Source organism: Drosophila suzukii, unplaced genomic scaffold (genome assembly GCF_043229965.1).
Source record: "Drosophila suzukii unplaced genomic scaffold, CBGP_Dsuzu_IsoJpt1.0 scf_10, whole genome shotgun sequence".
Lineage (NCBI taxonomy): Eukaryota > Metazoa > Arthropoda > Insecta > Diptera > Drosophilidae > Drosophila > Drosophila suzukii.
In genome coordinates, this window is record NW_027255897.1 from 1,907,776 (window position 1) to 2,047,500 (window position 139,725).

At 40.6% G+C, this 139,725-nt stretch overlaps 2 protein-coding genes, 3 long non-coding RNA genes and 2 pseudogenes across 14 annotated transcripts; 2 read left to right on the plus strand and 5 right to left on the minus strand.

Annotated features, from left to right (window-relative positions):
- Nucleotides 1–27,243: 27,243 nt before the first annotated feature.
- On the minus strand, nt 27,244–31,358 carry LOC139354594 (uncharacterized; annotated as a pseudogene).
- A 14,303-nt stretch (nt 31,359–45,661) lies between these two features.
- LOC139354587 (uncharacterized) lies at nt 45,662–52,384 on the minus strand (annotated as a pseudogene).
- Nucleotides 52,385–52,520: 136 nt separating this feature from the next.
- Fis1 (fission 1 protein) lies at nt 52,521–90,621 on the minus strand. 10 transcript variants are annotated; one of them, XR_011605554.1, is made up of 6 exons: nt 90,464–90,621; nt 90,339–90,406; nt 90,217–90,265; nt 89,992–90,159; nt 54,316–54,494; nt 54,046–54,235 (listed from the first exon to the last, which is right to left on the minus strand). XR_011605554.1 is itself a non-coding variant. In XM_070998850.1 (6 exons), exons 1-6 carry the CDS (start codon nt 90,506–90,508, stop codon nt 54,214–54,216), a joined length of 465 nt encoding a protein of 154 aa, XP_070854951.1. In that variant the 5' UTR covers nt 90,509–90,621; the 3' UTR covers nt 54,046–54,213. The 10 variants fall into 10 exon arrangements, 9 of the variants coding, with proteins under 9 accessions (XP_070854949.1, XP_070854951.1, XP_070854953.1 ...); XM_070998850.1 differs by having other exon boundaries at nt 54,382–54,494; XM_070998849.1 differs by lacking the exons at nt 54,046–54,235; nt 54,316–54,494 and adding exons at nt 68,668–68,861; nt 69,008–69,120 and having other exon boundaries at nt 90,464–90,620.
- Nucleotides 56,362–68,673, minus strand: LOC139354588 (uncharacterized). The gene is made up of 2 exons (XM_070998847.1): nt 68,541–68,673; nt 56,362–60,594 (listed from the first exon to the last, which is right to left on the minus strand). The coding sequence occupies exons 1-2, from the start codon at nt 68,543–68,545 to the stop codon at nt 59,742–59,744; spliced, it is 858 nt and encodes a 285-aa protein (XP_070854948.1). The 5' UTR covers nt 68,546–68,673; the 3' UTR covers nt 56,362–59,741.
- A 14,752-nt stretch (nt 90,622–105,373) lies between the features above and the next one.
- On the minus strand, nt 105,374–106,241 carry LOC139354604 (uncharacterized). The gene is made up of 2 exons (XR_011605562.1): nt 105,900–106,241; nt 105,374–105,836 (listed from the first exon to the last, which is right to left on the minus strand). It is a non-coding gene; the product is annotated as an uncharacterized lncRNA (long non-coding RNA).
- Nucleotides 106,242–111,044: 4,803 nt separating this feature from the next.
- LOC139354596 (uncharacterized) lies at nt 111,045–113,154 on the plus strand. Its single transcript, XR_011605557.1, has 3 exons — nt 111,045–112,462; nt 112,521–112,566; nt 112,625–113,154. It is a non-coding gene; the product is annotated as an uncharacterized lncRNA (long non-coding RNA).
- A 15,719-nt stretch (nt 113,155–128,873) lies between these two features.
- On the plus strand, nt 128,874–129,535 carry LOC139354575 (uncharacterized). The gene is made up of 3 exons (XR_011605539.1): nt 128,874–129,174; nt 129,241–129,330; nt 129,385–129,535. It is a non-coding gene; the product is annotated as an uncharacterized lncRNA (long non-coding RNA).
- Nucleotides 129,536–139,725: the final 10,190 nt, after the last annotated feature.

Genomic DNA, 139,725 nt, shown 5'->3' on the forward strand with positions numbered 1-139,725 from the left:
AAATAATGGTTCTCGGAGGCCCTATATAAGGCCGCAGAGCGCTGGCAGCTGGATCAGTCGATCACGAGGAGTCAAACCTTTAAGATCAGTTAAAGTACCAAGTGAACAGTCAGTCAAGCAAGTAATCTACGAGGGAGTCACAACCAAGCGAGTCGTCGGAAGCAGCGCCGTGGGAAGCATACAAGGAGCAAGATCGCCACGTCGAGAAGTTCGGGATTGGGACATCAGGAATCTCCGAATTGAGACACAAGTGGCTGAGTTCCGGAAGGTATCACACGGCGAAGTCAAGGCGATTGTTTTCCAACTTTGTCACGACCAAACCCCGGCGAGTCGCCCGGCGGGTCTGTCAGAGACAAGCAAAAGAGTCCTACGACGAAGAACCGTCAGCTTGGGGAGGAAAGTTGTCTGCGACCCAGCGTACCTTGCCCGACCAAACAGGACCTGACGTGACGGACGAGCGGTAAATCGACTTGCGGTTTCAAGAGGCGGCCGCCTGGAGAGCCCTGCGATTACCGGCAAAGTTCCCGAACAGCCCTACTGGTCAGGAGACAGCGCAGAGGACATCGACAGCGACGCCAGCAGACATTTCTGGCCGCCACGTTACCATCGCCGCGCGGAGCTCATTGGGGAGCGCAGGAGCGTCGCGGGTGACGTTCGTCTGCGCTAGACGTAAAGCAAAGTGAACTGCTAGGCAGCTTCCTGGCGGCAGCCTTGACTGTCAGCGCGATCTGAGCAAGAACCTAGTGGGACCGTCCGGGACAGAGCAAGGAACAGGTATTGCCTCGAAAGGCGTCGGCCTGGAGAGCAAGGCTTGTTCACCCCAGTTTGAGAACGGTGACGCTTCCCTAAGCCCACAAGGCCGAACTCTCTGCGAATCTAAAGCGCAACAAGCGACCTTGAGGCAGCGCGTCGGCAAGCAAGCAGAGGCGGCCACTACGAGCGTCCCGAAACCCAGGAGCCAGCGGAAGCCGAGTCAACGCGTCGAGGAGCCAGAAAGAGGAGCGCCAGCAGCCGGCGGAACCAGAGCCAGGAGATACCGAAGCCAGCCCAGCCACACACCCGCTGTACTAATACCACGAGAATAAATCCCACTGTTACCATTTGAACCCTTTGTTTTCTCACTGATCTACGGGGCAGTCACGTCATATAAATTTGGTGGGACGAACACACAATCTTCTGAGCTAGCCGCACGAATCTCGTAGCGAGCAGATATAAGATCAGTTCGTTACAAAGCATCAACTACTTAGGATATGTCATTGGTAGTGGAGGTATTTGCACCGACCCGGCCAAAATTTCGTGTATTATAAATTGGCCATCGCCAAAAACCCTAAAACAAGTTCGCGGATTTCTCGGAGTTTGTGGGTGGTATCGACGATTCATACATAATTTTGCTGATCTCACCTGCCCAATCACAGATGTGCTTTCTAAAAAGGTAAAGTTTTGGCCTGCCGAAGCCCAAGTAGCAATGGATAAGTTAAAATCCATTTTGACCTCGGCTCCCGTGTTAACAAATCCGAACTATGAAAAAAAATTTTATCTTCACTGTGATGCTAGCGACTTTGGCATTGGTGCCGTGCTGGTTCAACTGTCAGAAGTGGATGCTGAATAGCACATCGCATTCATGTCGAAAAAACTGAGTCGTTCGCAACGCAACTATAGCGTAACCGAGCGCGAGTGTTTGGCTGAAGTGTTAGCTATTGAAAACTTTCGTTGCTATCTAGAACTACAAGAATTTGAAGTAGTTACTGACCATTCAAGCTTACCTTGGCTTATGAGGCAGCAAAACGTGTCTGGCAGACTTGCTTTTGACTTGACTTTTTCGCTTGCAGCAATTTAAATGCACTTTGTCACATCGCAAAGAAAAAGACCATGTTGTTCCTGACGCCCTATCTAGGCTATGTAAAAACGAAATCTCGGCAATAGATATGGCCCCCATAATAGACCTAAGTTCCGAGGCTTTTCAGGAAGACACATACACGGCGTTAAAAACCAAGTTTACGAACAATATAGATAAATTCCCAGACGTTAAAATAGTAGATCAAATTCTGTATATTCGTAACGAACATGCAGACGGAAACGAAATGCAAGATCAACAGGCATGGAAACTGTGGGTTCCCGAATCCTTAAGAGAAGAGGTTCTCCGACAAGCCCACGATAGCGTTACTTCCTCTCATGCGGGAATGCAAAAGACCATAGCAAAAATACGTCGAAATTTATTTTGGCTAGGCTTATCAAAAGATGTTAGAGACTATATTCGATCTTGTGACGCACGTAAGAAGAACAAGGCGCCTAACTATACTTTACGCCCCCAAATGGGTGAGCACTGTCCAACGTACAGACCATTTCAACGTCTGTATATCGATCTGCTAGGCCCTTACCAGCGTAGTAAATAGGGACATGTTGGTCTACTTATAGTACTGGACCATTTTAGCAAATATCCCTGGCTCCAACCATTGAAAAAATGTACGTTGGCGGCAATAATAGAGTTTCTACTAAAACAGGTGTTTCACAGTGTAGGCGTTCCCGAAACTATAGTAAGCGACAACGGTACACAATTTAAGGCATCGGAATTTAACGCTTTTATTACGGAATTAGGCATAAACCACGTATATACCGCGCTTTACTCGCCACAAAGTAATGCGCCCGAGCGGGTAAACCGTTCCCTAATTGCTGCGGTCCGTTCGTACTTAAAAAACGATGAAACCGAGTGGGACAGGCACTTTACTAGTATAACCTTGATGATCCTTGAGATCATCTTTGTATCCGAGTGGGACAGGCACTTTACTAGTATAACCTTGATGATCCTTGAGATCATCTTTGCATCAATCGTTAGGATGTTCCCCATACCGTGCTTTATTCGGACTGGATATGATAACGCACGGCTCCGATTATAAGTTACTCAAAGACTTATCGCTTTTGGAGGAACCTATAGTACCTATATCTCGATCAGATAACCTTGTTTTTTTGCGAAAAGATATTCAAGCAAATATCCGTCGTGCCTATGATCGCAATGTCCGGCAATACAATTTGCGGGCAAAAATGACCTCGTTCCGGGAAGGACAGGAAGTGTATCGTCGAAATTTTGCTCAGAGTAAATTCGTACAGAATTTTAACGCAAAGTTAGGTCCCCAATTTGTGAAATGTAGGATTAGAAAAAAACTTGGAAATTGTTATTACCAACTTGAAAACTTGCAAGGAAAAGAGGTAGGAACTTATCAAGAAATATTATCGGGTGGTGTAATGGTCGTCATTCTGAACTGAATGCTCGCCTATCATTTTGCAGCCAGAAAAACCTAAACCAATAGTTTTATCAAACCCCTATTAAAGTATACTTTACGGCAGCGAGGGGTAATCTTAGATACTGGAAAAAAATGTTAAATCAACAAACGCCCCTTTGTAAATAAATATGGATAATACCTTGAAATCATGAACTGCTAAAGGTGTGTTGTTTCCTGAATTGACTGGGCAATTTAAATTATGTATCGGAAGTATCTCTTGGGTATCTTCGTCGAATAGCCGAAAAGATTATGGTTGGGTGGGTAGAGAAAGCAAGTGAAGTATGTATGGACAGTTAGAGACGGCAAACAGACCCACCCCACCAGACCCAAAGAGCTAAGGCACTAGAGGATTCCACCCGCCGTTCTCATAACTGGGTAGAAGGAAGAGATCGCTACTAACAACTTATCTGGTGTATCGCGTGCTGGCACCACTTTTATTTTTCGCGAAATATCCGCTCCTCATCCTGAGTCAACCATTACACCCCGGGAGATATATCGGAACAGAAATCGATACTCTTCTATAAATGTAAATTTGGATTTGGTAATAATTTTTCATTTTTTACTACGAAATTTTCTTTTCTGCATATATTGTTCTAATTTTGCTTTGTATGCGAATTAACTTTCTCATTAGTGAATTTGTTAAACAAATTTATTATTATTTTTTAACTTCACTTATTCGATTCGATTCTTAAAAAAGGACTGCCCTGCCTCGAGTTCAATGATCAATAATAAACCTCGGCTTAAGAGATTTATCTCAAAATTGATAAAGAGAGTGACACAAGAGAGTCGGAAAATACAATTATGCAATTTGCAAATTAAATTTGAAATTAAAATTCGGCCGTGAATTGATTTTTACGTTAGGGATCGCTTTGAGGATCTTGTGTTTACGTTAGCGGACATTAATGAAGTAACGGCTGTGTTGTGCAAGTTGCCGGTGGATTAAGATTCCGGAAAAATGATGGATTTTTTGTTTACTAAAAAAAGAAACAAACAAATTTAATTAATAGTTATCCTGTTGTCGATTTTTTACAAAAATAGATTTAATCATATTTAACCACTGTTTAAACAAATTATTTTTATTATATAATATTACTTTCTAGCCATAGCAATGCCTAGACCCAATATTCCACCAAGTACTAGCGCCGCTCCACAAGCGACTGCCAAGCCCTTCGCAACTTCCTGATCAATTTTTTTCTTAATGTATTCCTGAAATACAAGTTTTTAAATTATCATTTAAATTTCTAAACTCATTTACATATCGACCATCTAGTACCAGAGTGACATAAACCAAAAAACAGAAAAAAAAAACCAACACGCGTGTGCTATTAACTATTTCGTTTAAACTTAATTAATTTGGTTGCTTTTCTTTACTAAATTATTTTTGCCTCTAAAATGTAAATATAATGATTCTTAATTACAGTCCTGCAGAGGGTATAATGATTTCAGTCAGAAGTTTGCAACGCAGTGAAGGACACGTTTCTTGATCAGCATCTCTAGATCTAGCCATGTCCGTCTGTCCGTTTTTATGAAACTAGTCTCTCAGCTATCGGGATGAAACCTTCCCATTGCAGGTGGTTTTTATGTCGGAACAAACCAGTTCCCGAATGTAAAAAAATTATAACTTCGATGTTTTTTGGGATATTAATATCTAAACTTGGGAATATCATTCTCTTAATTTTTCAGAATTTTGAATAAAATTATTAAAAAATCTGACGACCTTATCATATAGCTGTTATAGGATCGATCCGATGTCAAAATGTCAAAATAATACTAAGACCGTTATATTTCTTTTTCGGTAAACATATACGGTTATAAATTAAAAAGGGACATTACCTTAATGTTTCTGTAATTAGTTTTAAATTTTCTAAAAATCGAAAAGCACTATACATACAACGCTCCCACGTGAACGACAAGGGTATAGAAACTTCGGCTCGATCCGACTTATTTACTACGTGCAATAGAAATAAGACTTTTGGAAAGAAAGCTTTAACGACCTGCAAGGGTATAGAAACTTTGGCTCGATCCGACTTATTTACTACGTGCAATAGAAATAAGACTTTTGGGAAGATAGCTTTAAAACTGACAGACTAGTTTGCGTACATACGGACGATTTTGGGATGTTTGTTGGCGTGCCCTTTTTTTTAGGTCTCAAAGTTGTTTATAAATTGGGATAGTGCCCCCAAATAATGTGTCATAACTTGCATCATCAGTTGTTAGTACACACGTCCTCAAATTAATCAGAATTCCGGTTTTTTATATTTTTTGTCTAGCTGTTTAAACTGCCGGTTGACTTTCCCTTTTTTGAGGTCCTACTTTATTATTAGATATTAAATAAAATTAACATTTGGGCCTTTTATTGAATTATCGCGGTTAAACTTAATACAATATTTAAAAACATTAATGAAGTAACGGCTGTGTTGTGCAAGTTAAAGGTGGATTAAGATTCGGGAAAAATTATGGATTTCACTATTTCTCCCGTTTTTGTTTACTAAAAAAAGGATCAAACAAATTTAATCAATAGTTATACTTTTGTCGATTTTATACAAAAATAGATTGAATCATAATTAACCACTGTTTAAACAAATTATTTTTCAAAGAAAATGTTTTAATAAAAAGTATTTTATATAATATTACTTTCTAGCCATAGCAACGCCTAGACCCAATATTCCACCAAGTACTAGCGCCGCTCCACCAGCGACTGCCAAGCCCTTCGCAACTTCCTTATCAATTTGTTTCATAATGTATTCCTGAAATGCAAGTTTTTAAATTTTCATTTAAATTTTTAAACTCATTTACATATCGACCATCTAATACCAGAGTGACATAAACCAAAAAACAGAAAAACAACAAACACGGGTGTGCCATTAACTATTTCGCTTAAACTTAATTAATTTGGTTGCTTTTCCTTGCTAAATTATTTTTGGCTCTAAAATGTAAATAGAATGATGCCCAATTACAGTCCTGCAGAGGGTATAATGATTTCATTCAGAAGTTTGCAAAGTCTCTCAGCTATCGGGAGGTTTATATGTCGGAACAAACCAGATCCCACATGTAAAAAACTTATAAGCTCGATGTTTTTTGAGATATTAATATCTAAACTTCGGAATATTATTCTCTTAACATTTCAGAATTTTGAATAAAATTATTAAAAAATTGGACGACTGTATCATATAGCTGTTATAGGAACGATCCGATATTTAAGTAATAAAATAATACTAAGACCGTTAAATTTTTTTTTCGGTAAACATATACGGTTATAAATTAAAATGGGACATTACCTTAATGTTTATGTAATTAGTTTTAAGTTTTCTAAAAATCGAAAAGCCCTAAACATACAACGCTCCCACGTGAACGACCTGCAAGGGTATAGAAACTTCGGCTCGATCCGACTTATATACTACGTGCAGTAGAAATAAGACTTTTGGGAAGATAGCTTTAAAACTGACAGACTAGTTTGCGTACATACGGACGATTTTGGGATGTTTGTTGGCGTGCCCTTTTTTAGGTAAATCGAAAGGTATAGAGATATAAACAATATGTTTCAAATAAAAATATATTTATCACATTTAAACACGAAAGGAAGTTAACCTCAGCAAGCCGAAGTTTGTATACCCTTTCAGTTATAATTATTAATTTTAATTCGAAATTCTTAAAAGTACAAAAAGTGTTATTTCCAATAGTATAAAATAATATGTCAAAACACACCGAAGCTATGATATGTTTCATATTTTTTTCCCACAAATTTTCCGATCGTTCCTATGGCTGCTATATGATAAAGTCGTCCGGTTTTGATAAAATTAAATTCCAAATTCAGAACTAATAAAAAAATGTTTTTTTTCAAGCATAGGAGTTTATATGTTGAAAAACACTAGAGATTTAATTTTTTAAACATTTTTTTCCGATAATTCCTATGGGAGCTATAAGATATAGTTGTCCGATCCGACTGGTTCCGACTTATATACTACCTGCAAAAGAAATAAGACTTTTGGAAGAGTTTCAGCCCGATAGCTTTAAAACAGTGAGACTAGTTTGTCTTTAGCATGTCTAGATCGACTAGTCTAGTGATGCTGAACAAGAATATATATACTTTATGGGATCGGAAACGTCTCCTTCACTGCGTTGCAAACTTCTGACTGAAATCATTATACCCTCTGCAAGGGTATAAAAAGGTGCCAAAGTTTCAAGCGGGCGTTGTACATTTATGTAACAAACTTTCGATGCTTACGAAGCTAAGGAATCGCGTCTAAAGTCCCAACGCTCTAACTCTTATAGTTTTCGAGATCACATTGTCCACATGGACAGACGGACAGGGATTCGATTCGACATATTTACTACGTGCAATAGAAATAAGACTTTTGGGAAGATAGCTTTAACGACCTGCAAGAGTATAGAAACTTCGGCTCGATCCGACTTATTTACTACGTGCAATAGAAACAAGACTTTTGGGAAGATAGCTTTAAAACTGACAGACTAGTTTGCGTACATACGGACGATTTTGGGATGTTTGTTGGCGTGCCCTTTTTTTAGGTCAATCGATAGGTAAAGGGATAAAACCAATTCGTTGAAAAAATATTTTTTTAAAAATATATTTTTCACAATAAAACAAGAAAGGAAGTTAACTTCAGCAAGCCGAAGTTTGTATACCCTTGCAGTTATAATTATTAATTTTATTTCGAAATTCTTAAAAGTACAAAAAGTGTTATTCCCATAATAATATGGATAATATATATATATATATATAAAATAATATGTCAAAACACACCGAAGCTATGATTTGTTTCATATTTTTTTTCCCACAAATTTTCCGATCGTTCCTATGGCTGCTATATGATAGAGTCGTCCGATTTTGATAAAATTAAATTCAAAATTCAGAACTAATTAAAAAATGTTATTTCCAAGCGTAGGAGTTTATATGTTAATGATGCTAGAATAAATTTGTTAACTGAAATGTATTATTTTTGTCAACACCTATCGATTGACCCAAAAAAAAGTTTGCCACGCCCACTCTAACGCCCACAAACCGCCCAAGCCTGTGGCGCCCACAACTTTCATGATAGATAAAAAATTGTAACTGAAATGTATTGATCTCGTCAATACCTATCGATTGATCCAAAAAAAAAAAGTTTGCCACGACCACTCTAACGCTCATAACGCTTAAATCTGTCTACCGCCGGTAGGTGGCGCATTTCAATCTCGCTTTGCTGCGTGCATATCTTCATTTCCCTTTGATCCCATTAGCTGAGTTACGAGTATCTGATAGTCGAGGTACTCGACTACAGCGTTCTTCCTTGTTTTTTAACTTCACTTATTCGATTCGATACTTATAAACGGACTGCCCTGCCTCGAGTTCAATGATCAACAATAAAACTCGGCTTAAGAGATTTATCTCAAAATTGATAAAGAGAGTGACACAAGAGAGTCGGAAAATAGGATGATGCAAATTGCAAATTAAATTTGAAATTAAAATTTGGCCGTGAATTGATGTTTACGTTAGGGATCGCTTTGAGGAACGTTAGCGGACTCAGGGCTCGCTCTGGGGCTCTTGTGTTTACGTTAACGAACTTCAAGGCTCGCTTTGGGGCTCTGATGTTTACAATATCGTCTTGGACGTTTACAGAATCAGTTTCATGCGGATTCTGTGAAACTGATCTGGGTGGGAATAATTTGGAAGAAGTAGTTAGCCAGTCAGAGTTATTTGGAGAGTGGCTCTCGGCTCGAAGTTGTTTATAAATTGGGATAGTTCCCCCAAATAATGTGTCATAACTTGCATCATCAGTTGTTAGTACACACGTCCTCAAATTAATCAGAATTCCGGTTTTTTATATTTTTTGTCTAGCTGTTTAAACTGCCGGTTGACTTTCCCTTTTTTGAGGTCCTACTTTATTATTAGATATTAAATAAAATTAACATTTGGGCCTTTTATTGAATTATCGCGGTAAAACTTAATACAATATTTAAAAACATTAATGAAGTAACGGCTGTGTTGTGTAAGTTGCAGGTGGATTAAGATTCGGGAAAATTTATGGATTTCACTATTTCTCCCGTTTTTGTTTACTAAAAAAGGATCAAACAAATTTAATCAATAGTTATACTTTTGTCGATTTTATACAAAAATAGATTGAATCATAATTAACCACTGTTTAAACAAATTATTTTTCAAAGAAAATGTTTTAATGAAAAGTATATTATATAATATTACTTTCTAGCCATAGCAATGCCTAGACCCAATATTCCACCAAGTACTAGCGCCGCTCCACCAGCGACTGTCAAGCCCTTCGCAACTTCCTTATCAATTTGTTTCTTAATGTATTCCTGAAATGCAAGTTTTTAAATTTTCATTTAAATTTTTAAACTCATTTACATATCGACCATCTAATACCAGAGTGACATAAGCCAAAAAACAGAAAAACAACAAACACGGGTGTGCCTTTAACTATTTCGCTTAAACTTAATTAATTTGGTTGCTTTTCTTTGCTAAATTATTTTTGACTCTAAAATGTAAATAGAATGATGCCCAATTACAGTCCTGCAGAGGGTATAATGATTGCATTCAGAAGTTTGCAAAGCACTGAAGGACACGTTTCTTGAGCAGCATCATTAGATCTAGCCATGTCCGTCTGTCCGTTTCTATGAAACTAGTCTCTCAGCTATCGGGAGGTTTATATGTCGGAACAAACCAGATCCCACATGTAAAAAAATTATAAGCTCGATGTTTTTGAGATATTAATATCTAAACTTGGGAATATTATTCTCTTAACATTTCAGAATTTTGAATAAAATTATTAAAAAATTGGACGACTGTATCATATAGCTGTTATAGGAACAATCCGATATTTAAGTAATAAAATAATACTAAGACCGTTAAATTTTTTTTTCGGTAAACATATACGGATTTAAATTAAAATGGGACATTACCTTAATGTTTCTGTAATTAGTTTTAAGTTTTCTAAAAATCGAAAAGCCCTAAACATACAACGCTCCTACGTGAACGACCTGCAGGGTATTGAAACTTCGGATACCCTTTCAGTTATAATTATTAATTTTAATTCGAAATTCTTAAATGTACAAATGTTATTCCCAATAGTATAAAATAATATGTCAAAACACACCGAAGCTATGATATGTTTCATATTTTTTTCCCACAAATTTTCCGATCGTTCCTATGGCTGCTATATGATAAAGTCGTCCGATTTTGATAAAATTAAATTCCAAATTCAGAACTAATTAAAAAATGTTATTTCCAAGCGTAGGAGTTTATATGTTAAAAAACACCAGAGATATAATTTTTTAAACATTTTTTTCCGATAATTCCTATGGGAGCTATAAGATATAGTTGTCCGAACCGGCTGGTTCCGACTTATATACTACCTGCAAAAGAAATAAGACTTTTGGGAAAGTTTCAGCCCTTTATCTTTAAAACTGAAAACTATTTTGCGTAGAAACGGACGGACAGACGAACATGGCTAGATCGACTAGTCTAGTGATGCTGAACAAGAATATATATACTTTATGGGGTGGAAAACGTCTCCTTCACTGCGTTGCAAACTTCTGACTGAAATCATTATATCCTCTGCAAGGGTATAAAAAGTAACAAACTTTCGATGCTTACGAAGCTAAAGAATCGTGTCTAAAGTCCCAACGCTCTAGCTCTTATAGTTTTCGAGATCACATCGTTCACATGGACAGACGGACAGGGATAAATCGACTCGACTGGTGATCCTGATCAAGAATATATCAGCAAAATCCCTTCAGTTCTGGAGTCGGCTCGAGGTGGCATGTCAGAAGGCAAAAACACTGTGCCGCTGTCGACGTCACAGAGTCGGAATTCGGCATTTCCGTTATTGTCTTTTCTTGCTCATACGCCTTAGAAAATAAAAAATAGCCGTGACTTCGATCATTCTTTCGGCGTTAACCGACGGGAAATAAGAGTTTTTTAATAAGTTTGTCGGATATTTAACGTTTATAAATGCGTTTACAAGTTTAAGTCAGGGGTAAGTGCTACTATAATTACTTAATAAAATAATTACAAGCAATTAAAATATGTAAATAGTTTATTTACAGTTTTTGTTGTTTCCCCCTTTACCTGTGAAACAAAAAAAATATATATGTGTAAAATATTAAAAACTTTTATTTTCAATACTTTTAATCGACTGCCCGGCAAATCGACTGTCTGACAAACTTTTTGGCAAGGCGACCAAATAAATTCAAAATAAATGTGGGATTGGTCTGGCAACCTAGAGCAGCTGGTGGTAAAGAAGAAATGAAGAACAAAACGACGTGGCAAGCCTGCCAAACTAAAAGACGAAAAAAGCAGAAAGAATTCGCGAGACGAACGGAGAAGACGTGAAATACGACGCATTTGGTGGAAAGAGAAGACGAACATTAAAAGACGCAGACTAATCAAACCAATTTATAATACAAAAACTCATTTTAATTAAACTATAACAAATATAATACATACAATAAAACAAGTGGGATCGTGTTCAACTTATTTGGAACGTATAATATCAACCCAGTCCCACATAATTTGGGGGCTCAACCAATAAAACCGAATAGTGTGAGAAAGAAAGTGAAACAAAGAGCGGAAAAATTCATCGTTTTGCTGCAAAACTTAAAATTCAGAAATTTTGTCGATCCGGACAATAAAAAAAAAACGCAGCATACAATCACGCGTGTGCGAATACATACATATGTAATATGTATGTATACGAATATCCGAGAGTGTACGTGAGTGTGTAAGATGCCGAAATTGAAAGATTTTGAAGGTATTAGCGCAATGCTTCGGGACGAAAAGAAGCAAAATATTCTCCTTTTGCACAAGTTCGTTTTTGAAGAAGAGGGAGATAGAAACAATAGAAAACGATTGCGCGAGTTTCAAGGCTACGAATATGACGAATCAAACAGACTTTATTCCAAAAAAGCAAACTATGTCACTGACCATTTGTCTGATATGGATCTGGCCATAGTTTGTAACTTGCTCAAACTTCCCCATAATAAAGACGACCTAACAAAGCACATATTTTACAACTTGAAAAAAGATTCCTTGCTGAACGACGCGGATTTTAATGAGAACGATAACGACGAAAGCGAAGGTGATGAATCTGAAGACGAAAGCGAAGGGAACAAAGCAGAAGATGACGCCATAAGCATTCCAAGCAGCGACTGTGCCAAAAACGACCGCGAAACGGCAAGCAGTTTGTCAGAAATACCGAGGTTCGCTCTAAACTTTCGTGACATAGAAGACTCAGTCCGAGCATTCAGTGGCGAAGACAATTTGTCGGTCGAAGTGTGGGTCAAGGAATTTGAGGACATGGCTACTATAATGTTTTGGAACGATTTACAAAAATTCATTTTTGCCAAGCGATCGCTACAAGGCCTTGCAAAAATGTTTGCGAATAGTGAGCGCGAATTAACGAGTTGGGTGAAACTAAAGCAAGCCTTATTAGCCGAGTTCAAAACCGCGACAAACAGTGCTCAATTACACAAATTAATGGCTGACAGAAAAATGAGAAAAGGTGAAAGTCTGCAGGAGTATTTTTTACAAATGAAAGAACTAGCTTCTAGAGGCAATATAGAAAGCAGTTCCTTAATCCAATACGTAATCGATGGAATTGACGATACCTGTGCTAATAAACTTGTACTCTACAACGCAAAAAGTCTGATCGAGTTTAAGGACAAACTAAAATGCTACGAAGTAATCCGCGGAAAATCAAAAAGTGAGAACAAAAACCAAGTCATGTATTCAAAGGCGAACCATTCAGAGGCAAAAAGTGATTACAAAAAGCAAGCAGTGCCGAACAGAAATGCTAGCAAGGACCTGAAATGTTACAATTGCGGCGCAAAAGGTCACACATCCGCGAATTGCGAAAACAAAACGAAAGGAAGAAAGTGTTTTCAGTGTAACAATTTCGGGCACATCGCAAAAGAATGCCCAGAAAAGGGTTCATGTGAAAAAGTGGAAGCAACTAACATGTGTAAGGTGTCATCTGCTCACGCGTTTATGTGCATAACAGTGGAGGCTAATAATACAAATACAAATACAATTTGGTTACCGATACCACGTTTAAAAATCTTAACAAGCCAAAGCTAAGTGAGTGTAATATCTATCTCATCGGGTTCGGAAAATCAGACCAAAACAAGATCAAACCGTCGGGCTCGTTTGAACATAAAATAACAATTGATGGTGAACATTTCGTAACAAAGTTTCTGGTGGTGGAGTCGCAATTCCTGGACAAGGAGATGGTTCTTGGTGAAGAATTTTGCAAACAAGCTCAATTGACAATATCCAGTGAGGGCGTGAAAGTAACCAAACCTACCAGTGCCGAGGCAGATATCAGTTCGATTTATAAAATAGATACTGAAGACTGCAACCAAATAGTAACAGACATCGAACCAGCAGCAAGCGTGAAAGCTAAAGAGGTAGTACACAATATTGTCCAAAACTATCAAGCGGTAAGCACAAAATCCACAAACATTCAAATGCGTTTGACTCTTAATGACGATAAGCCTATACATTCACGACCTCGCAGATTTTCGTATTCTGAGCGATGCATCATAGATAAACAAACCGACCAATGGCTGAAAGACGGTGTAATTGAAACCTCAGAGTCAGAATACAGCAGCCCAGTCGTACTTGTTAACAAACGTGACGGATCTCATCGCTTATGCATCGATTACAGGCGAATCAAGAAAGTCATAATCAGAGACCATTTTCCACTTCCTTTGATCGAGGATCAACTTGACAGATTGCAGGACGCGCGTATTTTTAGCTCGATAGATTTAAAAAATGGATTCTTCCACGTCGGTATAGAAGAAGGGAGCCGAAAGTATACGTCTTTCGTCACACACAATGAACAATTCCAGTTTCTTCGGGTTCCTTTCGGCTTTCCAATTCGCCGAGCGTATTTCAGCGACATGTAAATGCTATCTTCAGAGACCTGACTTGTAAAGGTGTAGCCATACCATACGTCGACGACATAATAATACCAGCGAAAACCGAAAAAGAGGCTGTAGAAAACATCATCGAAGTTCTAAAAAGATGCTCAGAATATGGACTTCAAAAAGTGTCATTTTCTAAAAACCAAAATCGAGTACTTGGGTCACATAATTGAAAATCAGAAAATAAGTCCGTCTCCATCCAAAACACAGGCTGTAACATCGTTTCCAATTCCGATTAACCTAAAGCAGCTACAGAGTTTCCTTGGCTTGGTGGGCTATTTTCGCAAGTTCATCGCCAATTTCTCGCAGATAGCAAAACCCCTATCTGATATGACCAAACAAGATGCGAAAATTCAATTCGGTGACCAACAGCTAGATGCGTTTAACAGGCTAAAGATTCTCATCACGCAAAAGCCAGTCCTAAAAATTTTCCATCAGCAACACGAGACTGAGCTACATACGGACGCTTCAATCGACGGTTTCGGCGTAGTTTTATTACAAAAGAGTCCAGACGATAAGCAGTGGCATCCGGTATATTACATGAGCAAAAAAACGACCGATGCTGAAAGGAAGTTCACAAGCTACGAGCTCGAAATCTTAGCTGTAGTGGAAGCCTTTAAAAAGTTCAGGGTCTACTTACTGCGTTTGCGATTTCGACTCGTAACAGATTGTAATGCTCTAGCCAAAACCGTAGAAAAGAAAGACTTGTGCTCACGAATAGCCCGCTGGATCCTCCAGTTGCAAGACTTCGAATACGCTGACGCCCTGAGCCGTGCATCCATGATGATGATTACAGAGGCTTCATTGCATAGTAGAATCAAAAACATTCAGGGACGACCAACTAAAAGCTATCATAGACATTCTGGCAGATAAGGCAACCCATAACAATTACTTCTTGAAATCGGGGCTCCTACACAAAGTAGTTGACGACTGTGAACTTATAGTTGTGCCTTCGGGTATGCAACGAGAAATCATTAAACAGGCACATGAGCATGGTCACTTCTCCGTCAAGAAATGTAAAGAGATTATTGGAAAGGAATTCTACATACCAAAGCTGGAGGAGAAAATTCTGAAGTGTATAAGCTGCTGCATACCTTGTATTGTCAGCAACCGTAAGCAAGGAAAGCAAGAGAGCGAACTTCATCCACTCAGCAAAGACGAAAAGCCGCTGCAGACGTATCACATCGATTTTCTTGGCCCTTTGGAATCTACTCACAAACAGTATAAGCACATACTAGCAGTAATCGATAGTTTCACCAAATTTTGTTGGCTCTATCCGACCAAGACGACCTCTACCAAAGATGCTGTATCGAGACTTAACGAGCAAAGCAAAACTATCGGCAATCCTAGTCACATCATTTCTGATAGAGGATCTGCGTTCACGTCAGAAGACTTTCAACTGTACTGAAACAGCGAAGGTATTAAGCATCATCTTATCACAACGGGCCTTCCACGGGCCAACGGACAGGTCGAGAGGCTTAATAAAACGATAATTGCTGTTCTTTCAAAACTCTCAATAGATGATCCACGACAATGGTTTAAGTTTGTCAGCAGCGTACAACAGGTCATCAACTCAACATTTTGCAGAAGCACGAAAACAACGCCTTTTGAGTTACTGACGGGAACCAAGATGCGTCTAAAAGCCGATACACAGATCCAGCAAATGTTAGAAGCAGAAATGATTCAACTTTTCAACGACGATCGGGATGAACTTCGAAAACAAGCCAAGCAACAAATTCTTAAAGTCCAGGAGGAAAATAAAAGAAGATATAACCTACGACGAAGACCAGCCTCAAAGTACAGAGTCGGCGACTTAGTTGCTATTAAAAGGACTTAGCTTGGTCCAGGCCTAAAGTTAAAGCCGAAGTATCTCGGCCCGTACCGTATTGTAAGGGTGAAATTGAATGATACCTATAACGTAACCAAAGACTCAGTATTTAGCGAAGGCCCAAGGCAGACGAGCACTTGCGCTGAGTATCTAAAGCCGTGGATTCCTTATGACGACGACGAAGACGACGCATTCGAGGCGAATGCAGTGTAGGATGGCCGATTTGTGGGATTGGTCTGGCAACCTAGAGCAGCTGGTGGTAAAGAAGAAATGAAGAACAAAACGACGTGGCAAGCCTGCCAAACTAAAAGACGAAAAAAGCAGAAAGAATTCGCGAGACGAACGGAGAAGACGTGAAATACGACGCATTTGGTGGAAAGAGAAGACGAACATTAAAAGACGCAGACTAATCAAACCAATTTATAATACAAAAACTCATTTTGATTAAACTATAATAAATATAATACATACAATAAAACAAGTGGGATCGTGTTCAACTTATTTGGAACGTATAATATCAACCCAGTCCCACATAAATAAGTTTAATATAAACCATTAAGAAAGAGAGATATAGATGATGTTTCTGTAATTATTTTTAAGTTTTCTAAAACATTACCTAAATGTTTCTGTAATTAGTTTTAAGTTTTCTAAAAATCAAAAAGCCCTAAACATACAACGCTCCCACGTAAACGACCTGCAAGGGTATAGAAACTATGGCTTGCTGAAGTAAGATTCCTTTCTTGTTTTTTGATGATTCCTTAGCTATAGGTTCTAGTTGTCCGATCCGGCTCGATCCGACTTATTTATTACGTGCAATAGAAATAAGACTTTTGGGAAGGTTTATTCTCGATGGTTTTAAAACTGAGAGACTTGTTTGCGAAAACGGACAGACGGACGGACAGACGAACGTGGCTAGATCGACTCATCTAGTGATGCTGATCAAATATATATATACTATATATACTTCCGACTGAAATGATTATACCCTCTGCAAGGGTATTAAATGGTAAATAGTAAATACCCTTATCTTTTTTCTCAAACGATTTTAATGACACAAATATCGGAATATTCAATTTAAATTTTACTTGTTTACTTTTTTTACTTTACTTCTTGGTAAATTACGGCATAAGGATTTTGGGAGGTTTGCGGGCGTGGCCATTTTTTTAGGTCAATCGATAGGTACAGAGATAAAACCAAAAAGTTTCAATTAAAAATATATTTTTCACATTAAAAAAAGGTGCCACAGTTCCAAGCGGGCGTTGCTCATTTTTATAACAAACTTGCGATGCTTTATGCTTCCGAAGCTAAGGAACAAATCGAATCGACTGTGATCCTGATCAAGAATATATTAGCAAATCCCTTCAGTTCTGGAGTCGGCTCGAGTTGACATTTCTGAAGACAAAAACACTGTCCCGCTGTCGACGTCAATCTAATGTTATTTTCCTTTAATCGGCGCTCAGAGAGTCGGAATTCGGTGTTTCCGTTATTCTTTCTTGCTAATAGTCCTTAGAAAATAAAAAACAAGGAAGAACGCTATAGTCGAGTACCTCGACTACCAGATACCCGTTAGACAGCTAATGGGACCAAAGGGAATTGGAGATATGCAAGCAGCAAAGCGAGATTGAAATGCGCCACCTACCCGTGATCTCAATATATGGTCATGTGGACAGTATACAGATTTAACCGTTACGCACGTTAAAATGGGCGTGGCAAACTTTTTTTTTTGGATCAATCGATAGGTATTGACGAGACCAATACATTTCAGTTAAAATTTTGTATTTAGCATGAAAATTTTGGGCGCTACAGGTTTGGGCGGTTTGTGGGCGTTATAGTAGTCGTCAAGAAAATGTTAATTTTTAAAAAATTGTCATGTTTTCTAAAGTCATTGGAGCTAATGATTGCACGAAAGTAAGACTAAACCCCCGGGAGGCGATGCTGGAGATATATTGGAACAGAAATCGATACTCTTCTACAAATGTGCATGCGGTCGGCAATCCGAAGTTATAGTTTCAGGACTTGGTGGCATAATTTATAATTTTTTACTACGAAATTTCTTTTCTGCAGATATTGTTTTAATTTTGCTTCAAAGTTTGTATGCCAATTAACTTTCTCATTAGTGAATTTGTTAAAAAAAATTTATATTTATTATTCAACGTCAATAATTCAGTACTACAAAATTATAGGACGAACTTAATTTTTTTCACTGCTCTTTACTTTACAGTCGTTTCAACTACTCAATTCGATTCTTTAAAACGGACTGCCCTACCTCGCAAGTTCAATGATTAATAATAAAACTTCTGCTAAAGAGATTTATCTCAAAATTGATTAAGAGAGTAACACAAGAGGGTCGGAAAGTAAGATGATACAATTTGCCAACTAAATTTGAAATTAAAATTCGGCCGCAAATTGATGTTTACGTGAGCGGACTATAGGGATCGCTTTGAGAATCTTGTGTTTACGTTAGCGGAATGAGGGCTCGCTCTGGGGCTCTTGTGTTTACATTAGCGGACTTCAGGGCTCGCTTTGGGGCTCTGATGTTTACAATATCGGCTTGGACGTTTACAGTATCAGTTTCATGCGGAGTCTGTGAAACTGATCTGGGTGGGAATAATTTGGAAGCGCAGTTGAGAGAAATAGATGACCACGGAATTATGTCTAAGTCAGTCAGAGCTATTTGGAGATTGGCTTTTGGCTCAAAGTTGTTTATTAATTGTTGTTGTTGTTGTTATTAACTTACTTCATCAGTTGTTAGTACACACGTCCTCAAATTAATCATAATTTCTGTTTTTTAGATTTTTTGTCTAGCCTTTTTAACTGCCGATTGACTTTCCCCTTTTTGGGGTCCTATTTTATTATTAGATATTAAATAAAAGTTAACATTTGGGCCTTTTATTGAATTATCGCGGTTAAACGTAATACAATATTTAAGAACAGTAATGAAGTAAATTACTATTTATCGATTTCAGCAACAGACAAAACGGCTGCGTTGTTGAAGTTGCAGGTGGATTAAGATTCCGGAAAAATTATGGATTTCACTATTTCTCCCGTTTTTATACCCGTTACTCGTAGAGTAAAAGGGTATACTAGATTCGTCGGAAAGTATGAAACCGGCAGAAGGAAGCGTTTCCGACCCCATAAAGTATATATATTCTTGATTAGGATCACTAGCCGAGACGATCTAGCCATGTCCGTCTGTCCGTCTGTCCGTCTGTCTGTCCGGATGAACGCTGAGATCTCGGAAACTATGGGAGCTAGGCTATTGAGATTTGGCGTGCAGATTCCTGAGCTTCTTACGCAGCGCAAGTTTGTTTCAGCACAGTGCCACGCCCACTCTAACGCCCACAAACCGCTTAAAACTGTGACTCCTACAGTTTTGATGCTAAAATAAAAATTTTAACTGAAATGTATTGTTCTCATCAATTCCTATCGATTGACCTAAAAAAAGTTTGTCACGCCCACTATAACGCCCACAAACTGCCCAACTCTGTGAAGCCCACAATTTTCATGCTAGATAAAAAATCTTAACTGAAATGTATTGGTCTATCGATTGATCCAAAGTTATTAATTTGCCGCGCCCACTCTAACGCCCATAACGCTTAAATCTGTCTACCGCCGGTAAGTGGCGCATTTTAATCTCGCTTTGCTGCTTGCATATCTCCATTTAGCTGAGTAACGGGTATCTGATAGTCGAGGTACTCGACTATAGCGTTCTTCCTTGTTTTTTACTAAAAAAGAAACAAACAAATTTAAACAATAGTTATCCTGTTGACGATTTTTTACAAAAATAGATTGAATCATAATTAACCACTGTTTAAACAAATTATTTTTCAAAGAAAATGTTTTAATGAAAAGTATATTATATCATATTACTTTCTAGCCATAGCAATGCCTAGACCCAATATTCCACCAAGTACTAGCGCCGCTCCACCAGCGACTGCCAAGCCCTTCGCAACTTCCTTATCAATTTGTTTCCTAATGTAATCCTGAAACGCCAGTTTTTAAATTATCATTTAAATTTTTAAACTCATTTACATATCGAACATCTAATACCAGAGTGACATAAACCAAAAAACAGAAAAAAAACAAACACGGGTATGCTATTAACTATTTCGTTTAAACTTAATTAATTTGGTTGATTTTCTTCGCTAAATTATTTTTGCCTCTAAAATTTTAATAGAATGATGCTTAATTACAGTCCTTAATTGTAATTTACTAGTGTATATGTTTTCGTAATATTTTGACATACATTTTCCGAACCTTCCTATAGCTATATTATATACATAGTAGCCCGATTTTTATTAAATGAATTCAAAGTTTTGAATTATTAAATGTTAAATGTATTTAATATTAAAATGCTATACACATGAGTAGAAGAGAAAATGATCAAAAATAAATAATATTTATCCGATCTTTTCTATGACATAGTCGTCCGATTTTTATACACCTGCAGAGGATATGATTTCAGTCAGAAGTTTGCAACGCAAACGCGTGTCCTTCACACGTTTCTTAATCAGCATCACTAGATCTAGCCATGTCCGCTTGTCCGTTTCTATGAAACTGTCTCTCAGCTATCGGGATGAAACCTTCCCAAAAGTTTTATTTCTATTGCAGGTAGTTTATATGTCAAAACAACCCAGATCTCAAATGTTTAAAAATTATAACTTCGGTGTTTTTTGAGATATTAATATCCAAACTTGGGGAAAGTATTCTCTTAATATTTCAGAATTTTGAATAAAACTATTAAAGAATCGGACGACTTTCAAATAGCTGTCAAAATATATTTATTGTCAAAATAATACTAACATACTAATACTAATTATACTAAGATTTTATTTTCGGTAAATATATACGGTTATAAATACAAAATGGGACATTACCTTAATGTTTCTGTAATTAGTCTAAAGTTTTCTAAAAATCAAAAAGCCCTAAACATACAACGCTCCCACGTGAACGACCTGCAAGGGTATAGAAACTTCGGCTCGATCCGACTTATTTACTACGTGCAATAGAAATAAGACTTTTGGGAAGATAGCTTTAACGACCTGCAAGAGTATAGAAACTTCGGCTCGATCCGACTTATTTACTACGTGCAATAGAAATAAGACTTTTGGGAAGATAGCTTTAAAACTGACAGACTAGTTTGCGTACATACGGACAATTTTGGGATGTTTGTTGGCGTGCCCTTTTTTTAGGTCAATCGATAGGTAAAGGGATAAAACCAATTCGTTGAAAAAATATTTTTTTAAAAATATATTTTTCACAATAAGACAAGAAAGGAAGTTAACTTCAGCAAGCCGAAGTTTGTATACCCTTGCAGTTATAATTATTAATTTTATTTCGAAATTCTTAAAAGTACAAAAAGTGTTATTCCCATAATAATATGGATAATATATAAGTTAAGTCCTTCCCGAGGGGCCTCGCATGTCCCCGGGAAGGACCGACTCAATACCTAGACATTCCGGAGTGCTCGTGCAGTCCCAAGCGTAGCTCGTTCTTCACGATCGGTAGAGTTGCCCTTTATGTGTGTTAGTGCTCCTCCCAATGAATAGCGTCGGCCTTTAGAGTTCGTTATAATAATTCTTTATTTAATAAACCTAAGTTGATAAGTCGTCTTGGTTTGCCGGTCCAATTGGCTCTGCCCCAGTCTTCTGCGCCGACACCTGCCAGAGCCCGGTGAGTGCAGTCCCGGCGTCGACGTCGGCGTCAGCGTCAGCGGCCGGCTGAAGTTTTGCCGACCTTGCAGTTCTCACCGTGCTCCACTTGCACGGTAAGCGGTCAGCGTTCCCGAGCTAGGCCAGCGGATGTCGTTGTGCTGACTCCGCACGGGGTGCGGGGGGCAGGTAGGTCAGCGGCCGGCCGGCGCATGTTGCCGCGCTGAGTCGTCATCGCGGCGGGGGGAAGGGGAAGCCGGCCGGTCAGCCCGCTGCTGCTCCATCGCTGCTGGTACCATAACTTAGCGGCTGCAGCCACTCGAATGTTTTGGTGTTGCTGGGTGGCCGAGAGGGGGTGAAGGGAAGGGGGCGTTTGGCCGGTGTTAACTTATATATATAAAATAATATGTCAAACACACCGAAGCTATGATTTGTTTCCTATTTTTTTTCCCACAAATTTTCCGATCGTTCCTATGGCTGCTATATGATAAAGTCGTCCGATTTTGATAAAATTAAGTTCGAAATTCAGAACTAATTAAAAAATGTTATTTCCAAGCGTAGGAGTTTATATGTTAATGATGCTAGAATAAATTTGTTAACTGAAATGTATTATTCTTGTCAATACCTATCGATTGACCCAAAAAAAAGTTTGCCACGCCCACTCTAACGCCCACAAACCGCCCAAGCCTGTGGCGCCCACAACTTTCATGATAGATAAAAAATTTTAACTAAAATGTATTGATCTCGTCAATACCTATCGATTGATCCAAAAAAAAAAGTTTGCCACGCCCACTCTAACGCTCATAACGCTTAAATCTGTCTACCGCCGGTAGGTGGCGCATTTCAATCTCGCTTTGCTGCGTGCATATCTTCATTTCCCTTTGATCCCATTAGCTGAGTTACGAGGGGATAGGGATCGCTTTGAGGAACTTGTGTTTACGTTAGCGGACTCAGGGCTCGCTCTGGGGCTCTTGTGTTTACGTTAACGAACTTCAAGGCTCGCTTTGGGGCTCTGATGTTTACAATATCGTCTTGGACGTTTACAGAATCAGTTTCATGCGGATTCTGTGAAACTGATCTGGGTGGGAATAATTTGGAAGAAGTAGTTAGCCAGTCAGAGTTATTTGGAGAGTGGCTCTCGGCTCAAAGTTCTTTATAAATTGGGATAGTGCCCCCAAATAATGTGTCATAACTTGCATCATCAGTTGTTAGTACACACGTCCTCAAATTAATCAGAATTCCGGTTTTTTATATTTTTTGTCTAGCGTTTTAAACTGCCGGTTGACTTTCCCTTTTTTGAGGTCCTACTTTATTATTAGATATTAAATAAAATTAACATTTGGGCCTTTTATTGAATTATCGCGGTAAAACTTAATACAATATTTAAAAACATTAATGAAGTAACGGCTGTGTTGTGTAAGTTGCAGGTGGATTAAGATTCGGGAAAATTTATGGATTTCACTATTTCTCCCGTTTTTGTTTACTAAAAAAGGATCAAACAAATTTAATCAATAGTTATACTTTTGTCGATTTTATACAAAAATAGATTGAATCATAATTACCCACTGTTTAAACAAATTATTTTTCAAAGAAAATGTTTTAATGAAAAGTATATTATATAATATTACTTTCTAGCCATAGCAATGCCTAGACCCAATATTCCACCAAGTACTAGCGCCGCTCCACCAGGGACTGCCAAGCCCTTCGCAACTTCCTTATCAATTTGTTTCTTAATGTATTCCTGAAATGCAAGTTTTTAAATTTTCATTTAAATTTTTAAACTCATATACATATCGACCATCTAATACCAGAGTGACATAAGCCAAAAAACAGAAAAACAACAAACATGGGTGTGCCTTTAACTATTTCGCTTAAACTTCATTAATTAGGTTGCTTTTCTTTGCTAAATTATTTTTGACTCTAAAATGTAAATAGAATGATGCCCAATTACAGTCCTGCAGAGGGTATAATGATTTCATTCAGAAGTTTGCAAAGCACTGAAGGACACGATTCTTGATCAGCGTCACTAGATCTAGCCATGTCCGTCTGTCCGTTTCTATGAAACTAGTCTCTCAGCTATCGGGAGGTTTATATGTCGGAACAAACCAGATCCCACATGTAAAAAAATTATAAGCTCGATGTTTTTTGAGATATTAATATCTAAACTTGGGAATATTATTCTCTTAACATTTCAGAATTTTGAATAAAATTATTAAAAAATTGGACGACTGTATCATATAGCTGTTATAGGAACGATCCGATATTTAAGTAATAAAATAATACTAAGACCGTTAAATTTTTTTTTCGGTAAACATATACGGTTATAAATTAAAATGGGACATTACCTTAATGTTTCTGTAATTAGTTTTAAGTTTTCTAAAAATCGAAAAGCCCTAAACAAACAACGCTCCCACGTGAACGACCTGCAAGGGTATAGAAACATCGGCTCGATCCGACTTATTTACTACGTGCAGTAGAAATAAGAGTTTTGGGAAGATAGCTTTAAAACTGACAGACTAGTTTGCGTACATACGGACGATTTTGGGATGTTTGTTGGCGTGCCCTTTTTTTTAGGTCAATCAAAAGATATAGAGATATAAACACTATGTTTCAAATAAAAATGTATTTATCACATTTAAACAAGAAAGGAAGTTAACTTCAGCAAGCCGAAGTTTGTATACCCTTGCAGTTATAATTATTAATTTTAATTCGAAATTCTTAAGAGTACAAAAAGTGTTATTCCCAATAGTATAAAATAACATGTCAAAACACACCGAAGCTATGATATGTTTCATATTTTTTTCCCACACATTTTCCGATCGTTCCTATGGCTGCTATATGATAAAGTCGTCCGATTTTGATAAAATTAAATTCGAAATTCAGAACTAATTAAAAAATGTTATTTCCAAGCATAGGAGTTTATATGTTAAAAAACACCAGAGATTTAATTTTTTAAACATTTTTTTCCGTTAATTCCTATGGGAGCTATAAGATATAGTTGTACGATCCGGCTGGTTCCGACTTATATACTACCTGCAAAAGAAATAAGACTTTTAAACTGAAAACTATTTTGCGTAGAAACGGACGGACAGACGAACATGGCTAGATCGGCTCGTCTAGTGATGCTGAACAAGAATATATAAACTTTATGGGGTCGGAAACGTCTCCCTCATTGCGTTCCAAACTTCTGACTGAAAGCATTATACCCTCTGCAAGGGTATAAAAAGGTGCCACAGTTTCAAGCGGGCGTTGCACATTTATGTAACAAACTTTTGATGCTTACGAAGCTAAGGAATCGCGTCTAAAGTCCCAACGCTCTAACTCTTATAGTTTTCGAGATCACATTGTCCACATGGACAGACGGACAGGGATAAATCGATTCGACTGGTGATCCTGATCAATAATAAATTAGCAAAATCCCTTCAGTTCTGGAGTCGGCTCGAGGTGGCATGTCAGAAGGCAAAAACACTGTGCCGCTGTCGACGTCACAGAGTCGGAATTCGGCATTTCCGTTATTGTCTCTTCTTGCTAATACGTCTTAGAAAATAAAAAAAAAAGCCTTGACTTCGATCATTCTTTCGGCGTTAACCGACGGGAAACAAGAGTTTTTTAATAAGTTCGTCGGAAATTTAATGTTTACAAATGCGTTTACAAGTTTACGTGAGGGGTAAGTGCAACTATAATTAATTAATAAAATATTTATTTATTTATTTGACAAATTAAGCTTATCATACAATGTTAAACTTAATACCAAATTTCCGAGCACTAATTAAAATATGTAAATTGTTTACCTACAGTTTTTGATGTTTCCCCCTTTACCTGTGAAACAAAAAAAATATATTTGTGTAAAATATATTAAAAACTCGTACTTTTTTTAAATATTTTTAATCGACTGCCCGACAAACTTTTTGGCAAGGCGACCAAATACATTCAAAATAAATAAGCTTAATATAAACTGTCCGCCGGGGGAGTAGCGGGGTACGGCGCTGGCGGAATGGCGTGGGAGGCGACGCGGGAACTGGCGGCGTCGGCGGGAACTGTTGAACGCGCTGGGCTTCGGCGTGGGGCTGCTGGTGCGGCTGACGGACGTTGGATGCGGCGATCTGCCTGTGGTCGCTGTAGGGGAGAAAACACACGCTGCGCGAATTGCCCCTTAACCGAAAAGTTTATTTTAGTTTGAACTCCAAAGTCGAACTAACTCAGTCTAAGCTCCGCTCTGCGCTCCAAAGCGCAGCGGAGACTTCATGGAGGGAGCTAGGAACAGCGCAGGAGAGCGGGAGCGCGGGAGAGACGTAGAGCGGTGCAGCTGGATAGCGGGGCCGGTCCAGATTTGCCGGACAGTGGGCCTGAACATTCCGCCCCCCTTGCAATCGCTAGCGTTGTAAAAAATAAAGGAGACGGAACTTCGGCCAGTCGTTTACGCCTCAAGCCTGCGTACAGGCGCCGGAGAGGATTCACCCGAACACCGTCTTCTGGGCTACTGGCAGTCCCTCGTCGACCATGTGGAAGCTCGGCTGTATCACCTTCGGGTAGACGTCCGCGCCCAGGATCAATGAAATAGTGGCTGGCCGGTGGAAACGCTCATCCGCGAGCGGTAGCTCCTTAAATTTCTGGACGGCGCTCTCACTGAGCGCACGGATGGGGGTGCGGATGCGCACGTTCGGCTCGATCTTGAGGACCACCTCCAGCTTGATGGCCTCGTCTACCTTCGAACGAATCGTCGCCGTGCATATGCTCTCATCGCTCACGTTTGTTGTCGGCAAACGAAACGCGGCGGCCAAGGATGCATCGATGGAGCTTGTCGGGGTGCACGGATCGATGAGTGCGGCGGTGTCGAACGTCTTCTCTCCGGTCTCGACGATCACCAAAGCAGTCGGGACGACATTGACGCTATGACGCTGGAGAAGTGCGGCGAGCGACGGAGCTGGTGTCGAGGATGCTGAGCGCGGTGGAGGGGCCGGCGTTTGGCGAGTTGGCGGATCTTGCCGACGCGAATGCTGCGGAGAAGCGGGCTGTTGCTTGGAGCCGGACTTTTTCCGGGAAACAAGGTCGTGCATGTACAGCAGCGTGTGATGGTTCCGGTTGCACGTTCTGCACCGGTCACCGCTACGACAGCTCCCAGTGGAGTGCTCGTGTGCGAGACAGTTCGCGCAGTACTTGTTTATGAGAACTGCCCGCAGCCGCTTCTCTGTGCTCAGCTTTAGGAACCTCTGACACTTCCGAAGAGGATGGATTCCGCGGCAGTCTCGGCATCGGTAGGACTGAGTACCTCTAGTACGTCTGCTACCCAAAGCCTGAGCGCTACGTGGACGGGGAGCCATTTTCCTGTTTAGAGTGTGGATAAGGAAAAAACAAACAGGGCTGGTTAACAATGACGTGGATAATGGCTACGGACTAAGGTGTGTAAGAAACGCGGCTCGTTACGAGGTATTTTTGGGCGGCTCTCTTGGAAGAAGAACCACCTTGGTCACTGGACGTTTGACAATGCCGCGTGTCGTACGAATGTCGATTACGCGGATATTGCCACCGGCTCCCGGAAAAACGGAGTCTATTCTTCCGAGTCGCCACTCATTTGAGGGCAAATTGTCATCTTTCCATTGTCGGACTGGACTTGACGAGGACACCCTCTTCTAGAGACGAAACGAGCGAAAGCGGCAAGAAACTTTTAAGTCGTTAAGTCGGATGTAGGCTCTAGATGGATGGCCTTTGTAGAAAAACAAACGAAAACCAACACATACCCTTTCGTAATGAGACAAGCTCTTCCGGTATAATTTTTTATATCGAACGGGCCGGCGTAGTCCATCCCTGTGTACGTGAACGGACGGGAAAAAGACACTCGCTCTTTTGGAAAACTTCCCATCATCTGGACTTGCAATCTCTTTTTGTGGATAACGCAGACCTTGCAGGAGTTAACCACTGCCTTCACCAAGTTCTTTATTCTCGGAACCCAGTATCTGGACCGAGTGAGACGCACCACTAACTGGTTACCACCATGTAACGTAATGAGATGTGTGAATTTTACCAGAAGCCGCGAGAGTGCACATTCGTACGGCAGGATTATCGGATGTCGTTCATTATACCGCAAACTGTCGGAGGCCGTTACGCGGCCGCATGCCCTGATTACCCCTTTCTTATCTAGAAAGGGGTTCAGGGAGAGAATCGAACTTGCCGCGGGCACAGGACGCTTCTGACTCAAGCAGCGGTATTCTTCAGAAAAATACCTGCGCTGAGTGCAAATTGTCATGAGTTCTTCCGCGGCGGCAACGTCCTGGGCCTCTAGACGGACCCCGGAATGCGGTGATCGTCTGCGACATCGTTGGACAAATCGATGGACATACGCGAGGACCCGCAAAGCTCTATCTAAATTGGAAAAGCGATCTAGGAAATCTTCTGTCGGCATAGACGCCACATAGACTTTAACTGCACGCTTTTCGATCTCAGTCACCGGCAGGTCGGTTCCCTGGCTGGGCCAATGATCGCGTGGACGTTGCAGCCAAGTGAGTCCATGCCACCAAAGCGGGTTATCCACCAGCTCTTGAAGGGGAACTCCTCGACTAGCCAAATCAGCAGGATTATGTTCGGATTGAACGTGCGACCAATTGGGCGTCTCAGTGGACTCGGTGATCTTCGTCACCCTGTTGGCAACGAACGTTGTCCAATGGCACGCTGGTTTGGCTAACCATGCTAGCAGAATCGTGGAATCGGTCCAACAATGGAATTTTGAGGTCAGCCTCGGCATATTAGGAAGAATGGCTTCGGCCATCTCTGACATAAGGAGAGCCCCACATAACTCCAGCCTGGGGGGACACCGTTTTGACTGGCGCCACACGCGTCTTGGCCGTGAGCAAGTGCACCATCGTCTTGTGGCCCACTTCTACGCGCACATAGATCGCAGCACCGTATGCCTTTTGCGAGGCGTCACAGAATCCGTGATGCTCTACGCGGAACTCTGGACGGAAGGAAACCCATCTGGGTATTCTGACCTGGTCTAGGACCGAATAGCTCTGGAGAAAGCTGTTCCACCTTTGGCACAGCTCAATTGGAAGTCTATCGTCCCAGCCTAGATCCTGAAGCCAAATCTCTTGCATAAAGATTTTGGCACACATAACAAATGGAGCGAGCCAGCCTGCTGGATCAAACAGCTTGGTAATTCGGGAAAGGACTTGGCGTTTCGTGTGGGAGATTTCCGTTGCTAAATCTGGTGGGACGAAAAAGAACTCATCGGACGTTGCCTTCCATCGTACGCCGAGAGTTTTGGCTGTACTCTCAGTGTCAATCTCGAGGAAGTCGGTTGTCAGAAGATGATCGCTTTGGATATGAGCTAATATTTCTTTGTGGTTGGAGGTCCATTTCCTCAATGGAAACCCCGCGGAATCTAGAGCACTTTGTAGCTCGCGAACAATGAACTTAGCGTCCTCGGCGGAGTCAGCTCCCGAAAGGACATCATCCACATACATATGATTTCGAATGACGTTGCTCGCTCTTGGATGGCTGAGCTGCACGTCAGTTGCCAACTGTTGCAGGACTCGAATGGCCAGGAATGGCGCGCAATTGACTCCAAAAGTTACCGTCTGTAATTCGAAATCTCAAACGTGCCCCTCGCTGTTGCGGAATAGAATGCGCTGGAACGGCGAATGCTTCGGATCTACCCATATCTGCCGATACATTTTCTCGATATCGGCACTGTAGACGTATCGGAAATATCGCCACTTCAGGATCTGGATAGTTAGATAGGACTGTAAGACTGGGCCAGCATGAAGGATATCATTTAAACTGACCCCATTCTCTGAAGGGCTGGAGGCATTGAAAACCACACGTAACTTAGTGGTTGTACTTTCCGGCTTGAGCACGGCATGATGCGGAAGGTAATAACTGGCAGAATTAGGGGTAGGACGGACTTCTTTCATGTGATGGAGGTCGAGATACTCTTGAATCACGGAGTCGTATTTGGCTTTCAGCTGACTGTCCCTCTTTAGGCGTTGCTCGGTTCTTAGGAACTGCGACAACGCGGAGGATCTGGAGTGACCGAGGGCGGATTTTACGTTTTGGGGATCACGAAACGGAAGACTTACGACATACTTGCCGTTATCGTCTCTCGTAGTCGTTCGGAGAAAATTTTCCTCATATGTCAAATCGGAAGATTTTGTCACTTTTACTGGCAGATCCTCCACCTCCCAAAATTTGGTGAGAAGCCTATCCAGGGACGTGTCAACCGTGTGGGAAATTCGTGTAGAAAAAACGGAAATCTGATTTTCTCTTGGAGAAGGAACGGAACCTGTTAGGATCCACCCGAAAATGGTTTCTTGACCGAGGAGAGAGCCACAAATGTTCGGCCGGGTGCCGCTTAGGAGAATGGATGGCAGTATGTCGGCCCCGACCAGAATATCTATCTGTGCGCTCTCGTAGAACTTTGGATCCGCTAGTGACAGTTCGGAAAGATCCCGTAGAAACTGTTGCGGAATCGGACAAGATGGAAGGTTTCCAGCTAATTGAGGAAGAACATAGGCCGTCGTGTTTATTTGCAAGCCAGGCCTGGTCGGAAAACGGATGGTAAACTGACAGAGCTTTTTCGATGGCGATTGGGAGGAGTTGCCTCTGTGTAGTAAGGTGTGATGGCGGCCGCGACACGTAAAGCAGCTATGAGTGCTTTCACAATCACGCAGCTGATGCCCTCGTGCGAAGCAGTTCAGACACAGCTGCTTCCTCTTTATAAATGCCGACCGCTCGTCTACCGTCATATGGAGAAACCGTGCACATGTGCGGACAGGATGGTTGTCCTTCTTACAAAGGTCACATCCTTTTGGCTTGGGTGCTACCCTTGCCTCGTAAGAATTTATTCTTCGAGGCGCTGCAGTGGGGGCGGATGTTTTTGGCAGAGATTGACTCGAGCCTGTCGGCCGTACGTCGTCTATGGCTTCTAAGGTCCGGTGACGCTCCGTAAGGAAGGCGTTCAGTTCCTGCCACGTCGGAATCTCTGCCTTATTGTGCAGGGACTGTTCCCACAAGGATAGCATGAGCTTAGGAAGTTTGGAGGAGCACGTACACTAAGAGGCAATCCCAATTTTCGATTTCAATTCCGGACATTTATAAAGCCGTGAGGCAGCCCTGGATGGTGCGTTGAAGTTCACGGATAGCTGACCCAGATTCCTGATTAACGGACTGCACATTGAAAAGTATTTTTAACTGGCTATTTACTAACAACCGCTTGTTTTCGAAACGCTCAGTTAGGTTAGCCCAAGCTGAGCGAAAGCCGTCGTTAGTAAGGGGGGAGTTTGACACTATCGTGTGTGCATCGCCGCTTGTTTTGGCATTTAGATGAAAAAGTTTTTCGACTGCCGTCAGCCTTGGATTGTTTATATAAATGGCCGTAAACATATCCCTAAAGGTCGGCCACCGCAGATAATCTCCGGTGAAAACCTCGGTATCGCACGGAGGCAGCCGACATCCAGAGGAAATGTTAGTCTGGGTAGCAACAGCTTGAACTTGGGGAGCCTGGGCTATCATATCCGCGATCTGAGCCCCACAGCCGTATTTAGCCTTGAGAACTGGCAAACTATCAGCTGCATTGTCTCCGGCTGCTGCTAAGCACCCGGTGCATTCATCGTATTCCGCCTTGATGCGGTCCCATAACGCGCGTATTTCTTCGCGGCGGATGTTCAGCATGGACAGAGTAGGAGGGATCGGCGAAGGAGTGTTTTCTCTGGATTCAAACTCACTCAGCTGTTAGATGCCATTTTGACGTTTGCACGGGTGGTCCTTTTCGGGGCGACGAGGTCTTGGCGGTTAGTTCGGGTGTGGGCGGATCTACGGATATGCCTGGGACTACGGCAGGTGGAATGGACAACTTGTTGTTATCACTTCCAACGGACATTTAAAGGAAATTACCCTTTTTTTTTTTTTTTTTTTGGGTCAGAATCTGCTCGCCTTTGTTTATGTCGGATATATAGGAAACCTGGCCCACTTTCGGAACAGTGGAACGAGGTGTCGACAAAAAAAAGTAGTGGATCGGAGAAATAGAAATTGGAAGCAAGTACCGACCTGGTTACTTTGCGGAATTAAACCCAATGATACGGATTAGGAACGGTGAGTAAGGAGTTCGAATATCACCCGTTGAGAAGTAATACTATAATATTTAACCCTTTTGGTATATGCATTATGGTTGGGATCAAGTTTGGTATATTTTTGCTGGTATTTTTTGCGTTTGGATAAATTGAGGGGGAAAAATACCAACTATGTGTTAATATATAGTCCCCGGTGGAGTAATTGTAATATTTCGCCTTTATTTAAACTTCTGAATGGAGAAAAAATACCAAATTATGCCAATAAGTTGTTGGCCGGAGGATGCGATCGGTTGGTTATTTAATTGCTTTAATTTGATTTAATATTCCAAGGGAAAAATACTACAAATATACCAAAAAAAATTGGTGGACGGAGGATGCTATGCATGCGGTGGAGTGCTGGTATTTTTCTTGTTTAAACAAAATAAATTTTACGGAGTAAATACCAAATACCGAAAAAATACTAAAAAGTTTGATGGTAAATAAAAATTTTCACGTCGGTTGGTGAATTTTTTATTTTATTATTTTTGACCGGATGGCCGACGGAAAACTTTAATTAGTCGGAACGGGATGGTGGAGTTAAAAATTATATGTGACTGTATGTAGATATTTGTATATATGTAGATATTTGTATGTATGTAGATATTTGTATGTATGTAGATATTTGTATGGATGTAGATATTTATATGTATGTAGATATTTGTATGTATGTAGGTATTTGTATATATGTAGATATTTGTATGTATGTAGATATTTGTATGGATGTAGATATTTATATGTATGTAGATATTTGTATGTATGTAGATATTTGCCTGCATGTAATTGCCGGTTTTAAATTTATTAAATATTTATTGCCGGCGGGGTATGTGTTGTTGTGGACGTTTTCGATTTATTTGTATGTGGACTGTATTTGGAAAAACGAAAATATATGTGCAAGTACTTTAGCGGCTGCGGATATACAGTGAGAAAATCTTGGAAAGTTTTGGGGGCCTGAATTGGCAGAAATTGGCTTGGCTTGGAATATTTTTTCTCGATTTTATACAAGTGTATGTATGTATGGATGAGCGGCCAAATGAAATTAAAAAGGGAGTCGGAAAAAATTGGCAATATGGCCGCGCGTTGCAAAAGGAAAATCGAAGAAAAAAATGGCGAAGTAATTTATTAATTGCCCTTGTCGGATTTAATCGGACTTAGATTTTGGACAAGTCAGACGAATTATATTTTCGAGTGGCTGACTGCAGACCGGCAATTAATGAGACGAAAAAGCTTTACTTATCTTATCCGGCTCGAAGGACCAAAATGTCCGCCGGGGGGGATAGCGGGGTACGGCGCTGGCGGAATGGCGTGGGAGGCGACGCGGGAACTGGCGGCGTCGGCGGGAACTGTTGAACGCGCTGGGCTTCGGCGTGGGGCTGCTGGTGCGGCTGACGGACGTTGGATGCGGCGATCTGCCTGTGGTCGCTGTAGGGGAGAAAACACACGCTGCGCGAATTGCCCCTTAACCGAAAAGGATCTACGCACAAAAGTTAACTTGGAAAGTAGTTTCAGTTTGAACTCCAAAATCGAACTAATTCAGTCTAAGCTCCGCTCTGCGCTCCAAAGCGCAGCGGAGACTTCATGGAGGGAGCTATGAACAGCGCAGGAGAGCGGGAGCGCGAGAGAGCGGGAGAGCCGTAGAGCGGTGCAGCTGGATAGCGGGGCCGGTCCAGATTCGCCGGAGAGTGGGCCTGAACATAAACCATAAAGTTAAATAATGCAAAAATTTATTTTTAAAAAATGAATACAAATAAAAAACTAATAAGCCTATTTATACCATTTTTATCGATCACATTTTATATTATATCACACAAGAAATCTCCCATACGACAAACACGTATAAGGCATGCATGAAATCACGACTGACATCGCAAAATTTTCATATGAGCTGTAACGAGTGAAAAAGCGGGCATCCAATACAAATGTCTATATGGAGTGTCCGCGGTGAAAACTGAAGGGATTTTTTTGGTTCGGAAACGCTTCCTACTTCCTGTTACATACTTTCCCCAATTACAATATACCGTTTTACAGTAAAAGTTTTACTCTACGAATAACGGGAATATCAATAAACCAAATCAGTTGATTTAAAAAAATAATAGCAAATAGTGTTTTAATAATGTTGTTAGGTAAAAATCCACTGGATTTAAGTCAATCCAAAGTAAAGAGTAAGTGTATTCTTTTGGTTTAATTAATTTTTTATAAAAGGGCAATTTAGTTTTTTAAACCGTAGACCATTTTTGTGTCGTTATCGCATCGTTTAATTTTTTTCAGCATCTAAGTCCGAAGTTACAGTTTCAGGATTTGGTAAATATTTATAATTTTTTACTGCGAAATTTCTTTTCTGCAGATGTTGTTTTAATTTTGCTTTGTATGCGAATTAATTTTCTCATTAGTGAATTTGTTAAACAAATTTATTATTATTTTTTTACTTCACTTATTCGATTCGATCCTTAAAAACGGACTGCCCTGCCTGGAGTTCAGTGATCAATAATAAACCTCGGCTTAAGAGATTTATCTCAAAATTGATAAAGAGAGTGACACAAGAGAGTCGGAAAATAGGATGATGCAATTTGCAAATTAAATTTGAAATTAAAATTCGGCCGTGAATTGATGTTTACGTTAGGGATCGCTTTGAGGATCTTGTGTTTACGTTAGCGGACTCAGGGCTCGCTCTGGGGCTCTTGTGTTTACGTTAGCGGACTTCAGGGCTTGGACGTTTACAGTATCAGTTTCATGTTTGTGAAACTGATCTGGGTGGGAATAATTTGGAAGCGCAGTTGAGAGAAATACATGACCACGGAATTATCTCTAGGTCAGTCAGAGTTATTTGGAGATTGGCTCTTGGCTTAAAGTTGTTTATTAATTGTTGTTGCTGTTGTTATTAACTTACTTCATCAGTTGTTAGTACACACGTCCTCAAATTAATCAGAATTTCGGTTTTTTAGATTTTTTGTCTAGCCTTTTTTAACTGCCGATTGACTTTCCCCTTTTTGGGGTCCTATTTTATTATAAGATATTAAATAAAAGCTAACACTTGGGCCTTTTATTGAATTATCGCGGTTAAACGTAATACAATATTTAAGAACAGTAATGAAGTAAATTACTATTTATCGATTTCAGCAACAGACAAAACGGCTGCGTTGTTGAAGTGGTGGATTAAGATTCCGTAAAAATTATGGATTTCACTATTTCTCCCGTTTTTGTTTACTAAAAAGAGGAACAATCAAATTTAATAAATAGTTATACTGTTGTCGATTTTATACAAAAATAGATTGAATCATAATTAACCACTGTTTAAACAAATTATTTTTCATAGAAAATGTTTTAATGAAAAGTATATCATATAATATTACTTTCTAGCCATAGCAATGCCTAGACCCAATATTCCACCAAGTACTAACGCCGCTCCACCAGCGACTACCAAGCCCTTCGCAAATTCCTTATCAATTTGTTTCTTGATGTATTCCTGAAATGCAAGTTTTTAAATTATCATTTAAAATTTTTAACTCATTTACATATCGACCATCTAGTACCAGAGTGACATAAACCAAAAAACAGAAAAAAAAAACAAACACGTGCTATTAACTATTTCGTTTAAACTTAATTAATTTGGTTGATTTTCTTCGCTAAATTATTTTTGTCTGTAAAATTTAAATAGAATGATGCTCAATTACAGTCCTTAATTGTAATTTACTAGTGTATATGTTTTCGTATTATTTTGATATATATTTTCCGAACCTTCCTGTAGCTATGTTACATACATAGTAGCCCGATTTTTATTAAATGAATGCGAAGTTTTGAAATATGAAATGTTAATTGTATTTAATATTAAAATGCTATACACGTGGGTAAAAGGGAAAATGATCAAAAATAAATAATATTCCTCCGATCCTTACTATGGCAGCTATATGACATAGTCGTCCGATTTTTATACACCTGCAGAGGGTATGATTTCAGTCAGAAGTTTGCAACGCAAATCAGATCACTAGATCTAGCCATGTCCGCTTGTCCGTTTTTATGAAACTAGTCTCTCAGCTATCGGGATGAAACTGAAATAAGATTGTTTCAAGTTTGTATTTTATTTTCATTTAGTTTTATTTTAGGGTTTATTTGGAGCAGCAATGGTGCCGCTCCAACGATCGAAGAGTCTCTGATTTTTACAATATTCTTTAAGTCTAATTAAGGCTAAGTCTCGTAGCTGCGCTGCTCGCAGGCGGCGGCAGAGAGACGGCTATGTACCTATATACTTATGTATAAAGGAGTATACTTATATATGTTGCTATGCGCTCTCGAGTGGAGTCGCGAGGGGTATGCATATGCTGTCCGTTCGTTGCAATTATGCCGACGCTAGCACTTTCTGTGTGCGGGCTAAGCCATAGCGATCGGTTCATATTTCGGCCACTTAGGGGACTTTAAAATATGTAAACACTGCAACAAAGTGTTACAGTGCTTACCCTTTAAGTACTTTCGGTACAGTGGGTATTCAATGTATGTGCATACTACATCTCCCTCCTTTTGAAAAATAACGTAATATAATGAAGTTATTTTTATAGTAAAAATTTTTAATTAATACACTTTTTTTTTGTATTATTATTTTTTGTATTTTGTTATTAGAATCAAAGAAAATGAAATTATTAAGAGAATATGTGTATTTATTTATCTATGTATGTGTGTTTTTGTATGGCCATACTAAGTGCAATTTATGAAATAAAGATTTTTAATCTATCCTTATGAACTGTTTGTTTCTTTTGTTTATTATTTGTTATTACTATGTTATCTCTATCTCCTATTTCCGTTACTATATACGGACCTGTATATTTAGGATCTAACTTATGACCTGTCTCGTTTTTTAATAAAACTTGGTCACCTACTGTTATATCTATATCATTTGCTTTATGATCGTATAGTAGTTTATTTCTATTCTTATTTGCTTCTAACATAACTCTAGCTCTTTTATAGGCTACTTCTAATCTATACTTACTCTCCTTAGCATAGTCATCTATATTATATAGTGCTTCTACACTATCTATGCTATTAAAATGTTTTGGTAAATTACTTGTTTTACTGAATACTAGCTCATATGGACAATAAGTATGTGCCATAGAGGGGGTCGTGTTGAAACAAAAGACAAAATATTGAAGCCATACGTCCCAATCAGTTTTATCAACCGATATGTAAGATCGAATGTACTCATTGAAAGTTCTATGACTTCTTTCTATTGTTCCAACTGTCTGGTGGTGGTGTGCTGTGAATGTAATATTTTCAATATTTAAATATTTGCACAAATCGTCTATAATTGAATTCTTATATTCTGTTCCCATGTCCGTAATGAACGTCTTCATTGGACCGTACTTCAGGATAAAAGATTCAAATGTTGCTTTAGCGACAGTATTAGCATTTTTGTTCGGAACAGGTATGGCAACTAAATACTTAGTTAAGTCACATATTAAAGTGACTGCATACTCATTGCCATTTTCTGATTTTGGTAGTGGACCAATAGTGTCCACTATCACTCTGTCGAAAGCTTTTATTGGTGTGTCAGTAATTGTTAAAGGGGTCTTCGTGTGTTTAGTTATTTTGGCTTTCTGGCATTTTTGACATTTTCTTACGTACTCAGTTATATCTTTAGACATATTTTTCCAGTAATAGTGTCTTTTTACTTTGGCCAAAGTTTTTGATATGCCAGTATGACCTCCTTGAATTGGATCGTCATGAAATGCAGACAAAATTGCTTCTTTTTCTTTTAAATTTTCTATTTGGGTCACAGGGTTGAGTAGCGCTACTCTTAATGTTTTCAAGATTTTATTGCCCATTAATTTGAAATTATCTATGGAAGTATGTTCAAAGATATTTTCCCACGGTGCCACTTTGAGTTGGCTGATTTTATGTATACCGGCTTGCATTTCAAGCCTTTGGAAAAATTGATCTAAGTCAATAACTCCATTAGTATATAAATCGCTGACATCATATCTTGCAGTAATTTTTTTTGCCTTGTTTAAATAAACATAACGTATTTTTTATCTGCAAGGTCACTACTTTACTTACTTCATCATTGTTTATGACGTCGTATACGTTGGGCTTAGAAGCTTTATTTAAGGATTGCATAGGCAATTCTTGTTCTTGATTTTCCGCGCGGAATTTTTGTCTATTTTGATATCTAGTAGTGACTTTCAATATATTTCCAGTTATATTTTGTAGATCTTTGATGGTTATCCTTGATAACGCATCGGCTACATAATTATCCTTTCCCTTTAAATATTCGACTGTAAAGTCGTATTCTTCTAGTTCGAGCCTCATACGTGTCAGTTTAGAACTGGGATTGATCATTGAGAAAAGGTATGTTAAAGGTCTATGGTCTGTTTTTATTAAGAAATGTTTTCCATATATATATGGTCTAAAATGTAATATCGCCCAATGAATTGCGGCTAATTCCTGCTCAGTAGTACATTTGTTACTTTCACCTTTTGTAAATGCTCTTGATGCGTATGCAATGGGAAGTTGGAGGCCATTGTGGTTTTGAGTTAAAACCGCTCCACATGCTTGCTTACTTGCATCTGTTATTATACAGAATTCTTTAGTGAAATCTGGATATTGTAGCAATGTAGGTTCCATAAGTTTTGTTTTTAAATATTGAAATGCATTTTCACACTCATCCGTCCATTTAAAAGGAACATTCTTTTTACATAATCTTGTTATGTGCCGTGAATAGTCGGCGAAATTTTTTATAAAACGTCTATAATAGTTACAGAATGCTACGAAACGTCTAGCACTGTCCGCGTCGTGCGGAACTGGGTAGTTCATAATGACATCGTATTTCCTGTCATCTGGAAGTATTCCTTTATCAGTGCATTTATGACCTAGAAAAGTCACTTCATGCATAAAAAATGAACATTTTTCTGGATGTAACTTTAGGTTGTATTTCCTACATTTCTCAAAAACATCTGTTAAGTTCTTAAGCATATGTTTTTCGGAACAACCAATTACAATTAAGTCATCCATATAAAGGAATGCTTGAGAAGGTTCTAGACCAGAGAACGCAATAGTCATCATTCTCTGAAACGAATTAGGAGCTATTTTTAATCCGAAGGGAAATCGCGTGAAGCGATATGAGCCGTTGCTCGTTGAAAAAGATGTTATATCTTGATCCTTTTTCTAGTTCAATTTGATGGAATCCTGACATTAAGTCAAGACATGAAAAGTATTTAGCTCGACCTAGTTGATCTAAAATATCATCAATTCTAGGTAATGGGAATTTATCAGAAATTAATTTTTTATTAATTTGGGGGTAGTCAATTACTAATCGCCATTTCTTTACATTTGACCCGGGGGATGATTTCTTAGGAACAAGTAACAATGGGCTATTATATTCGAATACTGACGGTTCGACAATACCGTCAGAGATTAATTTTCCTACTTGCTTTTGTATTTCGTTCACCTGACTATGTGGGCTTCGATAGTTCTTTATATAGACTGGTTCATCATCTTTTAATCTCAGTCTTTGTTTATAAAAATTATTTGTGGTTATTGATTCGGTTTCCAATCCGAATATATCGCTATACTGGGTGCATAAGCTAGAAAGCTGTGACTTGAACTGTGTAGGGAAGTTTTTTGAAAGTTGTGATAGTACGGATTTTTTTCTATTGTCTGGATTTGTGTTGACTACATCGTAGTTCGAAAGTGGTTCATATGTTAGGTTATCTGTACTGACTACTTGGTCGGTATTTGTTGTGTTTATTAGCATTATGAAGGCATTATTGGATGCTGCTATGGTATTTGCAACGTAAATACCATACTGAATTTCCTGATTTTGAATTAATACACTGTCTTCTTTTGAATTAAGTTCAATTTTCCGAATAACTTGGGATCTTGCTGGCAGACGTATTGAATTATTGCCAGCACTATGAGCTATTGGTACATTAATTGGAAATTTTAAATTATTGGGTCTAATTATAAGCCAATCTTCAGATGGCTTGAAGTCTAATTGACAGTTGTATTTTTTAATAAAGTCGATGCCTAATATTGCATCGCATGGAATAGGGAAATGTGAATTTACGATATGAAAATCGTGTGGGATTATGTATTTAGTTGTCTGTATCTCTATAGAAACTAAACCTTGGGATTTGGTTATTTCGTTACTTATGCCTTTTATGTCTATGATGTAATCATCTTGGATGTTTTGGAAGTTATCCGAAGTTTCTTTTAAAATGGAAATGTCTGCACCTGTGTCTATTAAAAAGATAAGTTCTTTTCCAGTAGCTACATTGAAAAATGAAACGAATATATTTTGGCTGAGATTAATAGTGTGAACTCTGACTTCTTTTATTGTTGAGTATTTAAAGGGCTTCGGGAGTTTTCCGATGTGTTTTGGTTAGTATTTTGGGTAATTCTGACATTGCTTTGGTTATTGCCATTGTGGCCTCGGTTCGAGTTACTACCACCTCTAGAGTTTCCTCTATATTGGCCTCGTCCTCTATTGTTATTTTGGTAATTGTTGTTATAGTTATTGTGATTACCACGAAAATTACCTCTATAATTTCCACGGCCGCGATTTGAGCCGCGCTGTGGATAGTTCTTGAAATATAGGACGGTGTTTGACTGTCCAGTTGCTTCAGTGACACTATTGACAAATTTGGAAACGGCATCGTTCATAGTACTAAAGGTGCCAGCTTGCATGATAAGTTTTACCTTATCGATTGTGCAATTTTTAGTCATTGCCTTGACTGCATGCTGCGTGGAATAACTTCTGGCTAGTTCTAAAGATAAACCATCTGTTATAAATGCACCTTCTAAGGCTTTCGTCATCTGCTCAATTTCTTGTGTGTATTGGTTAGCAGTTTTATTGCGCTGCTGTAGGTTCATCAGCTTCGCTGATAATACTTCAACAGTTTCGCCTTTGACGTTGCCTCTTTGTCTGAAAATCACTTCAGTAATTGTTGTTTCATTACCGATTAGATTTCTGGCGACACCTTTTAGCTTTGTTTTAATTATGGAAACAGCTAATTCTTCGTGCTCGCCTTTTATTGATTCTATTATTTGTAAAGTATCAATGAAACTTGTTAAATTTTCAGCCTTACCATCAAAAACTGGTATAAGCTTGGATGCTGTATTAATAAAGTCAATATTTGATTGTGCCATTGTGATAGAGTTACTTATTTTGTTTTCTATTACACTTGAAGTATCTGAATCTGTTGAATTGTCCAGATCAGTGTATACCGCCGGAATAGTAAGATTATTTAAATCTTCATCTTCTATTTTGAGGTTTACTTCGGGAAGCTCTTCTGACTCCGATTCGTTCGCTTCTGTTGATTCCGGGTCAGGTGCAGTGTCAACTTCTATTGGAGTGTTAAGAACGGTTGGTACCGATAATTCTAAACTGAACTTTTGTTTAACAAATATTAAATTAGTTCGTAGTCGTATCAAAAGTTTCGATACCTGTGACCAATGATTTTGAGTTAATCTTTCCCTGTGATCATGTATTAGCATTCGCGCTTCATTAAAGCACTCTACTAATATTTCAACATGCTTCCTAACCGTGTTCTTTTGGATAGGTCTATTCTGGGTTAGTGACTTGTGTGATCTGTCAAATTTAGTTTTAATGTTTGCTAATTCCTCGTACAATTTGTTCCATTCCATGCCTTTAGTTTAGCCATACTTTGTAAGAAGAATATATTAAAATATTTTTATATTTTTTTTTATTTCATTTTTAAATTAACAAACTTCCTACCTAGTTTTTTGCATAGCTTTACGGGCTACACGTCTAATCGGGCAGAAAAAGTTCCGCTCAATTTTACAAAATATTATATTATATAAAAAAAATATGCATCGTAGTGCAATCAAAAATATTATGCAACGCAGTGCATGGGTAAAAAAAAATTGTTTTCAGCTTAGTTGGATTCTTTTTCTTCCTTCTACGTCAGCTGGTCGTCGCCAGTTTGGCTACGCTGACGTTCCTTCGAAGGCGCAGGTGGCGGTCTATTCTTTTGTTAATTTTATTCTTCTGACCTCCACGTACCATAACGCACACTCTACTCACTCAGACGGGTTATTTTTTAGTATATCCTCCATGTATTATCTTCCTGATCCGCTGCTCCTTGTGACTCTAGTCACGGTCGCCATGAAATAAGATTGTTTCAAGTTTGTATTTTATTTTCATTTAGTTTTATTTTAGGGTTTATTTGGAGCAGCAATGGTGCCGCTCCAACGATCGAAGAGTCTCTGATTTTTACAATATTCTTTAAGTCTAATTAAGGCTAAGTCTCGTAGCTGCGCTGCTCGCAGGCGGCGGCAGAGAGACGGCTATGTACCTATATACTTATGTATAAAGGAGTGTACTTATATATGTTGCTATGCGCTCTCGAGTGGAGTCGCGAGGGGTATGCATATGCTGTCCGTTCGTTGCAATTATGCCGACGCTAGCACTTTCTGTGTGCGGGCTAAGCCATAGCGATCGGTTCATATTTCGGCCACTTAGGGGACTTTAAAATATGTAAACACTGCAACAAAGTGTTACAGTGCTTACCCTTTAAGTACTTTCGGTACAGTGGGTATTCAATGTATGTGCATACTACAAAACCTTCCGAAAAGTTTTATTTCTATTGCAGGTAGTTTATATGTCAAAACAAACCAGATCTCAAATGTTAAAAAATTATAACTTCGGTGTTTTTTGAGATATTAATATCTAAGCTTGGGAAAATCATTCTCTTAATATTTCAGAATTTTGAATAAAACTATTAAAAAATCGGACGACTGTATCATATAGCTGTTATAGGAACGATCCGATATTTAAGTAACAAAATAATACTAAGACCGTTACATTTTTTTTTCGGTAAACATATACGGTTATAAATTAAAATGGGACATTACCTTAATGTTTCTGTAATTAGTTTTAAGTTTTCTAAAAATCGAAAAGCCCTAAACAAACAACGCTCCCACGTGAACGACCTGCAAGGGTATAGAAACATCGGCTCGATCCGACTTATTTACTACGTGCAGTAGAAATAAGAGTTTTGGGAAGATAGCTTTAAAACTGACAGACTAGTTTGCGTACATACGGACGATTTTGGGATGTTTGTTGGCGTGCCCTTTTTTTTAGGTCAATCAAAAGATATAGAGATATAAACACTATGTTTCAAATAAAAATATATTTATCACATTTAAACAAGAAAGGAAGTTAACTTCAGCAAGCCGAAGTTTGTATACCCTTGCAGTTATAATTATTAATTTTAATTCGAAATTCTTAAGAGTACAAAAATTGTTATTCCCAATAGTATAAAATAACATGTCAAAACACACCGAAGCTATGATATGTTTCATATTTTTTTCCCACACATTTTCCGATCGTTCCTATGGCTGCTATATGATAAAGTCGTCCGATTTTGATAAAATTAAATTCGAAATTCAGAACTAATTAAAAAATGTTATTTCCAAGCATAGGAGTTTATATGTTAAAAAACACCAGAGATTTAATTTTTTAAACCTTTTTTTCCGTTAATTCCTATGGGAGCTATAAGATATAGTTGTACGATCCGGCTGGTTCCGACTTATATACTACCTGCAAAAGAAATAAGACTTTTAAACTGAAAACTATTTTGCGTAGAAACGGACGGACAGACGAACATGGCTAGATCGGCTCGTCTAGTGATGCTGAACAAGAATATATAAACTTTATGGGGTCGGAAACGTCTCCCTCATTGCGTTCCAAACTTCTGACTGAGAGCATTATACCCTCTGCAAGGGTATAAAAAGGTGCCACAGTTTCAAGCGGGCGTTGCACATTTATGTAACAAACTTTTGATGCTTACGAAGCTAAGGAATCGCGTCTAAAGTCCCAACGCTCTAACTCTTATAGTTTTCGAGATCACATTGTCCACATGGACAGACGGACAGGGATAAATCGATTCGACTGGTGATCCTGATCAATAATAAATTAGCAAAATCCCTTCAGTTCTGGAGTCGGCTCGAGGTGGCATGTCAGAAGGCAAAAACACTGTTTCGCCGTCGATGTCACAGAGTCGGAATTCGGCATTTCCAATATTGTCTCTTCTTGCTAATACGTCTTAGAAAATAAAAAAAAGCCTTGACTTCGATCATTCTTTCGGCGTTAACCGACGGGAAACAAGAGTTTTTTAATAAGTTCGTCGGAAATTTAATGTTTACAAATGCGTTTACAAGTTTACGTGAGGGGTAAGTGCAACTATAATTTATTAATAAAATATTTATTTATTTATTTGACAAATTAAGCTTATCATACAATGTTAAACTTAATACTAAATTTTCGAGCACTAATTAAAATATGTAAATTGTTTACTTACAGTTTTTGATGTTTCCCCCTTTACCTGTGAAACAAAAAAAATATATTTGTGTAAAATATATTAAAAACTTGTACTTTTTTTTAAATATTTTTAGTCGACTGCCCGGCAAATCGACTGTCTGACAAACTTTTTGGCAAGGCGACCAAATACATTCAAAATAAATAAGTTTAATATAAACTGTCCGCCGGGGGGGTAGCGGGGTACGGCGCTGGCGGTATGGCGAGGGAGGCGACGCGGGAACTGGCAGCGTCGGCGGGAACTGTTGGTGGACGTTGGATGCGGCGATCTGCCTGTGGTCGCTGTAGGGGAGAAAACACACGCTGCGCGAATTGCCCCTTAACCGAAAAAAATGTACGCACAAAAGTTAACTTGGAAAGTAGGCGGGGGTGCGACCGCGGTTTATTTCAGTTTGAACTCCAAAATCGAACTAACTCAGTCTAAGCTCCGCTCTGCGCTCCAAAGCGCAGCGGAGACTTCATGGAGGAAGCTAGGAACAGCGCAGGAGAGCGGAGCGCGAGAGAGCGGTAGAGCGGTGCAGCTGGATAGCGCGGCCGGTCCAGATTCGCCGGACAGTGGCCTTGAACATTCCGCCCCCCTTGCAATCGCTAGCGTTGCAAAAAATAAAGGAGACGGAACTTCGGCCAGTCGCCTACGCCTCAAGCCTGCGTACAGGCGCCGGAGAGAATCCACCCGAACACCGTCTTCTGGGCTACTGGCAGTCCCTCGTCGACCATGTGGAAGCCCGGCTGTATCACCTTCGGGTAGACGCGCCCAGGATCAATGAAATAGTGGCTGGCCGGTGGAAACGCTCATCCGCGAGCGGTAGCTCCTTAAATTTCTGGACGACGCTCTCACTGAGCGCACGGATGGGGGTGCGGATGCGCACGTTCGGCTCGATCTTGAGGACCACCTCCAGCTTGATGGCCTCGTCGACCTTCGAACGAATCGTCGCCGTGCATATGCTCTCATCGCCCACGTTTGTTGTCGGCAAACGAAACGCGGCGGCCAGGGATGCATCGATGGAGCTTGTCGGGGTGCACGGATCGATGAGTGCGGCGGTATCGAACGTCTTCTCTCCGGTCTCGACGATCACCAAAGCAGTCGGGACGACATTAACGCTATGACGCTGGAGAAGTGCGGCGAGCGACGGAGCTGGTGTCGAGGATGCTGAGCGCGGTGGAGGGGCAGGCGTTTGGCGAGTTGGCGGATCTTGCCGGCGCGAACGCTGCGGAGAAGCGGGCTGTTGCTTGGAGCCGGACTTTTTCCGGGAAACAAGGTCGTGCATGTACAGCAGCGTGTGATGGTTCCGGTTGCACGTTCTGCACCGGTCACCGCTACGACAGCTCCCAGTGGAGTGCTCGTGTGCGAGACAGTTCGCGCAGTACTTGTTTATGAGAACTGCCCGCAGCCGCTTCTCTGTGCTCAGCTTTAGGAACCTCTGACACTTCCGAAGAGGATGGATTCCGCGGCAGTCTCGGCATCGGTAGGACTGAGTACCTCTAGTACGTCTGCTACCCAAAGCCTGAGCGCTACGTGGACGGGGAGCCATATTCCTGTTTAGAGTGTGGATAAGGAAAAAACAAACAGGGCTGATTAACAATGACGTGGATAATGGCTACGGACTAAGGTGTGTAAGAAACGCGTTACGAGGTAGTTTTGGGCGGCTCTCTTGGAAGAAGAACCACCTTGGTCACTGGACGTTTGACAATGCCGCGTGTCGTACGAATGTCGACTACGCGGACATTGCCATCGGCTCCCGGAAAAACGGAGTCTATTCTTCCGAGTCGCCACTCATTTGAGGGCAAATTGTCATCTTTCCATTGTCGGACTGGACTTGACGAGGACACCCTCTTCTAGAGACGAAACGAGCGAAAGCGGCAATAAACTTTTAAGTCGTTAAGTCGGATGTAGGCTCTAGATGGATGGCCTTTGTAGAAAAACAAACGAAAACCAACACATACCCTTTCGTAATAAGACAAGCTCTTCCGGTATAATTTTTTATATCGAACGGGCCGGCGTAGTCCATCCCTGTGTACGTGAACGGACGGGAAAAAGACACTCGCTCTTTTGGAAAACTTCCCATCATCTGGACTTGCAATCTCTTTTTGTGGATAACGCAGACCTTGCAGGAGTTAACCACTGCCTTCACCAAGTTCTTTATTCTCGGAACCCAGTATCTGGACCGAGTGAGACGCACCACTAACTGGTTACCACCATGTAACGTAATGAGATGTGTGAATTTTACCAGAAGCCGCGAGAGTGCACATTCGTACGGCAGGATTATCGGATGTCGTTCATTATACCGCAAACTGTCGGAGGCCGTTACGCGGCCGCATGCCCTGATTACCCCTTTCTTATCTAGAAAGGGGTTCAGGGAGAGTATCGAACTTGCCGCGGGCACAGGACGCTTCTGACTCAAGCAGCGGTATTCTTCAGAAAAATACCTGCGCTGAGTGCAAATTGTCATGAGTTCTTCCGCGGCGGCAACGTCCTGGGCCTCTAGACGGACCCCGGAAAGCGGTGATCGTCTTCGACATCGTTGGACAAATCGATGGACATACGCGAGGACCCGCAAAGCTCTATCTAAATTGGAAAAGCGATCTAGGAAATCTTCTGTCGGCATAGACGCCACATGGACTTTAACGGCACGCTTTTCGATCTCAGTCACCGGCAGGTCGGTTCCCTGGCTGGGCCAATGATCGCGTGGACGTTGCAGCCAAGTGAGGCCACCAAAGCGGGTTATCCACCAGCTCTTGAAGGGGAACTCCTCGACTAGCCAAATCAGAAGGATTATGTTCGGATTGAACGTGCGACCAATTGGGCGTCTCAGTGGACTCGGTGATCTTCGTCACCCTGTTGGCAACGAATGTTGTCCAATGGCACGCTGGTTTGGCTAACCATGCTAGCACAATCGTGGAATCGGTCCAACAATGGAATTTTGAGGTCAGCCTCGGCATATTAGGAAGAATGGCTTCGGCCATCTCTGACATAAGGAGAGCCCCACATAACTCCAGCCTGGGAGATACCGTTTTGACTGGCGCCACACGTGTCTTGGCCGTGAGCAAGTGCACCATCGTCTTGTGGCCCACTTCTACGCGCACATATATCGCAGCACCGTGTGCCTTTTGCGAGGCGTCACAGAATCCGTGATGCTCTACGCGGAACTCTGGACGGAAGGAAACCCATCTGGGTATTCTGACCTGGTCTAGGACCGAATAGCTCTGGAAAAAGCTGTTCCACCTTTGGCACAGCTCAATTGGAAGTCTATCGTCCCAGCCTAGATCCTGAAGCCAAATCTCTTGCATAAAGATTTTGGCACACATAACAAATATAGCGAGCCAGCCTGCTGGATAAAACAGCTTGGCAATTCGGGAAAGGACTTGGCGTTTCGTGTGGGAGATTTCCGTTGCTAAATCTGGTGGGACGAAAAAGAACTCATCGGACGTCGCCTTCCATCGTACGCCGAGAGTTTTGGCTGTGCTCTCAGTGTCAATCTCGAGGAAGTCGGTTGTCAGAAGATGATCGCTTTGGATATGAGCTAATATTTCTTTGTGGTTGGAGGTCCATTTCCTCAGTGGAAACCCCGCGGAATCTAGAGCACTTTGTAGCTCGTGAACAATGAACTTAGCGTCCTCGGCGGAGTCAGCTCCCGAAAGGACATCGTCCACATACATATGATTTCGAATGACGTTGCTCGCTCTTGGATGGCTGAGCTGCACGTCAGTTGCCAACTGTTGCAGGACTCGAATGGCCAGGAATGGCGCGCAATTGACTCCAAAAGTTACCGTCTGTAATTCGAAATCTCGACCGTGCCCCTCGCTGTTGCGGAATAGGATGCGCTGGAACGGCGAATGCTTCGGATCTACCCATATCTGCCGATACATTTTCTCGATATCGGCACTGTAGACGTATCGGAAATATCGCCACTTCAGGATCTGGGTAGTTAGATAGGACTGTAAGACTGGGCCAGCATGAAGGATATCATTTAAACTGACCCCATTCTCTGAAGGGCTGGAGGCATTGAAAACCACACGTAACTTAGTGGTTGTACTTTCCGGCTTGAGCACGGCATAATGCGGAAGGTAATAACTGGCAGAATTATGGGTAGGACGGACTTCTTTCATGTGATGGAGGTCGAGATACTCTTGAATCACGGAGTCGTATTTGGCTTTCAGCTGACTGTCCCTCTTTAGGCGTTGCTCGGTTCTTAGGAACTGCGACAACGCGGAGGATCTGGAGTGACCGAGGGCGGATTTTACGTTTTGGGGATCACGAAACGGAAGACTTACGACATACTTGCCGTTATCGTCTCTCGTAGTCGTTCGGAGAAAATTTTCCTGATATGTCAAATCGGAAGATTTTGTCACTTTTACTGGCAGATCCTCCACCTCCCAAAATTTGGTGAGAAGCCTATCCAGGGACGTGTCAACCGTGTGGGAAATTCGTGTAGAAAAAACGGAAATCTGATTTTCTCTTGGAGAAGGAACGGAACCTGTTAGGATCCACCCGAAAATGGTTTCTTGACCGAGGAGAGAGCCACAAATGTTCGGCCGGGTGCCGCTTAGGAGAATGGATGGCAGTATGTCGGCCCCGACCAGAATATCTATCTGTGCGCTCTCGTAGAACTTTGGATCCGCTAGTGACAGTTCGGAAAGATCCCGTAGAAACTGTTGCGGAATCGGACAAGATGGAAGGTTTCCAGCTAATTGAGGAAGAACATAGGCCGTCGTGTTTATTTGCAAGCCAGGCCTGGTCGGAAAACGGGTGGTAAACTGACAGAGCTTTTTCGATGGCGATTGGGAGGAGTTGCCTCTGTGTAGTAAGGTGTGATGGCGGCCGCGGCACGTAAAGCAGCTATGAGTGCTTTCACAATCACGCAGCTGATGCCCTCGTGCGAAGCAGTTCAGACACAGCTGCTTCCTCTTTATAAATGCCGACCGCTCGTCTACCGTCATATGGAGAAACCGTGCACATGTGCGGACAGGATGGTTGTCCTTCTTACAAAGGTCACATCCTTTTGGCTTGGGTGCTACCCTTGCCTCGTAAGAATTTATTCTTCGAGGCGCTGCAGTGGGGGCGGATGTTTTTGGCAGATTTTGACTCGAGCCTGTCGGCCGTACGTCGTCTATGGCTTCTAAGGTCCGGTGACGCTCCGTAAGGAAGGCGTTCAGTTCCTGCCACGTCGGAATCTCTGCCTTATTGTGCAGGGACTGTTCCCACAAGGATAGCGTGAGCTTAGGAAGTTTGGAGGAGCACATGTACACTAAGAGGCAATCCCAATTTTCGGTTTCAATTCCGGACATTTCTAAAGCCGTGAGGCAGCCCTGGATGGTGCGTTGAAGTTCACGGATAGCTGACCCAGATTCCTGATTAACGGACTGCACATTGAAAAGTATTTTTAACTGTCTATTTACTAATAACCGCTTGTTTTCGAAACGCTCAGTTAGGTTAGCCCAAGCTGAGCGAAAGCCGTCGTTAGTAAGGGGGAAGTTTGACACTATCGTGTGTGCATCGCCGCTTGTTTTGGCATTTAGATGAAAAAGTTTTTCGACTGGCGTCAGCCTTGGATTGTTTATATAAATGGCCGTAAACATATCCCTAAAGGTCGGCCACCGCAGATAATCTCCGGTGAAAACCTCGGTATCGCACGGAGGCAGCCGATATCCAGAGGAAATGTAAGTCTGGGTAAGAACATCTTGAACTTGGGGAGCCTGGGCTATCATATCCGCGATCTGAGCCCCACATCTCTCGTAAACGGAATAGCAGTAGCCGTATTTAGCCTTGAGAACTGGCAAACTATCAGCTGCATTGTCTCCGGCTGCTGCTAAGCACCCGGTGCATTCATCGTATTCTGCCTTGATGCGGTCCCATAACGCGCGTATTTCTTCGCGGCGGATGTTCAGCATGAACAGAGTAGGAGGGATCGGCGAAGGAGTGTTTGCTCTGGATTCAAACTCACTCAGCCGATCTGAGACCTCAGTAAATTTGCTTAGAGCGATTTGAGAAGATGTTAGTGCCATTTTGACGTTTGCACGGGTGGCCCTTTTCGGGGCGACGAGGTCTTGGCGGTTAGTTCGGGTGTGGGCGGATCTACGGATATGCCTGGGACTACGGCAGGTGGAATGGACAACTTGTTGTTATCACTTCCAACGGACATTTAAAGGAAATTACCCATTTTTTTTTTTTTTTGGGTCAGAATCTGCTCGCCTTTGTTTATGTCGGATATATAGGAAACCTGGCCCACTTTCGGAACAGTGGAACGAGGTGTCGACAAAAAAAAGTAGTGGATCGGAGAAATAGAAATTGAAAGCAAGTACCGACCTGGTTACTTTGCGGAATTAAACCCAATGATACGGATTAGGAACGGTGAGTAAGGAGTTCGAATATCACCCGTTGAGAAGTAATACTATAATATTTAACCCTTTTGGTATATGTATTATGGTTGGGATCAAGTTTGGTATATTTTTGCTGGTATTTTTTGCGTTTGGATAAATTGAGGGGGAAAAATACCAACTATGTGTTAATATATAGTCCCCGGTGGAGTAATTGTAATATTTCGCCTTTATTTAAACTTCTGAATGAAGAAAAAATACCAAATTATGCCAATAAGTTCTTGGCCGGAGGATGCGATCGGTTGATTATTTAATATTGGAGTATTGCTTTAATTTGATTCAATATTCCGAAGGAAAAATACTAAGAATATACCAAAAAAATTGTTGGACATGCTATGCATGCGGTGGAGTGCTGGTATTTTTCTCGTTTAAATAAAATAAATTTTACGGAGTAAATACCAAATACCGAAAAAATACTAAAAAGTTCGGTGGTAAATAAAAATTTTCACGTCGGTTGGTGTAATTTTTTATTTTACTATTTTTGACCGGATGGCCGACGGAAAACTTTAATTAGTCGGAACGGGATGGTGGAGTTAAAAATTATATGTGACTGTATGTAGATATTTGTATATATGTAGATATTTATATGTATGTAGATATTTGTATATATGTAGATATTTGTATGTATGTAGATATTTGTATGGATGTAGATATTTATATGTATGTATGTAGATATTTGTATGTATGTAGATATTTTCATGTAAGTTATCCAACCCGTGAAACGGTTCCACTTATGGAATTTATAAACAAATTTTTGAATTCAATCTCAGCTATGTTACCCTTGCCTTCAGCGACATTGCCTTTGCCTTTGCTTAAGATTCTGCCTTTGCCTTTGCCATTCACTTCGAGGACCGCGCTTGACCGTCCTGCTAAGATAAATAAACCAATCGTAAAGTAAACACAAGCTTCCGTTCGAAGCCCAAACTTTTCCGTTCAAAGCCCACAGTATTGCGTTCTAAGTTCAGAACATATTGCGTTCCGGTTTTCAATCAAATTGCATCGGTCAGCATAATTTCATTTCACAACGAGATGCGACAGTTTCAGCATAAGCTTTTATTTTAAACAAAAATTAAAGTTCTGGAAGCTTAAGAAAAGGAAAGCTTCTGGCCGAGGTTCATTGGATAATTTTTTAGAATTAAGAGCCAGTCCTATTTTATCCGAGACCGCGATCGGTTCACAGTTTATAAAAAGTATCTTGTATTAATTGAGTTTTAAGAATAAAGGTTTATCACCCGAGTTTTAAAAATAAAAAAAAAAATTTTTTTAAATCATCTACTAACGACGAATTTAATTTGTATGTAATTTTCGCCGGTTTTAAATTTATTAAATTATTATTGCCGGAGGGGTATGTGTTGTTGTGGACGTTTTCGATTTATTTGTATGTGGACTGTATTTGGAAAAACGAAAAAATATGTGCAAATACTTTAGCGGCTGCGGATATACAGTGAGAAAATCTTGGAAAGTTTTGGGGGCCTGAATTGGCAGAACACTGGAAATTAAATAATTCTCACTGTATGCTTGGCTTGGAATATTTTTTCTCGATTTTATACAAGTGTATGTATGTATGGATGAGCGGCCAAATGAAATTAAAAAGGGAGTCGGAAAAAATTGGCAATATGGCCGCGCGTTGCAAAAGGAAAATCAAAGAAAAAAATGGCGAAGTAATTTATTAATTGCCGTTGTCGGATTTAATAGGACTTGGATTTTGGACAAATCGTACAGAAAGTCAAAAGAATTATATTTTCGAGTGGCTGACTGCAGACCGGCAATTAATGAGACGAAAAAGCTTTACTTATTTTATCCGGCTCGAAGGACCAAAATGTCCGCCGGGGGGTGGTAGCGGGGTACGGCGCTGGCGGAATGGCGTGGGAGGCGACGCGGGAACTGTTGAACGCGCTGGGCTTCGGCGTGGGGCTGCTGGTGCGGCTGACGGACGTTGGATGCGGCGATCTGCCTGTGGTCGCTGTAGGGGAGAAAACACACGCTGCGCGAATTGCCCCTTAACCGAAAAAAATGTACGCACAAAAGTTAACTTGGAAAGTAGGCGGGGGTGCGACCGCGGTTTATTTCAGTTTGAACTCCAAAATCGAACTAACTCAGTCTAAGCTCCGCTCTGCGCTCCAAAGCGCAGCGGAGACTTCATGGAGGGAGCTAGGAACAGCGCAGGAGAGCGGGAGCGCGAGAGAGCCGTAGAGTGGTGCAGCTGGATAGCGGGGCCGGTCCAGATTCGCCGGAGAGTGGGCCTGAACATAAACCATAAAGTTAAATAATGCAAACATTTATTTTTAAAAAATGAATACAAATAAAAAGTTAATAAGCCTATTTATACCATTTTTATCGATCACATTTTATATTATATCACACAAGAAATCTCCCATACGACAAACACGTATAAGGCATGCATGAAATCACGACTGACATCGCAAAATTTTCATATGAGCTGTAACGAGTGAAAAAGCGGGCATCCAATACAAATGTCTATATGGAGTGTCACGCGGTGAAAACTGAACAGATTTTATTGGTTCGGAAACGCTTCCTACTTCCTGTTACATACTTTCCCCAATTACAATATACCATTTTACAGTAAAAGTTTTACTCTACGAATAACGGGAATATCAATAAACCAAATCAGTTGATTTAACAAAATAATAGCAACAAGTGTTTTAATAATGTTGTTAGGTGAAAATCCACTGGATTTAAGTCAATCCAAAGTAAAGAGTAAGTGTATTCTTTTGGTTTAATTAATTTTTTATAAAAGGGCAATTTAGTTTTTTTAAACTGTAGACCATTTTTGTGTCGTTATCGCATCGTTTAATTTTTTTCAGCATCTAAGTCCGAAGTTACAGTTTCAGGATTTGGTAAATATTTATAATTTTTTACTGCAGATGTTGTTTTAATTTTGCTTTGTATGCGAATTAACTTTCTCATTAGTGAATTTGTTAAACAAATTTATTATTATTTTTTTACTTCACTTATTCGATTCGATCCTTAAAAACGGACTGCCCTGCCTGGAGTTCAGTGATCAATAATAAACCTCGGCTTAAGAGATTTATCTCAAAATTAATAAAGAGAGTGACACAAGAGAGTCGGAAAATAGGATGATGCAATTTGCAAATTAAATTTGAAATTAAAATTCGGCCGTGAATTGATGTTTACGTTAGGGATCGCTTTGAGGATCTTGTGTTTACGTTAGCGGACTCAGGGCTCGCTCTGGGGCTCTTGTGTTTACGTTAGCGGACTTCAGGGCTTGGACGTTTACAGTATCAGTTTCACAAACATGATCTGGGTGGGAATAATTTGGAAGCGCAGTTGAGAGAAATACATGACCACGGAATTATCTCTAGGTCAGTCAGAGTTATTTGGAGATTGGCTCTTGGCTTAAAGTTGTTTATTAATTGTTGTTGCTGTTGTTATTAACTTACTTCATCAGTTGTTAGTACACACGTCCTCAAATTAATCAGAATTTCGGTTTTTTAGATTTTTTGTCTAGCCTTTTTTAACTGCCGATTGACTTTCCCCTTTTTGGGGTCCTATTTTATTATTAGATATTAAATAAAAGTTAACACTTGGGCCTTTTATTGAATTATCGCGGTTAAACGTAATACAATATTTAAGAACAGTAATGAAGTAAATTACTATTTATCGATTTCAGCAACAGACAAAACGGCTGCGTTGTTGAAGTTGCAGGTGGACTAAGATTCCGTAAAAATTATGGATTTCACTATTTCTCCCGTTTTTGTTTACTAAAAAGAGGAACAATCAAATTTAATAAATAGTTATACTGTTGTCGATTTTATACAAAAATAGATTGAATCATAATTACCCACTGTTTAAACAAATTATTTTTCAAAGAAAATGTTTTAATGAAAAGTATATCATATAATATTACTTTCTAGCCATAGCAATGCCTAGACCCAATATTCCACCAAGTACTAGCGCCGCTCCACCAGCGACTACCAAGCCCTTCGCAAATTCCTTATCAATTTGTTTCTTGATGTATTCCTGAAATGCAAGTTTTTAAATTATCATTTAAAATTTTTAACTTATTTACATATCGACCATCTAGTACCAGAGTGACATAAACCAAAAAACAGAAAAAAAAAAAACACGTGCTATTAACTATTTCGTTTAAACTTAATTAATTTGGTTGGTTTTCTTCGCTAAATTATTTTTGTCTGTAAAATTTAAATAGAATGATGCTCAACTACAGTCCTTAATTGTAATTTACTAGTGTATATGTTTTCGTATTATTTTGATATATATTTTCCGAACCTTCCTGTAGCTATGTTACATACATAGTAGCCCGATTTTTATTAAATGAATGCGAAGTTTTAAAATATGAAATGTTAATTGTATTTAATATTAAAATGCTATACACGTGGGTAGAAGGGAAAATGATCAAAAATAAATAATATTCCTCCGATCCTTACTATGGCAGCTATATGACATAGTCGTCCGATTTTTATACACCTGCAGAGGGTATGATTTCAGTCAGAAGTTTGCAACGCAAACGCGTATCCTTCACAAGTTTCTTGATCAGCATCACTAGATCTAGCCATGTCCGCTTGTCCGTTTCTATGAAACTAGTCTCTCAGCTATCGGGATGAAACCTTCCCAAAAGTTTTATTTCTATTGCAGGTAGTTTATATGTCAAAACAAACCAGATCTCAAATGTTAAAAAATTATAACTTCGGTGTTTTTTGAGATATTAATATCTAAGCTTGGGAAAATCATTCTCTTAATATTTCAGAATTTTGAATAAAACTATTAAAAAATCGGACGACTTTCAAAATATATTTATTGTCAAAATAATTCTAATATACTAATACTAATTATACTAAGATTTCATTTTCTGTAAATATATTCGGTTATAAATACAAAATGGGACATTACCTTAATGTTTCTGTAATTAGTTTAAAGTTTTCTAAAAATCGAAAAGCCCTAAACATACAACGCTCCCACGTGAACGACCTGCAAGGGTATAGAAACTTCGGCTCGATCCGACTTATTTACTACGTGCAATAGACCCAAATAATCATGAAATCACGACTAACATCGCAAAATTTTCAAATGAGCTGTAACGAGTGAAAAAGCGGGCATCCAATACAAATGTCTATATGGAGTGTCACTCGGTGAAAACTGAAGAGATTTTATTGGTTCGGAAACGCTTCCAATTTAGTTTTTTTTAAAACTGTAGACCATTTTTGTGTCGTTATCGCAGCCACAGAAGTTCTAGTTGTTAGGGAGGTTACATTTTTTTCAGCACCTTTAACAAAATGGTTAATTAATTTCCCGCACATTGACAATCGTCAAAATAAAGTTAATTGCCATGTTTTCTAAAGTCATTAGAGCTAATGGGTGCACGCAATTAAGACTTAAATCTCCGGGAGATATATCGGAACAGAAATCGATACTCTTCTATAAATGTACATGCGGTCTGCAATCCGAAGTTACAGTTTCAGGATTTGGTAATAATTTATCATTTTTTACCAGGAAATTTCTTTTCTGCAGATATTGTTTTAATTTTGCTTTGTATGCGAATTAACTTTCTCATTAATGAATTTGTTAAACAAATTTATTATTATTTTTTATCTTCACTTATTCGATTCGATTCTTAAAAACAAACTGCCCTGCCTCGAGTTCAATGATCAATAATAAAACTCGGCTTAAGAGATTTATCTCAAAATAGGTGATGCAATTTGCAGATTAAATTTGAAATTAAAATTCGGCCGGTGGATTAAGATTTCGTAAAAATTATGGATTTCACTATTTCTCCCGTTTTTGTTTACTAAAAAAAGGATCAAACAAATTTAATCAATAGTTATACTTTTGTCGATTTTATACAAAAATAGATTGAATCATAATTACCCACTGTTTAAACAAATTATTTTTCAAAGAAAATGTTTTAATGAAAAGTATATTATATAATATTACTTTCTAGCCATAGCAATGCCTAGACCCAATTTTCCACCAAGTACTAGCGCCGCTCCACCAGCGACTGCCAAGCCCTTCGCAACTTCCTTATCAATTTGTTTCTTAATGTATTCCTGAAATGCAAGTTTTTAAATTTTCATTTAAATTTTTAAACTCATATACATATCGACCATCTAATACCAGAGTGACTTAAGCCAAAAAACAGAAAAACAACAAACACGGGTGTGCCTTTAACTATTTCGCTTAAAATTCATTAATTAGGTTGCTTTTCTTTGCTAAATTATTTTTGACTCTAAAATGTAAATAGAATGATGCCCAATTACAATTACAATTACAATGATTTCATTCAGAAGTTTGCAAAGCACTGAAGGACACGTTTCTTGATCAGCGTCACTAGATCTAGCCATGTCCGTCTGTCCGTTTCTATGAAACTAGTCTCTCAGCTTTCGGGAGGTTTATATGTCGGAACAAACCAGATCCCACATGTAAAAAAATTATAAGCTCGATGTTTTTATACCCGTTACTCGTAGAGTAAAAGGGTATACTAGATTCGTCGGAAAGTATGTAACAGGCAGAAGGAAGCGTTTCCGACCCCATAAAGTATATATATTCTTGATCAGGATCACTAGCCGAGTCGATCTAGCCATGTCCGTCTGTCTGTCTGTCCGACTGTCCGTCTGTCCGGATGGACGCTGAGATCTCGGAAACTATGAGAGCTAGGCTATTGAGATTTGGCGTGCAGATTCCTGAGCTTCTTACGCAGCGCAAGTTTGTTTCAGTAGACTGCCACGCCCACTCTAACGCCCACAAACCGCCCAAAACTGTGGCTCCTACAGTTTTGATGCTAGATAGAAAATTTTAATTGAAATGTAATGTTCTCATCAATACCTATTGATTGACCCAAAAAAAGTTTGCCACGCCCACTCTAACGCCCTCAAACCGCACATACCTGTGGCGCCCACAATTTTCATGCTAGATAAACAATTTTAACTGAAATGTATTGGTCTCGTCAATACCTATCGATTGATCCAAAAAAAAATTTGCCACGCCCACTCTAACGCCCATAACGCTTAAATCTGTATACCGCCGGTAGGTGGCGCATTTTAGTCTCGCTTTGCTGCTTGCATATCTCCATTTAGCTGAGTAACGGATATCTGATAGTCGAGGTACTCGACTATAGCGTTCTCCCTTGTTTGAGATATTAATATCTAAACTTGGGAATATTATTCTCTTAACATTTCAAAATTTTGAATAAAATTATTAAAAAATTGGACGACATTATCATATAGCTGTTATAGGAACGATCCGATATTTAAGTAACAAAATAATACTAAGACCGTTAAATTTTTTTTTCGGTAAACATATACGGTTATAAATTAAAATGGGACATTACCTTAATGTTTCTGGAATTAGTTTTAAGTTTTCTAAAAATCGAAAAGCCCTAAACATACAACGCTTCCACGTGAAAGACCTGCAAGGGTATAGAAACTTCGGCTCGATCCGACTTATTTACTACGTGCAGTAGAAATAAGAGTTTTGGGAAGATAGCTTTAAAACTGACAGACTAGTTTGCGTACATACGGACGATTTTGGGATGTTTGTTGGCGTGCCCTTTTTTTTAGGTCAATCAAAAGGTATAGAGATATAAACACTATGTTTCAAATAAAAATATATTTATCACATTTAAACAAGAAAGGAAGTTAACTTCAGCAAGCCGAAGTTTGTATACCCTTGCAGTTATAATTATTAATTTTAATTCGAAATTCTTAAGAGTACAAAAATTGTTATTCCCAATAGTATAAAATAACATGTCAAAACACACCGAAGCTATGATATGTTTCATATTTTTTTCCCACACATTTTCCGATCGTTCCTATGGCTGCTATATGATAAAGTCGTCCGATTTTGATAAAATTAAATTCGAAATTCAGAACTAATTAAAAAATGTTATTTCCAAGCATAGGAGTTTATATGTTAAAAAACACCAGAGATTTAATTTTTTAAACCTTTTTTTCCGTTAATTCCTATGGGAGCTATAAGATATAGTTGTACGATCCGGCTGGTTCCGACTTATATACTACCTGCAAAAGAAATAAGACTTTTAAACTGAAAACTATTTTGCGTAGAAACGGACGGACAGACGAACATGGCTAGATCGGCTCGTCTAGTGATGCTGAACAAGAATATATAAACTTTATGGGGTCGGAAACGTCTCCCTCATTGCGTTCCAAACTTCTGACTGAGAGCATTATACCCTCTGCAAGGGTATAAAAAGGTGCCACAGTTTCAAGCGGGCGTTGCACATTTATGTAACAAACTTTTGATGCTTACGAAGCTAAGGAATCGCGTCTAAAGTCCCAACGCTCTAACTCTTATAGTTTTCGAGATCACATTGTCCACATGGACAGACGGACAGGGATAAATCGATTCGACTGGTGATCCTGATCAATAATAAATTAGCAAAATCCCTTCAGTTCTGGAGTCGGCTCGAGGTGGCATGTCAGAAGGCAAAAACACTGTTTCGCCGTCGATGTCACAGAGTCGGAATTCGGCATTTCCAATATTGTCTCTTCTTGCTAATACGTCTTAGAAAATAAAAAAAAGCCTTGACTTCGATCATTCTTTCGGCGTTAACCGACGGGAAACAAGAGTTTTTTAATAAGTTCGTCGGAAATTTAATGTTTACAAATGCGTTTACAAGTTTACGTGAGGGGTAAGTGCAACTATAATTTATTAATAAAATATTTATTTATTTATTTGACAAATTAAGCTTATCATACAATGATAAACTTAATACTAAATTTTCGAGCACTAATTAAAATATGTAAATTGTTTACTTACAGTTTTTGATGTTTCCCCCTTTACCTGTGAAACAAAAAAAATATATTTGTGTAAAATATATTAAAAACTCGTACTTTTTTTAAATATTTTTAGCCGACTGCCCGGAAAATCGACTGTCTGACAAACTTTTTGGCAAGGCGACCAAATACATTCAAAATAAATAAGTTTAATATAAACTGTCCGCCGGGGTGGTAGCGGGGTACGGCGCTGGCGGTATGGCGAGGGAGGCGACGCGGGAACTGGCAGCGTCGGCGGGAACTGTGAACGCGCTGGGCTTCGGCGTGGGGCTGCTGGTGCGGCTGACGGACGTTGGATGCGGCGATCTGCCTGTGGTCGCTGTAGGGCAGAAAACACACGCTGCGCGAATTGCCCCTTAACCGAAAAAAATGTACGCACAAAAGTTAACTTGGAAAGTAGGCGGGGGTGCGACCGCGGTTTATTTCAGTTTGAACTCCAAAATCGAACTAACTCAGTCTAAGCTCCGCTCTGCGCTCCAAAGCGCAGCGGAGACTTCATGGAGGGAGCCATGTGGAAGCCCGGCTGTATCACCTTCGGGTAGACGTCCGCGCCCAGGATCAATGAAATAGTGGCTGGCCGGTGGAAACGCTCATCCGCGAGCGGTAGCTCCTTAAATTTCTGGACGACGCTCTCACTGAGCGCACGGATGGGGGTGCAGATGCGCACGTTCGGATCGATCTTGAGGACCACCTCCAGCTTGATGGCCTCCTCGACCTTCGAACGAATCGTCGCCGTGCATATGCTCTCATCGCCCACGTTTGTTGTCGGCAAACGAAAAGCGGCGGCCAGGGATGCATCGATGGAGCTTGTCGGGGTGCACGGATCGATGAGTGCGGCGGTGTCGAACGTCTTCTCTCCGGTCTCGACGATCACCAAAGCAGTCGGGACGATATTAACGCTATGACGCTGGAGAAGTGCGGCGAGCGACGGAGCTGGTGTCGAGAATGCTGAGCGCGGTGGAGGGGCAGGCGTTTGGCGAGTTGGCGGATCTTGCCGGCGCGAACGCTGCGGAGAAGCGGGCTGTTGCTTGGAGCCGGACTTTTTCCGGGAAACAAGGTCGTGCATGTACAGCAGCGTGTGATGGTTCCGGTTGCACGTTCTGCACCGGTCACCGCTACGACAGCTCCCAGTGGAGTGCTCGTGTGCGAGACAGTTCGCGCAGTACTTGTTTATGAGAACTGCCCCCAGCCGCTTCTCTGTGCTCAGCTTTAGGAACTTCTGACACTTCCGAAGAGGATGAATTCCGCGGCAGTCTCGGCATCGGTAGGACTGAGTACCTCTAGTACGTCTGCTATCCAAAGCCTGAGCGCTACGTGGACGGGGAAAAAACAAACAGGGCTGATTAACAATGACGTGGATAATGGCTACGGACTAAGGTGTGTAAGAAACGCGTTACGAGGTAGTTTTGGGCGGCTCTCTTGGAAGAAGAACCACCTTGGTCACTGGACGTTTGACAATGCCGCGTGTCGTACGAATGTCGACTACGCGGACATTGCCATCGGCTCCCGGAAAAACGGAGTCTATTCTTCCGAGTCGCCACTCATTTGAGGGCAAATTGTCATCTTTCCATTGTCGGACTGGACTTGACGAGGACACCCTCTTCTAGAGACGAAACGAGCGAAAGCGGCAATAAACTTTTAAGTCGTTAAGTCGGATGTAGGCTCTAGATGGATGGCCTTTGTAGAAAAACAAACGAAAACCAACACATACCCTTTCGTAATGAGACAAGCTCTTCCGGTATAATTTTTTATATCGAACGGGCCGGCGTAGTCCATCCCTGTGTACGTGAACGGACGGGAAAAAGACACTCGCTCTTTTGGAAAACTTCCCATCATCTGGACTTGCAATCTCTTTTTGTGAATAACGCAGACCTTGCAGGAGTTAACCACTGCCTTCACCAAGTTCTTTATTCTCGGAACCCAGTATCTGGACCGAGTGAGACGCACCACTAACTGGTTACCACCATGTAACGTAATGAGATGTGTGAATTTTACCAGAAGCCGCGAGAGTGCACATTCGTACGGCAGGATTATCGGATGTCGTTCATTATACCGCAAACTGTCGGAGGCCGTTACGCGGCCGCATGCCCTGATTACCCCTTTCTTATCTAGAAAGGGGTTCAGGGAGAGTATCGAACTTGCCGCGGGCACAGGACGCTTCTGACTCAAGCAGCGGTATTCTTCAGAAAAATACCTGCGCTGAGTGCAAATTGTCATGAGTTCTTCCGCGGCGGCAACGTCCTGGGCCTCTAGACGGACCCCGGAAAGCGGTGATCGTCTTCGACATCGTTGGACAAATCGATGGACATACGCGAGGACCCGCAAAGCTCTATCTAAATTGGAAAAGCGATCTAGGAAATCTTCTGTCGGCATAGACGCCACATGGACTTTAACGGCACGCTTTTCGATCTCAGTCACCGGCAGGTCGGTTCCCTGGCTGGGCCAATGATCGCGTGGACGTTGCAGCCAAGTGAGTCCATGCCACCAAAGCGGGTTATCCACCAGCTCTTGAAGGGGAACTCCTCGACTAGCCAAATGTTCGGATTGAACGTGCGACCAATTGGCCGTCTCAGTGGACTCGGTGATCTTCGTCACCCTGTTGGCAACGAATGTTGTCCAATGGCACGCTGGTTTGGCTAACCATGCTAGCACAATCGTGGAATCGGTCCAACAATGGAATTTTGAGGTCAGCCTCGGCATATTAGGAAGAATGGCTTCGGCCATCTCTGACATAAGGAGAGCCCCACATAACTCCAGCCTGGGAGATACCGTTTTGACTGGCGCCACACGTGTCTTGGCCGTGTGCCTTTTGCGAGGCGTCACAGAATCCGTGATGCTCTACGCGGAACTCTGGACGGAAGGAAACCCATCTGGGTATTCTGACCTGGTCTAGGACCGAATAGCTCTGGAAAAAGCTGTTCCACCTTTGGCACAGCTCAATTGGAAGTCTATCGTCCCAGCCTAGATCCTGAAGCCAAATCTCTTGCATAAAGATTTTGGCACACATAACAAATATAGCGAGCCAGCCTGCTGGATAAAACAGCTTGGCAATTCGGGAAAGGACTTGGCGTTTCGTGTGGGAGATTTCCGTTGCTAAATCTGGTGGGACGAAAAAGAACTCATCGGACGTCGCCTTCCATCGTACGCCGAGAGTTTTGGCTGTGCTCTCAGTGTCAATCTCGAGGAAGTCGGTTGTCAGAAGATGATCGCTTTGGATATGAGCTAATATTTCTTTGTGGTTGGAGGTCCATTTCCTCAGTGGAAACCCCGCAGAATCTAGAGCACTTTGTAGCTCGCGAACAATGAACTTAGCGTCCTCGGCGGAGTCAGCTCCCGAAAGGACAACGTCCACATACATATGATTTCGAATGACGTTGCTCGCTCTTGGATGGCTGAGCTGCACGTCAGTTGCCAACTGTTGCAGGACTCGAATGGCCAGGAATGGCGCGCAATTGACTCCAAAAGTTACCGTCTGTAATTCGAAATCTCGACCGTGCCCCTCGCTGTTGCGGAATAGGATGCGCTGGAACGGCGAATGCTTCGGATCTACCCATATCTGCCGATACATTTTCTCGATATCGGCACTGTAGACGTATCGGAAATATCGCCACTTCAGGATCTGGGTAGTTAGATAGGACTGTAAGACTGGGCCAGCATGAAGGATATCATTTAAACTGACCCCATTCTCTGAAGGGCTGGAGGCATTGAAAACCACACGTAACTTAGTGGTTGTACTTTCCGGCTTGAGCACGGCATAATGCGGAAGGTAATAACTGGCAGAATTATGGGTAGGACGGACTTCTTTCATGTGATGGAGGTCGAGATACTCTTGAATCACGGAGTCTTATTTGGCTTTCAGCTGACTGTCCCTCTTTAGGCGTTGCTCGGTTCTTAGGAACTGCGACAACGCGGAGGATCTGGAGTGACCGAGGGCGGATTTTACGTTTTGGGGATCACGAAACGGAAGACTTACGACATACTTGCCGTTATCGTCTCTCGTAGTCGTTCGGAGAAAATTTTCCTGATATGTCAAATCGGAAGATTTTGTCACTTTTACTGGCAGATCCTCCACCTCCCAAAATTTGGTGAGAAGCCTATCCAGGGACGTGTCAACCGTGTGGGAAATTCGTGTAGAAAAAACGGAAATCTGATTTTCTCTTGGAGAAGGAACGGAACCTGTTAGGATCCACCCGAAAATGGTTTCTTGACCGAGGAGAGAGCCACAAATGTTCGGCCGGGTGCCGCTTAGGAGAATGGATGGCAGTATGTCGGCCCCGACCAGAATATCTATCTGTGCGCTCTCGTAGAACTTTGGATCCGCTAGTGACAGTTCGGAAAGATCCCGTAGAAACTGTTGCGGAATCGGACAAGATGGAAGGTTTCCAGCTAATTGAGGAAGAACATAGGCCGTCGTGTTTATTTGCAAGCCAGGCCTGGTCGGAAAACGGGTGGTAAACTGACAGAGCTTTTTCGATGGCGATTGGGAGGAGTTGCCTCTGTGTAGTAAGGTGTGATGGCGGCCGCGGCACGTAAAGCAGCTATGAGTGCTTTCACAATCACGCAGCTGATGCCCTCGTGCGAAGCAGTTCAGACACAGCTGCTTTCTCTTTATAAATGCCGACCGCTCGTCTACCGTCATATTGAGAAACCGTGCACATGTGCGGACAGGATGGTTGTCCTTCTTACAAAGGTCACATCCTTTTGGCTTGGGTGCTACCCTTGCCTCGTAAGAATTTATTCTTCGAGGCGCTGCAGTGGGGGCGGATGTTTTTGGCAGATTTTGACTCGAGCCTGTCGGCCGTACGTCGTCTATGGCTTCTAAGGTCCGGTGACGCTCCGTAAGGAAGGCGTTCAGTTCCTGCCACGTCGGAATCTCTGCCTTATTGTGCAGGGACTGTTCCCACAAGGATAGCGTGAGCTTAGGAAGTTTGGAGGAGCACATGTACACTAAGAGGCAATCCCAATTTTCGGTTTCAATTCCGGACATTTCTAAAGCCGTGAGGCAGCCCTGGATGGTGCGTTGAAGTTCACGGATAGCTGACCCAGATTCCTGATTAACGGACTGCACATTGAAAAGTATTTTTAACTGTCTATTTACTAATAACCGCTTGTTTTCGAAACGCTCAGTTAGGTTAGCCCAAGCTGAGCGAAAGCCGTCGTTAGTAAGGGGGAAGTTTGACACTATCGTGTGTGCATCGCCGCTTGTTTTGGCATTTAGATGAAAAAGTTTTTCGACTGGCGTCAGCCTTGGATTGTTTATATAAATGGCCGTAAACATATCCCTAAAGGTCGGCCACCGCAGATAATCTCCGGTGAAAACCTCGGTATCGCACGGAGGCAGCCGATATCCAGAGGAAATGTAAGTCTGGGTAAGAACATCTTGAACTTGGGGAGCCTGGGCTATCATATCCGCGATCTGAGCCCCACATCTCTCGTAAACGGAATAGCAGTAGCCGTATTTAGCCTTGAGAACTGGCAAACTATCAGCTGCATTGTCTCCGGCTGCTGCTAAGCACCCGGTGCATTCATCGTATTCTGCCTTGATGCGGTCCCATAACGCGCGTATTTCTTCGCGGCGGATGTTCAGCATGAACAGAGTAGGAGGGATCGGCGAAGGAGTGTTTGCTCTGGATTCAAACTCACTCAGCCGATCTGAGACCTCAGTAAATTTGCTTAGAGCGATTTGAGAAGATGTTAGTGCCATTTTGACGTTTGCACGGGTGGCCCTTTTCGGGGCGACGAGGTCTTGGCGGTTAGTTCGGGTGTGGGCGGATCTACGGATATGCCTGGGACTACGGCAGGTGGAATGGACAACTTGTTGTTATCACTTCCAACGGACATTTAAAGGAAATTACCCATTTTTTTTTTTTTTTTTGGGTCAGAATCTGCTCGCCTTTGTTTATGTCGGATATATAGGAAACCTGGCCCACTTTCGGAACAGTGGAACGAGGTGTCGACAAAAAAAAGTAGTGGATCGGAGAAATAGAAATTGAAAGCAAGTACCGACCTGGTTACTTTGCGGAATTAAACCCAATGATACGGATTAGGAACGGTGAGTAAGGAGTTCGAATATCACCCGTTGAGAAGTAATACTATAATATTTAACCCTTTTGGTATATGTATTATGGTTGGGATCAAGTTTGGTATATTTTTGCTGGTATTTTTTGCGTTTGGATAAATTGAGGGGGAAAAATACCAACTATGTGTTAATATATAGTCCCCGGTGGAGTAATTGTAATATTTCGCCTTTATTTAAACTTCTGAATGAAGAAAAAATACCAAATTATGCCAATAAGTTGTTGGCCGGAGGATGCGATCGGTTGATTATTTAATATTGGAGTATTGCTTTAATTTGATTCAATATTCCGAAGGAAAAATACTAAGAATATACCCAAAAAATTTTTGGACATGCTATGCATGCGGTGGAGTGCTGGTATTTTTCTCGTTTAAATAAAATAAATTTTACGGAGTAAATACCAAATACCGAAAAAATACTAAAAAGTTCGGTGGTAAATAAAAATTTTCACGTCGGTTGGTGTAATTTTTTATTTTACTATTTTTGACCGGATGGCCGACGGAAAACTTTAATTAGTCGGAACGGGATGGTGGAGTTAAAAATTATATGTGACTGTATGTAGATATTTGTATATATGTAGATATTTATATGTATGTAGATATTTGTATATATGTAGATATTTGTATGTATGTAGATATTTGTATGGATGTAGATATTTATATGTATGTATGTAGATATTTGTATGTATGTAGATATTTTCATGTAAGTTATCCAACCCGTGAAACGGTTCCACTTATGGAATTTATAAACAAATTTTTGAATTCAATCTCAGCTATGTTACCCTTGCCTTCAGCGACATTGCCTTTGCCTTTGCTTAAGATTCTGCCTTTGCCTTTGCCATTCACTAAGATAAATAAACCAATCGTAAAGTAAACACAAGCTTCCGTTCGAAGCCCAAACTTTTCCGTTCAAAGCCCACAGTATTGCGTTCTAAGTTCAGAACATATTGCGTTCCGGTTTTCAATCAAATTGCATCGGTCAGCATAATTTCATTTCACAACGAGATGCGACAGTTTCAGCATAAGCTTTTATTTTAAACAAAAATTAAAGTTCTGGAAGCTTAAGAAAAGGAAAGCTTCTGGCCGAGGTTCATTGGATAATTTTTTAGAATTAAGAGCCAGTCCTATTTTATCCGAGACCGCGATCGGTTCACAGTTTATAAAAAGTATCTTGTATTAATTGAGTTTTAAGAATAAAGGTTTATCACCCGAGTTTTAAAAATAAAAAAATAAATTTTTTTAAATCATCTACTAACGACGAATTTAATTTGTATGTAATTTTCGCCGGTTTTAAATTTATTAAATTATTATTGCCGGCGGGGTATGTGTTGTTGTGGAGGTTTTCGATTTATTTGTATGTGGACTGTATTTGGAAAAACGAAAAAATATGTGCAAGTACTTTAGCGGCTGCGGATATACAGTGAGAAAATCTTGGAAAGTTTTGGGGGCCTGAATTGGCAGAACACTGGAAATTAAATAATTCTCACTGTATGCTTGGCTTGGAATATTTTTTCTCGATTTTATACAAGTGTATGTATGTATGGATGAGCGGCCAAATGCAATTAAAAAGGGAGTCGGAAAAAATTGGCAATATGGCCTCGCGTTGCAAAAGGAAAATCGTTGAAAAAAATGGCGAAGTAATTTATTAATTGCCCTTGTCGGATTTAATCGGACTTGGATTTTGGACAAGTCAGACGAGTTATATTTTCGAGTGGCTGACCGGCAGACCGGCAATTAATGAGACGAAAAAGCTTTACTTATCTTATCCGGCTCGAAGGACCAAAATGTCCGCCAAATGGCGGCGTCGGCGGGAACTGTTAAACGCGCTGGGCTTCGGCGTGGGGCTGCTGGTGCGGCTGACGGACGTTGGATGCGGCGATCTGCCTGTGGTCGCTGTAGGGGAGAAAACACACGCTGCGCGAATTGCCCCTTAACCGAAAAGAATGTACCACAAAAGTTAACTTGGAAAGTAGGCGGGGGTGCGACCGCGGTTTATTTCAGTTTGAACTCCAAAATCGAACTAACTCAGTCTAAGCTCCGCTCTGCGCTCCAAAGCGCAGCGGAGACTTCATGGAGGGAGCGGGAGAGCGGTGCAGCTGGATAGCGGGGCCGGTCCAGATTCGCCGGACAGTGGGCCTGAACATAAACTATAAAGTTAAATAATGCAAACATTTATTTTTAAAAAATGAATACAAATAAAAAGTTAATAAGCGTATTTATACCATTTTTATCGATCACATTTTATATTATATCACACAAGAAATCTCCCATACGACAAACACGTATAAGGCATGCATGAAATCACGACTGACATCGCAAAATTTTCATATGAGCTGTAACGAGTGAAAAAGCGGGCATCTAATACAAATGTCTATATGGAGTGTCACGCGGTGAAAACTGAAGGGATTTTATTGGTTCGGAATCGCTTCCTACTTCCTGTTACATACTTTTCCCCAATTACAATATACCATTTTACAGTAAAAGTTTTAAAAGTTTAGATAACGCTAATGAGTGCACGGAATTAAGACTTAAGTCCCCGGGAGATATATCGGAACAGAAATCGATACTCTTCTATAAATGTACATCCGGTCTGCAATCTGAAGTTACAGTTTCAGGATTTGGTAATAATTTATTATTTTTTACAACGAAATTTCTTTTCTGCAGATGTTGTTTCAATTTTGCTTTGTATGCTTATTAACTTTCTCATTAGTGAATTTGTTAAACAAATTTAATATTATTTTTTAACTTCACTTATTCGATTCGATCCTTAAAAACGGACTGCCTTGCCTGGAGTTCAATGATCAATAATAAACCTCGGCTTAAGAGATTTATCTCAAAATTGATAAAGAGAGTGACACAAGAGAGTCGGAAAATATGTTGATGCAATTTGCAATTTAAATTTACGTTAGGGATCGCTTTGAGGAACTTGTGTTTACGTTAGCGGACTCAGGGCTCGCTCTGGGGCTCTTGTGTTTACGTTAGCGGACTTCAGGGCTTGGACGTTTACGGTATCAGTTTCATGCGGAGTCTGTGAAACTGATCTGGGTGGGAATAATTTGGAAGCGCAGTTGAGAGAAATAGATGACCACGGAATTATCTCTAGGTCAGTCAGAGTTATTTGGAGATTGGCTCTTGGCTTAAAGTTGTTTATTAATTGTTGTTGTTGTTGTTATTAACTTACTTCATCAGTTGTTGGTACACAGGTCCTCAAATTAATCAGAATTCCGGTTTTTTAGATTTTTTTGTCTAGCCTTTTTTAACTGCCGATTGACTTTCCCCTTTTTGTGGTCCTATTTTATTATTAGATATTTAATAAAAGTTAACACTTGGGCCTTTTATTGAATTATCGCGGTTAAACTTAATAAAATATTTAAGAACATTAATGAAGTAAATTACTATTTATCGATTTCAGCAACAGACAAAACGCTGCGTTGTTGAAGTTGCAGGTGGATTAAGATTCCGTAAAAATTATGGATTTCACTATTTCTCCCGTTTTTGTTTACTAAAAAAAGGAACAAACAAATTTAATCAGTAGTTATACTGTTGTCGATTTTATACAAAAATAGATTGAATCATAATTAACCACTGTTTAAACAAATTATTTTTCAAAGAAAATGTTTTAATGAAAAGTATATTATATAATATTACTTTCTAGCCATAGCAATGCCTAGACCCAATATTCCACCAAGTACTAGCGCCGCTCCACCAGCGACTGCCAAGCCCTTCGCAACTTCCTTATCAATTTGTTTCTTGATGTATTCCTGAAATGCAAGTTTTTAAATTATCATTTAAATTTTTAAACTCATTTACATATCGACCATCTAATACCAGAGTGACATAAACCAAAAAACAGAAAAAAAAAACAAACACGGGTGTGCTATTAACTATTTCGTTTAAACTTAATTAATTTGGTTGATTTTCTTCGCTAAATTATTTTTGCCTGTAAAATTTAAATAGAATGATGCTCAATTACAGTCCTTTATTGTAATTTACTAGTGTATATGTTTTTGATATATATTATCATTATTATATTATTTTGATATATATTTTCCGAACCTTCCTATAGCTATGTTACATACATAGTAGCCCGATTTTTATTAAATGAATTCGAAGTTTTGAGATATGAAATGTTAAATGTATTTAATATTAAAATGCTATACACGTGAGTAGAAGGGAAAATGATCAAAAATAAATAATATTCATCCGATCCTTACTATGGCAGCTATATGACATTGTCGTCCGATTTTTATACACCTGCAGAGGGTATGATTTCAGTCAGAAGTTTGCAAAGCAAACGCGTGTCCTTCACACGTTTCTTGATCAGCATCACTAGATCTAGCCATGTCCGCTTGTCCGTTTTTATGAAACTAGTCTCTCAGCTATCGGGATGAAACCTTCCCAAAAGTTTTATTTCTATTGCAGGTAGTTTATATGTCAAAACAATCCTGATCTTAAATGTTAAAAAATTATAACTTCGGTGTTTTTTGAGATATTAATATCTAAGCTTGGGAAAATCATTCTCTTAATATTTCAGAATTTTGAATAAAACTATTAAAAAATCAGACGACTTTCAAATAGCTTTCAAAATATATTTATTGTCAAAATAATACTAATATACTAATACTAATTATACTACGATTTCATTTTCTGTAAATATAGACATTACCTTAATGTTTCTGTAATTAGTTTAAAGTTTTCTAAAAATCGAAAAGCCGTAAACATACAACGCTCCCACGTGAACGACCTGCAAGGGTATAGAAACTTCGGATCGATCCGACTTATTTACTACGTGCAATAGACCCAACAAACTTTATGGCAAGGCGACCAAATAAATTCAAAATAAATAAGTTTAATATAAACCATAAAGTTAAATAATGCAAAAATTTACTTTTAAAAAATGAATTCAAATAAAAAGTTAATAAGCCTATTTATACCATTTTTATCGATCACTTTTTATATTATATCACACAAGAAATCTCCAAGGACATTTGACCAGGTGACCTCCCATACGACAAACACGAATAAGGCATGCATGAAATCACGACTGACATCGCAAAATTTTAAAATTAGCTGTAACGAGTGAAAAAGCGGGCATCCAATACAAATGTCTATATGGAGTGTCACTCGGTGAAAACTGAAGAGATTTTATTGGTTCGGAAACGCTTCCAATTTAGTTTTTTTTTAAACTGTAGACCATTTTTGTGTCGTTATCGCAGCCACAGAAGTTCTAGTTGTTAGGGAGGTTACATTTTTTTCAGCACCTTTAACAAAATGGTTAATTAATTTCCCGCACATTGACAATCGTCAAAATAAAGTTAATTGCCATGTTTTCTAAAGTCATTAGAGCTAATGGGTGCACGCAATTAAGACTTAAATCTCCGGGAGATATATCGGAACAGAAATCGATACTCTTCTATAAATGTACATGCGGTCTGCAATCCGAAGTTACAGTTTCAGGATTTGGTAATAATTTATCATTTTTTACCAGGAAATTTCTTTTCTGCAGATATTGTTTTAATTTTACTTTGTATGCGAATTAACTTTCTCATTAGTGAATTTGTTAAACAAATTTAATATTATTTTTTAACTTCACTTATTCGATTCGATTCTTAAAAACAAACTGCCCTGCCTCGAGTTCAATGATCAATAATAAAACTCGGCTTAAGAGATTTATCTCAAAATAGGTGATGCAATTTGCAGATTAAATTTGAAATTAAAATTCGGCCGTGAATTGATGTTTACGTTAGGGATCGCTTTGAGGATCTTGTGTTTACGTTAGCGGACTTCAGGGCTTCGACGTTTACAGTATCATTTTTATGCGGAGTTTGTGAAACTGATCTGGGTGGGAATAATTTGGAAGCGCAGTTGAGAGAAATAGATGACCACGGATTTATCTCTAAGCCAGTCAGAGTTATTTGGAGAGTGGCTCTTGGCTTAAAGTTGTTTATTAATTGTTGTTGTTGTTGTTATTAACTTACTTCATCAGTTGTTAGTACACACGTCCTCAAATGAATCAGAATTTCGGTTTTTTAGGTTTTTTGTCCATAATTTTTTAACTGCCGATTGACTTTCCCCTTTTTGTGGTCCTATTTTATTATTAGATATTAAATAAAAGTTAACATTTGGGCCTTTTATTGAGTTATCGCGGTTAAACTTAGTACAATATTTAAGAGCATTAATGAAGTAAATTACTATTTATCGATTTCAGCAACAGACAAAACGGCTGCGTTGATGAAGTTGCAGGTGGATTAAGATTTCGTAAAAATTATGGATTTCACTATTTGTCCCGTTTTTGTTTACTAAAAAAAGGAACAAACAAATTTAATCAATAGTTATACTGTTGTCGATTTTATACAAAAATAGATTGAATCATAATTAAGCACTGTTTAAACAAATTATTTTTCAAAGAAAATGTTTTAATGAAAAGTATATTATATAATATTACTTTCTAGTCATAGTGGAGCACTAGAAGGGAGCGCTTCCCAATGGCTTTCACAGATCAGCTATGCTGGTATTACCTGGCCACAATTCCAAGAGTTGTTTGTTCAGCGCTACGACGATTCTGTGACGCCGGCCGCCACCTTGTTGAACATTCTCAACGGACGTCCGAAAACGGGCGAGTGTTTGTCAGCGTACGGTAGCCGATTAGTGATGTCACTTTTGACAAAATGGAAGTCGATGGACATCGAGGGAATAGCTGTTTCTTTCGTGCTGGCACACAATATAACGAACAGAAATGAACTACAGCAGCAGTTGAAGGCGTACGCATACAGCAAGCGAAGTGAGCACCTGGTTTCAGATCTTTCGATAGGCCCCGACAGGAAGAGATTCAAGGCATACACACCAATGAAGTTTCATTACTGTGGAATTTCTAGACACAAAATTCTGGAATGCCGTAAAAGGAAGGCAGAACAATCAAAACCAAATCAATCGTTTGGAAGACCACTGGCGGGACGAGACAGGACTGGAGTGACTTGCTTTAAATGTGGAATCGTCGGTCATATTGCATCTGCATGTATGAAGGGAACAGCAGCATCGAGTAGCAGTATGAACGAGAAGCGAGTAGATGTCTGTGCAGTGTTGGAGCCGAAAGGAATTTTATATCAATTTGGTGAGGCCTTTCCATTCTTTTTCGACTCGGGTGCCGAGTGCTCCTTATTAAAGGAAAAGTTAGCAGTCAAAGTGGCCGGAAAAAGATTTAATAATTTAGTCATTCTAAACCATAAAAAATTTGTCAATTTAATTTGGAAATCATGTTTAATGTAGTTATGGACGAGCATTTGAAACATGACAGAATGATTGGTCGTGAAATCTTGGCACTATGGCTTTGGCACAAACAAACAAATTAATTCAATATCCGATGAAACTATTACAAATTATGATTTGCTGAAAATTATGATTTAAGTGATAATGACAAGTCTAAATTGAAGAACATTTTTGACCAGTACACTGAGCATTTTATTATTGGAATATCGAGCAGACGTGTCACGACTGGAGAATTAGAAACTCGTTTATTAGATGCCAACAAGACTGTGCAGAGACGTCCATATCGACCTGGCGTATATGAAAAGGAATTAGTTAGAGATAAAATCAAAGAATTGTTGGCGGCAAATGTAATACGTCCAAGTAATTCTCCATTCGCGAGTCCAAATTTATTAGTTAAGAAGAAAGATGGCAGTGATCGTTTGTGCATAGATTATAGAGAGCTACGTGCAAATACAGTGGCTGACAAATATCCTTTCCCTTTAATATCAGATCAAGTAAACAGACTGCGTGGGGGTAAATACTTCTCTTGTTTAGATATGGCTAGTGGGTTTTAACAGATTCCAATAGATGTAGGATCTATAGAGAGAACTGCTTTTATAACCCCTGAGGGCCAGTACGAGTTTCTGTCTATGCCATTTGGGCTGAAGAATGCCTCTTCGATTTTTCAGCGAGCTATAACGCGAGCACTGGGTGACCTGGCGTACTCCTATGCAATTGTTTACATTGATGATGTAGTGATAGTAGCAAGGTCAAAGGAGGAAGCATTTGAAAGATTGACAGTTGTGCTAAAGGCTCTATCGGAAGCAGGATTTTCATTTAATATAAAAAAATGCTGTTTTCTGAAAACTGAAATAGAATATCTTGGCTACTTGGTCAAGGACGGTAGTAATGAACCAAATCCGCGAAAAATACAAGCTCTGGCTGGACTATCTCAACCAAAGAATGTTTCACAATTGCGACAATTTATAGGATTAGCGTCGTACTTCCGTAAATTTGTCCCACAGATGAAACCGTTATATCAGTTGACTTCCAAAATTAATAGTTTCGTTTGAAAAGCTGAGCATGAAGAAATACGGCAGAAGATCATCTCAGTACTAACTCATGATCCGGTTTTAATTATTTTTGATCCACAACATCCCATAGAGCTGCATACGGATGCAAGTGCAAGTGGCTATGGTGCCATTCTCATGCACAAAATAGACGGTAAGCCTAGAGTGGTCGAATACTTTAGCAAGTGTACATCGCCCCCAGAATCGAGGTATCATTCATACGAATTAGAAACCCTGGCAGTATACAACGCTGTAAAAAGTTTCCGACATTACCTTCACGGTCGAAAGTTTGTAACATTCACAGATTGTAATTCATTGAAAGCAAGTCGTGCTAAAGTAGAACTAACGCCGAGAGTTCACCGTTGGTGGGCATATTTGCAATCATTTGATTTCACTGTAGAGTACAGCAAGGAATATCGCATGGCGCACGTGGACTTTTTATCCAGAAATCCGATTGTCACTGAATGTGAGGCAACAAATAGAGTACCCGAAGTCCGCATCGACCTGACAGAGGGGACAGACAACTGGCTTGTAGCTGAGCAGCACAGCGTGATTCGTGTGTAAGGGAAATTATAGTCCAGTTGAATGATGGAGAGTTGCTGGAGAGTTTAGCGAAGACGTATGAGCTAAGAGCAGGAATTCTATATCGGAAAATTCAGAGAAATGGAAAAACACGCTGTCTACATGTAATCCCAAGAGCCTTTAGGTGGTCTGTAGTAAATCACGTCCATGAAGCAATCATGCATTTGGGGTGGCAGAAAACTTTAGACAAGGTTTATGAGCAGTAATGGTTCGAGCATATGTCCCAGTATGTACGAAAATTTGTAGAAAACTGCATCACATGCAAACTAGCAAAGCCTCCATCAGGGAAATTTCAAATGGAATTGCATCCAATTCCGAAAGTTGAGATACCTTGGCATAATGTGCACATTGATATTAGTGGAAAGCTGAGTTGTAAAAATGATACCAAGGAATATGTCATAGGTCAAATAGACGCATTTACTAAATTTGTACACCTATATCATACTTTGCATTTAGATGCAGAAAACTGTATTAAGGCTGTAAAATCAACAATATCACTTTTTGGTGTACCTAACCGTATCATAGCAGATCAAGGCAGGAGTTTCTCTTGTGGAAAATTTCGTGAGTTCTGTTCAATGCATAAAATAGAGTTACATTTGATAGCAACAGGTGCATGTAGGGCCAATGGACAGGTTGAAAGATTCATGAGCACGATGAAGAGTATGTTGACAGCGGTAGAGATAGGTGAACGTTCCTGACAGGATGCTCTCAGTGAAGTACAGTTAGCCATTAATTGTACAACGAACACGGTAACAAAGTATAGCCCATTAGAAATATTGATTGGAAGAGAGGCCAGGCCAATGGGCTTATTGCCAATAAATGAAGAAACTAAAATAGATTGTACGCAAGCGAGGGTTCAGGCCAAAGAAAATATTGAAATAAATGCGAAATATGAAAAGAATCGAGTTGATAAGAATAAGGCCAAGATTGTAAAACACAAGGTTGGGGATCATGTCTTGCTTAGAAGTGAAGAGCGGCATCAGACCAAATTGGATCCTAAGTTCAAAGGACCTTTTGTGGTTGCCGAGTTGTTGGAAGGTGATCGATACCTGTTAAAATCGTTAACTAGCAAGCGAACCTACAAGTATTCGCACGAGAGTTTGAGAAGGCTGCCGGACGAGCAGATCTCTGATGAGACTATTGAGGAAAGTGACAGTGGTGAAAAAGACACTCGTCGTGAGACATCAAACACAGGGGCTAGATTTGATCAACAATAGTCATGCCGTTTGGATCTGAGCAGATCGTGGCACTAAAGGTGCAAAGCGTCGCGTGGGGCGGCAAGAGCCTGTAACTGTGGTTTGATAACAAGGATAGCCAAATGGTCGGGTTTGCGCAGAAGAGTACAAGAGAAAGTTGAACCAGGTCAAGCCGAAGGCACAAGTGTAGAACCAGGAGTGTTCTGTCATGGTGTGTGGCGCGGTTGACTGGTGTGACAAGTTTGATTTGACTCACTGCATGATGTGAAAAAGCGAGATAGCCTGCGAAACCGACATTTGATGACGCAATTTATAAAGTTGTGTGTGTAGACTATTTCTTAAGCTAAGAATGATGTTGAGAGATGTAAAAGATGAAAAGAGAAATAAAGCAAGAATGATACCAACCTACTATTACAGTATGCACACGAGGACATGTGAAAGTCAGGATGTAAATGTAAAAGAAACTGTACAGCATTAAAGAATAAAATAAACTGGTCACTAGGTTATTTGTGGTTCCTTTTATTTGCACAATTGCTGAGAGCGTGGATTGAGAACGAGAGAGAGTGTCGTCTCAGCCGAGTGTGGCGCGGTCATGGTCAAGGTCAAGGACTCTGAGAGAGAGAAGGACCAAAAAGGAATTGCAAATGAGAAAGAGAGAGAGAAAAGAAAGGAATTTGCAATTGGATGATGTGTGTCGTTTTGACGTGTGTCTGAAGAAGCCGGCAGAAGGAAGCCGACTTCACTTTGCTTTCGATATCTAAACGGAGAAGACGTTGACCGCGACTCACTGCGCATCTGCAACAAAAATGCAAGAAGGAGACCAGCAAATGTCTCAGCCCCTGACATATACATAGTAGCCCGATTTTTATTAAATGAATTCGAAGTTTTGAAAGTAGGAGAGAAAATGATCAAAAATAAATAATATTTATCCGATCCTTACTATGGCAGCTATATGACATAGTCGTCCGATTTTTATACACCTGCAGAGGGTATGATTTCAGTCAGAAGTTTGCAACGCAAACGCGTGTCCTTCACACGTTTCTTGATCAGCATCACTAGATCTAGCCATGTCCGCTTGTCCGTTTCTATGAAACTAGTCTCTCAGCTATCGGGATGAAACCCTCCCAAAATTTTTATTTCTATTGCAGGTAGTTTATTCGTCTAAACAAACCAGTTCTCAAATGTTAAAAAATTATAACTTCGGTGTTTTTTGAGATATTAATATCTAAACTTGGGAAAATCATTCTCTTAATATTTCAGAATTTTGAATAAAACTTGTTACGTACGCCCTCCCCCATACAAGATTAACTCCGGCAAAAAAAACTGCCATAAGTTGAGGGTAGGGGCCCCTAATGACTAACCACACTCCGATTGATAAGGGCAAAACAGCAAGAACAATTCGACAACTCATGGGTGTCGCGTGGCCAGAACAACGACCACGATCCACCTGCTCGTAACCGTACTCCAGTAAGGTGGCAAAGTGCACCAGCCGGCCGTTGACTCCTAAAATAGGGGAAATAGAGAAACAGTACCCCTAGGTGGGAACACCTAGTTAATTCATCCAATATGGGGGACTAGCGAAAGCTCTAGTCCGGTATTAAAGACCCCAGCCAAATGGAGAAGTCAGACAGAAATTGTTCTGATCACGACCACGACTGGAAGAAGGCTGGTGTCCAGAAGAATGTTTTGACGTTTCCCTAGGATCAACTTCACCCAGGAGAAAGTCCCGATAACCGGTCCTGCGATCGACCACAATCTGGAGGAAGTCAACCTGCAAAATCCCGAAGGACGAAAAGAACTAGCGAACCAAGTGAATGGCCTAAGGACACCAAGATGGGTAGCAAAACGTCCAAAGTGGCCGGCAGCACCGCCAATGTGATTAACACAGTAGAGATCGTTGACCACCAAGATGATATTCAAGATGTCAACAAGACCATGAAGCTCATCGTTGGACTACTCCTGGTTACAGTGATCCTTAAGGTTGTAAAGATCTACAAGCGCTCTGTTCAGAGACGCCGCGACCAACATCATGCCCTGGACAAGTGGTGACCCACATTGGAGCATAAGCCAAGCGATACAGTGAAGTGAAGCAGCAAAGAGACAATAGAAAACAATAAATTATTAATAAATAAATTGCACTCCAATATTATAAACAAAAAGTGAATCGCCAAAAACAATCACAAACAATATGCGAGTACATGCATATCTGAATGCAAGTGTAAACAGAACCCCCAATTACATACGCTGAACAAGAAATTGGAGCTGCACCGACCAGCCCCAGCTCGAGCATTGGAACTGACGTGCGCCGTAGTGGAACTCACATACGATGCATGCATACATACATATCTATACAGCGATAGTGTTATTTTTTTTGTGTAACATAATTTTTGTGTTTTGTTTTTGTAAACCGCCATCAAGTCTTGCACGTATATATGTATATAAACCAATTATAAAATCTCCCAAAGTCCAGGATCCGGGGCGTCGAGATCTCATCGCCCAGGATTTAAAAGAGAGTAAGTTTGTCGGAACACGGTTCCTTTTCTTATACATGCATATATATATATATATATCCGTGCGCCAAGATTACATCAGAAGCTTTAGCAAAAACAATAGACACTGATCCACAATTTAACGTAAGAATTTTATACTTGTTATCAAAAGCGACCCTACCAATAACAGTGAATTTATTGGAGTACTTATATATTGAGACCTTCCGTCTAGATTTTTCTCCACTTGCCCACTGTAATAAGACCGAAAAGGCTATCATTATCTCTACCGTTCCAACGGCCATTGTCCTCTCCCGTCTGGATAAGAATTTGTTTTTGGGCAATATTAATACTTTCCTAGTTAAGACACGTCAGAATTAATCTGTTAGGAATACATGTAATAATATATAATATCCATATATAATAATTGCTTCATATATATAATCATTTAGATATACTTTTCTTTTTTATACCTTCTTTGTACATAATAATTAAATGTTAATTTTTCAGCGGCGAGTATCAGCCCTATGAGCGACGTTTGTAGTCGTGAATAGTCAGCATTTGCTGATGTGTGCACCTTCACAGGTGGTAAGGTCGATACTCTCCGCTAATACAATAATTGTCAATTAATTTAATCCCTATATGAATTAGCCAATATTATGTTATTCAATCCCGGCACACGCCGACATAAATATTATTTAATAAATTTATAATGTGAAAAAGAATTCGAAACGATGGTGTGCTAGAACTCTAACAACGGGGGTGTGCTGACGCGAGGAGTGGAGTAGGTCAAGAACAATGACATAACTTTCGACGGACAACTTTGACAATAGGGGATCGTATTGCGCTGCCCGCGACGATCCATTGGCACACGAATGTGTGAAGGGGAGGGAATATGGCCAAAACACAGCCCGATCGTATTGCGATCAAGCGACAGCTAAGCTTGTTGGGCAGTGTGGACGGATGACTGACGAACTTGATGACTAATATTATTTTCCAGGCACTTTTAATATTTATTCTCATTATGTTGGAGAGGAGAGAGGCTTACCAAGATCCCACGACACGAATACGACGTAGCTTATGCCGGCAATTGGTGCCTGAACATCGGACGCCTCTCCCTCGGCCCAAGTCCTTGTCAGGACTCGGGCACTAATATGCCCACGTAACAAACTACTAAAAAATCGGACGACTTTCAAATAGCTGTCAAAATATTTTTAATATCAAAATAATACTAATATACTAATACTAATTATACTAAGATTTCATTTTCCATAAATATATACGGTTATAAATACAAAATGGGACATTACCTTAATGCTACTGTAATTAGTTTTAAGTTTTCTAAAAATCGAAAAGCCCTGAACATACAACGCTCCCACGTGAACGACCTGCAAGGGTATAGAAACTACGAATTGCTAAAGTAAGTTTCCTTTCTTGTTTTTTGAAGATTCCTAAGCTATAGCTGATAGTTGCTCGATCCGACTTATTTACTACGTGAAATAGAAATAAGACTTTTGGGAAGGTTTATTCGCGACAGCTATAAAACTGAGAGACTAGTTTGCGTAAAACGGACGGACAGACGAACATGGTTAGATCGACTCGTCTAGGATGCCGATCAAGAATATATATACTATATATACTTCTGACTGAAATCATTATACCCTCTGCAAGGGTATTAAAAAGAAAATACCCTTATCTTTTTTCTTAAACGATTTTAATGACACAAATTTTACTTGTTTCCTTTTTTTACTTTACTTCTTGCTAAGTAAGGGCATAACGTCATTACTTATAACCCACTGAACATCTAACTTCGGCGTGCCGGTAGGTATTTCCAAGCTGAAAAAAATAAAAATTTTTAAAATTGTAATCTTTGAAAATGTGGGCGCCACATTTTATATAATTTTATAAAATACACCTGCGCTACGCTAGAATCTCTACATGCTTAATTTTACTTTCTAGATTTTATAGTTCCTGAAATGTCATCGTACATGCGGATGATTTTGGAAGGTTTTTGGGCGTGGCCATTTCTTTTGGATCAATAGATAGATATAGAGATGAAACCGATACGTTTCAATTTAAAAACAAGGAAGAACGCTATAGTCGAGTACCTCGACTATCAGATACCCGTTACTCAGCTATATGGAGATATGCAAGCAGCAAAGCGAGATTAAAATGCGCCACCTACCGGAGGTATACAGATTTAAGCGTTATGGGCGTTAGAGTGGGCGTGGCAATTTTTTTTTGGATCAATCGATAGGTATCGACGAGACCAATACATTTCAGTTAAAATTTTTTATCTAGCATGAAAATTGTGGGCGTCACAGGTTTTCGCGGTTTGTGGGCGTTAAAAAGGGCGTGGCAATAGGTGGCGATAGGTATTGGTGAGAACAATACATTTCAGTTAAAATTTTTATTCTAGCATCAAAACTGTAGGAGCCACAGTTTTGGGCGGTATGTGGGCGTTAGAGTGGGCGTGGCACTGTGCTGAAACAAACTTGCGCTGCGTAAGAAGCTCAGGAATCTGCACGCCAAATCTCAATAGCCTAGCTCCCATAGTTTCAGAGATCTCAGCGTTCATCCGGACGGACAGACAGACGGACAGACGGAGAGACGGACAGACGGACAGACGGACATGGCTAGATCGACTCGGCTAGTGATCCTGATCAAGAATATATATACTTTGTGGGGTCGGAAACGCTTCCTTCTGCCTGTTACATACTTTCCGACGAATCTAGTATACCCTTTTACTCTACGAGTAACGGGTATAAAAATTTAAATTAAAAAAAATGACACAGTTTCAAGCGGGCGTTGCACCTTTATATAACATACTCTCGATTCTTACGAAGCTAAGAAATCGTGTCTAAAGTCCCAACGCTCTAGCTCTTATAGTTTTCGAGATCACATCGTCCACATGGACAGACGGACAGGGATAAATCGACTCGACTGGTGATCAAGAATATATTAGCAAAATCCCTTCAGTTCTGGAGCTCGAGATGGCATGTCAGAAGGCAAAAACACTGTGCCGCTGTCGACGTCACAGAGTCCGTTATTGTCTCTTCTGGCTAATACGCCATAGAAAATAAAATAAAAGCCTTGACTTCGATCATTCTTTCGGCGTTAACCGACGGGAAACAAGAGTTTTTTAATAAGTTCGTCGGAAATTTAACGTTTACAAATGCGTTTATACGTTTAAGACAGGTAAGTGCTACTATAATAATTTAATATATTAATTACAAGCAATATAAATATGTAAATGGTTTATTTACGGTTTTTTTTACTTCGCCCTTTACCTGTGAATCAAAAGTAATATACAAGTAAAATATATTAAAACCTCGTATTTTATTTTCAGTATTATTAATCGACTACCCGAACGAATACAAGAGTTATTTAGTAAGTTTGTCGGAAATTTTACGTTTATAAGTTTAAGTCAGGTAAGTGCTACTATAATCAATTAATAAATTAATTACAAGCAATTAAAATATGAAAAATGTTTATTTACAGTTTTTGTTGTTTCGCCCTTTATATGTGATGTGAAACAAAAGTAACATGTAAATGAAATATATAAGAACTCGTATTTTTATTTTCAGTATTATTAATCGACTGCCATAAGACTCTGACAAATTTTTTTTTCAAAATAAATATGTTTAATATAAACCATAAAGTTAAATAATGCAAAAATTTATTTTTTAAAAATGAATACAAATAAAAAGTTAATAAGCCTATTTAAACCATTTTTATCGATGACATTTTATATTTTATCATACAAGAAATCACCAAGGACATTTGAGCAGGTGACCTTCCATACGACAAACACGAATAAGGCATGCATGAAATCACGACTAACATCGCAAAATGTTCATATGAGCTGTAACGAGTGAAAAAGCTGCCATCAAATGTCTATATGGAGTGAATCATCTTAGTGCCATTGATCCCAACTAGGATCATGAGTTCGCATTATGGAAATGCACAGGAAATCTGAAAAGTCGACCCCTTCACTGGTTTTGTCTTAAACAAAGCGATGGCACTTGGGCTAACAGTGATTCCGAAATAGCAGAAGTATTTGCAGACGATCTTTAAAATCTATTTACTCTGTTCGATTTTGCAACAAGTCAGGAAGTTCCAACCACAATTTCTAGGTTTGGACTCTCATTGGGTCCTCCTGTTGCTGTGCAACCAGTGGATGAAGAAGGGGTCCTAGATCATATAAAGCGGTTGGGCCCCACCAAAGCTTCATGGATAAGATTGACGTTAAAGTTGCAAAGTCACTTCCTAACTCTGTCATTGGGCAGCTCTGCTTTCTCTTCAATGCGTCACTGAACCTTGGCCATTTTCCATCCCCTTGGAAGCGTGCTCTACTTAGAATGGTCCTCAAAAAGGGTAACGATCCCTGCTGATCCACTTTTTCCAAGATTTTTGAGCAGATCGTACTAAACAGGCTCCTGGACATTGACACGTTTAATCACGCTTTGCCAAACCACCAATTTGGTTTCCGTAGTCGCAACCCAGCTATTGAACAGGTTCACAGAGTCGTGAACCACATTCTAGATGCCTTAGAAAGTCATAAATACTGCTCGGCCGTTTTTCTTGATGTCAGACAGACTTTTGATAGGGTTTGGCATGAAGGTCTTTTCTACAAGCTAATGTCACTATTGCCTGAGTGACTTTAGAAGCTCGTTGTCAATTCTGGACAAGAGGATGCTTGCCGTCGACATTCGTGGACATCTTTCTGGACTACGTCAAATTCGAGCTGGAGTCCCACACAATCTGCACACAATTTACACTTCGGATCTCCCAAACAAAGTAGCACGTGGTACTCTTCTAGCCACCTACGCAGATGATAATGTATTCCTAGCCACTGGCAGCACCCCATCCTCGGCTGTGTGGCGTGTCCAGACATTCTTGAATAATTTTTAATGTTGAGCCTCCCGATGGAATATTGCGCTTAACGTTGATAAAACGCAACACGCCACCTTTGCTCTTTGACCTGGCCGCTCCCGTAGCCTTTACTTAGATAGTGATAGACTTAAGCATGAGCAGAAAGTAACGTACCTCGGAGTCAGATCGACCGAGTCTGTGGGTCAACAAGGACGAAAGTGGACAAAATAGACGGGCTACTTCGCCCAGATAGTTATTCCTTAAGGCTAAAGTACGGCTCTTCAAAGCCTTTGTTCTCCCGACCCTTAATTGGTGAATAAAATGCTGGGGCATCGCTTGCGACACGTTGTTAAATAGACTACAAACTTGCATCACAAAGGCCCTGCGGAGGATGCTATGGGTGAAGTGGCACCATTATGTCGAAAATAGCGCTTTATTTCGTTACATTCTTAAAAATACAAAAACGTGATATTCCCAATAGTATAAGATAATATGTCAAAAAACACCGAAGCAATAATTTGTTTCATATTATTTTCATACCAATTTTTTATATGATAAAATCGTTCCATTTTGATCAAATTAAATTCGAAATTCAGATCTAATTCAAAAATGTTATTTTCAAGCGTAGGTTATATTTAAAAAAACACCAGAAGTATAATTTTTTTGGTGCCGACTTATATACTACCTGCAAAATAAAGAAGATTTTTGCGAAAGTTTCAGCCCGATAGCTTTAAAACTGAAAAACTAGTTTGCGTAGGAAAGGGATGTTATTGGTTCCGAAACGCTTCCTACTTCCTGTTACTTTTCCCATTTACAATATACCCTTTTACAGTAAAAGTTTTATTCTACGAATAATTAATATTAATAAACCAAATCAGTTGATTTAACAAAAAAATAGCAACAAGTGTGTCAATAATGTTGTTACGTCAAAATCGCGTTTTTGTGTTTTTATATATTTAAAAATAGTTGTGAAAGAAAAAAAATGTATAATGTGAAAAAGAATTCGAAACCATGGTGTGCTAGAACTCTAACAACGGGGGTGTGCTGACGCGAGGAGTGGAGTAGGTCAAGAACAATGACATAACTTTCGACGGACAACTTTGACAATAGGGGATCGTATTGAGCGGCCCGCGACGATCCATTGGCACACGAATGTGTGAAGGGGAGGGAGTATGGCCAAAACACAGCCCGATCGTATTGCGATCAAGCGACAGCTAAGCTTGTTGGGCAGTGTGGACGGATGACTGACGAACTTGATGACTAATATTATTTTCCAGGCACTTTTAATATTTATTCTCATTATGTTGGAGAGGAGAGAGGCTTACCAAGATCCCACGACACGAATACGACGTAGCTTATGCCGGAAATTGGTGCCTGAACATCGGACCCCTCTCCCTCGGCCCAAGTCCTTGTCAGGACTCGGGCACTAATATGCCCACGTAACAAACTACTAAAAAATCGGACGACTTTCAAATAGCTGTCAAAATATTTTTAATATCAAAATAATACTAATATACTAATACTAATTATACTAAGATTTCATTTTCCGTAAATATATACGGTTATAAATACAAAATGGGACATTACCTTAATGCTACTGTAATTAGTTTTAAGTTTTCTAAAAATCGAAAAGCCCTGAACATACAACGCTCCCACGTGAACGACCTGCAAGGGTATAGAAACTACGAATTGCTAAAGTAAGTTTCCTTTCTTGTTTTTTGAAGATTCCTAAGCTATAGCTGATAGTTGCTCGATCCGACTTATTTACTACGTGAAATAGAAATAAGACTTTTGGGAAGGTTTATTCGCGACAGCTATAAAACTGAGAGACTAGTTTGCGTAAAACGGACGGACAGACGAACATGGTTAGATCGACTCGTCTAGGATGCCGATCAAGAATATATATACTATATATACTTCTGACTGAAATCATTATACCCTCTGCAAGGGTATTAAAAAGAAAATACCCTTATCTTTTTTCTTAAACGATTTTAATGACACAAATTTTACTTGTTTCCTTTTTTTACTTTACTTCTTGCTAAGTAAGGGCATAACGTCATTACTTATAACCCACTGAACATCTAACTTCGGCGTGCCGGTAGGTATTTCCAAGCTGAAAAAAATAAAAATTTTTAAAATTGTAATCTTTGAAAATGTGGGCGCCACATTTTATATAATTTTATAAAATACACCTGCGCTACGCTAGAATCTCTACATGCTTAATTTTACTTTCTAGATTTTATAGTTCCTGAAATGTCATCGTACATGCGGATGATTTTGGAAGGTTTTTGGGCGTGGCCATTTCTTTTGGATCAATAGATAGATATAGAGATGAAACCGATACGTTTCAATTTAAAAACAAGGAAGAACGCTATAGTCGAGTACCTCGACTATCAGATACCCGTTACTCAGCTATATGGAGATATGCAAGCAGCAAAGCGAGATTAAAATGCGCCACCTACCGGAGGTATACAGATTTAAGCGTTATGGGCGTTAGAGTGGGCGTGGCAATTTTTTTTTGGATCAATCGATAGGTATCGACGAGACCAATACATTTCAGTTAAAATTTTTTATCTAGCATGAAAATTGTGGGCGTCACAGGTTTTCGCGGTTTGTGGGCGTTAAAAAGGGCGTGGCAATAGGTGGCGATAGGTATTGGTGAGAACAATACATTTCAGTTAAAATTTTTATTCTAGCATCAAAACTGTAGGAGCCACAGTTTTGGGCGGTATGTGGGCGTTAGAGTGGGCGTGGCACTGTGCTGAAACAAACTTGCGCTGCGTAAGAAGCTCAGGAATCTGCACGCCAAATCTCAATAGCCTAGCTCCCATAGTTTCAGAGATCTCAGCGTTCATCCGGACGGACAGACAGACGGACAGACGGAGAGACGGACAGACGGACAGACGGACATGGCTAGATCGACTCGGCTAGTGATCCTGATCAAGAATATATATACTTTGTGGGGTCGGAAACGCTTCCTTCTGCCTGTTACATACTTTCCGACGAATCTAGTATACCCTTTTACTCTACGAGTAACGGGTATAAAAATTTAAATTAAAAAAAATGACACAGTTTCAAGCGGGCGTTGCACCTTTATATAACATACTCTCGATTCTTACGAAGCTAAGAAATCGTGTCTAAAGTCCCAACGCTCTAGCTCTTATAGTTTTCGAGATCACATCGTCCACATGGACAGACGGACAGGGATAAATCGACTCGACTGGTGATCAAGAATATATTAGCAAAATCCCTTCAGTTCTGGAGCTCGAGATGGCATGTCAGAAGGCAAAAACACTGTGCCGCTGTCGACGTCACAGAGTCCGTTATTGTCTCTTCTGGCTAATACGCCATAGAAAATAAAATAAAAGCCTTGACTTCGATCATTCTTTCGGCGTTAACCGACGGGAAACAAGAGTTTTTTAATAAGTTCGTCGGAAATTTAACGTTTACAAATGCGTTTATACGTTTAAGACAGGTAAGTGCTACTATAATAATTTAATATATTAATTACAAGCAATATAAATATGTAAATGGTTTATTTACGGTTTTTTTTACTTCGCCCTTTACCTGTGAATCAAAAGTAATATACAAGTAAAATATATTAAAACCTCGTATTTTATTTTCAGTATTATTAATCGACTACCCGAACGAATACAAGAGTTATTTAGTAAGTTTGTCGGAAATTTTACGTTTATAAGTTTAAGTCAGGTAAGTGCTACTATAATCAATTAATAAATTAATTACAAGCAATTAAAATATGAAAAATGTTTATTTACAGTTTTTGTTGTTTCGCCCTTTATATGTGATGTGAAACAAAAGTAACATGTAAATGAAATATATAAGAACTCGTATTTTTATTTTCAGTATTATTAATCGACTGCCATAAGACTCTGACAAATTTTTTTTTCAAAATAAATATGTTTAATATAAACCATAAAGTTAAATAATGCAAAAATTTATTTTTTAAAAATGAATACAAATAAAAAGTTAATAAGCCTATTTAAACCATTTTTATCGATGACATTTTATATTTTATCATACAAGAAATCACCAAGGACATTTGAGCAGGTGACCTTCCATACGACAAACACGAATAAGGCATGCATGAAATCACGACTAACATCGCAAAATGTTCATATGAGCTGTAACGAGTGAAAAAGGTGCCATCAAATGTCTATATGGAGTGAATCATCTTAGTGCCATTGATCCCAACTAGGATCATGAGTTCGCATTATGGAAATGCACAGGAAAAAAAGTCGACCCCTTCACTGGTTTTGTCTTAAACAAAGCGATGGCACTTGGGCTCACAGTGATTCCGAAATAGCAGAAGTATTTGCAGACGATCTTTAAAATCTATTTACTCTGTTCGATTTTGCAACAAGTCAGGAAGTTCCAACCACAATTTCTAGGTTTGGACTCTCATTGGGTCCTCCTGTTGCTGTGCAACCAGTGGATGAAGAAGGGGTCCTAGATCATATAAAGCGGTTGGGCCCCACCAAAGCTCCATGGATAAGATTGACGTTAAAGTTACAAAGTCACTTCCTAACTCTGTCATTGGGCAGCTCTGCTTTCTCTTCAATGCGCCACTGAACCTTCGCCATTTTCCATCCCCTTGGAAGCGTGCTCTACTTAGAATGGTCCTCAAAAAGGGTAACGATCCCTGCTGATCCACTTTTTCCAAGATTTTTGAGCAGATCGTACTAAACAGGCTCCTGGACATTGACACGTTTAATGACGCTTTGCCAAACCACCAATTTGGTTTCCGTAGTCGCAACCCAGCTATTGAACAGGTTCACAGAGTCGTGAACCACATTCTAGATGCTTTAGAAAGTCATAAATACTGCTCGGCCGTTTTTCTTGATGTCAGACAGACTTTTGATAGGGTTTGGCATGAAGGTCTTTTCTACAAGCTAATGTCACTATTGCCTGAGTGACTTTAGAAGCTCGTTGTCAATTCTGGACAAGAGGATGCTTGCCGTCGACATTCGTGGACATCTTTCTGGACTACGTCAAATTCGAGCTGGAGTCCCACACAATCTGCACACAATTTACACTTCGGATCTCCCAAACAAAGTAGCACGTGGTACTCTTCTAGCCACCTACGCAGATGATAATGTATTCCTAGCCACTGGCAGCACCCCATCCTCGGCTGTGTGGCGTGTCCAGACATTCTTGAATAATTTTTAATGTTGAGCCTCCCGATGGAATATTGCGCTTAACGTTGATAAAACGCAACACGCCACCTTTGCTCTTTGACCTGGCCGCTCCCGTAGCCTTTACTTAGATAGTGATAGACTTAAGCATGAGCAGAAAGTAACGTACCTCGGAGTCAGATCGACCGAGTCTGTGGGTCAACAAGGACGAAAGTGGACGAAATAGACGGGCTACTTCGCCCAGATAGTGGGTTATTCCTTAAGGCTAAAGTACGGCTCTTCAAAGCCTTTGTTCTCCCGACCCTTAATTGGTGAATAAAATGCTGGGGCATCGCTTGCGACACGTCGTTAAATAGACTACAAACTTGCATCACAAAGGCCCTGCGGAGGATGCTATGGGTGAAGTGGCACCATTATGTCGAAAATAGCGTTTTATTTCGTTACATTCTTAAAAATACAAAAAAGTGATATTCCCAATAGTATAAGATAATATGTCAAAAAACACCGAAGCAATAATTTGTTTCATATTATTTTCATACCAATTTTTTATATGATAAAATCGTCCGATTTTGATCAAATTAAATTCGAAATTCAGAACTGATTCAAAAATGTTATTTTCAAGCGTAGGAGGTTGGTTATATTTAAAAAAAACCAGAGGTATAATTTTTTTGGTTCCGACTTATATACTACCTGCAAAATAAAGAAGATTTTTGCGAAAGTTTCAGCCCGATAGGTTCAAAACTGAGAAACTAGTTTGCGTAGGAAAGGGATGTTATTGGTTCCGAAACGCTTCCTACTTCCTGTTACTTTTCCCATTTACAATATACCCTTTTACAATAAAAGTTTTATTCTACGAATAACGGGAATATTAATAAACCAAATCAGTTGATTTAACAAAAAATAGCAACAAGTGTGTCAATAATGTTGTTACGTCAAAATCGCGTTTTTGTGTTTTTATATATTTAAAAATAGTTGTGAAAGAAAAATCAATGACATTGAATTAATTATATATTAAATTATTAAATAAATTAAATATTCCACTCCATCCAAATGAGGTATTTTATAATTCATACAGTGAATAAAAGAAATCAATGATGGTAGTTCGGCACTGTACGTTTGCAAGTTAATTACAACAAATGGGCAAATATTTTGTTACGGCAAATTAAGTTTTTTTTGTTTTAATTAAAAAAAACCCATTTCTGTATAAATATGTCTCCATCCCTCTCGCACTCAATTATTGTTCGGTTAGAAGTTTTTAATGAATGGTTCCATTCAAATAATTGTTGGCATGTAAATGGATATTGATAATAAGAACCAAATCTCATTTAAATTTTAACAAAATATAAAAGAATGTGGGCGCTTGACGAGTTTAAGCCTTATGGGCGTTAAAGTGGACTGTTGAAAAAAACTTGCACTGCGCATGAATCCCAAACACATTACTTCAAACATTACAGCGAAGAAAATTTTTGTGTATTTTGCATTCAATTCAAAGGACAATTTAGTTTTCTGATAACTGTAGACAATTTTTGGCGTTATTGCAGCTACAGACGATCTAGTTGTTAACGAAGTTTAATTTTTTTCAGCATCTTTAACAAAATAGTTAATTAATTTTCCGCATATTGACAATCGTCAGGAAAATGTCAATTTTAAAAAAAAAATTTCGCGTTTTCTAAAGTCCTTGGAGCTAATGATTGCACGCAAATAAGACTTAAATCCCCGGCAGGCTATTGCCGAGATATATCGGAACAGAAATCGATAGTCTTCTATAAATGTGCATACGGTCTGCAAGTTGCAGGTTCAGGATTTGGTGGCATAATTTAAAATTTTTTTTACTAAGAAATTTCTTTTCTGCATATATTGTTTTAATTTTGCTTCAAAGTTTGTCATCAGCTATTAGTATGACTGCCTTTTGGTATTTTTGAATAATTTTTCGACAATCAGTTAACTCTTCTGGTGTGGTTTAAAATTATTTTTCTTTTTTAATATGTCACTCTTTTATTAAAATAGCGATATATGGTTACTCACCTGAAGGGAGCGCACTTGATCATTGGATTCGATGTCCAGAAAAGCTGTGCAGTACTTTAAGCCAGAAGTATACTCTTTTATACGAGCATTTCCAAATGCGAGGTAATATATATAGTCACGTCTTCCTTCTGGATGAGTACGGGCCAACTCCTCCAATAACAAAATACCCTGTGTTTTTAAACAACTTTTGAATTACACACATTTCTAATTCTCAATGATAGTCACCTTTCTGATGTCGTTTGTGTAACGACTACGGACCAGGCAAAATGCATACCTATCGTGTAATAAAAAACAAAGTATTTGGCGGGTATTTTAATACTTTAAAATGTCAAATTAATTTTTCGTACTCAAATTTTGTCTCTGTGGCAATTTCTCCATCCAACTCAAGTTCGTGATGATATTTTTTTTCAAACCTCTACAACAATAAAACTTATTATATTCGTAACACTCAACGTCAAAATGTTATTGGAACCTCCAAATCTTCTTGTGGTACCACATCGCTCAAGAGTTCATCCATTTTTGACGTTAACCGATCTAGTACAACACCAGTTTTTACTAGTCAGTGTGACCCCTAATTGTAAAATAATATTAAACATGTAATTAGGTTCAAAATAGCGCCGGTGATTTGAAAGCGGAACACGGTTGTATAAATTATACTCCAATCCCACTTGTCAATCAAACTGGGTAGATATATACTATGTTTATGCTAAGGATTTCATGATTTCTTAAAAGCGTGAAATAAAATTTGCTCCTGTTTATGCGACACAGCCGAATTCATGCTTTTTATCAATCTCAGCTGATGTGGAAACTAAAAATTAAAAATGGAAGGAAAACCCCAAAATCGAATCCAGAAGGTCAGAGCAGATGAAATAGGACGCCAAATCCAAGCTTATGCCCTTTATTGCGGGATTTCACCGACAGGAAGCAATTCCACAAAAGGGGCAAATTCGCAGAATAGTTGAAGTGCTGGAGGAGTTCCACTAGAGAATCCCAGTGGGAAGGAACATGCCGAGTGGGACTTCGATCTCTAAATGGACATACTGCCGGGCGCGTCCTCGCAAAGAAAGTAAGATCTGGCCAAAAGAATTTGGTCGCGTTGTACTAATAGAAGTCTCTTTTTAGCACAACCACCAGTAATACGATCTCCGACGACCTCTCCATTAGGACTCCGGACACCACCACCACCAGCTACTTGGCAGCTTAAGCGGAGCTGGAGGACCCGCTGGTTTCTATAGAGAGGAGGAAAATGGGGCGCCCGCTAAGGAACAGTTGGAGAAGCCATAGCCAGACACTGCCAGGATGCTGGGCGACTCCCTGCAGCATCAGCGGATCAACCCCGTTCCCAATCCGGCTCCCACTTCCTCAAGGTCTAATATGCCCATTGAGACTCCGAGCTGGACTGCGGTGGAACGGGAAAGATGGCGAAGCATCCGTGGGTCGAAAAGGAAGCTTTAAACTACTAATTTACATAAATAAAAAAATTCGTTGAACATTCCATTTATTTTTATTTTTATTTCTTTGTGTACCAGCAGACTCCTCCTTTTTAAATTTAAATTTCAAACCCAACTGCTTGTCAGTAAGACCATGCTACATGCATTGCGGGTGAACTTTGAAAACTTCGGTCACACTACAAAGAATAAGATTTTTCGACTAGTGAAACTCTTAGCCGATCTGAGTACTAGGCTTTAAAGATAAAGTGTGTGCAAGCCAGTATACAATTTTTTTACCGTCCAAATAAAAGATGAAAACTAGTTTCCATTGGCACTGAATGAACTAAAAATTTGTTAAATGTAAGGTGTATTTATGTATTTATATCGATCTGGCAACTCCGATAATTATATAGAGTTACAGGAGTTTAATTGTGACCATTTCACGCTTTCAGGTTGAATTCATAGTCAACTTTCGTGTGTTGTCGAATTCACGAAATGGCGTTTATGCACACACGAATCGGCTGAAATCGCGAAATGAAAGCGTGAATTCGGCATCGCATAAACACAGTAATAAAGATACATGAAATTTGAAAAGCCGAACCGTTTGCCCATGCTTGAACACAAATTAGTTAATTTTGCCAACGTTTAGTTTTCAGGACATACAATTTCGAATATTTAATATTTTTCAATATTATTTTGCATCGTTTTTTAGTTGTTTGAAAACCTTTAAGAAATTGAAAAATATATGACCATTTTAGGTTTTTCTCATTTTTCCTTCAGAAAAAACCTTTGTCCCACCTCTTAAAACAAAAAATGTTCGAGAAAAAGTTCGATTAGGTCTTAAAAATAAAAACTAAAAAGAAAAATTGCTGAAGACTAGTACACAAAACGCTAACATTTTAACTAGTCGAAAAAACTTAGTTCCTCGTTGTGTGACCGAAGATGTCAGAGTTCAAGTCTAGTACTCAGATTGGCATGTCCGTCAAAATAGCGTCGGCCTGTTAGAAACGAAAGTGGAATGGTAGAAGTAGGAACGTGGGGGCTAATTTTATTTTTAAATTTTCTCGCTGTTTGTGGACCAAATCGAAAAATCTAAAACGCTTAAATGTTTAGGCCTAGTACTCACATCGACGAAAACCGCGAGCTAATTCGCGGCTTACGCTTTTCGTGGGGCCTGTTTTCAGGGCGGTACTCAGATGAGCTAAGGAAATACCAGAAAAAATACTAGACTAAGAGAGTGAATTCTATGAACGCCGTTAGTCGTGGCCCAAAGAAAAGGACATTTAATCTTTGGCGGTGTTCGAGGAGAAGCGGTGTGGAAACAAAAAAATTATAATGGTAGGAAAACCCCAAAAACGCTTGCAGGATGTCACTACAGATGAAATAAGACGAATAATCCAAGCTGTTGCCCATTATTGTGAGACTTCGCCAACAGGAACCAATACCACAACTGGGCAAATTCGCAGAATAAATGAAGTGCTGGAGAGATCCACTAGAGCACTTGGCTCCCTACATGGACATTCTGCGGGGAGTGTCCTCGCAAAGTTAGTAAGTTCTATCTATCAATCTAAGTTGTAATAAGTTAATATTTAAAAATGCATTCGAAAAGTCGTGTCCCCACTATTTTTTTTATCACAGAGGTTGTACCTATAAGCACGCTAAGCCAGGCTATTAAACGTTAATTCAAGCTTCTTGTCTGAAAGTTTAATCAAATTCAAACCCACAGTTTTCGAGAAAATTGCCTAGCAGTGCCGCGGATTTTCCCCATAAAAAAAGGGGGTCAAAAATGAAATTACCTAAGTTCTACTCTTAGCGGTTGTGCCGGCATGCATGGTATATGGGTAGATTGGAGATCCTCTTAAGCACGTTTCGTGAAAATTTCATAAAAATTAAAACAACCGTTTTTGAGAAAATTGATTTTTAAATTTGTCGTTTCCCACTGTTCACGCCAGCGAGACTACCCGCAAAATGTAGTTAATTAATACAACTCTCACAGAGGTTGGGCCAACTTCCACGGTATCGCGTTCGCTCAGTAGCACCCACTGCAGTTGGGAAATGCTGATCAGCATATTACATGTCTCACTAACTCACCGTCTCACCGACTCAACGGTACACTGACCCGCCAATGCAGTCAGCACATTTTGCAGTGTCAGCTTTTTTCACTAACCATTACACTAAACTTCTCGGCCGAGGAACTTGTGAGATGGTTCCAAAGTCGCCTAGCTGGGGCAACCGAGCGGATCGCAGGTTGCGGATAGCGGACGACCTCTCTCGAGGTCAACTGTGAATAAGCTGGTTGGATACGGACGGTAAATAAACAGTCCCGGACAGCCAGCGGGTATTTTGCAACGAAGCAATACCGACGATGCGAGTTGTTCAGCCGCATCTAAATAGTTGCTTTACACAAACCCACTCCCAACACAACACCTTCCCAACTCCCCTCCCAAACAACATCTCACTCCGGGCAGGACTACGGTGTAATACGGACCGTGCCAAGAGTCAGCCTGGCTGGGGCCCGGATCAAAACTAGCCCAGTCTCAAACGGTGTGCTCAGGGACATGGCGACCCCCTGTTCTAACTATCGCCTTACCCGGGCATCGCGGATCTCTGCCCGGGCGGACTTTTCCCCTTCTCCGCAACTCGTGGGACCAAATTATGGAGCAGAAAACAGTAAACACAAATACAAAAAACACAGAGACGGGTACTCTTAAAAAACCCATGGATAAGACGAACACTGGTTCCACCTTCCATACCAGCACGGCCCAGAAAGGGCCGCATCCCACACTGGGGACGATGGGTGGCAGAAAGCCAGCCGCAAACGCCTCCGCTACGTGCGCATCTGCGCCAAAAGCAACGGTAGGCACTGCCAAGGCGCTCGGGCCACCCGCTGGTGCTAAATATACATACGCAAAAAGGCGGACTGCCAGCCAGACTCCGCGCTCACACACCAGGAGCACCGTTGCCACGCCTTCGCCTGAATGGCTAAAGAAGGTAGAGTGGGCAAGGAAGGTGCTTCCAAACTACGGGCAGGAAAAGCCCACTCAAGAGGCGACTCAGGCCAAAAGGCAGCGATCCCTCGAACTACCCGGGCCATCGGCGAAGAGATCTAGGATCCAGCCATCGGTCTCTTTCGCCGAAATCACGAAGAATCGTGTATTACTTGGCCTGATTGACAGGGGAAATCCGGAGGGCAGGATCCCCAGAAACAAGTGGAAGGCAGTGGAGTCCCACCTTTCCCTCATTTGCCTGCGCATGGTACGAGAGAAGCCAGGCACCTCGCCCTGCTGCATGGACGCGGGCTGGTACCAGGGCAGCGTCAAGGTGGTGGCATGCGACAGTCAGCGGTCGGCTGACATGTACAAACAGGCGACAAGCAAGCTCGGCGAGGTTTACGAAGGGGCGAACATCGTTGCGCTTGACTGGTGCGATGTCCCCAGTAGACCCCGAGCCAGGATCTGGCTTCCAGCAGCGATCAAGGCGCCGGAGGACATCCTCTTCATGTTGCAAGAATGCAACCCGCACCTCCCCACGAAGGACTGGAAAGTCGTCAAGGTGGAGGAGCATGAAGGGGATGTCAACCAGGCGGTTTTGGTCTTGAACAAGGAGTCAGTAGCTCCGATCGAGACTGCTCGAGGAGTGCTGAACTTCGGGTTCAGCGCGATACACATCAAAGTGTATAAGGGCGACTCCAACGCCGCTAGCAGCTCTGCCGGCAACCCAGCCGAGCAGGTGCTTGCTAAGGAGTTGGAGGCACCTGGTGGGCCGGAGGACGGCTACTCTACCGATTCGTCGCTAAGCAGAGAGATGCGAGCGCTCGGACCGGCAATCGAGGACGTAGACCTCAGCGACACAGAGGAGGCCGACTTCACTGTGGTGGAGGTTGAAGCTGTAGATGTCACTAAGACTTCTACAAATAAACCTTCACCACAGTAAAGCAGCGTCTGCTGCACTTCTGCTTCGCCTGACAGAAGGCGGAGCCGACCTAGTCCTCGTACAGGAACCTTGGGTAGTAGGAGGCAAGGTTGCTGGACTAGGAACTAAGGAATACAAGCTTATGCTTGACCCCAAAGAAGGTAAAATTCGAACCTGCATATTAGCCAAAAGGCATCTTAGTATATTTCTACTTCGCAATTACAGCAACGGGGACAACACCGCAGTAACCTGGAGCTGCAGAGTGGCTCTATAAGGGTTCTATCGGCCTATTTGGCCTTTGAGAAGGAAAACCCCCCAGATGCGCTGGTCAGAGGACTAGCAGAGGAATGCGAAAAGCTCAAGAACGGATTGGTAATAGGCTGTGACGCAAACGCCCATCACACCCAGTGGGGTTGCCCAAACCACAACGACAGAGGTGAGTCTCTTTTTGATTTTATTCTAAATTCGAACCTATTCTTATGCAATAGGGGCAATGCCCCTACTTTCATAACTAAAGCTTGCCAAACGATCATAGATCTAACTTTGGTATCAGATTCACTCGTAGGCGCAGTCAAAAACTGGGCAGTCTCTGACGAGCACTCCTTTTCGGACCATAGATTCATAGAAACCGTACTGTCCCTTGATTCTCCCTTGCCGGTCAGCTTCGCCAACCCCAGACGAGCGGACTGGCATAGGTACAAAGAAGTTCTGACAAATATCCTTCCCATGGAACCGTCAGAAAGCATCACAAGCCCACATGAGCTGGACGAAACAGTATACAAATTCACAGAGGCATGCAACACTGCCTTCAAAGTGGCATGCCCCACAGAGAAACCAAGAGTAAGGAAAAAACCCCCCTGGTGGACCCAACAACTATCTATCCTCAGAACCAACTGCAGATGCCTGTTTAACAGAGCAAAGGCGGGAAATGAGGACACCAATTGGCTGAACTACAAGTTCAGCCTCCTACAAAAAGGCCATTAGAAGAGCTAAACGAACGGCATGGCAGACCTTCTGCTCTGACATAGAAAAAACAACTGAGTTGTCCATAGAAAAAACAACAAGAAACAAAGGTGGTTTTCATTCCCAAGGCAGGGAAGGCCACTCACACCACAGCAAAGGATTTTAGGCCAATAAGCCTAACATCATTCCTGCTTAAGAGCTTTGAAAGAATGATAAGCCTACACATAAGGGCCACCATAGACCCGACACAAATATCAGAAGCACAACACGCTTACACCAAAGGTAAGTCAACCGAATCGGCGCTACACTTGGTGGTAAACAGCATCGAGAAATCACTCAACATCAAGGAATACACACTGATCGCCTTCCTGGATATAGAGGGAGCCTTCAATAACGTGCTTCCCACTGCTATAACAGAATCTCTCACAGAACTAGGGGTTGAGCCGCCAATGGTGAGGCTAATCCATAAATTGCTGATAAGCAGAATGGTCACAGCCACACTAGGGACCTCAACCCAGACTAGACTAGTGAACAGAGGCACCCCGCAAGGAGGTGTACTATCACCCCTCCTGTGGAATATCGCAGTAAATAAACTACTGCGGATTCTGGAGGGAGGAGGCTGTAAGGTCGTGGCATACGCAGACGACGTCGCCATCATCTTTAATGGAAAATATCCACAAACACTTTGCGATCTTATGACCGCTAAACTTAAAATACTATCGGAATGGACTATAGCGAACGGACTCGGGGTAAAACCCTCGAAAACAGAACTTGTTCTATTTACAAATAGGTACAAAGTTCCACAACTTAACCCACCCATTTTAAACAATTGTAATCTCTCCTTTAGCGATCACTAGATAAACGCCTCAAATATGGCTTAAACAACCAAGAGAGAACCAAAAAAGCGACCATTGCACTTTACTCCTGTAAAAAAGCAATCGGGCTAAGATGGGGCATGTCCCCAAGAATAGTTAACTGGATATACACAGCGGTAGTCAAGCCAATCCTACTGTACGGAGTGGCTCTGTGGTGGACCGCCTTGCACAAACAATGCATACTGACTCCTCTAAACAAAGTACAGCGAATGGCGGCTTTGTGTATTAGTGGAGCCCTTCGAACCACCCCGAATGAAGCGCTGAATGCGATCTTGAACCTCCCTAGCCTGGACTTAGCAGGCATGGAAAGGGCCAAATCGGCAGCTATTCGACTGAGGGACACAGGGCAGTGGAAAGCCCAATTATATGGCCATGCTAAAATTCTCCAGCATGATAAATCGATTCCGAAAATCACGGATCTATGCAAATCTATTGAATATAGTCACACACCCTTTGAGGCCCTGATTCCTGATAGAGAGGAATGGGAACAGGGCCGACCGGGCACGACGGACGCAATCTGTTTCTATACAAATTAGAAGGACACGTCGGCGGAGGTGTATACTCCGAACAATTAGATATCAGGAAGTCATTCAGGCTCCCGGACCACTGTAGCGTCTTTCAGGCGGAGGTCCACGCTATAAAAGAAGCACTAACCTGTTTAGGGAACCTTAGCCTCCAGAGAGGACACCTAAACATATATAGTGACATCCAAGCGGCTATTAAGTCGATCTACTCGACAAACACCAACTCCCGTACAATAGCAGACTGTCGCAGATCTCTCCACGAGATGGCAAATGTCGTGTCCTGCTTTTCGCGCCGTGTATATGCCGGCTAGTCAACGAACATCCCAGGGAGGGGAACAACCAACACTGTTGTCTACGCAGCAGACACAACAAAAAAAAAACAAACAAAACGGAAATTCAAACTCGGACAACTGGCAATTTCACGACGGATTTTTCTCGAACATCTGGACTGGACAACACAGATCTTATTGTGGTCCTGGAGTCCCTCCCAACCATGAGTGTATCCTTCAACATCATTTGGACACATCTCCCAATCCTGGTCGGTGGATCCTGCTACCTCGCCTAACTCATCTCACCCCCAACAAGAATCTCTACTCACACGACTTCATTTCGTTTTCACGTTATAATTCATAATTTTTGCTTAAATTTTAACATTTTATAACCCTACCTACGGTACCGCACTTTCACAGGGAACACATATATATATATATAAATAAATAAATAACAATAAACAATATTCCAATAGTAAATAAATAGGTTAAATAAATAAATAATTTAAATGGATATAATTAGGAATAACTTAATTTGGGCGGGTTACATAATTAATATCATCAGTCTCAAATTTTGTTGTATTAATTTTCGGCTTTTTGAATTGGTTTGCCGCTTGTAGCTTTCGGGAACCTTTTGCTAATTCTGTGGCAAATGTAAGGGGCGAATAAAAACCTGGGGCCACCCGAGGATGAGCGGCCAATTTTCCTGTCGAAAATGTAGATCTCCTCCTGGTGGCTGGTCTTCGTCTCTCCTTACGTCAGAATATTTTCCTGCTCCAGACTTTTCCCTCACGGAATATTCTATAAATATTTATATTTCAACTACACTCACATTAACAAGGATTTTTTTTTTTTATCACTCACTGGAACTTGACTTCTAATCTTATATATTTTTTTTTGTCCACCAGAACCGTCTGCGACCAACTATATTTGCCCTTTAAACACCCTTGCTTGTTTCAATTTTTCAAGCCTCTCTTAGCCCAAAAACCACTCAAACTTTCCGAATTTAAACCTTGGTTCATTTGGGAGTTATCCGGTTTAAGGAACCAGTTCCATGACTTGTCCAAGCTGCACGACTCCCTGAACTCACGAGTCGTCGATAGTGTTGTATCGATTTTTCGACTATCGTTATCAGTCCTAATGTAAACAGCTTTGCTAAATTTACAACTTGTGCATATTTCCTTATCATTTAGCACATAACAAGCACACTACGGTTTCGATGCTCGTCTCGGAACTGGAGTGGAGGATGTGCGTGTTCTGCTGGTTGTACTTCCCAACGTAGGCCACCGCCCACAACCCTGAGATTAATGCCTGGTGAGTGTGATTTGCTAGCCGGGCACTATTGTTTCAGATCCTTTGCATGGAAAACTCCCAAAGGATTGCCGCGCAAGTTTTCTAAAGCGTACAAAGAGTTTCCCAACGCTTTTGTGACTCGACATTTAGTGTACTTTCTGCAAAACTTGGAATTTCTATTCTTGCTGAAGTCACTTAGGATAAAGTTTCTCTTGTATATTTCTTGTCCCGGTGAGTATCGAATCTCTCGGGCCTTTAAGTTATAACTCTTCGCTGCTTTCTCGTAGGCCTGATGTATCCTTTCCTTTATTCTTTCTCTGGATAGCTGTTGTCGTTCCGACCTGGGCAATTGGGCTATCTCAGCTTCATTCAGGGCATTCAACTTGCGAGCCAGCGAGTAATCTTTCCCGTTCGTGAACATGTGCTGTCCGAACATGGCAAAATACGGCGAAGTTCCGGTGCTGCTATGTATGGATGACCTCAGCGACGCTTGTACGTCCGGTAAGTGTTCATCCCATCGCGTGTGGTCATCTTGGATGTTTACTCGGATTGCTGCTAATACGGATTGGTTCACTCTCTCCGAAGCATTGGATTGTGGTGCGTATCTCCCTGTCTTCATGTGTGTAATTCCATATTCTTGTAGCATATTCTCGAATTCCTTGGATACAAACTGCCTTCCGTTGTCCGTGTGGATTGTTTCCGGAACTCCGAATTGGGTGAATATTCCTTCTTGCAGGAATCGGATTACAGCTGTCGACGTGGCCTTCGGCATCGCTTTTAGCCACACAAACTTGGTCAAGTGATCTAATGCGATAAATAGCATGGTATTTCCTCGGCGAGACCGCGGATATTTTCCTAAGAAATCCAGGTACATCTTTTGCATGGGTCGATCTGTCCGTACTTCCTTCCCCATCACTGGTCGCTTTATCTGTGTGGTGTGCTTGTTCTCTTTGCAGTTTTCGCAGGCTGCTACAAAGTCTCGGACTTGAACTACCATTTTGGGCCAGTAATACATCTGCTGAAGTCTCGCCAAGGTCTTTGCCATACCCCCATGCATCGCCATGTCACCGCTGTGGGCTTGCTGGATTAAAGTTGTCGTCAATGCTTCCGGAATCCACAGTTTCCATTCAAATTCCCCACTTCCCTCTCTATTGAAGTGTGTCTTCTTGAATAGAAGTCCTTCTTCCACACGTAAGTCCGGAAATTTATCTCTTCCTTGCTCTTCAACCAACCGCAGTCTTTCCAGGTATTCAGGACTCTCAAATTCAGTTGTTTCAAACTCGAAGAACTCTACTTCGGCGGTTTCATTCGGCCGAGATAGCATGTCGGCCACGATGTTGTCTTTCCCTTTCCGATGCTCTATGTTGAAGTCGAATGCCTGTAACGCTAATGACCACCGCGCCAGCCTCCCGTTCAAGTCCTTGAGCGTCATAAGCCATTGCAGGCTTGCATGGTCGGTAACGATCGTGAACGGCATCAACTCCACATAGGGACGGAATCTTTCTACGGCTTTTACTGCTGCGAGACACTCTTTTTCCGTTACACTGTAATTGAGTTGTGCTCCTCTCAGCTTCGCCGAAAAGAATGCTATTGGCCGGTCCGATCCTTCGACGTCTTGCTGGTATAATACTGCCCCAATTCCTACATGGCTGGCGTCACACTGTATCCAGAAGTGTTTTCCAAAGTCTGGATGAGCTAATACCGGCGCACAGGTAAGTGCTTTCTTCAGCGTTTCGAATGCCGTAGTTGCTTCCTCCGTCCACATAAATTTTGTTTTATTTTTAAGGCAGTCCGTGAGCGGCGCACTTACACCGGAGAAATTTTGGATGAATCTGCGATACCAGCCTGCGGTTCCTAAGAAGCTGCGTAGTTGTCGCGTATTTTTGGGCACCTCTATCTTCATAATCGCCTCAACTTTCTTCGGATCCGTCCGCAAGGCCCCATCACCGATTATGAATCCCAAATATCGCAAGTATTTAAAACAAAATTTTGACTTGTGTAGCCCGATCGTCAAATTTGCTTTATTCAAACACTCTGCCACTTCTTTCAGCAACATGCAGTGTTCTTCGAAAGTCTTGGATATCATCAGCAAGTCATCCAAGTATACAAAGACGCGGCTGCGAAGACGCTGTGGGATTACCTTGTCCATTACCCTACACAACCTTTGAGCCGAATTACATAACCCGAATGGCATCCGTCGAAACTGATACAGTGGCCTTCCAGGTATTGTGAAAGCAGTCAAGGGACGACTTTTCTCATCGAGTTCCACTTGCCAGAACGCATGTTTCAAATCGATACTGCTGATGAAAATCGTCTCATCCACCCGGCTCAAAATCGACTCAATGTTCTGTAGCGGGTAAGCATCCTTCACTGTAAGTGTGTTCAGTTTTCTCGCGTCTAAGCACAGCCTATTCTTTCCAGGTTTCTGTACCAGTGTCGTTCGGTTGTTCCAGGGACTTTCACTTACCTCGATGACTCCTAACCGTAGCATTTCATCGACTTCTGCGAATAGCAGTTGTTGTTTCGCCGGAGACACGGGAAAGAATCTCTCCTTGACGGGTACAGCTCCTTCAACTAACTGGATCGAGTGTTGTTCTACTTTGGTGAGTCCTAATCCTTGACTTTCGTAGGTCAGAAAACGTCCTTTTGCTTCTTCCAGTTGCTCAGTCTGCTCGGGGGATAGGATATGTGCCTCTATCGGTTCTCCTTTGGCCATAAATTCGGATTCCACCTGGTGCAAGGATTCTACGCCCACCACCTCTGGTGCCAATTCGAATTTTCTCCAGAAATCTATGCCCAGGTATAATTTTTGCTTCAAGGATGGACAAAGGAGTATCGGCAATCGATGTGTTAACCCATTATACGAGATGCTGGGTTGAATCTTCCCCACTACTCGATGCTGTGTACCTCCTGCTGATTTCATTATCGATTGTGATCTCTCTAATTTCAGTCCTAACCTTTCCACTGTTTCTAGGCAACCTTCCCCAAGCAAGCTTACTGATGCCCCGGAATCCAAGAGACCCACGACCTCCAGGTCTTCGATCTTCACCTGTGCGAATGGTCTGTTGTCGCCTTCCACCGCTGCTCTGATGGCCGAACAAATCATCCTTCTTTCTGCCTTCCGCTGCTGACTTCTCCTACGGGCTCTGGCAATTTTTGGCGAAATGTTCCGGTCCGGATCATTTTTCCCAAATATTCGGTTCCTGACCTCTTGGTAATGTGCTTCTCGGACTGCTATCGGTTCACGTGTCGACCATTTAATGGTATGTTCTGGTCTATTTATGTTTATCATAATTTTACTAATTTTATTCTCCTTACAGCTATCCTTATCATTAGGCATGCAATTTGACGAGGCTTTCACTTGTTCATGGCAAACGGATTGGAGCGTGGTTCCTCGTTCTTGCCCAAGCTCCTCATGCCGTTTCCCGTCTGGCATCGAGTACATCTTGGAGTCCTCACACCGGGTAGTCCACACTTGAAGCAGAACACCTTCAACACCTCCGATTCACACGCGTTGAATGGGTGTCCCACGGTTCCACAATTCCAGCAGGTCAGTGGCTGTCGTTCCCTGTTGGTCTCCCAGTGTCTAGCTAATGCCTCCACTTCCTCTTGTTCTCCAGGTACACTCTCTTCTCCGACTGATTCCGGACAAAGCTCATCGATCCTCGGACGATCTTTGTACCCTCGGTGAGTTTCGAGGTTGCTGGGATGTCGGGTCCACCGAGTCGCCAATATCCTCTCCGCGTCGTGGCATTCATGTCGGAGTTGATCCATATTAGTGATGTATATCGGGTATATAATTCTCGAAATCTGATCCCTAATGTTCATTTTTATTACTTTTATTAGGTCAAAGTCGGAAAACGGCATCTCTAGTCGAGATCTGAGCGCTAGCATGGTCTGGATATACACCTCGATCGTTTCTCCCGGCTTCTGCTTCCGTTCTCGCAGCTCATACTCTCGCTCGAAGTTGGATCGGTGACTCTGGAACTGCTGCTGTAGTGCGTACCTCAGGTAAGTCCACTCTTGCTTCTCCGTTGACCTCACGTACATCCAGTACCATTCCTTGGCTTGTCCTTCAACTAACACGTGAAATTCTCTTAGGACCTCCTTCCACGGCACCTGATACGACCTTTGGAGATGTTCGAGGCGGAATATAAACTCTGACACGGGCATGCTTCTGGGACTTCCATCAAAACTGAGCCCCCACTTCCGCAGTTGGCCGGCTTTAAACGCAGAATCGCCCACTGCCCCGCTTGACCGACGCTGATCCGGTCCTGGATTGAAGTTGATATGAGCCCCGCCGTTTCCAGGAGGATTTTCTGGCGGCGTCATGTGAGACCCATTCCATCTCCTTGGTTCCTGCTCCGTCGACCAGGCGGTTTGCCGATACCCTTCCGATGCGTGGCGATTTATCTCCTGCTTCTCGGACAGCGCCCCAGATGTTGGCGGCGGGAAACCCATGTGGTGACTTACCCCCGGCAGTATGATTGGCGGAGGTTGTTGTAGCATCCTCGGGTCGAATGGTGGCACCTGACTCGGATTTGCCCGCGGCTGCTCGGCAAGGCCATGAGGTGGCGGCATCGGCGTCCCCGAAGAGGGTATTTGGCCCTGTCCAACTTGCTGTCCTTGGGCCTGGCGAACCTGCGTAGATGCCTGCCATGCTGCTTTTTCCTTCACGAAATCCCTGCGCCACTCCGCCATGCAGTCATTGATGTCCTTCATGAACTGCATCATATCCTGCTGCATCTGCTGTTTAAACATTTCGTACTCCGTCGACATTCCCACCTGGTACGTATGTTGAGCTTGAACCAGTGCCGCATTAACACCTGATTTTATCTCAGATGGCAAAGACTTTGGTATGGCCCCGGTTCCGCCTACCGCTTGAAGACCACTAGCTTCTCCTGGACTTCCGCTTCCAATTCCTTCAGGATTCTGCTCCCTTAGCGACTCCATGCCTTCGGGTGCCGATATGTTCTCCAATTTCTCCTCTTGATTAGCTTGTGAGCGAGTTACTGGCGGAGTCATACCTGCTGGTCCCCTATTCCGGATGAACTCCAAACTTCTCCTCAATTTTCTTCCGATTTGAACCCTATTCCTATCACTATTTGGCATATCCTAGTTCCTTTCTCATGTATATTTGTTTTTTTCTTATCTCTTCAAATTTTTCTAATCTGGGGGGGGATGAGACGTAGCTATTTACATTATCCACTAACTTTTCTCTCCTTTCCTTCAGTTCCTAATCTGTTCGTGTCAATTTTCACAAGTATTTAAACGATTTCAATAATTTAATTTACTCCTTATCTTTCAGACTTTACTTGAAACTGGCTGGGCAACGATGTTACACTTTATTCACAGCGTACATGGACCACACCAACTCCAAACATAGCAAACAAATTTAAATAAGTTATTACACATTTACTTTACCACAGACAACATATTAAAAAGACAATTGTTTTCTTTTTCTATTTCATATGCTGATGAACCTCCTAGCCTGGCTTCGCATGTCCCGCTTTACTTGGTCATGGGTCCACTTCTAGTCGGTCTTCTCTCTCTCAGCAAGGATTGTGCTCAGCAGAAAGGACTTTTCGGGATTTCACTCACTGTGGCTACGATGGGTTCGACTTTCTACGCCCGCCCACGGTCCAAACAGCTGGTTTCCGATGTCGCTTTCTATTGACACATTCTCTGGTGAGTATTCACTTTTTACGTTATGCTTGAAAATTTTTACTTTTATCGATTCCATTTCATTAATTTCTTAAATTTTCCATTGGGCGCCATTTGTCGTGTCCTGCTTTTCGCGCCGTGTATATGCCGGCTAGTCAACGAACATCCCAGGGAGGGGAACAACCAACACTGTTGTCTACGCAGCAGACACAACAAAAAAAAAAACAAACAAAACGGAAATTCAAACTCGGACAACTGGCAATTTCACGACGGATTTTTCTCGAACATCTGGACTGGACAACACAGATCTTATTGTGGTCCTGGAGTCCCTCCCAACCATGAGTGTATCCTTCAACATCATTTGGACACATCTCCCAATCCTGGTCGGTGGATCCTGCTACCTCGCCTAACTCATCTCACCCCCAACAAGAATCTCTACTCACACGACTTCATTTCGTTTTCACGTTATAATTCATAATTTTTGCTTAAATTTTAACATTTTATAACCCTACCTACGGTACCGCACTTTCACAGGGAACACATATATATATATATAAATAAATAAATAACAATAAACAATATTCCAATAGTAAATAAATAGGTTAAATAAATAAATAATTTAAATGGATATAATTAGGAATAACTTAATTTGGGCGGGTTACATAATTAATATCATCAGTCTCAAATTTTGTTGTATTAATTTTCGGCTTTTTGAATTGGTTTGCCGCTTGTAGCTTTCGGGAACCTTTTGCTAATTCTGTGGCAAATGTAAGGGGCGAATAAAAACCTGGGGCCACCCGAGGATGAGCGGCCAATTTTCCTGTCGAAAATGTAGATCTCCTCCTGGTGGCTGGTCTTCGTCTCTCCTTACGTCAGAATATTTTCCTGCTCCAGACTTTTCCCTCACGGAATATTCTATAAATATTTATATTTCAACTACACTCACATTAACAAGGATTTTTTTTTTTTATCACTCACTGGAACTTGACTTCTAATCTTATATATTTTTTTTTGTCCACCAGAACCGTCTGCGACCAACTATATTTGCCCTTTAAACACCCTTGCTTGTTTCAATTTTTCAAGCCTCTCTTAGCCCAAAAACCACTCAAACTTTCCGAATTTAAACCTTGGTTCATTTGGGAGTTATCCGGTTTAAGGAACCAGTTCCATGACTTGTCCAAGCTGCACGACTCCCTGAACTCACGAGTCGTCGATAGTGTTGTATCGATTTTTCGACTATCGTTATCAGTCCTAATGTAAACAGCTTTGCTAAATTTACAACTTGTGCATATTTCCTTATCATTTAGCACATAACACAAATCAGTTTACTATCAGCCTAATATGGGTTCCGGGTCACCGGGACATCGTAGGCAACTGCATAGCAGACAAATTAGCAAGGCAGGGCACCACCAAGCCTCTCCTACCAGGAGAGGAAAATGTCGGTATGCCCATGGCTACTTGCAAGCTAAACATAAAAAACCTCTTCAACACACTAGCCAACACCCATTGGCAAAACGCACCACAGTGGCGCATCTCTCACCAGACTTGGCCTGTGATAAACAACAAAAAAACCTCGGAGTTACTCAAACTCAGCCGCACAGAGTGTGGCATGTTGATCCGAGCTCTTACAGGGCACTGGCTTGTTGGCGCACATGCCGGTAGGCTAAAAGCCCCGCAAAATGATTTCTGCAGAAGCTGTAGGGATGAGGAAGAAGTGTAAACGGTAGAACACCTTCTCTGCTTCTTCCAAGCCCTATGCAGACTCAGACTGAAACACTTAGGAAGCCCCTTCATCGACGATCTTACCGAAATATCGGAGATTAATCTCAAAAGCATAAGTGCCTTTATTAAGTCTTCCGGGTGGAAGACATGCTGATCAGCTTAACACAGGCTGAAACTACTAGAAACGGGACCCTAGAGAAGGAAGAAGCGAGATCATGCGGTATCACAACGGACCCATTGTGGTCTAAGTGTGTCGGACTATAGTCCGACAGCCGCCCTAACCTAACCTAACCTAACCTACACTAAACTTTTGTGTTCCAAGTAGTATATAAGCAAGTATCAAATGAAGAATAAATCAGTTATCAACGCAACTCGTAATAGGGCTCGTACTACACTATCTCAACTAGCAGCTAACTTACGCTAGCTCAACCTCAGCGCAGTTCCCGCATCGCCTGTGGTCCGGCATCGCAGTAACCATTGTTACCATTTCCGCGACGCGAACGTCTTGTGAGTGTCTACATCGGTTAGGCACAAACATTGGTGACCCCGACGTGATCCTTTACCAACAAATGATCACACTCCAGCACCCCCTTCCCACAAACAGCTGAACCTCTGACTGGTGCCGTTAAGTTCACTACATCCACCCGCCCTGGAAACCATAGCTCATCCAGCTTCAAAGGATACTCAGCTTAATACAGCTTCACAAGACTCACAGCTTCACAGGATACTCAGTTTCATCCAGCTTCACAGGATACTCAGCTTCATCCAGCTTAACAGGATACGCTTCTTGATCCAGCGTCACAGGATCGTCAGCTTAATCCAGCTTCACAGGACTCACAGCTTCACCCATCTGCACAGGACACACAGCTTTATTCGGCTTCACAGGATTCTTCGTTTCCAAGACACACAATGTGTCTACTTCATTCATAGAGGAAACAAGTCACACAAGAATCGATTTACGAATCCAAAATGAGCTAAAGGTACAGATCCAACAGCTCATAAAGAATTATAGCAAGGTTTCAGTCGAACAAAGCCACCGAGACGTATTATTCCGGTAAGCTAGATCAGTTAAACGATCTCTGGCAGCAGTTTTGCGACCTAGATGAAGAAGTCCAACAAGCGGCATTACCCACTGGAAGTGAATACGCTTCACGACTAGTAGCCCCCAGGCGAACATCGGCCAACATCAAGATTACAAGAGGAGATAAAGTCAAGAGAGACTCCGCGATTGACACGGTTATCCGACTAATGCTCCAACGGTCACCCCAGCCCTACAAAAGGCACCTGGACCTCCATTGGGCGTTACTGAGGCAAGCCCACGACGAATTGGATAGCACACCTGGGGCCGCAGCTCTGGCAAAAGCAGAGCTAGCACAATTCCACACATTATACGAGGAATACGAAATGAACCTTCTTCGACAAAACGACGCGCCATTGAGCCTACACTTGGCACTTCCGCCAATTAGCATTCTGAAGTTCAATGTTCTAGACTAGCCGCGGTTCCATGATCTCTTTGTAGATTTAGTACATAATACCCATATTGGACCAGTCAAAAACTATATATTATACAGAGCCTGCTTCGTGGTGAAGCGGGGAACGTCTTGACAGACACAGCCTTCTCACAGGGTGGCTATGACGACACCTGGTTGCTATTAAAGGCCAGGTACCAGTACGAAAAGATACTCGTATTCGCCGCTATAGCAAAAATGGTTGACTATAAGCCTATAGACGGCTCCTAGCGCCAACTAAGAGCCTTAAATGACACTATGAAAAACTCAATGAGTACTCTTAAAAACCTCGATGTTAGCAAGAAATCCTGGGATCCAATCCTGTTTTATTATAAGAAGAAAACTAGACCAGCAGTCTCGAGCTGCACTGGAAAATTCAGCGGATGCACTAACGAAAATTCAAACGTTAGGGAGTGTGCTAACGTTTATATGAGCTATATGATTTGTCACCTAGGACCACACCATCTTAGAGCATGTAGCCGTTTCCAGAAAATGGACCCCAAAACACGTCGCCAAGCCATTATTCAAGTAGGAGCATGCACAAATTGTTTGTCTACAGCTCATAAGGTTGAAAACTGTGGATCACAGGCCACTTGTCGAGTCTGCCAGCAACGGCATCATTCACTGTTACACCACGGAGCGACTAGCAATCCAGTGGCCGGCGCAGCAACCATTACAGGCTACGACAACCCTAGAGGATATGCTCTGCTCCGCCAAGGGCCAACCGGTCAACTACAAACTTGTCGCGCTGTAACAAATGCTGGATCACAGGTGAATCTTATCTCAAGGAGGATGGCGAATCTGCTATCTCTTAAGGATATGTCGTCACCGATCGAAATATATGGAATCGGAGGAAAAACAACAACAGCAATTAGATCAATACTAAAGCTCTCATCATGTCCATCGGGTTTGAAACACTAGTAGAGGCATTTATTGTTCCCACAGTTATAACAAACCAACCGTCAGTACCGATTGAAACCGATCTTAATGTTCCCGAGGAACTGCCGTTAGCATACCCAGACTTTCGGCAACCTGGACCCATTGACCTAACCTTAGGGCTTGATATATATTCTAACCGGTGAACTTCTTGAACTAGGATCTACCTTTGGCACAAGGCGCAAGGCTTGGTTCTGTAATCACAGGTTTTCTCAATAAAGAAACCTCATCTAATACGGAAATCAAACCTATTTTGGTAGAAAACGCAGATGATCTTGCAGGACCGAACGCTGCTTATGAGCCAACGAGAGATACAAATCCGGTGAATGATAATAAATTTGATATAGAAGATAGCAAACGGCAGAATGAGATTTCTCTCTATGAAGAAGGGATTCATTTCACGAACTGAGCATTGATGGATCATAATTAATAGAGCCTGAAGATATATGTAGCCAATCAAGAACTAGCAACACTGACTCGTCCGATCGACTGAACTTTATACTGCAAGTGAAAACCAATTAATATAGAACCGACTTCTCATCAATTTAAAACCTACAAGAAGGCTAATTTTTGTTCAACATTTCTAAACTTAACCAAGATTTATCTTAGTTTGGTTGCAGAAGGTTCACTTACCATAGACGTGCCAAATGATCAAGTTCTACGGGGGCACAATTTTAATCCCCACGGTAATGTCAATTTTATCGCAAAGGGGAGTGTTAAGCAGCATCAAGAAAAACAAAGCTATATTTTGTAAACGCACAAATTTGTTACAAACCACACTGTCCACAGACAAATCGTAAAACGAAATAACGCTTGGGCGAAAAATAATAGCGTGGGTCAAAAGGAAGACCCCATTAATTTTCCGGAAAAAAGGGGTATCCGAAAATTACCTCGACCTCTTTTTATCGCGTATTTTTTCCCACTAATTTTTTTTTTGTAAATTGTGTACTATAGTCTTTCTATCGGTCAAAAGTGTCTCAGATGTAAAATGTGGACTATCGTCTTTCTATCGTCCAGAAGTGACTTAGAAGTGACTTATATGCGATATATGTATAATTTGTTTCTGTGTAATGTGTTCTATCGTGTTTCTATCGCGCAGAAGTTACTAAAAAGTGACTTTTGAACGACAGGCGATAGAAATATCGCCCTTTTGCTTGCAGGGTACTGTCAAGTAGCTGGGTTTGTTGACAAACGGAAACCAAATCAACTGGAGCAATTAAAAAAAGAAGAGTTTGCTGGTGCACAACAATGAAATGAGGTCGTCGGAGATCGTATATACTGGTGGTTCTGCTGAAAATATACTTCTATTAGTACAACGCAACCAAATACTTTTGGCCAGATCTTACTTTCTTTTCAAGGTCACGCACTGCAGGATGTCCATGTAGGGAGCGAAGTCCCACTCGTCATGCTCCTTCCCACTGGGATTCCCTAGCGGATATCCTCCAGCACCGCAACTATTCTGCGGATTTTCCCTTTTGCGGTATTGCTTCCTGTCGGTGAAATCTCACAATAATGGACAACAGCTTGGATTAGGCGTCCTTTTTCTTCTGCACTAACCTCCTACAGGCTTTTTTGGTGTTTGCCTTCCATTTATAATTTTTAGTTTCCACATCGCATTTGCACGAGCACCGCTAAAGTTTAAATTTCTGATTCTTTGGGCCGCGGCTTACGGCGTTCATCGAAATTCATTCGTGAAATCTGGTATTTTCTAGCTCATCTAAGTACCGCCCTGAAAAATAGACCCGACCAAAAGCGTTAGCCGCGTATTTGCCTCTCGCTCACTCCTATGATTGGCTCGCGGTTTTTGTCGAGGTGAGTACTAGGCTTTAAAACTATATATAAAGTAAAATAATGCTAGAATGTGTAATCATTTCAGAGGGCAATGATATCTTCATTGCTATTTGGAAATGACTCAAGGATAAGAGTTCCATGAATTGATAATAGAATATTGCTATTTGGAAATGACTCAAGGATAAGAGTTCCATGAATTGATAATAGAATAATAACTATTGGGGGCCAACAATGATGCCGTGAGAATCTCCATGAACCCTTTTAAGAAGATATAACTTATAACACATTTCTTGCTAACACATTTAAAGAAATTATTCTGACCAATTACATATGAGTTCAAATGGCAAGTGCAGAAAATTTCAAAACGAGCAGAAATGATTTTTCGGTGAAAAAGTGGACAGGGCTAATATTTCCATTAAGGCAAGCGTAGTGAAAATTGAGCAGGAACTATTGCGGGCCAACAGTAACGCAGCGAGAAACAACAAGAAACAAGCTAGAACCCGTAAACTCCTTTCTCGCATACGGTTCTTTAAACATTTTTTATACCGAAAAGTATGTAACAGGCAGAAGGCAGCGTTTCCGACCCCATAAAGTATATATATTCTTGATAAGGATCACTAGCCGAGTCTCGAGCCGAGTCCGTCTGTCCGTATGAACGCTGAGATCTTGGAAACTATAAGAGCTACAATACTGGGATTAGGCATGCAGATTCCTGAGATTCCTGCGCGTTTGTTTCAGCAATCTGCTACGCCCACTCTAACGCACACAATCCGCCCAAAACTGTGGCTCCTACAGTTTTGATGCTAGAATAAAAATTTTAACTGAAATGTATTGTTCTCATCAATATCTATCGATTGACCCACGCCCACTTTAATGTCCACAAGCGGCCCACAAACTTTTAAAAATCGTAAGTATGAACGCGGATATCTCGGAAACTATCAATGATAGAGAAATGGGATCCCAGACTTAGATTTCGTAGCCTTGTACGCAGCCCAAGTTTGTTACGCGAATATGCCACGCCCACTCTAACGGCCACAAACCGACCAAACTTGTGGCACCCACAATTTGCATGCTAGATACAAAATTTTAACTGAAATGTATTGGTCTCCACTCTAACGCCCATAACGCTTAAATCTGTCTACCGCCCACATAACCATACATTGAGATCACGGGTAGGTAGCGCATTTCAATCTCACTTTGCTGCTTGCATATCTTTATTTCCCTTTGGTCCCATTAGCTGATAACGGGTATCTGATAGTCGAGGTACTCGACTATAGCTTTCTTCCTTGTTTTTATGTTTTTGTTTTTTTTAAGTGCAGGTGGATTTAAGCAAAGACTTCCAGTAGATTGAGCTTGACAGATTAATTTATTGGCCAACTGCTAAAAAAAAATTGACTTAAAGCGATCGCTGAGGGTGAACTAGAAATTTAAAATTGATATGGAGTGGTTCCTTTACCTAAATTTGGTACGGAGATTGGTAGATTTTGGGCAGTCAAAGATTTGCTGTTCAGCATATTTAGATACATTACAGAATTCACACAGATTTGAGTTCACCGCTTTAATTCCATGTAAAAAGGTTTCGTCGTAAGTATGCCCCGTTATTAGACTTTTTAATGTCTATGTGGTTTGCTTTCCATTTCAGTTCATGGTGCAAAGGTTTTTTGGGATTTCTGGAAAAATATTTCGTCGTAAGTATGCCCTGTCATTAGAATTTTTAATGTCTATGCGTTTTGCTTTCCATTTCAGTTCATGGTGCAAAGGATTTTTTGGGACTTCTGGAAAAACAATTATTAGAGTTGTCCCTTTGTTTATAGAATTTAGCGTGTAATCTTCATTATACATACTATCTAATACTTTTTTAATTTCCCTTAAGTATGTTTTAGTGCTTAGTTTGACATTTACTTCAACTCCTTCCCTAACTGCTAACTTATCTTATTTATCACTCTTTTCGTTTAATGGAATACCCTTATGTCCTGGTGTACGATTTCGACTTTGCAGAAACTCATTAGTTGCTGATAGCTACTTCGACCTAAATAAATAGGTAGCTGATATCTTGGTCTGCGCACATCTGCATATTATAAACGGGTCATAAACCATATGTATCCAGCCGACGGACGTGTCTTTACACCATTTGGTAGATGTAATTGCTTATTTAGGCTATTTTCCTGTAATCTGATAATAAACCATGTTGTCCGTTTGTATCTAGACTAGACCTAAGTAAATATCCTTGTAACCCCAAATCATGTATATAAACCCGGATCCATGCTCAATAAAATCATTACGAAAAGAAATCTTGACGTATCCGCAGCCCAATCTGTTCCGTACTTATTGCGGCGACTATTGCCACTGGTTCTGTACTTGAGGCACGCAAAAAAAAAAAACTATTCAGCAAAACCAGATTTGAACCGCAACAATTGTTCAAATTGGGACTCCAATTTGAACTTGCATCATCGATCATAGTCTTATCAACCAAAAGTTAATTTGGTAAAAATTTGAACCGCATATTTCGGTCGAATTCAGTATCCATTTGATCCGACTTCACGTCTTCAATTACAGTCTTCAACGGTCAACAAGGCGACCAGAAGACGGTAAATTCAACCACTTTAGGTGTGCGATCAACTTGGCGATCAAACACTGTAAGGATCTACGTTGGAAAAGGGCAGGTTCTGGTCAACCAGGCGATTTGAACCAGTTAAACTGCTGTTCCACTGATCGATCTGTTGAAAGCCAATTTACATATATATATCCAACGTTGTGAGTCGAGGCACATCATTACAAAATACCTCTTAATCGGATTTGTAAAAAAGGTAAGAATGGCACCGAACAGCATTCATCAGTTGTTGACAGGACAGTTATCTATAGGAGAGCAAATTCAGAATGTCATTCGGAATTACAAAGAGGACTCCGTCGACAGGAAGACTAATCCAGCCTACTATAGAGAACGTTTATTAACGTTAGAATCCCTGTGGGATAAATCTAACTCCGGAGAAAATCAAATAAATAATCTCCTTAAAGGAGTCACGATAGAACACGACTATTTTAACAAGGCATTTTTTAATAAAATTAAGCAACTGGTTGAGGATTATAAGACAGAATTCAACAATCAGTTGTCTCTCTTGGAAGCGTATGTTACATCTATCGCATCCACAGCAGAGGACATTGAAATAGAATCGATGTTTAGAGAACAAAGTGTGTTGCTTGATAGACTAGAGCGCATCATGAATAAAATTACTGAAGAAACAAAACAAAATTTCACACCGTCATTACACAATACTGGAATGAAATAAAAGATATTCATGTCCAAATTTATAAAAAATTTAAGGACCCGAAGGAACTTGGATATGACGACACCAGATACATGGCATGCAGTCACAAAGGTACAAACAGAAATGTATGTAAGAAAGGAGACAACAAATAGTTCTCCAACAAGTGCTGTTCATTATCCAAAGGTAGCACAACCCAAATTTGATGGGGAATATTTTAAGTGGCAACAGTTTCGTGATATATTCAAAAAAATGATTTATGAATCAACGTTACCCACTTTACAAAAAATGTGGTACTTAAAGACTAACGTTAATGGAGAGGCAGAGCGCCTAATTCGCCATTTATCGCTAACTGAGGCAAATTATTCAACTGCGTGGAAAACACTCGAAGAACGCTTCAACAACAAAAGAGTATTAAGTAATACTTTAATTCAAAAAATATTGGAACATTCAATGATAACAAATGATTCCAAAACAATTAAATCGTTGCATGGTAATGTGAAGGAAACATTATTTGCTCTCAATAACATCGGCATAGAGACAGACAATCCCATTTGTCACTTCACCACTTCTACTCTGTCTTCTAACAAAAAAGCTTGATCGACAAAACCACTTGTTGTATGAGCAATTCGTTCAAAATACAAGGCAAATTCAGCCTTTGAATGAATTTTTAAACTTTCTCAAAAAACAACAAACTACATGCGCATCAGTTGGAGCTGAAACATAATATAACTGTTTCTTTTGTAAGAAACCAAATTACAGCATATATAAATGCAATGAGTTTTTAAAGAAAACACCAGCAGAACGTCTTAACTGGGTTCAAAAACAAAAATGATGTGTTAAATGTCTAAGCCAAAATCCCCCGTCAAAAAAATGCACAAAGAGTGATTGCTTTAAATGCAACAAAAAACACAATACCTTGTTGCATTTGGAAACAAAACCGGACCTGCTTGACTCTGGATCCCAAATTAATACCATTTCCAAAAGAGCAATTAAAATGCTCTCACTGAAAACCGCAAATTCGATTCTGAAAATAAATGGCATTGGTGGAAAATCTCAGTTTTCCAATGCAAGGATCACCGTTTAGCTAAAGTCAGAACAAGGCGATTTTAGTTCACGGCTTGAAGCAATGGTTTTGCCTCACATAGTCGCTGATCAACCAACTTATACAATTTCGACTAATAATTGGAAAATACCAAAAAAATATGATATTGGCTGACCCTCAATTTGGAAAACCTGGAAAAAATTATATTCTTCTTGGAGCCGAGCATTACTTCATTATAATGCAAGCCGAGTGTATGAGCTTAAGAAATGGACTCCCCAAGCTACAGAATACAAAACTTGGATGGATTGTAGCCGGGAAAATTTCTGAGAGAGCACCTACATCATCAGAATGTGCTGTACTTACGAAAGAAGAAAAGATTGATGAGCAACTCGCTAAATTCTGGGAATTGGATAATTTTCAACCAGAGACAAAATGCTATTCACCAATGGATACAGTGTGAGGATCACTTCCTGCAGAACGTTCAGAAGGCTCAGGACTCTAGACTAATTGTTAAGTTACCCTTTTTGGAGCATACTTTAGCGCTGGGGGAGAGTCGTGACATTTCCACGAGGCGGTTTTTATCGTTGGAAAAACGATTGCAAAAAGATCAGGCAATAAAAAAAGGATACATAGAGTTCACGAAGGAGTATGAAGCTCTTGGGCACATGAAGGAAGTACCCCATATACATCCTCCGAAGTCCCATTATTTTATACTGCATCATTGTGTTCTTAAACCCTACAGTCAGACAACCAAGTTAAAAGTTGTATTTGACGCATCTGCAGTGACATCTTCCGGAAAATCACTGAACGATTTAATGCACAAAGGTCATACAGTGCAAAACAGTTTAATGTCAAAACTGCTTTGATTTAGAATGCATAAATATGTATTCAGTGCTGCCATTGAAAAAATGTACAGGCAGAAAGTTTTATCGGTTAAAAACCGATAAAAAGTCTGCACCATATCTGGCAACAAAATGTTTGGAATATTTCTGCTCTTAAAAATGATTTTTACAATTCCAGAGGACCTTCAAATTCAAAAGGAGCTTAATCACATACTATTAAGTTCCGGATTTAAATTAAGAAAATGGTGCGCAAATAGTAACCATCTTCTTCAAGGATTGGATAAGGAAGATATCATTCCTACCGTACAATTTGAAGATGCTGCCTATGAGGACTGCAGCATTAAAACCTTGGGAACCACTTAAAATCCTACGATTGACAAACTCTGTGAAAAACACAAACTGTGACCACAGACAAAATAACAATACGCGATGTGGTTTTAGAAATATTCAAAATATTCGATCCTCTCGGACTATTTTCTCCTGTATTCATAAAGGCCAAAATGTTCATGCAAGGCTTAACAAACGAGAAATTTGAATATAACAAAGAATTGCCAACGCAGTTACAATCGGAATAGAAGCAATTCCGGGAAGATTTAAAAATGTTAAATGACATTAAAATTCCCCGTCATGTGTTTGATGGAAAGATTCCGGTATCGAAGGAGATACATACGTTCGTCGACGCTTCAGAAAATGCATATGCTGCAGCCATTTATCTTCGTGCAGTTCACAAGGATAAACGAGTGACTGTACAGTTATTATGTGCAAAGTCACGTTTGACCCCAGTAAATGCGATCACACTTCCGAGACTTAAATTGAAGGCAGCAGTTTTAGGTGCTCAATTAACAGCGACCATAAAGGAACAATTGTCGCTGCAAGGAACTGCAACATATTTTTGGGCAGATTCCGAATTTGTGTTGTTCTGGATAAATAGCCCAAAGACAATAAAGGACAAATTTGTGGCTACTAGAATTACCACTATTCAAGAAGCATCGTTGCAAAGGGAATGGCGCCATGTTCCATCGGAAAACAACGCTGCAGACATAGCGTCAAGCGGAATAAGTGGTTCCAAATTCCCCAATTTCAGTCTTTGGTTCTATGGTCCAATGTTCTTGTATGGTCCATCATCAAAATGGCCATTACCAATTGTTGTGGCAAAATCAGAACGCCGTGCATTTCCCCAGGAGAACCCAGAAGTCTTATTAGCTACCATGCAAAGTCCGAATTGGCTATATGGCATAAACCACGGGAATTCATTTGATAAATTACTAAGAATAGTAGCCTACATCATGCGTTTTAAAAGGAAATCTTCAGACGCAACGACAATGCTGAAGTTTGAAGAGCTGGAAGAATCTCGAAAGATAGTTCTCCGATTAATTCAGCACAATAATTTTAGCGCCGAAATCAAGGAATTAAAGAAATGTCGGGAAGTCGGACGAGGCAGTATTCTCAGCGCCCTAACGCCTTTCTTGGATCAGGATGATCTCATTCGAGTTGGAGATTGGAAGCATCTGAGCTTTCATTCGATGCAAAACATCCTGTACTATTGCCATATAATGATCCAATAGTCAAATTAATATTTGAAAAAATCCACATCGAAAATATGATTTGTGGTGCCCAAACTCTATTAGCCACATCAAGGCAAAGATATTGGGCAATAAAGGCAAAAACAATATCTCGAAATGTCATTTTAAAATGTGTCAAATGCGCCAGAGCTAAACCAAAATTAATAACCCTCAACCTAAAACAACACTCCGCCAACGAAGAGAGCTATATGATTTGTCACCTAGGACCACACCATCTTAGAGCATGTAGCCGTTTCCAGGAAATGGACCCCAAAACACGGCGCCAAGCCATTATTCAAGTAGGAGCATGCACAAATTGTTTGTCTACAGCTCATAAGGTTGAAAACTGTGGATCACAGGCCACTTGTCGAGTCTGCCAGCAACGGCATCATTCACTGTTACACCACGGAGCGACTAGCAATCCAGTGGCCGGCGCAGCAACCATTACAGGCTACGACAACCCTAGAGGATATGCTCTGCTCCGCCAAGGGCCAACCGGTCAACTACAAACTTGTCGCGCTGTAACAAATGCTGGATCACAGGTGAATCTTATCTCAAGGAGGATGGCGAATCTGCTATCTCTTAAGGATATGTCGTCACCGATCGAAATATATGGAATCGGAGGAAAAACAACAACAGCAATTAGATCAATACTAAAGCTCTCATCATGTCCATCGGGTTTGAAACACTAGTAGAGGCATTTATTGTTCCCACAGTTATAACAAACCAACCGTCAGTACCGATTGAAACCGATCTTAATGTTCCCGAGGAACTGCCGTTAGCATACCCAGACTTTCGGCAACCTGGACCCATTGACCTAACCTTAGGGCTTGATATATATTCTAACCGGTGAACTTCTTGAACTAGGATCTACCTTTGGCACAAGGCGCAAGGCTTGGTTCTGTAATCACAGGTTTTCTCAATAAAGAAACCTCATCTAATACGGAAATCAAACCTATTTTGGTAGAAAACGCAGATGATCTTGCAGGACCGAACGCTGCTTATGAGCCAACGAGAGATACAAATCCGGTGAATGATAATAAATTTGATATAGAAGATAGCAAACGGCAGAATGAGATTTCTCTCTATGAAGAAGGGATTCATTTCACGAACTGAGCATTGATGGATCATAATTAATAGAGCCTGAAGATATATGTAGCCAATCAAGAACTAGCAACACTGACTCGTCCGATCGACTGAACTTTATACTGCAAGTGAAAACCAATTAATATAGAACCGACTTCTCATCAATTTAAAACCTACAAGAAGGCTAACTTTTGTTCAACATTTCTAAACTTAACCAAGATTTATCTTAGTTTGGTTGCAGAAGGTTCACTTACCATAGACGTGCCAAATGATCAAGTTCTACGGGGGCACAATTTTAATCCCCACGGTAATGTCAATTTTATCGCAAAGGGGAGTGTTAAGCAGCATCAAGAAAAACAAAGCTATATTTTGTAAACGCACAAATTTGTTACAAACCACACTGTCCACAGACAAATCGTAAAACGAAATAACGCTTGGGCGAAAAATAATAGCGTGGGTCAAAAGGAAGACCCCATTAATTTTCCGGAAAAAAGGGGTATCCGAAAATTACCTCGACCTCTTTTTATCGCGTATTTTTTCCCACTAATTTTTTTTTTGTAAATTGTGTACTATAGTCTTTCTATCGGTCAAAAGTGTCTCAGATGTAAAATGTGGACTATCGTCTTTCTATCGTCCAGAAGTGACTTAGAAGTGACTTATATGCGATATATGTATAATTTGTTTCTGTGTAATGTGTTCTATCGTGTTTCTATCGCGCAGAAGTTACTAAAAAGTGACTTTTGAACGACAGGCGATAGAAATATCGCCCTTTTGCTTGCAGGGTACTGTCAAGTAGCTGGGTTTGTTGACAAACGGAAACCAAATCAACTGGAGCAATTAAAAAAAGAAGAGTTTGCTGGTGCACAACAATGAAATGAGGTCGTCGGAGATCGTATATACTGGTGGTTCTGCTGAAAATATACTTCTATTAGTACAACGCAACCAAATACTTTTGGCCAGATCTTACTTTCTTTTCAAGGTCACGCACTGCAGGATGTCCATGTAGGGAGCGAAGTCCCACTCGTCATGCTCCTTCCCACTGGGATTCCCTAGCGGATATCCTCCAGCACCGCAACTATTCTGCGGATTTTCCCTTTTGCGGTATTGCTTCCTGTCGGTGAAATCCCACAATAATGGACAACAGCTTGGATTAGGCGTCCTTTTTCTTCTGCACTAACCTCCTACAGGCTTTTTTGGTGTTTGCCTTCCATTTATAATTTTTAGTTTCCACATCGCATTTGCACGAGCACCGCTAAAGTTTAAATTTCTGATTCTTTGGGCCGCGGCTTACGGCGTTCATCGAAATTCATTCGTGAAATCTGGTATTTTCTAGCTCATCTAAGTACCGCCCTGAAAAATAGACCCGACCAAAAGCGTTAGCCGCGTATTTGCCTCTCGCTCACTCCTATGATTGGCTCGCGGTTTTTGTCGAGGTGAGTACTAGGCTTTAAAACTATATATAAAGTAAAATAATGCTAGAATGTGTAATCATTTCAGAGGGCAATGATATCTTCATTGCTATTTGGAAATGACTCAAGGATAAGAGTTCCATGAATTGATAATAGAATAATAACTATTGGGGGCCAACAATGATGCCGTGAGAATCTCCATGAACCCTTTTAAGAAGATATAACTTATAACACATTTCTTGCTAACACATTTAAAGAAATTATTCTGACCAATTACATATGAGTTCAAATGGCAAGTGCAGAAAATTTCAAAACGAGCAGAAATGATTTTTCGGTGAAAAAGTGGACAGGGCTAATATTTCCATTAAGGCAAGCGTAGTGAAAATTGAGCAGGAACTATTGCGGGCCAACAGTAACGCAGCGAGAAACAACAAGAAACAAGCTAGAACCCGTAAACTCCTTTCTCGCATACGGTTCTTTAAACATTTTTTATACCGAAAAGTATGTAACAGGCAGAAGGCAGCGTTTCCGACCCCATAAAGTATATATATTCTTGATAAGGATCACTAGCCGAGTCTCGAGCCGAGTCCGTCTGTCCGTATGAACGCTGAGATCTTGGAAACTATAAGAGCTACAATACTGGGATTAGGCATGCAGATTCCTGAGATTCCTGCGCGTTTGTTTCAGCAATCTGCTACGCCCACTCTAACGCACACAATCCGCCCAAAACTGTGGCTCCTACAGTTTTGATGCTAGAATAAAAATTTTAACTGAAATGTATTGTTCTCATCAATATCTATTGATTGACCCACGCCCACTTTAATGTCCACAAGCGGCCCACAAACTTTTAAAAATGGTAAGTATGAACGCGGATATCTCGGAAACTATCAATGATAGAGAAATGGGATCGCAGACTTAGATTTCGTAGCCTTGTACGCAGCCCAAGTTTGTTACGCGAATATGCCACGCCCACTCTAACGGCCACAAACCGTCCAAACTTGTGGCACCCACAATTTGCATGCTAGATACAAAATTTTAACTGAAATGTATTGGTCTCCACTCTAACGCCCATAACGCTTAAATCTGTCTACCGCCCACATAACCATATATCTCCATTTCCCTTTGGTCCCATTAGCTGAGTAACGGGTATCTGATAGTCGAGGTACTCGACTATAGCTTTTGTTTGTGGGGAAGACAACAAATATGACACCCTTATATTTATAATTAATAACGCACGAATAGGTTATATTAAAATGTATACCGTTTATTCGGAGCGGCAGACGGACTGTGAATGTGTAAAAAGCTTGGCTCCAAGATCTTCATATAGACATATGCAGGCTTACAAAGTAGTTGCTGAATAGATAAGCGACAGCTTTATGGGTATAAGAAAGAAGGCGAAAGATAAGCAGAGAGCGATGCAGGTGCCGTCGTACACCTATGCGCGCATGACTAGGCGCTGGCGATCTGCTCCGAACATACTCCCCCCGTTGGAAGAGGTAAGGTTCCAACTATCTCGGAATCGATAGGCAGAACGGCTAGCTTGGCGACGGCTCTCTTGATCAGACCCGTAGCTGTACGGACCATAGCTACTCTGATGACTCCGTCCCCGCCGGGTATGACTTCTTGGATGCACCCAAGCTGCCATCTCAAGGGTGGAACGTTGTCCTCCTTAAGCAAAACTATGCGTCCAACCTTGATGTTAGACGTTTCGACGCGCCACTTGCTCCTCTCTTGAAGTCGGGACAAATACTCGCTGCTCCACCTTTTCCAGAAATGTTGCTGCATCTGGGTAACCCGCTGCCATCTGCTGAGGCGGTCTTCGCGGAGATGAGTAATGCCAGGCTCAGGAAACTTAGTGTAGCTGGAACCCTTCAGGAAATGCGCCGGTGTTAGCACCTCAAGGCTTTCAGCATTTTCTGAAATTGGACAGAGTGGACGGGAGTTAAGGATGGCAGAAATCTCATATGCAAGAGTTCATAATTCATCGATGGCTAAGATGGATGCACCGACGACTCTGTAGAAGTGAAATTTAGCTGACTTCACAGCGGCCTCCCATAAACCACCGAAGTGCGGGGCACGCGGAGGGATGAACTTCCAATCGATCCCATCAGCTAAACAGACGGAAGATATCGATGCTGTGTGCTGCTCGCTCAAAAAGAGCTCTTTCAGCTCGGCAAGCTCTCTCTTTGCACCGACAAAGTTTGTAGCATTGTCGCTCCAAATGGTACGCGGACTGCCTCTAAGGCTGATGAATCTCCTCAGCGCTGCGATGAAAGAATCCGTCGTGAGATCCTGGACCACTTCCAATTGAGCAGCCTTCGTGGAAAAACAGACAAAGACGGCGATATAGCACTTGTGGGGTGCCTTATTTCTGGCCTCTGCTTTATAATAGAATGGCCCACAATAGTCCACTCCTGTGGTATGAAAAGCTGGATTAGGCTGCACTCTATTTGCTGGAAGGCTACCCATGACGTGCTCCCAAGTAACAGGCTTCATTCGGAAACATCGAACGCATTTGTTGATAACGCTGGCGACGAACTTGCGGCCTCCAATCGGCCAGTACCTTTGCCGTAATGTGGCAAGCAGCGCCTGCGATCCGCCATGCAAATATTTCTCATGATAATAAACGATGATCGCATTGCTGACTGGATGATCCTTGGGCAACAGTATCGGATGCCTCGTATCGTAGACCAAGTTTGCGTTCTGAAGCCTTCCACTCACGCGAAGTAACCCATCGGAGCCGAGTATAGGCCTAAGCGAAACCAGCTTGCTTTTCTGTGGAAAAGGCTTGCCCTGGCTAAGAGATCCATACTCCTTCGCCAAGTTAACCTGTTGAATGCTCCTCAAAAGAAGTACAGTTTCAGAGTTGATCTCCTCCACGAAAAGACGACCTTAAGCGGCACATATTTGGCTCTGCAATTTGAAATGAACCGATAAATGTATGCAAATACGCGATGCAACTTATCGAAAAAGTTGAGGAATTTGCAGTTTGATGAACTGTCTATGCAAACGGCCCCAATTAGAGCCACAGAACAGCGCTCTGGAAGATCCTTTACTGAGTCTAGCAGGGACGGCCAATTCGACGAGCTTTGCAGAAGGAATGGAGGCCCGTTCCCCCAAAGGGAATATTCCAACCATTCTCTTGGGGTACATCCTTGCGATTCGACGTCTGCCGGGTTCAAGTTTGTAGGAACGTGATGCCAAGACATGTCTTTCGTCATCTCCTGAATTTTCGCGATTCTGTTTGATACGAAAACGTTAAACTCCTTCGGAGGTTGCCGAATCCACGCCAACACAATGGACGAGTCCGACCAGCAATGAAAGGTGCAATCGAAATCTATGGCTTCCTTGGCGTTTACGATTAGCTCAGCCAATAAAAGCGCTGCGGAAAGTTCTAATCTTGGAATTGTTAAGGCCTTCAATGGAGCTACCCTTGACCCTCGCAAGTATAGACCCGCTCCATAAGCTGACATGCTAGCATCGCAGAATCCATGCAACTCAACGGAAGCCCTTGGTTGCAGTACGAATCGTGGGAATTTTAAGTTCTGTACGACCGATAACTGTGAGGTCAACTCCCCCCATGACGAAAGAATGGGCTCTGGCAGTGCATCATCCCAATCCACGTTCGCACTCCATAGAGATTGCAGAAAAATCTTAGATTTTGTGATAATAGGAGTTATTAAACCGAGTGGATCATAGAATTTGGCAATCGTCGACAATGCAACCCGCTTAGTGGGTCGTTGATTGATTGGCAGTTGAGAAAAATGAAATAGGAGCTGATCAGAAGATGGATCCCAGACTAGTCCCAATGCCTTGGCGACATCCGATCCATCGTGAAATTTGATTAACTGCTCCTTGTCGCATTCAGACTCTCCCTTCAGGGCTGCTGACTCATTCGAACACCATTTGCGAATTGGAAAGTGGCCTCGCGACAGTAATTCCTTCACCTGACGACGAATTTCTCTCAACTGAGTCCCCACCAGATATTAAATCATCCACATAGAAATCTCTACGAACAATTTTTGCTCCAATAGGAAATGATTCCTCCTCATCGTAAGAGAGTTGATGCATGGCCCTTATAGCCAAGAAGGCAGCTGGCTTGGTTACGTATGTCACCGTGTTCAATTTAAAAACACTCAATTCTTTCCTGGAGCTCTCTCTCCAAACGATGCACTGCAAGAAATCATCCGGGTACGAAACACGCACGCAACGGTACATCTTGCAGATATCTCCACAAAGGGCAACTTTAAAAAATCGAAAGCGAAGCAGTATATCGAAGATTTTTTGTTGAATTGTTGGTCCTGCCAGAAGTAAGTCGTTCAGAGAGCTACCAGAAGTTGTTTTAGCAGATCCATCAAAAACGACACGAAGCTTCGTACTCGTGCTTTCCTGCTTATGTACGCAATGATGGGGCAAAAAGAATTGTGTTTCTGGCGGTTCCTTAGTTACAAGAGACATGTGACCTAGGTCGATATACTCCCTCAAAAATGCTGAATACTGAGCTTTCAGGGCTGGGTTTCTATCTAATTTAGCTTCCAAACTCTTGAAACGACGACGAGCCAAGCAATAAGAATCACCTAAAGATTCGAATCCGGAAGTGGTCAAGAGACGAACAGAGTATTGGCCGTTTCCAAGTCGAATGCAATTTTCAGTAAAAAGTTGCTCACATCGCAAGTCTTCCGGCAATAAAGATGGCTTAGACGAAGTGAAGTCCTCAATTTCCCAAAATCGCTTTACAATGGCGGAAAGTGTGTCATCGGAATAATCAGCTGGGTCCTTGATGCTGGCTTGTAAAACCGACTTATGAGTTGGCATGTTCGATGATAACCCTCCAGAGACTATCCAACCAAGCTTGGTGTTCTGAAGAGTTGGCAAAGCCCTATCCAAATGAATTTGTCCCATAGAAATTATTTCGAAAAACAACCCAGCGCCGAGTAAAAGGTCAATTCGTTGTGATTGATTGAAATTAGGGTCAGCGAGTGAAATGTTTTGCGGTATCCTCCACGATGTTGCATTTATATTGAAATGGGGTTGATAATCAGTAATACTGTGAGTCACAACCGCTGTGAATGCCGCTCGATAGCTTGCATCCCGTGATTGCACAAGAATATCGACAGTCTTATCAGAGATCATGGAAGATTCTCCTATCCCAGAAATCGACGTTTGCGATCTTCTGTGATTCAAGTTTAGTTGGCTGGCTAAGCGAGAGGCTATGAAGTTTAGCTGGGAGGCCGAATCTAAAATTGCTCGGCAAGGCATAAATGCTCCAATTCTATTTCTGACGTAGATAATAGCAGTTGGAAGCAACACGTAGTCGATCGGCAAAATATTTAAGGCTTTGGGTGGAGGGCTTGGTAAATGATGATCAGGATGCGATGATGTATGCGAACATGATACTAATGCTGATGAAGTAGATGGTAATGGCTGAGAGCTCGAGGATGGATCGCATGATGGAGATGAAAATGAGGTTGATGTTGCGGATGGGTCATGGTTCATGTGTAATAATGAATGATGCTTCATGCGACAATACTTGCAGTGAGTCGACTTGCATTGCTGCAAACTATGCCCCTTGCGCAAACAGTTGAGGCAAAGGTGCAACTTCTTTGCTTCTCTATATCGAAGATTCGGACTCAAATTTAAAAATCGAGGACACTTTGGCAAATAATGATTTGAAATAATGATTTTGGTTATATTTGTGCAAGTTTTTTCCCACCTGCTGGCCTGGTGTTTGAGTTACCAAGGCTTGATCCAAGTTTTCCATCATCCTGCACCTCTTTTCCAAAAACGACTCCATAGCATCCCAGGTAGACAGCTCAGTGATTGACAAATCCTCTTCCCATTTTTCCCGCGTCCTCTGATCCAGTTTCCGAGTGACGATGTGAATTAAAAGTCCATCCAAAATTTGTGGTGTATTGGCCAGGGTTCGAATTGCTCGCAGATGCGAATTCATGCAATCGCTCAGCTCCCGCAGACCCTTCGAAGATCCCTTCTCGACACCCTTTAAACCGAATATTGCCTGAACATGTGCCTGAAAGTGTAAAACTTTATTATCAAATCGATTAACCAGCAAATTCATAGCCTTTTTAAAATTAGCATTCGAGGGTTCGAGCGAGCGTATGGTTTCCAGAGCCACGCCGCCCAAACTCGAACGCAAATATTGTAATTTTTCAATGTCGCTTAGCTCATCATCATTTCCGATGACCGTAGTGAAAGTCGCAAGAAAAGAGTAGGATCCATGAAAACGAGCAATTTCTAAATTTGGCAACCGAGGCTTTCTAGATCGAAAAGAAAGATCCGCATTATTAGTGATGTCAATAGATGTTGAATTTGCAGCGGTTGAAGCCGGCAATTGTGACTTGCGATGAGCCGCCAAGCCTCGGCTTAGTTTCGCCTTCACATCCATGAAGACTTCAGCAAATTCAATCCGATGGTCTCTCGAGATCTCTGCAAAGTCCAGTCTTTCCAACAATGTCTGCGCAGAATCAAATGCCTGGTTTAAGGAATTGATCCATTCCATTCGCGCCAGCAAATCAGATTCGTCAAACTGATTAACCGCATCAGCGTTTAAATAGCATTTCATCGAGCTCATTTGCCGCAAAATAGATTGGGCTTTGACTCGGTAGTAGTCGACGTCACTTGTGGATTCATTTTGAGCCCGAACCGAGTTTTCTGTATCAGACATTTTTCAATCACGAGAAAGAAAAAAAATGAAATGAAAATGAAGTAAAGTAAAATGTCCGACCGCGTTAGAGGCACAAAACACCATATACCCTTTACCGCGAAAACGTGAAGGTTAAGAAGCGTCGCCGAGATGCAACGGAACCTTTAACTTTGTTGTTGTTGTTCTTGCCGATAAATTGCCTGCCTAGCAACAGCGGATTATGTAACTGGCAAACGAATGTATGTATGGCTATATGTACATGTATATATGTAATATGCGCTATTAACAAAGATTAAATGCGATTCACTTTGTTAAGAATTATTTGCACAACACAAATTTGGTGCTTTTTCACAGCGCAAAATGTACAAAAAATCAAACGGCCGGCTGTGCACTTTTATATGCACATATGTATGTATGTTCGTCTGTTTGTGACCGAATGCACGATAACGACAGCGAAACAAAGCGTTTGTTTAAACTATATTAAACAATCGCGAAACCGAGTTGCAGACTCCGATTAAAACTGCTATCACGTCGGGGTCACCAAATGTTTGTGGGGAAGACAACAAATATGCCACCCTTATATTTATAATTAATAACGCACGAATAGGTTATATTAAAATGTATAGCGTTTATTCGGAGCGGCAGACGGACTGTGAATGTGTAAAAAGCTTGGCTCCAAGATCTTCATATAGACATATGCAGGCTTACAAAGTAGTTGCTGAATAGATAAGCGACAGCTTTATGGGTATAAGAAAGAAGGCGAAAGATAAGCAGAGAGCGATGCAGGTGCCGTCGTACACCTATGCGCGCATGACTAGGCGCTGGCGATCTGCTCCGAACAGCTTTCTACCTTGTTTTTATGTTTTTGTTTTTTTTAAGTTCAGGTGGATTTAAGCAAAGACTTCCAGTAGATTGAGCTTGACAGATAAATTTATTGGCCAACTGCTAAAAAAAAATTGACTTAAAGCGATCGCTGAGGGTGAACTAGAAATTTAAAATTGATATGGAGGGGTTCCTTTACCTAAATTTGGTACGGAGATTGGTAGATTTTGGGCAGTCAAAGATTTGCTGTTCAGCATATTTAGGTACATTACAGAATTCACACAGATTTGAGTTCACCGCTTTAATTCCATGTAAAAAGGTTTCATCGTAAGTATGCCCCGTTATCAGACTTTTTAATGTCTATGTGGTTTGCTTTCCATTTCAGTTCATGGTGCAAAGGTTTTTTGGGATTTCTGGAAAAATATTTCGTCGTAAGTATGCCCTGTCATTAGAATTTTTAATGTCTATGCGTTTTGCTTTCCATTTCAGTTCATGGCGCAAAGGATTTTTTGGGACTTCTGGAAAAACAATTATTAGAGTTGTCCCTTTGTTTATAGAATTTAGCGTGTAATCTTCATTACACATACCTTCAAATACTTTTTTAATTTCCCTTAAGGATGTTTTAGTGCTTAGTTTGACATTTACTTCAACTCCTTCCCTAACTGCTAACCTATCTTATTTATCACTCTTTTCGTTTAATGGAATCCTTATGTCCTGGTGTACGATTTCGACTTTGCAGAAATTCATTAGTTGCTGATAGCTACTTCGACCTAAATAAATAGGTAGCTGATATCTTGGTCTGCGCACATCTGCATATTATAAACGGGTCATAACCCTTCAGTTCTGCAGTAGGGACGCGGTGACATGGCTCAAGGCAAAAAGCTTTTTTTGTTTTTTTTTTGTGCCTAAAACGCTGTGCCGCTGTTGACGTCAGCAGAGCAGTCGGCGCCGCGTAGAAGACTGCCCACGAAAACGATCGTGCAACAAAGAGAGGCAGATACTCGGATATTTCCCTCTCTTTCTTGTCTTATAATCTGCCTGCACTCCGTGCTCGCAGAGACAAATTTCGGCCGGTCCGTTATTTTTTTTTGCGTCTCTCCGTTATGTTCGGCTAGCGACTAATATTTCGGCGGAAAAATTTTCGTGGAGCAGCGACATGTGAATGCCCTAATATTTTAGGAGCATTATTGTGTATCGAAAATATACAACTTATATTGTTTTATAAAAGTAAATTATTTGATTATAGTAAAATTAAGTAATTTGGATTTACTTATAATGTTATGTTTACTTATTATACATTTTTATTACAATATATTTTTTTAGTGTAATTATAGAAAATTAGTCCGTTAAAATTGATTTCAATATTTAAAACATTAGTAGTATTAGTATTAACATTTTTAAAAAATTCGTATTGTATTTCTTACTTAAGAAGTACAAATTATATAGTCGGATATCGCCAACAGCGAAGAGAAAACAAAAGAAATCAAGTAAAGGGGTGAGAAGACTTGGTGCATTCTGTTTGAGTGATTGAAAGGGAAGCATCCATGTTAATTGTGCGCAGCAGAGTTACTTTAGTCGTCTCTTTAAGTTAATATTATAAAGTCAGGTAAGTGCGACGTTAAGTTTTAGATGTTGTGCATTGATCTTAGTTTAAAGTACGTAAATTTTGAAGGTATTCAATGGGTTCCGTTAGCCGAAAGTGGATGACGAAATGTTTTGATCCAATAAAAATCCTGCAAAGGGTTAAACACAGCTATAAAAGGTAAAAAAACAATTAAACAAATAAAACGCATTTTTTAAACATATGTTTTTTCAGGAGCGTTGGCCAAGGATTCAGAGGACCCGGACAAAGGTTTAAGAACGGCGATGACTAACGTTTAAAATAAGCTTACGAAGCAAAAAAACAGAAGCAATAATTCTACAGTTTTTGAAAATCTAAATAATACCATATAATTAAAATGATATTAAATATGTTTGTATTTTAAATTCTATATTTTTATAATTGAAAACTCAAGGAAAAATTCTGATTTTCCCAAGTGATTCACTTGGGACGTGTCCCTTGCAAGTGATTTCACAAGTGAAAACTCAAGGAAAAATTCTGATTTTCCCAAGTGATTCACTTGGGACGTGTCCCTTGCAAGTGATTTCACAAGTGCAAACTCAAGGAAAAATTCTGATTTTCCCAAGTGATTCACTTGGGACGTGTCACCGGCACGTGACAGGCCATACGAAAAATGAGTATAAGGAACAAGTGAAATCCCGTAGGACTTCGAAAAATTTTCATTTGAATTTTCACTTGTGAAAATGCGGACATCCCATACAATTTTCTATATGGAGCGTCACTTGTTCTTCACTTGTGCACGAGGACATGTCCCAGGTGATTCCCAAGGTGATTCACAAGTGAAACTTTTTTTTTTGGAACTGAAGGGAAACCATATGTATCCAGCCGACGGACGTGTCTTTACACCATTTGGTAGATGTAATTGCTTATTTAGGCTATTTTCCTGTAATCTGATAATAAACCATGTTGTCCGTTTGTATCTAGACTAGACCTAAGTAAATATCCTTGTAACCCCAAATCATGTATATAAACCCGGATCCATGCTCAATAAAATCATTACGAAAAGAAATCTTGACGTATCCGCAGCCCAATCTGTTCCGTACTTATTGCGGCGACTATTGCCACTGGTTCTGTACTTGAGGCACGCAAAAAAAAAAAACTATTCAGCAAAACCAGATTTGAACCGCAACAATTGTTCAAATTGGGACTCCAATTTGAACTTGCATCATCGATCATAGTCTTATCAACCAAAAGTTAATTTGGTAAAAATTTGAACCGCATATTTCGGTCGAATTCAGTATCCATTTGATCCGACTTCACGTCTTCAATTACAGTCTTCAACGGTCAACAAGGCGACCAGAAGACGGTAAATTCAACCACTTTAGGTGTGCGATCAACTTGGCGATCAAACACTGTAAGGATCTACGTTGGAAAAGGGCAGGTTCTGGTCAACCAGGCGATTTGAACCAGTTAAACTGCTGTTCCACTGATCGATCTGTTGAAAGCCAATTTACATATATATATCCAACGTTGTGAGTCGAGGCACATCATTACAAAATACCTCTTAATCGGATTTGTAAAAAAGGTAAGAATGGCACCGAACAGCATTCATCAGTTGTTGACAGGACAGTTATCTATAGGAGAGCAAATTCAGAATGTCATTCGGAATTACAAAGAGGACTCCGTCGACAGGAAGACTAATCCAGCCTACTATAGAGAACGTTTATTAACGTTAGAATCCCTGTGGGATAAATCTAACTCCGGAGAAAATCAAATAAATAATCTCCTTAAAGGAGTCACGATAGAACACGACTATTTTAACAAGGCATTTTTTAATAAAATTAAGCAACTGGTTGAGGATTATAAGACAGAATTCAACAATCAGTTGTCTCTCTTGGAAGCGTATGTTACATCTATCGCATCCACAGCAGAGGACATTGAAATAGAATCGATGTTTAGAGAACAAAGTGTGTTGCTTGATAGACTAGAGCGCATCATGAATAAAATTACTGAAGAAACAAAACAAAATTTCACACCGTCATTACACAATACTGGAATGAAATAAAAGATATTCATGTCCAAATTTATAAAAAATTTAAGGACCCGAAGGAACTTGGATATGACGACACCAGATACATGGCATGCAGTCACAAAGGTACAAACAGAAATGTATGTAAGAAAGGAGACAACAAATAGTTCTCCAACAAGTGCTGTTCATTATCCAAAGGTAGCACAACCCAAATTTGATGGGGAATATTTTAAGTGGCAACAGTTTCGTGATATATTCAAATAAATGATTTATGAATCAACGTTACCCACTTTACAAAAAATGTGGTACTTAAAGACTAACGTTAATGGAGAGGCAGAGCGCCTAATTCGCCATTTATCGCTAACTGAGGCAAATTATTCAACTGCGTGGAAAACACTCGAAGAACGCTTCAACAACAAAAGAGTATTAAGTAATACTTTAATTCAAAAAATATTGGAACATTCAATGATAACAAATGATTCCAAAACAATTAAATCGTTGCATGGTAATGTGAAGGAAACATTATTTGCTCTCAATAACATCGGCATAGAGACAGACAATCCCATTTGTCACTTCACCACTTCTACTCTGTCTTCTAACAAAAAAGCTTGATCGACAAAACCACTTGTTGTATGAGCAATTCGTTCAAAATACAAGGCAAATTCAGCCTTTGAATGAATTTTTAAACTTTCTCAAAAAACAACAAACTACATGCGCATCAGTTGGAGCTGAAACATAATATAACTGTTTCTTTTGTAAGAAACCAAATTACAGCATATATAAATGCAATGAGTTTTTAAAGAAAACACCAGCAGAACGTCTTAACTGGGTTCAAAAACAAAAATGATGTGTTAAATGTCTAAGCCAAAATCCCCCGTCAAAAAAATGCACAAAGAGTGATTGCTTTAAATGCAACAAAAAACACAATACCTTGTTGCACTTGGAAACAAAACCGGACCTGCTTGACTCTGGATCCCAAATTAATACCATTTCCAAAAGAGCAATTAAAATGCTCTCACTGAAAACCGCAAATTCGATTCTGAAAATAAATGGCATTGGTGGAAAATCTCAGTTTTCCAATGCAAGGATCACCGTTTAGCTAAAGTCAGAACAAGGCGATTTTAGTTCACGGCTTGAAGCAATGGTTTTGCCTCACATAGTCGCTGATCAACCAACTTATACAATTTCGACTAATAATTGGAAAATACCAAAAAAATATGATATTGGCTGACCCTCAATTTGGAAAACCTGGAAAAAATTATATTCTTCTTGGAGCCGAGCATTACTTCATTATAATGCAAGCCGAGTGTATGAGCTTAAGAAATGGACTCCCCAAGCTACAGAATACAAAACTTGGATGGATTGTAGCCGGGAAAATTTCTGAGAGAGCACCTACATCATCAGAATGTGCTGTACTTACGAAAGAAGAAAAGATTGATGAGCAACTCGCTAAATTCTGGGAATTGGATAATTTTCAACCAGAGACAAAATGCTATTCACCAATGGAGATACAGTGTGAGGATCACTTCCTGCAGAACGTTCAGAAGGCTCAGAACTCTAGACTAATTGTTAAGTTATCTTTTTGGAGCATACTTTAGCGCTGGGGGAGAGTCGTGACATTTCCACGAGGTTCCACGGTTTTTATCGTTGGAAAAACGATTGCAAAAAGATCAGGCAATAAAAAAAGGAGACACAGAGTTCACGAAGGAGTATGAAGCTCTTGGGCACATGAAGGAAGTACCCCATATACATCCTCCGAAGTCCCATTATTTTATACTGCATCATTGTGTTCTCAAACCCTACAGTCAGACAACCAAGTTATAAGTTGTATTTGACGCATCTGCAGTGACATCTTCCGGAAAATCACTGAACGATTTAATGCACAAAGGTCATACAGTGCAAAACAGTTTAATGTCAAAACTGCTTCGATTTAGAATGCATAAATATGTATTCACTGCTGACATTGAAAAAATGTACAGGCAGAAAGTTTTATCGGTTAAAAACCGATAAAAAGTCTGCACCATATCTGGCAACAAAATGTTTGGAATATTTTTGCTCTTAAAAATGATTTTTACAATTCCAGAGGACCTTCAAATTCAAAAGGAGCCTAATCACATACTATTAAGTTCCGGATTTAAATTAAGAAAATGGTGCGCAAATAGTAACCATCTTCTTCAAGGATTGGATAAGTAAGGTATCATTCCTACCGTACAATTTGAAGATGCTGCCTATGAGAACTGCAGCATTAAAACCTTGGGAACCACTTAAAATCCTACGATTGACAAACTCTGTGGAAAAACACGAACTGTGACCACAGACAAAATAACAATACGCGATGTGGTTTAGAAATATTCAAAATATTCGATCCTCTCGAACTATTTTCTCTAGTATTCATAAAGGCCAAAATGTTCATGCAAGGCTTAACAAACGAGAAATTTGAATATAACGAAGAATTGCCAACGCAGTTAAAATCGGAATGGAAGCAATTCCGGGAAGATTTAAAAATGTTAAATGACATTAAAATTCCCCGTCATGTGTTTGATGGAAAGACTCCGGTATCGAAGGAGATACATACGTTCGTCGACGCTTCAGAAAATGCATATGCTGCAGCCATTTATCTTCATGCAGTTCACAAGGATAAACGAGTGACTGTACAGTTATTATGTGCAAAGTCACGTTTGACCCCAGTAAATGCGATCACACTTCCGAGACTTAAATTGAAGGCAGCAGTTTTAGGTGCTCAATTAACAGCGACCATAAAGGAACAATTGTCGCTGCAAGGAACTGCAACATATTTTTGGGCAGATTCCGAATTTGTGTTGTTCTGGATAAATAGCCCAAAGACAATAAAGGACAAATTTGTGGCTACTAGAATTACCACTATTCAAGAAGCATCGTTGCAAAGGGAATGGCGCCATGTTCCATCGGAGAACAACGCTGCAGACATAGCGTCAAGCGGAATAAGTGGTTCCAAATTCCCCAATTTCAGTCTTTGGTTCTATGGTCCAATGTTCTTGTATGGTCCATCATCAAAATGGCCATTACCAATTGTTGTGGCAAAATCAGAACGCCGTGCAATTCCCCAGGAGAACCCAGAAGTCTTATTAGCTACCATGCAAAGTCCGAATTGGCTATATGGCATAAACCACGGGAATTCATTTGATAAATTACTAAGAATAGTAGCCTACATCATGCGTTTTAAAAGGAAATCTTCAGACGCAACGACAATGCTGAAGTTTGAAGAGCTGGAAGAATCTCGAAAGATAGTTCTCCGATTAATTCAGCACAATAATTTTAGCGCCGAAATCAAAGAATTAAAGAAATGCCGGGAAGTCGGACGAGGCAGTAATCTCAGCGCCCTAACGCCTTTCTTGGATCAGGATGATCTCATTCGAGTTGGAGATTGGAAGCATCTGAGCTTTAATTCGATGCAAAACATCCTGTACTATTGCCATATAATGATCCAATAGTCAAATTAATATTTGAAAAAATCCACAACGAAAATATGATTTGTGGTGCCCAAACTCTATTAGCCACATCAAGGCAAAGATATTGGGCAATAAAGGCAAGAACAATATCTCGAAATGTCATTTTAAAATGTGTCAAATGCGCCAGAGCTAAACCAAAATTAATGGAACAAATAATGGGACAGTTACCACCCTTAAAAGTTGTAGTAGTAAAAGATGGGTTCTGTGACAATTAGCATGTTAATGGCCCCCCGGCCCCCTCCCCTCTCATTAACATATGCGGGTTCTAGGACAATTAGCATAATCCAATAAATTTACTGATAATGGGCTTTGAAGTCACGAATGTCACGATCATGTCCATGAAGAGTATACTTAATTGCCCCCATCGCCCCCACATCCCCATGGGACAATATTGGTTATGTATCCTTCCCCTCATTATGTGCAATTAATAGTCAGGTGAGAAAGACATGTTGGGGAATGGTGTGATCGCGTACCCTGTAGCCTCATTATCGCAGGTGTTTCTGTGCACGTGAGAAACGTCGCACACCCAAAGTATTCAAAGATGATGTTGGGGAATAATTTTTTCTATGATTGTAAAACTAATTTGGAAATCAAAATCAGAACCCCAATAAAATTAATCTCACTAGTTAATGATTTTCAGATGTGGAATATTTTCAAACCCACATTTTTGTCTCCGCCCCAGAACGTTTTACTGGAAAATTGTCTAAGATTCTCTCCTTTCCACAAATGGGTCATAAACATGTCATAAAAGGGTTTCAAGCAAGAGCTACCCGAACATGCGCACCTGTCCATTACCTGACCACAATAAAAGGGGCACATGCACAAGCCTGAAGGTACAGGCTCATTGACAAGATCATAGGCCTCACGCCAACGACCTCACGACTGACAGAATTGAACAGAATTCCGTCAAATACATTCAGAAAGTTATTTATTTTAACTGAATGCATGTTCTATCTCAGTCATCTAACCAATCTCGTCTTACACTTTTAAGTATGCTTACAAACTTTATAAGGAAATTTTATAAAGGTTTTCATCTTCTTCTTTTACCCAAAAATGTGCATTCTCAAAATTCAACAAATGAAAATCTTTGATTTTTCCTCTTCTGAGAATGCACATCTTTGGGTAAGTGCATTCTCAAAATTCAACAAATTGAAATCTTTGATTTTTCCCAAAGTCGAAATGTCTTTTTCCAAACTGTCCCCTATTGGCTACTTGAGTATGATTGTGTGTATAAAAAATGATCTTTCCTTTCCCACCTGCAAGCAAAGTATGTGCGACCTCTTCTAACCAACACTCTCCTTTATTCTATGATTTGGTGTCTCCTTTATTGATTTAATGGTGTCCTATTGCTTACACTTCTATCTAATATTTTTCAAAATAAATACTTCTCATCTCTTCTAACCAATGAATACTCGATGTAACCTTCTAGAATTACCTATATTGTTTTCGAATTTACAAAAAACTTAAATATGCACCTCTCATCTTCAATATCATCGTACCCGCCCACTTCAAACACTATAAATGAGCGAGGACAATAGTTAGTCTACCAAAAATAGTCTTGTAGTGGAATACTCTGCTATGTCAAACACAACTTAAAAAAAAGTGAAAAAGTGATCGTGAAAAAAAGATGTAAACAAAAAGAATAAAATAAAATGAATAACCAAAATCAGTTTTGTCAATCCTGCAAGTGTTTCTTGCAAAAGAATAAGCGGGCAAATCATGTCCGTTCGTAGTTGCATAAGCGAAATGAAATTCAACCCCTTGACGGAAGAGTCAAAAAAATTTCTGAGGGATTCAACGGAAAAACACTCCATTACATGTACGTAAATGATGGATCGGACTTGATCTTACCTTAGAATTTCTTGAGTGAAGCTGGATTGTCACTGATACCTCATCTCAGCATTCTGTTAGAAAGTTTTATTTCAGCAAAAGTCAACTTTGAACTGTTTGCAGAGTATATTCTTTTTAAAGATGAATCTGAAGAAATTGAAATGGAAAGTTTTCAAAGTAAAATGACGATCATGAATAAAAATTCGGACTTGGAATGTATCTTCCATGAACATACCATGGAAATAATTTCAAAAACACAAGAATTTCAAGAGAGAGACAGTGGATGGTCTCTTATAAAATTGATTCGTTTGGAAATGAATGTGAATCATTATACACCGATGGCTGGTTCATCTATCATACCACTACCTCGCTTTCTTTTAATGAAAAAAGCAATAGTTAACGTTTGTAACGAAAATTATCAATATTATTTTAAATGGGCCTTGAATTCTGTCTTAAAAATTGTTAATAGGCAGCAAAGATGTTCGGCATTTAATATTGACATATCGCTGGAGATAATTCGTTTAAGTAATAATATAAAATTAGATTTCACCGGGTTACTTTGTCCCTTGAAATAAAATGTATAAAACATTTCTTAAAAAAGAATACTCATATGAGCTTAAACATTTTTGGACATAATGAAGATACGAAGGAAATATTTGGATTTCACGCGGATTTTGAATGCATTCTGGAACCGAAGAATCTTGAAGTGAGCACCAAATTATTTAATATTATTGAACATATTCCAATATCATATGGTTTTAGACTAGATAAATTGTTTTTAGAAACAGGAAACAATTCAGGAGTAAGTTTTGTAAATTCATTGATAAAAAATTTAACTAAATTGAGTGATGACTACTTACACAAAACAGTTCCTATGAGAATGACTTTGGATGACCAACAAATATTTGATAATTCATTGAATTCTTCTATTTGTCTGAAAGGTTTAGGGACTGATAGGGGTAGAGATCATTATAATTTTACAGGTCGCTTTAGAGGTGCAGCCCACTCTGTCATTTATTTATTCAAGAGTTAGGAAAGATTCCCGGTGAAATTACCGTAATACCAATAAATAAGGAAAACTATATTTCTGTCTCAAAAAAAAAAGTTTAAGTTGAAATAGTTTTGAAATTCGTTTTCTTGATACATATAGATTTATGCCATCAAGTTTAGATACCCTAGCTTCTAATTTAGTTGATGATCACATGATCATGATCACATGATGAACACTGTAAAATCATTTTTCAGTAATGATATATCCAAAGGTTGTTATCTCAGATTAGATGGCCCCCATCGCCCCCACATCCCCATGTGACAATATTAATAATGTATCCTTCCCCTCATTATGTGCAATTAATAGTCAGGTAAGAAAGGTCGTACAACCATAGTACCCAAAGGTTGTTATCTTAGAGGAACATATTCGATCATGTTGGGGAAAGCTGTGATCGGGTACCCTTTAGCCTCATTATCACAGGTGTTGCTGTGCACGTGAGAAAGGACGCACCCCCAAAGTATTCAAAGACGTATGCCACAATATTAAAACATCCTCCTTCCAGAATCCGCAGTAGTTTTTACTGCGATATTCCACAGAAGGGGTGATAATACACCTCCTTGCGGGGTGCCTCTGTTCACTAGTCTAGTCTGGGTAGAGGTCCCTAATGTGGCTGTGATCATTTTGCTTATCAGCAATTTATGGATCAACCCCACCGTTGGCGGCTCAACCCCTAGTTCTGTGCGAGATTCTGTTATTGCAGTGGGAAGCACGTTATTGAAGGCTCCCTCTATGTCCAGGAAGGCGATCAGTGTGTATTCCTTGATGCTGAGTGAATTCTCGATGTTGCTTACCACCAAGTGTAGCGCCGATTCGGCTGACTTACCATTGGTATAAGCGTGTTGTGCCTCTGATATTTGTGTCGGGTCGATAGTGGCCCTTATGTGTAGGCTTGTCATTCTTTCAAAGCTCTTTAGTAGGAATGATGTTAGGCTTATTGGCCTAAAATGTGGTGTGGGTGGCCTTCCCTGCCTTGGGAATGAAAACCACCTTCGTTTCTTGCCATGCTGTTGGTAGTTCTCCTACCGCCAGGATGGAGTGGATTTTTTTTAATTAGCTTGTTGCTACTTGTCTTGCTTGTTGGATGTGTGCCGGTGTTACCCCGTCTGGTCCCAGCGATTTGTATGGCTTGAAACTTTAAATGGACCATTTAATGTTGCGGTGTGATAGGAGGAGATGTAATTTGATTCCTTCTTCGGCACTTCTTTCTGGAGGATGACCTGTTTGTTGGCTCCCTGAAAATGTGAGCGTCTATGAGCAGGTCCAAGGTCTCTCTACTGGAGTCTGACCATGATCCATTTGCCTTCTGAAGATAGCCCAAAGGCGCGGCTGTCTTAGAGAGTATTTTCATGAGCCTTTCGGCATCAGTCGCTTTTTCTATTTCAGAGCAGAAGGTCTGCCATGCAGTTCGTTTCGCTCTTCTAATGGCCTTTTTGTAAGAGGCTAGTTCATGCTTGTAGTTCTGCCAGTTAGTGTCCTCATTTCCCGCCTTTGCTCTGTTAAACAGTCATCTGCAGTTGGTTGTGAGGATTAATAGTTGTTGGGTCCACCAGGGGGAGGAGGATATTCGTCAGGACTTCTTTGCCAGTCGGCTCGTCTGGGGTTGGCGAAGCTGACCGGCAAGGGCGAATCAAGGGACAATACGGTTTCTATGAATCTATGGTCCGAAAAGGAGTGCTCGTCAGAGACTGCCCAGTTTTTGACTACGCCTACGAGTGAGTCTGATACCCAAGTAGGGTAGGGTATGATACCCAATGTAGGGACATTGCCCCTATTGCATAAGAATAGGTTCGAAATCAAAAAGAGACTCATCTCTGTCGTTGTTGTTTGGGCAACCCCTCTGGGTGTGATGGGTGTTGGCGTCACAGCTTATTACCAAACCTTTCCTGAGCTTTTCGCATTCCTCTGCCAGTCCTCTGACCAGCGCATCTGGGGGGTTTTCCTTTTCAAAGGCCAAGTAGGATAGGCCGATAGGACCCTTATAGAGCCACTTTGCAGCTCCAGTCTTACTGCGGTGTTGTCTCCGTTGCTGTAATTGCGAAGCAGAAATATACTAAGATGCCTTTTGGCTAATATGCAGGTTCGAATTTTACCTTCCTTGGGGTCAAGCATAAGCTTGTATTCCTTTATTCCTAGTCCAACAACCTTGCCACCTACTACCCAAGGTTCCTGTACAAGGACTATGTCGGCTCCGCCTTCGG

Excerpts from the sequence above, each read along its gene's own strand:
- Fis1 (XM_070998848.1), bottom strand. The coding sequence starts at position 90,508 with ATGGATGAACTCTTGAGCGATGTGGTACCACAAGAAGATTTGGAG. Across the intron at positions 90,407-90,463 it reads TACCACAAGAAGATTTGGAG|AGGTTTGAAAAAAAATATCA; the intron begins GTTCCAATAACA and ends TTATTGTTGTAG. Across the intron at positions 52,736-89,991 it reads ATCAAGTGCGCTCCCTTCAG|GCCCACTCTCCGGCGAATCT; the intron begins GTGAGTAACCAT and ends GTTTATGTTCAG.